This window comes from Solea senegalensis, linkage group LG4, assembly GCF_019176455.1.
Source record: "Solea senegalensis isolate Sse05_10M linkage group LG4, IFAPA_SoseM_1, whole genome shotgun sequence".
In the NCBI taxonomy this organism is placed as follows: Eukaryota; Metazoa; Chordata; class Actinopteri; order Pleuronectiformes; family Soleidae; genus Solea; species Solea senegalensis.
In genome coordinates, this window is record NC_058024.1 from 11247207 (window position 1) to 11391385 (window position 144179).

At 39.7% G+C, this 144179-nt stretch overlaps 1 protein-coding gene across 1 annotated transcript; it reads left to right on the forward strand.

The window, feature by feature from the left end:
• Positions 1-41375: 41375 nt before the first annotated feature.
• Positions 41376-105780, forward strand: cntn3b (contactin 3b). Its single transcript, XM_044024155.1, has 23 exons — positions 41376-41767; positions 51976-52111; positions 56792-56927; positions 68278-68453; positions 75295-75393; positions 78538-78741; positions 80097-80199; positions 80941-81125; positions 81524-81660; positions 83051-83180; positions 84011-84161; positions 87039-87166; positions 89461-89636; positions 92157-92274; positions 94042-94200; positions 94734-94883; positions 96108-96178; positions 96606-96840; positions 97384-97493; positions 99274-99460; positions 100635-100747; positions 100865-101030; positions 101559-105780. The coding sequence occupies exons 2-23, from the start codon at positions 52057-52059 to the stop codon at positions 101651-101653; spliced, it is 3084 nt and encodes a 1027-aa protein (XP_043880090.1). The 5' UTR covers positions 41376-41767; positions 51976-52056; the 3' UTR covers positions 101654-105780.
• Positions 105781-144179: the final 38399 nt, after the last annotated feature.

Genomic DNA, 144179 nt, shown 5'->3' on the forward strand with positions numbered 1-144179 from the left:
GGGATGGACTGGCACCCTGCCTGGTGTGTACCTCGCCTTTCACCTTATGTCAGCTGGGACTGACTCCAGCTCCCCATGACCCTCATGTGGTGGAAAAAGTGTGAGACCTTTATAATGCCTCCACAGTGCTTTTCGTGAGTTTGAAAACCGCCAGAGAAGACATTACTCCAGACCTTCCATAATACAACTTCTTGAACTTTGTGTCAAACTTTCCAAATCCTTCTCTGCCGAACACTTATACATCAGAGTAAATCCACATGAAATAACTATAACACCATTAGCGTTGGATTCTCTACTTGATACGACATGATCACTGGGAATCTTCTGTTGCCAATGGATTCCCATCATTCCGTCTTTCATGCCTGCTTTGAGCATGTTTCTTGGCAGTGATCCACCTCTGGCGTCTCTCGTGATCTTTGGTGATCTGGTGAAGTGCTCTCTCCTCTGCTTCTTGCCAAATATTTGGCACAACGGCTATCACACCATCTTCACATTTAATGAATACAGCTGGCGAAAAGACAAGTTGCCTGACACATTGTCTGGTATGCTGCCCTGTACATACATCTGTGGGTTTGAACAGCATGGCTTCCTGCCAAAAAAGTGTTGTTGTTTTTTTTTATGAATGTTCCAGGTTGGGATTAAGTAGAGGTCACGGGATAATTAATTGACCCGGTCCAGAACTATGATGTTGAAGCAGAAAGAAAGGTTGACACCGGTCACTGAAAAGTCATATAATGCAGATTATTTTGCATTTGCATTGTTTTCATAAGTTCTTAAGTGCGTGAATGTGAAAACATCCTACAGTGTGTAAACCTTTTCCCTGCCCAGTGTTTTGCATTTATTTTTGTAGTTGTGTAATGTTGAGTCGAGTCCGTACATTCGCTGGCTTTGTGTGTTGCTAGACAGCACTGTTTGATTCTATGTAATGATAAAACAGCTTTGACACAACTACTTGATATTTATTTGCGTGAGCGTAGCTGTACTTTGTGGTTTTGTGTTTGCTGTTTTGTGAAAAGGAGAAGGAATGATGATATTTCACTTCTCGCATTATTAAAAATTACTGACTTTGTACTTTGAGAAAATATTTGGGGCCTTGACTGACCCTTTATATAGCCGACATCTTTTTTGTAGCCAAAATTAGCAGATTTTAGCAGATTTCCGTACTCACTGTGTTTATGAGGTATATTCTTCAAAAATGTCACTGTATTACTGCGCACATTGCCTCCACTGTGGGGAGTTTACTTCTGGTATTGCTTTACAGGCCCCCATGGAGACTGAACACCCTTTTATCCCTTAGCCTCAAGTTGCAATCAGATAATTGTTTCTCAGAGCAACCATCTGAGACTGCAAAACCATGTAATCCCCCAGTGCTGCTCTGATGGCGCTACAATAACAGCAGACTGCTATAGAAACCCTAATGGTCTCATTGTGAGCTTGTTTCGGAAAAGAAATGCTTTTCAGAATTGCTTAGGTTAGGATAGAAACCATACATTCATAGTAAAGTTTTACAAAGATTACACGTCTGTGGGTGTTTTTTTTTTGTTTTTTTTTTAAAAAAAAGGTTTCACTTTTTAATCAAAGAGTTTCTGGATAGAAAGTCATTTTTCCCCCCTTCATTTAGGTTCCACAACCCGCTTTTCTGGTGGTGTGAAATTTAGGTTTTGCGTCATGCAGTTTTTACAGCCCTACACAGAGATCGCCTTTGGCATTTATCATGACTGCACTACCTGTCATCTCCCTGACTCGGTCACGTCCACTCCTTTGCCATATGGGAATTTTCTGTATGCATGCAACCAAAGCATGTGTTGTTTCTGAGTGGGCGCCTGTACGATGCTCTTACTGTAACACAGATGTGAGAGTCTGAGAGTGCTGGGATCCTCCAGCAATGTGGTGATGTGACTGCAGAGAAGAGAAGAGAAGAGAAGAGAAAAGAAGAGCCTTTGGGTTGACCTTTGGAGACAGACACTGTGAAATCACAGCCATGGCATTTCAACTAAGCCAAATTATATTTAGAAATGAAAAGACTAATTGCAAGAGAGCGCTCTAATTCCCACCTCTCATCATTTATTTCAGCTGAATCGTTACTCAAACTAAAGAATTGATTGAAATGTATCAAGGTTTTTTTTTTATTTTCTTCTCTAAAACTGAAAATGTTCTGCCCTGAAATGTTGACCATGGACCATGGAGAAGAACTGAAGAGTTTGCATTCAGGTGTGCATTCGGCTTAGTAAATAGTCCTATTTATAAACTGTGTGTGCACTTGCTACTTTACAGGGTTTTAAAGTGTTATTATTTCCCCTTGGTGATCAATTTTTCATGACGGCTTGTGGTTGCAGCCCTTAATGCCTTTAAAAGCATGAACGGGACAGAAAGCTTTTTCTGCAGATTGCTTTTGTTTTTTTCCTAATTTAAAATTTAACTTCAGTTTAAAAAAGAGCAAAATTCGCTGACTACTTAGAGCACACAAATGTTTAAAAGTGGGGGAAGAGGAGCGAGTACTGCAATTTAAAGTCCTCTGCCACAGGATTAGCTTTTAACGTGCCTCTTTCCAAATCAGTATGTATTTCATTCATTTGAATCCAAATCTCATTGTGTCCTCGAAGCACTGCAGCATTTTATGCAATTTGTGTCTTTCTCCTTAAAAAAAAACGTGCTTCATTGTGAATCATTTTCTTGTCTGTTTTCCTTCTGCAGATAGAACACAGCCTTCATGTAAAACTGAGTGATTTCAGTCATCACTCTGTGCACAAATCAGCCAAGGCCGCCGCCCGCAGCACACAGGCATTGGTCTGTCTTACAGCGCTGATGAGACGTGCCATGCTGTGTGCTTGTCTCCAAGGTGTCAGTCGTGTTACAAAGAAAGGCTGTCTGGGTGAGTCCCATTCCCATCCTGAAGCCTTGGGCTCTGTGCAAGAGCCGTTGACAGAGAGGTGCACATGGAGCCATCAAGAAAGAACGCTGCTTGGAGAAGAGACAGAAGTTCAATCGAGGGAGGTAAAATTGACCATCTGTTTGTGCATACACTAAAAAAACCCCAAGTTTACACTAAATTTACACTAAATTAAATGACTGGATGAATTTAAAACACTATTCAAATAAAACTCTTTATGTGTAAGAGATGAGTAAATGCAGATTAAAGTCAGAGTCTGTAATTTGCTTTTTATTCGCTTATTTTAATCATCAAAGTGCCAGAAAATGTCCTGTGAGTAAGTGATTTTGAACATTTTTCCAGAATAACTTTCAGTATCTGGCAGTTATTTACAATTTACTGCAATTTAAAATGAAGAAAAACAAAACGTTTTATATAGCAAAAAACACTTTAGTTGTACATGAACACCAGATTTTGCGTGTTCAATTTGAACTTAGAACAATGTAAAACTTATTTGAAACAACATCTGTCGGAGTTTTTGTCTCAATGTCCAAAAACAGGCAAATAAATGGAAACTTAACCTAACCTCCGCTCTGGTGACAAAGTCGCATAATGCAAAGTTCACTTGTGCACACGTGTTGTCAGCGATACACTCAGTGTTAAAGGGTTAACTGGAAGAATTGAAATAGTCTGTCCCATCAATAAATACAGGTGTCATAATAAGATCACTGCCCGTAGACCTCACAATGTTTTGTTTTTTTTTGAAAAAGGTATAACCACCAAAAACCATCAAACCAATTTATTGATTGATTTACTCGATTATTTAACAAATTAATTGTTTATGAATTAATTAATTAATGATAAGTGCAATTTAATGATCAATACAGAGGCTAATTTGATCACAAATTGTAATTGCTTAAAAAATAACTATTTTTATCATCTCAGTTTCAGGACACATTGTTTAAACCCCTGGTTTGCACGGATGTTTTCCGGGCATTATCACTGTGGTCAGGAAAACTGGGCTGTCTTCTAGTGAGTTGCAGCGAAATGGCAGAAAATGAAAAAAAAAAAACTGCCACAATTACGAGTGTCACTGCAGACGACAACTTTCCATGTTTTTGAGGGCAGAATCACTTCCAACTTCCCGATGTCACATTAGGATCCAGTTCAACGTAGGGCCGTAATGCTTGTTTCCATAAAAGAAACAAAGCTGTGTGTGAGATGGGACAGCAGAGAAGTGGACAGATGTAACATTATCGCTGTGTTGTTTGTTTCACATCTGCTTTCACATCATTATTACGACTGACACCATGGGGAGTGTCACGTTTGAACAAAATCAGAATAACACATAATATGCCCAAACACATATAAATGCAAGCCACACTGAGACATGGTGACATTTAAATTTACTTTTATATTGGGCCTCCTCTTCTCAAAAAAAAAAAAACAGCTCTGAAAACAATGCCAATTCCAGTATCCCTCCATATATATCTAAATAAGTGTGATGTTTTTCTAAGCCTTTACCAAGAACCTGGAGATATGTGTGGAGAGTAGGCAGTACGAAAATGAGCTTGTTGTTGCTCCCTCCCTCATCACTGGTGACTCATGGAAGTGGTTGACTCCTCACATTGTTGTCACTGGAGGATTTCAATGACAGGTGGCCATTGTTGGCAAACAGCTACATTGTTGTTGTTCTTTTTGCCGTCGACAATGAAAATCTCACTGCTCAGGCTCGGCCTAAAACTTCTTTATACTGTTTGGCCTACAGGATGTACAGTTTGATTTTGGGACTTGTTTTTTGTTTGAACACAGTTTATGTCTGTGGCTCCACGGCTGAGTTTCATCACTGTCTAAAATAAATATCATGCATTTGGTATCAAAGAGGTTTCATTTCAAATGCAAAGAAATGTCATTTCCGTTAAGAAAAATATAAGTACATCAAACTCTTCTGTCCCCTGTTGTTTGGTTATTTTATATCTTTTGGTTTTCAAGTTGCAATTTTCACTTGTGTATCTTAATTTTTCTTCTCAGGCCACATCGTTCAAATCTGATTCAGTATCGATTCAATTTAGATTTGACGGTTCACGTGAAGAACTACACAAGTCTTCTGAGATCTGACTTTGATGTAAACGTGACTTTGCTCTCAAGCACCGTGCAAGCACACACATTGGTATGTATGTGTATAGGCTATACTTATGTATACATATGTATAAACACGTATATAGCATATCCTATATGCATACATATGCTTTGCATTCATGTTCTATGGCCATATGCCAGATATACATACATACATACATACAATTTCCAGAAAATTGGAATGGACATTCAGATCTCTGTGATCACACAGCTCTGAAACAATCTGATCATCCAAGTCAAATCTATCAGGCTTAACAAACACTGGATGTGGCCTCGAAAAAGCACGACACGAACAATCTCACTTTGAACAGAAAAACATGTTTTACTGGTCTTGAATGACATTGTTTTTTTTCCAAAAACCATAAGGCAACAAAAGATACAAAAACACAAAATATGTAAAAAGGCGACTAGCAACTGATTTTAAATACAGGCAAGGAACTGGCAACAGACACAGGAAACGTGCAGGCTAAATACACAGGTGAAACACATTAGGGTGGGTAATAACAGAGGAGGGAAACTTTAGAGGAAGCACACACTGAAACAAGTGGCAATGGTAATTATTTCAAAATAAAACAGATAACAGAACACAAGACTATTCAGGATGTTACAAAATCAAGGGAACAACACATTGGATGTCACTTCATTAATCAAAACATCACTATAAAAACAAAAAAAAGTTCCAGGGGATGAGATTATGTCTGCTGCTTGTTTATTGGTTTATTCAATTCAACAAGCTAATCTGTGTTTCAGAGGGGGGAACAGCAGAAGTAGGGTTGGGTCCTCAGATTAAGTGAGCAGGGTCTATGTTCCTGAGTTTTGGCCCTTGTTTGGTGAGAGTGGTTAAGGTTAATGAGACAGATTTGTCTGTGAATGCCTAAACTTGTTACAAACTCTCACAAAGCTTGGACCCAAATGCACAAGCAACCACTTTCAACCAGCAAACAAACGGTGAGCAGGAACGGCTCAGGAAAAAGCTAAACACTAAGATAAACTTGACTTGAAATGACTGAGAAAACAAACAAGAACATAAGATAAACTGACACAACAAAAGATCTCTGACTTGGTTAAGACTTCAAGTGGCACAGCCATAAGACGCACTGGCAACAGGAAGTGGGAGAAGGGAGTATATATAGGGAGTGAGGGTAAGGAGCACCAGGTGAAAACAATCAGGGAATCAGGCAAGACACAGAACAAGGCAGACAAGGCGCTCACAGGAAGTAGAGAAAACTCCTTAGCAAAATAAAACAGGAAGTGGCACTGAACTAAAACTGACTAACAGGAAGTGGCACTGAACTAAAACTGACCCAACTGACGGCGCCTGACAAAACTGAGCCATAAAAAGCATCATGATACTCATAACTCCTCTGAGTCTGTGCTGTTTTGTGATTCTTTAGAAGGAAAGTACCAACGGTTTGCATAACATTGTGTTCATGTTCCCTCATTCTATTGAAAACAAATGTGCAAAAGCACATCCATTGCAGCGCAATGTCAATTCTTGGAGAAAGGACTGAATTAGGTGTGAGGTAAACAACAGCACGAGGCACTGTGTGTGTGGTGTAGCGTGTTGGGTCAGTCACATCTCACGCCGCCAGACAAGAGTCCACACTCTGATTACAGTGTTGGTCTGCAGGGCAAAGAGTGACAGAGACAGAGAGTAAAGAACCACAAAGAGAGCGAAGAGAGAGAGCGACTGAGAACAAGTGAGATAAATGTGACAGAGGGAGTTTTCAAAGTGGCTCCTGTGACAAAGTTTCAGTCCACGTGCACCGAAACGTGCACTGTTCCCCTCAACGTTCGGAATCCCGTGGACCTAATTTATATTACGCCTTGATTAACAGGTGAAGGTCCCGCCATACTTGGTCTGCAGAGAGTTGCTTGCACATTCACAGATACATTCCTTCAGTCCCTTTCATACTAAAATGAAGTTTCATTCAATTTCAATCTAATACACTGCCTTAGCACATGCAATCCGCTCAAAGGTTCCATGCAGTCACCAATTTCATCCTTAAAGAGAAAGTTCAGGGTTTCGTAATATGATTTTATGACCCAGACACTCGTTATAACTTACCCTGTAAAAACGTTCTTTAGCCACTTCAATAAAAATACAATCAAATCTACACCTTCTCAAGTCTACGGACATGGACAGTCTTTTCTGGCTGGAGACTCAAGTTTATAACCTCCCTGCACAAAAAGTCCACAAGGAAAATCAACAGTTTAAGAATCAGGAACACAGGAACTGTTGGTCTACTGCTGCCCTTTGGTAAGTTTGTGTCACTTGGGATTTAATACCGAAGCCACAAGGATTGTATAGTGAGGAGTGAGTGGTTTACAAACTTCAGTTTCATGCCGAAAAAGTCCTTGAGACAAAGTGACATTGAATCTCAAATAGTTTCTGATGTGAGAAGGATGTGTGATATAAAAGCACTACATCTAGAGGCTCTGGATAAATGTGAAAGGGTGTGAATTGGTGGATAGCAGAAACTATAGCGTAAAGCACTTCAAATCTTGAGAAGCGCTGTACGTAAACACTGAACATTCATCAACAAAAACATAGAAATTTATAAATTCATGTTGCTCACTAACCAGGCGTTTCACCAGAACTCTGGTATCAAATTTATACTTTGAACACAACTCTTAGTCAACCTTAATTTGTATCACTTTATGGCAACAGCTCATTCGAGAGAACGCCTGTGATTTAAATCACAGAAATGTTGTGGTGAGGGCGGCAGTAACACCGACAGTGCTGTGATGCGAGACACCGACATGTGAGCGAGGCTCTGAAGTGTTTATGACGCCGTCTCGGAGTCTCATGTATGTGTGACATTTTAAAATCCCAAAGCAAAAAATGATTTTGGTGTCGTGCTTGTGAATCATTGCAGGCGGACACTTTTATTCAAATACGCCTGTTGAGGCAGCCACATCCAAATGCTAAAATAAATCCTCCCTGATAACACAACACAGCATGCAACCATCATGAACATGTCAGCGAAAGAGATTTAGCTGCAGGGGGAAAAAAAAAACGATTCAGAGATGTTTAATTTTTCAGGGATCATGTCAGGGCGGGAGTTTGTGTATTGACTGGGCTGTGCGTGATAATAAAATTCATATCTGAGGAACACTGTCGAATGATTAATGCAACAGACTTGTCTTTGATTTGTATGCATTATGATAGATGCATACGAATTGTGCCGTGCTAGTCTTCCAAAAGACAGATGAATAATGACAAAGCAATGAGGTGTAAGTAAGCACAGCATGTGGTTTCCTCTACAGATGCTTAAATAGATCTATCATTCTCCTCTCTTTGCCTTCTCTTCCCACCATCTCTTCACTGTAGCTGTAAAACAAGACCGCTTTGCAGTGCATGCAGCAAACCAGTGCGTGTTACTCATCTCTTATTCCATCCTGTTGAAATTCCACCGCTCCTTTCACTGTAAATTCATGTGCACAGATCAGAAGGGTGTGTGCTTCTGCGTGTGCTTCTGCGTGTGCTTCAGCTCTGCAGGGTAAAATTGTTGTCCACTCCCACCAATCTAGTCTGGGCTTCAGTACTTGTTGTACGGGAAGAGTAATGAGCAGATTCTTGACTGATGCTGTGAGCGTGCCACAGGCAAATGTGCCCTCCATGTGTCTCTCAGTGCATGAACACTGAGAGACCCCAGAAGTTAAACAAGTGCATCAAGGGAATCCAAGGCATCAGGGGAACTGATTCAATTCAATCTGAGATATGTTTATAACTGGTATTTTGTTGAATTTATGAGAATATCCAAGGGTGAATGTAAACTACACTTAATTTGGTAGAAACCTGCTGTTTAGTGTGTGGATGCGCCCTTGAAAGCTAAAGTTCCCACAAATACATTTCGTAATATGAGTAATGACGACACATGGAAAGTTTTCAGTCATGTGACACCCGCCGGAGTCTGCGTTTGTTTGCATTTTGCATCACTTCAAAAATAATACACATTGAAATCCGACAGACGCAGAAAAACATCGACAAATTACATCACAGGATGCCAGCAAATCACCTGGAAACATGGGCTGTTACTGTGTGGTGCCTGTCCGGCATAATGAAGACAGACTGATCTGGAAATTATAAAAGACAGCACGTGCAGAAGATGACTTAATTTTGACATAATTCATTCAAGAATGTAGAGTTGGAACAAAAAAACAAAAAAGTGGGCGAAAAAGAAAACAACTGAACAAAGTAGAAACCTGAAATGTTTTATTCAACACAGGGCACTCAGTGTTTCCTTTATGTATATATATATATATATATATGTATATATGTGTATGTATATATATATATATATATATATATATATATATATGTATGTATATGTGGAGTGAGAGACACCTACTATTTTCAGTTTTGTCATGACAAGAGCAGATTTGTGCGTAACATTCATTCCACACCTTGTGCTCGCTACAACAGCATTACGACAACATTTCCAAGAGATATCTCTGATAAAGTGTGTCACTGTCATTATTTTAACCATTGATAGAATTCGATTTGCTGCTCAAATATACCCATGCTTTCTCTCTTTTCCTCTCCTTGGTGGCTGGAGTGTGTGAGAATACGAAGGAAACCCAGTGTGGTCATTAGATTTGACACCTATAAGTCAATATGACTTACAGAAAAGGTTAACATTGCTAAGATCTGTTAGATTGTGCTGTGCTGGCGTGGTGGTAAATATCTGTCCTTTTTTAAATATTATTTGCATTGTTATATTTATTGAATTAGGGCCGTGCACATTAATCAGCTCTCAAAGGCACATATACCGGAATAAGCACAGCTTCTAAACTGCTTTCAGTATAGTCCTCAGGGAGGTAACATAAAACAATTACAATTTGTCATCACGTTCAAATAACAACCTGATCAACCTCTGTAAATCATTCAGACTGAAAACAAACCCTCCTCCAATGTAATGTCTTTGGAGTTGACCTGGTCGGTTCACAAAAATAAAAGGTGTCAGAAAGACTCCATTAACATATAAATGATTTAAATACGGTGATTAGAAGAACGCCACAATTGTGTGCACTTAGGGTTAGGGTTGCTCACCCCCAGTGTTCTTCCCCAGGGATTGAAGCACGTCTAATGGCACAAATAAACAAATGTCTTCTCTTTGAAATGTCTTTTTGTGAAAGTACAACCCCAGTCTTGTCTCCTCATAGTTTTGTCAGTGAAACTTTACCGTGAAAGGCTGCAGGAGGAAGCCCTTACAGGAGGCGTTCCTCAAGGAGAGTGATGTCATGTGAAGACATAGATGGAAGAGATGGGCATGTCTGCATTTTCTCCCACTGTATACCTGACCAATTCTTACCTGTCAATCATGATGTCTCATAACATTTTTTATACAGTAAACTAACTTACCGGAATCAAACTTATCAGAAATGTGAACCCTACAGTATAAACACCAGGGCAATAGGAAATAGCCAAAATGGCTTCTCCTTTTGGAAAGTTGTGCTTACAGTTACTGATTTTGAATGTTTGTAGTCATATTTATAGCTGCGGGGTGTAACCTTTGTGGATTTTTATAGCTGACATTATTGCTTTGTCCTTCATTTGAAAATTGACTCTGTCAAGCAATACTATCAGCCCTCATCTGTTTTGAAATAAATTACTTCATGTGTGAAGTATGGGAAGTTTGCCGGGGGGACTCAAGATCCAAATACAGAGTTGCGTTGTCATTTGGCAATTTGATTCTAATGCACAATTTTGTATTTAAAACTTATGCTCTACATGTTTAATATGAAGTACTGCAAATGCAGTATCACAACTGTTCCTGTACAATCTATATAGTCTATAGTTTATCTTGTTTTCATGATGTTCTCCATTTCTTTTTTTGTCCATGTGACTCAAAATATTGGTATCAACTTTCAAGAAGTGAAGCAGCATAAGGGCAGGCGTGGAACAAGAAAAGTGGCCGCTTGCAAATTTAACAGTGCACTTTAAAGATGCACTTGGCTCACTGAGGCAAAAAAAAAGGATGATTGCTGAGTTTCATGTACAGGATGTTTTGTGTTTATGTTTTGTGAGTGCAGCTGTTTGTCCTGCAGCTTCTCTCATCAGATGAGCACAGACAGACGCACTTGTTTGATACGCAACAGTTGACCCCAGGCAATCTCTCCGACTGTGAAACTGCAATATTTATTTTAACATTTTATTGATACCATGAAGACTTACAAAAAAGACAAACAGTTGTTCGCAACAACAACGAAACGTGTACAAATCGTGTTTGTCTTTTACCAGTTACATATTTCTGTGAACTTGAATAACCAGCGAAGGAACATGAATGCAACTGGTCATCAATGTGCTGAAACAGCAGAAGTGATCTGTACTGTATTAGTAAATTATAATCAAATTTGTGTAACATCTCTCTGAACTCCAGCTGACGTAGGGCGAAAGGCGGGTTAATCCCTGGACAGGCTGCCAGTCATCACAGGACAAACAAGAATTCACTGTCACATTCACACCTACGGTCGCTGTAGTGTCCAATTAAGCTCTGGATGTTTTTAGACTGTGGGAGGAAAGTAGAGTTTCCAATCACTTGCTTCAAATTTCTCTCACTTTTGAGGGCAGCTGCACTGTCTGTGACGTTTCACTGTGTTTAATGTGTGACTCATTTTCTACACTCTTTTCTCTTTATCTACTTTCCCTTTTCATATACTTACAACAATTTTTATTTAGAAAGTCCATGTCCATTTTGCTTGGGGCGCCCAAATTCCTTCAAACGGCCCTGTGTGCATGCATACGCACAAAGCGGCTTTCGCTTTTCTAGGTTAGTTTTGAGCATAAAGCAAATGTCAGTGTATTTAAAGTGATAATGTATAACATATATGTTCCCACAATGTGTGTTGGATAATATACTAACTGTCACTTCTAATTCATTACACTGATGGTAGTCTGCGGTATAGACCTGGGGTGTCAAACTCAAATGACTTGGGGGCCAATGAGCATCTTGTCTGGTCCATGGGGGCCGGTCTAGAGAAAGTAGGTGAAAACAGGTGGATAATATTATAGCTTAAAATCTTCCATTCCATTCTGATCAGATATTCATAATGATGTTTTGCACAATTTTAAAGTATAGGTGTTATGATGTATACTTCACAATAAAAGCATATGAATGATGCAAACTCTACTAAATCTATTCATATCAAAAACAGTGACATGTGTCTAAAATTAATTAGAATTTAATTTATGTAAACACCAAACAAGCTTATATATGAAATTTGATGTTGAATATAACATTTAATAATAACATTTCAAAAGTCGTATTATTATTACAATCATAGAAATATTGCAAGCAAATACATTAAGTATTATATTCTATTACCTTGCTGGCAGCTTGGACGCCAGTGTGACACCTCTCCATTAGACATAAGATTGTGTTACCACAGTTCTAACTCTCCATCACACTATTACCATGTTGTTACTGCTCTGTAATGAAAAGAGTTGCCGCTTTATCAAAAACAATTTATGATATGCACTGAGTATTTTATTATGCTGCAACTCCTCAGTGTTTGAGTGAATGACTGTGAGGTGAACATATTACTGGTGTTTGTTGACTTGAGTGGATGCATATGCAGTTGTAGACTGTGAAATATTTATTTACATTTCATTTTTGGAGTCTGCAATTTACTGATTTATGTTTGTTATCGCACACAGGAAAGAAATGCATCCCTCCTCTATACACCCGACCGATGTTTGAAATTGCACAGCATTCAGTCACCTTCAGATTACCATTATTTCAGTTTACTCACTTATAAAGCCGTGTTTCCACTACATGGTCTCAGCTGACCTCGCCTCGGCGCGGCTCGTCGTGGGCGGAGTCACCACAACAGGGCTGCGTGAAACTGCCGCGACTTTAACACATGTTTCTGGGACGTCTTGTTCATGACTGTGACAACACTCTGACCAATCAGTGGCTGGCAGTCTGACCGCATAGTATCGGCTCAGCTCGCATGGAAAACTCGTCAGAGCAGAGTACCAGGTACTTTCGCTAATGGAAACGGAAATAAATGTGCCGTGCCAAGGTGTGCTATTGGAAAAGGGGCTTTATTAAGTTTACAGTCAAACTTTTTTTTTTTTGGTGTTGACTGTTCGTGTCATCAGAGATTAAATCAATACTGGAGAAGGATGGTATGTTTTGACCATCCATAAACCCTGATCATACATCACAATGTTCCCAGTCTAATGTCAACAAAGCAAGATTGCAGTTTACAGTAGGGGCGCCTGACAAACATCAAATTAATTACAAAAAAAAATCTATACAAATAAAATCCTTTGCTGAGCATTCAAATAAATAGAAAGTGTAAAATACACATCGCTGCCAAGCCTGTCATACGAAATGTCATTACACAGTGGCAACAACCTGTTTTTAGATAACCCACAGATGGACAGATAAATATTAATATCTGAAGATTGCAGCTCTTTATATAGCACTTGCACATACAATAATAAATAATAATAATAATAATACTGATGATATAAAAAAAACAGACGCTCCCACAGCAAGATATGATGACAGAGCTGCAATCATGTGAATATGTGAGAATATGTTTTGAAAGCACTGCTGGTGGAGCCCGGGGTTGGATGTGACGTGTGCTGGATGTGATTGATTGTGTTGTTATTGCTAAGGACTCTCTTCCGGCTGCCTCCGGGACCCTTTTTCGATCCATCCACTGTCTGTTTGTACTGCTGCTCATAAATTTTACAAGCCATGCTGGAGCCCACTGGGACCTTAAACAATTGCTTTATTGATGAATTTTCCCTCATACGAGGAAGACTACCACACCAGACTGGTATGGGACGTTTCACTAACACAAAATAAATACTGCTGTTTTCCAAAAGGATATATATATATTTAAATGTTTTATGTGCAGTGAGTATATGGAGGTGAGGACCATCCCCCCCCGCCCCTGAAAATTACCGGTATTCTTTACTTACTGTTCTCATTTTTGGTCTCTAAAAAAGAAATGCATCTCCGGATATAGAGGTGAAATCATGGTTTATGTTGTTTTTGCAACGTTGTTTAATTTTATTCCCCGTGGAGACACAGATGCAAAACTCAAACATTAAACAAAAAAAAAGGAACGCTTCAAGAGTTAGCCTTATAGAGGCTCAAAACAGCTTTAAGCACACATTAATGGATGAGATAGAACTTGCTTTATTGATGCATTTCTCTTGGAAGAGAACAACCACTGCCAAATTGATATGGAACACCCCAATTATCGCAGCGAGTATATGGAGGTGAGGTCTCCCCTTGCAAATTACCGGTGTTCTTTATTTACTTTTCTCTTATGGTCGCTAAAAATGAAATGCATTTCCCGATATAGAGGCGAAATCATGGTTTATGTTGTTTTTGCAAAGTGTTTTATCATATACCCTGGGGAGAAACAAATGCAAAACTCAAAAATACTCATATTAAAAAAGTCCAGCAAACATGTTCAGGTGAGGACTTCCCTTGAATATAACTGGTGTTTTTTATTCGCTTGCCTTTTTCTGATGTCTAAAAATGAAGGTTTCATTTTATACCCCGGGGAGAAACAAATGTGAATCTCAAACATAAAACAAATAATGCCTCTGGAGTTAGCATTACACGCAAAGAATTAGAGGAAGGAAGGAAGGAAGAAGGAAACATTAATTAATTAAACAATTGCTTTATTGATGAATTTCTCTCATTAAGACCACACCAGACTGGCAAGGAACGCTCCAATCAACACAAAATAAATACTTTTATAATAATTTTGTTTTTTTTGTTTTTTTTAAATATTGAAATGTTTATTTGCAGTGAGTATGTGAAGACTCGCTGTACAAACTACTGGCCTTCTTTATTTCCCAGCCTTTTTCTGGCTTATAAAAGTTTACGGCGGGGTGAAATAAAGGTTTATGTTGTTTTTGTGAGATCCAAGTTGTTTCATGTGGAGAAACAAATATGGAACTCAAACAGTAAACAGGTAACACCTGCAGAGTTTGCGTACGAGGACTTGCAGTCTGCGCCGCGGGGAACTAGATAATTAAATAATGACTTTTGTTTTTTTTATGAATTTATCTCATATGAGAGAAGACCACCACACCAGGCTGGAAAGTTCCAATAAACACCCACGAATATCACAGTTTAAAAACAAACAAATAAATATGAAGTTCAATGTAGAGTGTATATAACCATGGTTCTCAAACTGTGGTACGTGTACAAGTAGTGGTACGCAAGCTTCCTCTGGTACTTGGTAAACAAATAACAAAAAAAACCAATGATAATAATAATAATAATAATAAGAGTCACCTAATCTCTCGCTCCGTCTTAAGACAATTTCACTATACCACTGTGTGAAGTATATGTGAGGAAGAGGAGGATGATGAGAGAGCAAATGATCTTATTAGGAATAAATCTGCCTCCAGTGAAAATTCCGTAGCTGACTTTGCTCGACCTCTTTACGCCGCTGTAATTTTAACATTGGTGATAATGGTGTTACTTTGAGAGCTCAATATTTTCTCAGGTGGTACTTGGCACACTGGACAAAGCAACATCCATTAGTGAAGTTTCATGTTGCGGCTGAATATCACTCACCTCATCATCACCCTTTCCGAGCACGTAGGAGCCTGGTAGCCTTCAGTTACCATTAAAAACCCAAAAGGTGCTCAGTTTGTACATCAAAAACAAGTCGACGTTGGTTGAGAAGATCAGCACCGGAGGCGGTCATTCTTTGGAAATGAAAGCATCTATTATACATTGAGATGATTGTAAACAAACACACAAAGGAATAAAAAAACATCAGTATAATTACTTTAATTAATTCCATTTATTTAACCTACATTTTACACACTGGTGTAAAAGGTGCAGCAAGCTTCTCCTTGGAAATTATCGGCAATCATTTTTCTTTTCGGTAAAAATGAAATGTATCCTTAGATGGAGAGGTGAAATGATGTTTTTTGTTGTTTCATTTCATACCCTGTGGAGAAACAGATGTGAATCTCAACGATAAAACAAATAACGTTAACATTAGAGACTCAAAATTGCTTTATTGTCAGACCTGCACATTGTGCCGTTGGAAACATAAATGAATTAAAGAGAGTTGTGCAGATGTGATACACAGAAGGTTTTGGATGTGAGTAAAAACACGAGGCAGATGTTACGGTGTGTGATACTATTAATAGGCGCAGGAAGGCAGCGGGGGATATTGTATTAGTGAGAGGATTATTGGTGTTATTAGTTCTGTGCTACTAACCTACATGAGAGAGAGCAGTGAGATGATTTATTATGTCACTGGAAGGAAAACAAGCATCTTTAAATGGACGCCAGTTCAAGCCCCAACACTGTAACCTCTTGGAATGAGGCAATGAGCTGTTTTTTAGAGAATAAACAAGAAAAACATGTTTAATTCTTGCCAGGATCAGCTCCAGGTTCCTGGTGAGTCAAATGGGGGTTGGGGAAATGGAATACTGAAATATTTATCGGAGTGTTGCATATTCAGCTGAGGGTCCTTTGTGCCTGCTCGTGTGATCTCTCACAACACGTTTGCCAATTAAATATTTATCCCATTTAAATAAGAAGGCGAGCGCAGGGTCTCAGCGACTGGTCGATGTAGTGTACAAAACTAGTGTACACGCTCCTCGGAGCATGTGGGGGAAAAGTGAGCCATGTGTTATCTGGGATGACTGGTGTGGAGTCCCAGGAGGCTCGAGCGTGTTGAGTCTGTCAGGATGGAAATACGCGACTCACCTCCATATCTACTCACTCACAGAGACTGGAATCAGCCCCAGCTTAACCACTGTAGCTACTGAGGAGGCTGCAGCAGGGAGAGAGAGAGACAGAGAGAACTGTGCCTGACCTTGTGCTGCAACATGCCATCACTTACACAACTGCACATGGAAACAAACAGCATACCTGCATTCATGCTATATTTCAAGACAAGTGTCCCATGTGAGAAATGTATTGGTTTAACCCTTTAACAACGAGCATATCGCAGAAGACACGTTTGTGCAAGCACACTTGAAGTTGCAAGTCAAAGCCAACATGTGGTTATTGCGGTAATTTAACTTGCGCTATTGCACAAAACTGGTGAATCAGAGTCTTTGTCACCACAGGCCATTTTTTTTGAGTAAGTCTCAGGACATTGAGTACGACTCAAACAAATGTTAGTTTAAATATGACTTATCCTGTTCAACTTTCAAATTTAACATGCAAGATTTTCTTTCTCAATGAAAATATCTTTTCTTTTAAACTGTTAATATACTATTTTAACATGCAGTAAACTTCAAATAACTGCCAGATATTGAAAGTCAAACACTTACTTACAGGACAGTTTGAGGCTTAGGTGTCAAAGGGTTAAGTCATAATTTTATGATGATGTGTTGTCAGAGATCACATTTTCAGTGCATAACGCTTGATGCAGTTGATGTTGTAATTATGCCTCTGTTTAGTCATTGTAACCAGAAATGATGATATATAATAATAATAATAATAATAATATTATATATTTATATATATAATATAATAATGAATGCAGTTTCAAGCATGACTATCAGACCTGACTGAGGGAGCGTTTGTGTGTATACACCAGCAGCACAGGGGCAGGTGGGGTCAAGAGGCACGTATCCTTGACTGCATTTTTTGAGCAGTGGAATTCACTGTGTGTGAATGTTTGTGTGAGAAACACAGAGGTGAACGTGTGGAGCTGATTGACTGAATCAGCACTGTGTTAACTCATGAAAGTGGTGTGAATGAGACAGACACGTTTATAAGTCACACATTACAGTTTTAAAGGTTTCATGTGTTTGAAAAGGTTCATCCTGTGATGTACACTGTGAAGTAGAATGCTCTAGTTCTTTTTGTGGCATTGAACCGAATCCAGACGTTTCATAAAGTGCCAATATAGGCGACACAGACCTGCTCAGGCTTGAGACATGAACCTTGAAGATTGAAATCCTACATTGTGTTGCTTTAAAATCAAACACCAGCCACAGGAAAAAAACAACAACTGTGTTTTAAGTCAGCAAAAACTAGGGTTAGTAAAGATTTCCAAGAGGGATCACCTAGGGACTAAAAAATTAAATAAAGGGCACTACAGTTTTATATAGCATGTCACTGATAGACATAAAGTATAGGCATATTATAGTATATTTTACTAGAATATAATAAGTGTATGATTTTAAGAAGTTCAGTTAATTGCATTGCTGTCTGCCATTATCCCAGTGTTAAGGGTGTTAACATTTCTATTCTGCATCATATTTAAATACTGTTAATTATTTCCAAAATTCCATTGGCTTCAACTGTAAATTTCAGAATAAATGAGATCATTATTATTTCACAGAATAATTTAAACAATTGGCTTTTTTTGTTTTTTACACATGTGTGTGTTATGATGTGAAATACAACAGCTCTGGCTATTACAGGAACCTCTTGTCATGTGATTTTCAAAGTACGATTTATACAGTTAAACACAGAAAACACTGCTAAAATCACATTAATTTAGGGCATAACAGTGGAGTTACAGTACGGCTCTTGACCCATGACCTCCCTGGCACAGGAATACAGAGATTTTTCATGATTTACTTGGTTACAGTTCCATTAGCCTCTTACTGTGGCTCCCTAAAAGTCAGCTACATGCCTGTAGACGCCTGTTACATGGCCCTCAGACACTGCGTTAAGGCAATCTTGGGAAATTAAGGAGACTCATTTGTGTCATTATGGCATAATTGCCAGTATATGTAGGCAGAGGCAATAAAAATGTGTGAAACTAATATTGGTTCCTAAAATCCTGTTTATTAGAGCCAATGAGAATCCCCCAGCGCTGTGGGTAAATTAGATTAACACGTAGTTGTTTCTCCCTTAGCTTGCCACTAAATTCTACAGGCCAAATGTCAGTGTACTGCTTGCTCACTAATGATAAAGCCAGGAGTTTGTTTTAAAGCATTTTCCATTGTCCAGCCATGGCAAGGCCACTTTAATTACAGCATGTTCACAACCTGTCTAATGATGTCGCTGATATTTTATTTATCTTTCTAAAAGCAGAACTGAGCATGAATGTGGCACTCAAAACTCTATCCACACGCGCAAACAAAACAACAATCTTTTTCTTTGTCCTTTTGAAAAGTTTTTCCATAAACATGCCATCATTTGCATACATATGTGTGGAGAAAGACAACAAAACCGGAGAAGAGGACCTTGAGCGTACGCACATGGCATGTGCGCAGTGTACAGACTTTTAAAAATAAAGCTTTACTTGAATACGCACTTCAATGTATACAATCGCAGAAAGACGCCAGGGAGATGAAGGAACGGAAAAATAAAAGTGATCAGAAAGTGAACAGATCAAACAATCTCCAAGCACAAGAAGAGAAGACAATGAGGTCAGATTATGACATCATTGTTTTTCCAAAGCAGTGTAGTAGTTGTCATTAGACATTTTGAGATTTTCGAAAAAAAAAAAAAATTCAGGGCTCATAAAAACACTGTTTCTGTGTGGAAAAACACAGAGGCGGTTCAAATTTATGCAATTCACGGCGACTAATTTTCGTGTGGACAGCCCCGAAGTAAACCATAAGTGGTGGTCAGGCTCATGCTGGGAGAAGAAGGTCTGGTGAATGGAATTAGTTCAGTTAGTTTTTTTTGTTTTCTTTAAAGTGTCACTATGAGCCAAGCCGACCCACTGTGACAGACACATCAACAACGTGCTAAACTTAATTAGCACAGAAACAGTCAGCGTGTGGGGGAAAAGAAATAATACCTCATCAACATCAACAACAGCTATTACAACATGACAGAATGTCTCTATTGATGAGCGCGGCACAGCGGGGAGCCCTCTGTAAATCAACGCATGCCCCCTCCGAGGTTTAAAGGAACCACTTATTTCTGACAATGCCGCACGGTTATGAACTTAAACAGTGTGACCCTCTCCGTGTCCAAACGCAGCACTTGAGTGATACAGTGATACAGAGTCTGACAAAGAAATCCTGTTGACAAGCACAGCCGGGTGCAAGGATATTGACCTCCCGGGAAGGGGGGACTTTCAGAGCAGTTTTGTCTCTGAAACATAGCACCAGTTCATTAAAGGTTAATGGTGCATTGATGATAAGTTTTATCCACCTCCTCTCTTCTGGACTAATGATGCGCTGCTCACATTTTGACATCTTTCAGGTGCAGGATGGATGGTAGTCTCTGGGATAAGGTGCAGAGGCTCTGCTAGTGGCCTCTGCGGCAGCAGAAGCGCAGTTCTTTGAAGGAAAGCACCAGACGTTTTTCACCTCAAAGCACCTGGACTCGCATTGTTACTGCATGTCAGTAAATCTTCCTGGAGTCAAAGGATGTGTTATGTGACTCGATATATGTTTATACCCTCTCTCAGCGGTGCTTTAGGTTTTCGAAGATTGTGTCGTTTAAATGTTTTCATTTCTTTTCTGGTTTTCTTTTCTGGTTTTGCATATCCAGATTAGTCTGAACACACAAACACACACAGAACACCCTGCATACGATCAAAAAAACTGATTCAATTTGCATTTTCTGGCTGCTCAAGTGTGATTTCACTCTCTTCACCCTTAATGCGGCATGCAATGCAACAAGGTCAAAACCAGTGCCAGAGGTATTCACTCACTCTGAAGAGCACTATGGAGGATAACACACCCCTCACTGCACAGCAAAGCTGACTGTCACTACACTCAGAACACCCATAAGATACAGATGTAGGTGTTCAGTCTTCAAAAAAAAAATGAGGCCTGTTGCAAGAAGTGCTTTGTTTGGAAAAAAGACCAAGAGTTTGCTTCTTCACTCATATACCCACTTTACATCTCCTAACAATGCCGGCCAGGTTTCTACTTCACTGACAAACCCAGAGGCAGAAGGAATAATTAATTAGATTGGTCCTTTGTGCTCAGCTGTGCAATATCGTCTTGGCTGACTGTATCCAAGATCAGCTTTGTTAAAGGAAATGTTAAAATGACTTCTGATCAGTTTTCTTTTTCTCTTCAACTATTAGAAACAGAAAGTGTACCTCTAATAAGGATTTTCTTCGGGGACAGATTGGAAATTAGATAATTTAATTGCAATCGCGTTAGAAGGCTGCCAACTGCCTCTTTGTCCAGGAGACTGTTTTATTGGCTTCTTGAAAGTTACTCTCAATTATTGTATTTCAAAACTTTCTTGCTGAAGGTTTCACACAACGAGCCAAGCAGGATTGTGGATAAACAGCTATTCTCAGTGCACAGAGAGCAGTATGGCTTGAGGGGAGTGAGCATGTGCCCTAAAAGATGAGTGTTGATATAATATTTCAGTTTTGACAGCAAACTGTTCTTAAGTTGCTGTGACAGCCATTCAAATTCACGCCAGAAAGCTATCAAATGGAATGGATTATATGCTGCGTTTGCATGTCTACAAACCAAACTGTGGGGCATGACACACTTCCTCTGGCAGAGGTTTGTAAGGTGGCATTCTGCCAAGAAACAAAGGCCCCAGCTCAACAGAAACACGTGGCAAAACAACAGGAACATCTTCATAGTCTTGGCTCAAACCGCACAAACCTGTGCAGGTAAAGACAAACAGCTGTGATGCGCTTGCTGTCTCGTTCCCATGTGAAAATACAGCTACTTATTGGGCTCAGTGGTAGAGTGCATGAATAACACCACTTTACGTCTGATCCTTCCTGCCTGAAAAACTGGGATGAATACCACAACTGGTTTTCTCTCAGACTCTTTTACAGTGCATCTCTGAATATCAGTTTGTGAAAATCTGCCCGAAAAGCCATGTGCAACCACTGAGAGGCTCTCAGCTACATGCACTATTGACTTTTCACCCTAAGTGGTCTCTGCTCTTCCACACTATTCATGGAAATAAATAAATATCCCTTTCACACTGCTGTGGTTTCCTTTGCTGTGTCATAACTGATCACGCTGTATCATTGCAAATGCAACACATTTATTTCGCTGCACAGTATAAGAAAACTTTGTGTACATACGATGATGTTGTGACCTATATTCAAAATTCATTCAAGTCATTCATGTTGCTGAAACACTTCTTATCGTTTATGTTGAAATTCCTAAAAGAAAAAAGGGTCTCTATTGGGATGAACAGAGCCTGGCAGGTTGGGCCAGGTTCTTACAAATATCTTAAAATCCTAATTGGGTCGGTTCTTCAGTCATGTTGGTTGGGTCAGCCTGAGAATGTGTGCGGGGAGGTGAACATGCTCAGCAGGATCAGTGCCAGGTTAATTGATCGGCACAGCTGTAACCAGCTGATTAATTGCGCTCTCCTTTTTAATGCAGTGGTGGGTGGACATGATGAGCTGGAGGTACAAACACAGACAGTGATGAGAAGTTCAGAGGATTTCGAATGTGGATAGCTGTGCACAGCTGCATGGCCTTTTTATTTGTGCGGTGTAATGTATATAAATGTGAAGGAAAGCTCTCATGTCTGTCATTTACACTGTGTGTGTGCAGTCATAACTATAGCATTTATACTACCTGCATCTAACTCTGATGGTTTCACAGCAGAGGCCGAATATAAAGTATAGTTGTCTGGTTAGCACCTCCTCCGATGCACTTTTGGGTCAGATGCAGGGTCTTCAGCTGGTGCAACCTTTCACTGATGTCCCCTAGCCAGTACATCTCTGGGTGGGGGAGGGGCAAGTGGCTACATAGGGACGTCAACCTGCCACCCCCTGAATCTGACCCTATTGGGGTGTCTGACCTCTTACATGGTCCCTTCTCTGTAGCCACAACCAGTAGCTTGCTCTCTCTGCCTCCTCTTCTAGCTCCTTGGTGGCCCTCTCTTGGTGACCTGCCCACAAAACCCCTGCACCCGATCTCCACTGGGAAGATGGACGCTGCCCAACCTGCCTCTTTGCAGTCTGCTGCCAGGTCTGAGTACTTGAGCCAATTTAGCTTGTGTGTCACTGATATGCCCTCTTCTCAGGGAACAGTCAACTCAATCATCCAGCTGTGGACCACATCACAATGACTGGTCTCAGAATTGACTGCACAATCTCGCTGGGAAAGATGAGTTGTCTGCCAAGGTCATTGCACATCTCCCACGCCCGATGCTGGTTTGCAGGATGAGTCTAACAACAAAAGCTGAGGACACACTACAAGATTGTATGCCCAATTTTACCCACAATTCACAGTTTGGGCAGAGTCTCCACCAGTCAACACTATAGTTGGGGACAGCCGGCATGGCCAGTTGGCACAGAAATCTGTTGTGTGTGAGAGTAACAGGCACAACCCAACCTCAGTCGCAGTCAATCAAACATGTTTCAATGTTTTGAGCCGACACAATCTGGAAGCAACTGGGTAGTGTGTACAGATTACCGACCCAACTGCCAACAGCCAATGAAAAAATGAGTAGGTGGGACACAGGAAATTGCGTCAGAAGACGATAGGACAGAAGACGTCAGGAGTGAAATGTGCGTCTGTTGAAACCAGTCAGTTATTGTCTGCTTTTCAAAAGCGGTAACAACTGTGAAAGTTGTGTGGTGTGTCCCCAGCTTAAGAAGGAACAATTTATTTAGCCACCAGGGAGTGATAATGCTGATTGCAAGAACAACCCAGTTTGAATGGAAGTCTATGGGGAAAAACTTAGCCCAATTCTCACTTGATTTATAACGTCCTAACCTTTTCCCGAGGAGTTAATAGTCTCATTCACTAGTTGAAGGTCTTCTTCAGTAGAACATGGTGTCAATTCTGAAATTGATCTTCCCATTTAGAGGGAAAATGATGGCAAAGCACAGCACATATGGACACCAGTGTGATCTAACAGGTACAGGTGGTTGCGGGTGACAGCTGCAAACGTCTGGTTCTATTAATTGAAATGGCGTTGGTCAAATTGCACATTACAAGGCTTACGTGTGTAAATGAGTGTGCTTTGGACACTCAGCGATGAGAGGTGGTACGAAGCCAGCTCAGCAGGAGCAATGACAGGTGAGATGACTGGCTGTAGCCAATTGATTTCTCACACGCTCCTTTTTTTAATTCAATAGTGGATGGACATGACATGATGCAACTGCATGCATTATTTTTGAGGAAACACTGATCAGAGGATGAGAGGATTTGGAGGTATTGAACTTTGTGTGTCAGTGGAATCATACAATGCATAGCTAAGCAGTTTGTTGAGAATCCTGTGTGCAGTAAAATAAACAGACTTACTGAAAGCTCTGCCCGTGTGTGTCTCAGGGTTTATTGTCCGCCATTTATACCCCGTGTGTGTGAAAAGAGAAAACAGAAGTGCATCTCCTTCGGGAATGAAAACACAATGTGTGTCAGATTCAGGCTCAGTGTGGTTCGTATTCTGTTAGACTTGGCCACACTTGCTTCTGTTGAGGCCATCGCCCTTCGAACACAAGCAATCATTACATTCAGACCACATGGTAATAATCGCCTATCTGTGCACTACCATACCCATGTTCGTTCAGCACATGACTGCACTTTGCACAACAATAGCCAGGCATTAGCAAGCAGGTCGTGTTAAAATGGCAAAGAAAATGCAGCCGACATTCACGGTCAATGACCACTCTCAGTGGTTTGTGTTTTGATTAGAGGACAAATGAAAGGAGGTGGGATGTATGACACGCATTTTACCAAAAGCTGCAGAATTTGGTTACGGTACAGTTCAGCTCACCACGGTATTGTTCAGACCAGTAAACCCTGACCTGCTTGTGCTTCCACTGCAAGGCGTGGCATCATACCAGCGCAACCGACTGTAACTTGCTAATGAATTTAATGAAGAAGATGAATGTGAAACAGTGAATACTGATATTATTCCTCTTGTGAATGGACTACAGTGTATTGAGTTCTACACTTCAGGTGCTGAACTAGTGTGTCGCCCAAACAGAGGGGTGTCACAAAAATCTGTTTATCTGGTACCCTTCGTAACTAAAAATGATGAATGATTTTTCTTTTACAATCATAGCACACTTGACATAGAGAACGGAACCAAACTCTACCACTTGGTTTAAATGAGGCTAAAGTGTGGCCTGCTTTTGATAGCCTCTCTTTAACATCCCGATATGCAGCAGAACAAATTACGCTCAAATGTCATTCCTTTTAAAGGCCTCACTGTTCTGCATTTATCCATGAGAAAGGTCACATGCCTTTAACAAGCACAGGAATCTATGCCATTGCATGTTTAAATAAACCAGCCTACATATTTATTTTAGCTCTGCATTAATTGACACCCAGTTCCGGCTGGTGAAGGAGCAAATAGTGTTTGCTTTACTCACCACCTCCATGCTCCTTGAAGACTTACTAACTCACACCCATAAACACATTATCTGTTTTCATCACATTTCCCAATCTCCTTATTTAGTGCCTTTTAAGAGAAAGCAGAGAAAGCACCAAAGCAAGGCACTATCACTTACTGGATAGAACTCATTTATTTATGTCAGGGTGCAGGAAAAACATGAAGCACGGATGTGATTAAATGTCTATCAAAACGATAAAATATGCAAGCACGCAGAAGGACCATAACCCGAGGGAAAGGACGGAGATGAAATGAGTTGCTATGAGAGGACACCGCTAACCAGATAAAGTGAAATGTGTCTCTTAGGAAGTTCAGCGTGCTGCACATAATGAACTAATTTGACATGTCTGACTTTAAACCTCCCAACTTTCTGAGTTCAAGGCTACCTGCAGATTGTGGAAGGCTGCGTGTGGAGGTGTGTAATGGTTAATGTTTTGCAGCCAGCCTAATTTGTTTTTATCGCCATCTTTATGCATCCCTAACCTCCTTAAGCAACCTCCAAGCGCCTTCATATCTGCAGGAATGCGATGTTTGATTAACACTCCTTTTGCAACTCTTCAGGAGTTCACTGGTCATGAAATGTTAGTGTGTAGTTCATGTTCAGGTCAGTGAAAGCAGCAGCCTCACGGAATCAAAGCCGAGGATGGCTGTGGTTCAATCTATAGGCTGGAAATTCGAATTCACTGAACTACCGTCTGCTGCACCGGCTGTAAAGTGCCACTGTCGGATCTAAGATTTAATATATAACAAGGTGCTTCCCTACAAAGAAAAGTGCAAGTTACATGGAGCTCATTAGGTGAGAATGGAAAAAAAATAGTTGATTTTTTTTACAATGTAAAAAGTGAACTTCAAAATCCAGATCATTAATGAATAATAATTGTATTGATCTTGAGCACCAAGTGCTCTCCAAATAACAAGGGAAAAGGAATACAGAATAATGCAATTATACAGGAAAGACAGCCCACATCGCCCTGAATGGCAAAGCAAATATAGAAAGTGAAAGGTGATGATATGATATGATAGCTGATATAAAAACACAATATAAAATAGCATGTCAACATGAAAATTAACATATGTATAAAAATATAAGCAGCCATACCTTTAACAGCTGCAACATTAAACTGATGTACGCATGTATGCATAAGTAATAAATTGTCTTGTTTTGTTGTTATACGTAAACTATATATGCACTTTTGTTGAACACTGAATTTCCAGGAAACTGTAATGTAATAAAAAAAATATATATGTACAATTTGAATGTGTAATTAACTAATTAAAATTGCTGCTTCCTGGGGGCATCAAAGAGCATGTATGAATTCACTCTGTGCAGCTTCAAACAGACTTGCTTCTTGCTTCTGGATCAGCCAGTATATGTTTCATTGATAAAAATGTGTCTAGGTGCTCAGCTTTTGATTCATTTTCTCAATCTATTGAATGTTCTCAAGCAACTGCTGCATAGTGCACATGTTAGTGTATTAAATTTGCATGACTAGGACATGTTCAACCATCTACTGTGGGCAATTGTTGGCTTAGTAGCAATGAATAATTAATGACAATTAAGCTGTTTGTACAATGCAGTGTAATTTTACAGTTGGCAGAGGCCATTTTTCCAAATGATTAAAAATGGGGTTGACATGCTCATATTTTTAAAGGTTATATATTGGATTTTAAACATTAATAGAGCTAGTGTTGGCATAATCATCTACCGTAATCAATGGTAATCTAGCATAGAATGACCTTCACACTGAGAGTATCATTGAGTGTCTGCTTTTTTTTTATCTTCAATCTGAATAATTTCTCAACCTCAGAAAACTTGAAGATAAAGGACTCCATGGAAGTCACATCCAGAGAGAAATAATAAATCATGTCTTCCTTACATCAAAAATTACTTTTTAAAATTCATCCATATTTGTGTTATTGAAACAAATAACATACAAAGTGTCATGAAGTGCGTCTTAAGAGTGTGCAGCTTTGTTCGCTTCCAATACTCGTGCTAAGATGATTATCCGCTGCTTGCCGTTTGATGTTTCACACGTGGAAATTCTGAAAGCTATCAATCTCCTCATCTAAATCTAAGTGACCAAAATGTCAAACCAATTAGGTGCAGTGTTGTCTTTCTTGAGTGTGACAGAAATACACCTGCTTTGCTTCTAAAATGATAAATCTCACCAGGCTACAAAAACATCTGTGGTGCATCAGCAGTGTTGATAGTATAAAAAAGTATTCTTCTTATTTACTTTTTATAAAAAAAATGCCCTATGTCAGCATTAAAGGGTTAATTTAGGATATTTGAAGTGGGGCTATATATACAGTCAATGTAATAGATATGGGTTTGTTCCCTGTCAAGAAGCAGCCAGGCGTCAGTGCAGTTGTGGTCTTGAGACATGAACATGAACATGTTCGGTAAGGTTAGTTATTGCAGTCAATTCTGTGTAAGATGTGGACATAACTAAAAATAACTGTGTATAACAATGTGCATCATATCATGAGGTTGAAGGAAATACACAGTTTCTGTCATGGACAACTTTATAGCAACTGCTATACGTTGTCCAACTATTCATTATGTTACACCCTCATACGTCTTAAGTTGTACTGATGTTACACTGTGAGAAAGCATGCGGTCAAAGTGTCACATAATGGTGATAGTGCATATACTGTACAATATACCTGTTCTATGTTTACAGATATCACATCTCTGGAGACAATCTGAAGACCAGATTTGAAACATCTCACTGGATGTACAGTAAACTCATGCACACACTTGTACAAACACGCCCACGCACCGGTTTTCTCAAAAAGACCCGATGTGCACTCTTCTTTGACACCAGACTGGGATGCAATGCTGAAAAACAAGCAAGCCCATCTATCACAAAAATACTTAAAATGCACAATACCTTCACTAAGTAGTGATTTATTTATGAATAAACAAATGTAACTTGGAAATGGTTTACCAAATCAAAAAAAAAAGAAACAGAAATTGTAGTTGAAATGGTAATACAAGTGATTGAGACAAACTTATTTACACTTTATATTGTGATTAAGATTGAGATGATATATCATCTTAAAAAGAGCGTCAACATAACAAATATATGTACATACATACATACATACATACATACATACATACATACATACAGGTCTTCCAAAATAGATGTCATCTTTAATCCTCTATGCACTGCATGGGAAACACTGTGTGGTTATATATATAAAAAGTTTTTCTTTTCTACTTTTTCCATTTGTTTCACCCTTGACAAGTTTACACTGAGGTGCATCATCTCTTGTATTGCCTTTGCAACACAGACCAAAAGTGCACAGATAAAAAAATAAAGTGTTATTCTCACTTGTTGTATCTCCAAATTTAGAGAACTGGCAGTAACAACAATACGCACAGTGTACTGCATTCTGCCAAGCCTGGAGCTTTAAAAATAAAAAATAAAAAATAAAAGCACTCCCTCCACTCTCACTCAAAGCTGTACATCTTCTTGGGAAGCACTGTACACCTTCAGGTGCATTTCATCTTTCTGATCACTCTCCACTTGGTTTGCTTATTCTCTAACCTCCCACTCCACATACAGAGTCCTAACAGAGGGAGAAACTTCAAACCAGACGATGAAGAGAGTGAGAAAGTTCACCGTAGCATGAGTCTTTAATAATTTGACATATAAAACATTTTTTTCCATGTGCACTTCCTCCTCAGGGGGGGTCAGAATATGGATCAGTCAGCTCAAAACAATGTAGCACTCACAGTAGTGGTAGTAAGCATGAAGAATCCCAGATGGAATTTCTTCTTTCAACTCAGTGACACAAGTCAAGAGCAGGGGTTCCCAATCTGCATGTGAGGTAATTGTTATTATATATTTTATTAATTAATGTATATAATTGTTACATGTATATATTCCAAGGAAATGTATATTTAAATGTAAAAGTACTGAGCCACAACAAGTCTTTGCAGCAGACTGGATGTAAAAACCCTACTGCGTCTGTTACTCACATACATGGTACAAGGATTTGACCACACTGTCTTGAGAAAACAGTGGCATTTACTTTGATTTAATTTACACAACAGTAGAAGTACATTGCTATCTGCTCTGTAGCACCCCCTCTCCCATCAAGTCTATCAAAAATATGACGACTGCCGTTAGGTCCTTGAGTAGGTTACATATTCCTGGAATTTATAATTCCTGTCTCTCCAAAATCTATTGAACATAAAATTGCGTTCGCTCCTCAGAAGTGTCCTCTTTCCTATGATTTTCTCTATGATCTCAAGACCTTTGTCCAAATTTGGTCTCCATGTACGTTGACAAACATTTAAATTGTGCAGTGGATTTCAGACAGACTATATTGACTTACAGGAAATAAAACCCTAATGAGCCTAAAGTCTATTTCCGTCAACTCAGTTGTTTGACATTGTTGAAAGTCAAAGTGCACGATATAAATGCGTCTAGTCAGTACAACACATTTATCAGGCCGAGCAAACAAAAGCACAACTCGACAACAGTCTCAGTTTGAGAGGAAAACACACTTTTTACTGGATTTGAACAAAACAGGTTTCCAAAAAGCAACACAAGAAACAACAATACAAAAGTAACTGCTCTTAAATACAGACAAGGCCACTTACTGGTCGTCAGACAAGACAAACTGGCCACAGACACAGAGAACATGCAGTCTAAATACACAGCTGGAGGGATAACGATGCACAGGTGAAACATCAGGGCGGGGCAGGTAATCACAGAGGAGGGAAACTTTGCAGGAAGCAGGCACTGAAACGAGAGGCAAATATATTTTTTTCAAAATAAAACAGGAAACAAAACACAAGACTACTCACAACATTGTGAATTCCAATTGTAACATCCTGGAAAAAATGCAATATGCAACCTTCTGTAAAATATCAGGAAACAAATATTACCAATTACACATTATTATCGTAAATACAGTATAGCAATGATGTGACATCACACTCCTTCTCTGTGTGATGTTACCCGGGCCTGCAAAGTGTTTCCAATGGTACACGAATGCCACTGCCACACCAAAAATAGAGCAGGTATATAATAAATATGCTGTGTTCAAATGGATTTGACTGTGGTCAAGTGAGTCAATCTTAACGATTATTCTTTATGTGTATATAAAAAGGGGTTGAAAAACAACAACACAGTAGTCTTTCGTCCTGACTATATGTTAAGCACTTTGAGACACTTGTTGTTATTTAAAACTATACAGTAGTAATAAAACTAATTTCATTTCAGTGTGTATAATGAAAAATGAAACGAAACCCTCGTCTCTGAATCACTGAATTCAGACTTTGCTGTAATTCAGTACAGCGTAATATAATGTGATTCTCAAGTGAGTAAAAATAGGGATCTGATATTGGCCACGATACCCACACCCTGTGTTTGCCAGTAATCAAGTGTGACTTGTATGATGTGTGCCCTGTCATTGCCAACAACAGCACACAAGAGGGTTTCTGAAGCACGGTGTGCTAATGAGGACATCCTGCCACTCATCCACATAATAATAAAGTATGTCACTCAAGCTAAGATGCAGTGTGAGTTTTATGCATTTTAACATATAGAAAAAAAGTTGAATAGAGGCTACAGTATTGCAGTTGATGAGAGCAATAAACAAGCGAGAATACACCGAGCATTCACACACATCATATAGCATGATATTATTGTGAAAGGTTCCTTTCGGGGGAAGAAAACAACGTGTATAGTTTGTGCCATAACTATGCAGTGTTTGTGAGTTTATGCTGAATCCATGCATGTCATAAACCTCCGCTTCTTCATGTGGGTTGGTTATTTTCAGTCCTCAAAGCAAAAGCTGGGCTGCTGCTGGATTGTGGGATAAATGCACTGTAGCTCTGAATTCTGCACTACCGCATCGTTTGAACAAGTGGGCTTCAAATGTGAGCTAAAGTGTACCACGCCTCGTCATTTTCAAAAACACTGGATACATTTTCCCAGTGCTTTGGGGGAACACAAATGCACACTTAACTGCTCAAGACTGGAAGTGTACAAGGACAGACCCACTGTTCAACATTATACTCCCTGTTTATGCATTGGAGAAAGGTGATCTAACGGGGGTTTTCACACACAGCCATCTCTACAGTTTCCTACAGAGGGTCAGAGTTGGAAAATGTTTAGAGCAAACGTTTGTGTTCCATTGCAATGACTTTGCATTGCCCAGGGAGCAATGGTGGATTGGGTGCCTTGCTCAGGGGCACCCCTACCCTTGACCCATCTCTGGATTGACCCATCCCGGAATTGAAACAGCGACCTTCCGCAAAGTCCTCCCAAGTGTGGCGATTCAATGCACTTCATTTGGAGGGAAATCCAAGGTTCTGGCTACCGAGTTATGTTTGCCAGATGCCTGAAACAGGGCCAGTACTGAAAGAGGATGTCAGGATTATATTATCCTATCCATGCTGGACCTGGAGGGCACCAAACTGAAGAGAAGCAGGAGACTGAACTGGAGGGCATACTAGGCGAATTTGATTTGGCATGTCGACTCATATGACAAATTGAAGTCCTTTGGTACTTTTATCAACAAGGCCATCCGTCTCAAGGGAGTAGTAGTAGTACCACTTTGGGGGTCACTGCTAGAGTAGTAGGCATTTCACCAGAGCATTGACCTGGAAAGCCCATCAATGGTCCCAGAATTCACCCTCATACCCTGAAACATGAGTAAGTTGAAACAAATGTTGAAAGGGAACTTTGGGTAAAGGAAAAAAAATAAACCTGACTCGCTGAAAAATGAGTGAAATAGTGACATATCAAAATGATTGGTTGAAATGTGGACCAAAGTGTCCAGATCTTTGGGAACAGAACTTACACTCTGAAGCTTTAACAGATGGTAATTGTCACAATATCACTTAGGTTTTTTTTTCTTCTTTGCCCTGTGTCTAGTTGTTTTTCCTGGCATCTTAAGTGCAATTCAAACAGAAATAATCACCCGCTGTTCCTGCTGTATGCTGTGAAACTTTTCACACAACGCCTCATAATGATATATCACAACACCTGGTGTGACTGTGACCTTTCTGAATACACTGTTGTGGTTTTCCACAGCGGCTACGAATGGCAAGGATGATACAAATCAATAAATAATAAATAAAAAGAAATGCACTTTCCTCCCTATATATTCCTCATGGAGCCAAGATGAAAAGAATATTTGTGACATTTGTCAGTGTGGTGTTTGTCCTCTCAGCTGTTTAGGATTTGTACTGCTGGACAGAACAGCTTGTCCTGAGGAGAGGAGATCATTTTCAGTGTGGACTTCACTGTGAAGTGGTCACAGTCCCTGTACATTTTTGAGTAGCTCAACCTATTGCTAGAAAATAACAATATAGCCTGTAAATAATGGAGAGAAAACCAGGTTGGGGTCTAAAGGGTTAACAACAACAGCATAAACTTTTCTCGCGTGTCATATGAAGCTCGAGAGTTCATTTAGTTGCAGTATTCATATTTCTCTCCAGTTTGCACAACACAATCTGTGGCTGTAAGTAAATGATCACTTTGTGCTCTGTCTGTTGATTCCGTGCATAATTAGATCATGATGTGCACCACTGATAGTTTATTGATTGAGGTAACAAAACTGTAAATTTAGCAGCAAAGTGTGAGCCATGTGCGGTTTATGTATTTATCAGCAGATGAAGCACAGACAATCGATGCACAGCCATCGATTGTTTTGTTGTTTCATTTTCTGACCTTTTCTTCGAACAGTGAACAGCCTGGAAGCAGATGAGATTATAACCATTGTGGATTTTTGACTTTGCATTGGTAACTGATACCATGATGCAACATTTTTTTCTTCCGATTTACACAGCCATACCTAAACATATGTGGCAACACATAGATTATAATGAGATAATGCACTGTCCAATTAGTTATGTTACTGTACTGCATTAAAAATGTAGCAATGCTGGGACTTTGAATTGTAAACGCACATTGGCTTTCTTTAGGACTGATGGTTAGGCTACAGAAAGCGGTTCTGCACCTGCTGACCTACAGTGTCTCAATCCAGGAGACTTCAGCAAGACATGTGCTCTCTGAAATGGATGTTTTCCTGAAGATGCAGAGCACTTAAATAATTTATTTCTTCACCTTAGTTACTCTTGGACCAGACAACCCCCACTCTGAAATACCTCACCTAAACCAATAATACACCAAATGACCAAATTTAATAGGATTTCACCCCCGACTCACACATTTCTATCAGTCTGTCACATGCCCAGAAACATGAAATATTCATAGCTCCATCATTTTAATATTTTAGTCAATCAAACGGATTGCACCATATAAGACTTACAACAATTATCAAGCCAGTGAAAGCAATATTTACTTAGCATGATGAGTGACAAGTTGGTGAAAGGAAGGCTGAGTGTTTGCTGCTCACTCTTTAGCAAATTCTTTCTCTCTCTCTCTCTCTCTCTCTCTCTCTCGCACTCTCTCTCTCTCTCTTATTGACAGCGTGTCAAGTCTTCCTTTGGGTTGACAGAGAACGGTTGCCACAGCTTATGACTGGGTTGTTTGGGAGAATGAGATGATCATTAAGTGTACACATACACACGCATGCACATATTTCACACCGGCTGACAACATGCCAATTACAAACTGTGCTTCCACCCACTAGATTAGTGTGGATAAAATGGGTAAAAGAGCTTAGAGTCCATGTAAAGCAAATGTAATTTCTCTTCTTAACACATTAGAACATTTTGGCAGAGGATACGTGAAAGTGTGGAGTAAAGACTGAACAGTTTCTCTTCAGTGTTTCGTCCAGGATTTTTTAGGCATGTCTTGAAATAAGGTTCGATGGCACACCGGAGCCAATAGCATAGCTCCTCCTCAAATTCTGTAGCAGTTTACCTATATTCAATCATGAGTACTACACCTGCTTCCACACTACTGCCTTTAGCTAACTGAGATGTCTTTGTCCTGAAAAGGTGTCTGACCTCGATGCAAAAACAACACACAGATTCCTAAAAATGAGGGAATGAAGTAGAGAAGAAGAACAGCAAACTCCCGCTGTCAGGTTGCAGGACTCGATAGCGCTGTGTTCGTTTGCAGAATGTCATTAAACTGCGACCGAAATGGTGAAAATGTGGCCTCGCTACATGTTTGTTCAAAGAGTGGTTTGATATCAGAGTGTGAAGTTCAGCTGCTTTGATTCCACTAAAGCATATACAGTATATGTATGTGTGTGTGTGGCGCAGTGCAGGAGAGGACAGAACAGCTGAACATCACCTCTCTACATGTTTGTAAAAGAGGTTTGATTCCAGTGTGTTTATGTTAGTATTCTGTACAAAGACTGAAGAACAGTGATGTTCGCCTGTTTTGGTCCACACAAACATGTAGGCTGTGTGGACCAATAATAACGCAAACCTATCTTTGTAAGGACCTTCATTCGTTTTGGCTGGTCCACACAACTTTAACAGTCTTTTTTGACGATTAAGACCTGGTTTTAGGGTTAGGGTAAGGGTTAGTTAGTGATGGCTAAGGTTAAAGGTGACATCGAATGCTTGTATCACACATATGTATATATAGTTATGGAGGTCTACTTACATATATTAACTTGTTTTCATGATTAAAAACCTCCTAATCGCTGCAAACGAGCCGATAAAAATATCTCCTCACTGACGCTCTCGTCAGCCGCGCTGTTTCAGACCAAAACCACACCCCTAGAATGTGGACTGTGTTGTGATTGGCCAGGTACCTGGAAGTGACGTAGTAGATAGGCCAGCTCTCAGATACACAGCTCCCCCTCTGGCACGGTGGATGCTCTGCATCTCAGCAGCTACAACGAGAGTAGTTCTTCTTCTTCTTCTGCGGTTGAATGTACGCAACCGGATGTGCCCGGACTAGTGCCCGCACCAGGAGGCGCTACGGTGGTGAGAGGAGTGGTGAGGATTTTTGATGACGACATCAAATTAAGGAAGTGCCGATCTGCTTCGCAGAGCCCAGGAAAACAATACAACACTATTTTCTCAGCAGTGGCTGAACTATTTGTTCTGAAACTTTAGGGTTTCATAAACGAGGTAATGACGCAGATACACACACAAACGCAGCGTTAATTGGAGCTTCAGGTCTATGTGGGCTTTAAGGTAAGGGTCTAGGGAATGCATGTCCACACAAAGCAAAACCAGCATGTGTGTGTGTCTTTGTCTCCTCTAGCGGACATGCCTCCAGCATTTCAGAGTAGAGAATGTTACTGAATGTCAAATGATTTGGAACATCATTTTTCAACATTTAGTGACTTTTTACTTAACATTCAAATATGGCAGGGTGGTTTGTTACACATTTTGTCGGGTGAGGAAGAGGTATGTTTCATGTTTTGCTTTACATGCACCTTAAGTGGTAGATCTCTCTTTCCCCCCTTCTTTGTTTAATGAGTTATGTTGAAATGCATATTCTAGTTCTGTGTCTCCACTCTTCTCTCTGAAGATCATCAGGTATCATGTTAGTTCCACAGGAATCTAATGTCCGATACCAATACAACGTGAAACCGATGCCCAACGACGAGTGAAAGTGTGGTCTGGACCAGGTTGTGTCTGCAGCATAAATTGTCATGGTAATCCAGGCAGTTTGAGACTAACTAACCTCTAATGTCACTTTGCAGTTCAGCCATCAGAACAAACAGTAGCATCCTCACTAGTGAAACAACTTTTGCAAAACAAATGATTCATCTCAAATGACTATCCATTCATTCAGATTCTTAAGCTTAATTTGTAACCACAGTTGCCCCCCCGACTTCCTCAAAAGCTATTTGTCATGTAAATGAGTAAAACATGTACATGTACAGGACATACTTCACTTCCTTCCTCCCTCAACACCTTAAGCAAAGGTGGCCATTGCATTTTGAAGTGTGAATTTCACAGTCTTAACATGAATGCTATTCTTTCCCCAGCTCTCTTTTATTGAGTCTTGTTTGATTCCAGTATTGTTCATACTACGTGGACTGGAAGTGGTAGTATGGCATTATCCTAGGTTTTCTTCACATATCCAATAACTCAGCCATGCAATGTTCTCCTCTGAGACATTGTTAGAAATCTCTAGTGGGAGGACGTCCCATTTTGTCGACTGACCCCAAAATAATCATCATCATTAAGTAAACATGTGACTCATGCAGTGATTAATAAGGTAATCAGTAGAGTTTCCAGGTCTTCATTAGACCCAGGGAATAAGATAGTGGTGTAAATCCATACGCTGATAAAGAGGTTACATCCATTCATTAGCTGCACCATTTTTTTGGCTGGAGCCAAACACAGCCCACCCTGGGCAAGAGGCAGCAGGGTCCATTTGTTTATTACATGACCAACATACAGAGACAAACTACCATTCACACTCACATTCACACCTACTGATAAATTAGCGTCTCTAATGTCCCCAAACCCAATCTGCATGTCTTTGGACTGAAGGAGTATGTGGACAAAATCCATTTAAAAAAAATAAATAACGTCAGCTCTGTAAATAAAACATGATCCTGTTGAAATATAATGTGATTAAGCGTTGGCAGCTATAAGAATATCGTTTCCCATGGATTCAATTGACTTTGTCAAATAAAACTCTCTCAGTGTCAGAGACAAGTCAATGCTCCCTTCAAATAGTTGCACAATCATTTGAAACGTTCAATATAGGAAGGTGCATTTCAATCAAGTGATGTGAGATTTTGATTATCAGGTGAGATGACCAATGATGGAACCTCTGGAGTCAGTGATGAGTTAAGTTGAAGGATTTCATTGTAGACAGCTCAGAGCCGAGGAGAACTGCGACACTGCCTGCGAGTAATTCAAGTTAAAGTTGGCTGAAGATTAGAATTTTCTCTCACATTCATGATGTCACCCATAAGAATCCGAAGGGAAGCAGAGGAGCCATGAGGGAGCAGCAGAGCCAGACATGCAGTGGCATGAGCCACTTACAATCGCGAGAGGTTACACGTGGCGGTGAGAGCCATCGTGGCTACACCCTATTGCTGAAATAATTCCAACCTCTCTGAACTCTTCATGTTGGACCACTCAATAATTTACACTCCAAATCACAGCAAGATATCAACCGAACACTAGAGGAACTAACAGACCTTAAAACATTCATCAATCACTACTTGTGTACCCAGTGCAAAATGGATGACTGATTGATGCCAAACTTTGAGCATTTGACAAGGTCAACTGATCCGGTCGCCTCACCTCTTTTGATTTAGTTCATTTGGATTTCAGCCACTGTATGCATTACACACAGGGGCGTTATATCTAAACCATTTCCACTTCATAAAGAAACTTGACAAGTTTGCAAAATTATCACAAAATCAATTGTCTTATACATTACAAACTCATCGTCTTCACTTCCATCTATCAGTCTGGCTACTATATCAATTGGGCAATATCCGAGATTCTGACCGACTGTTCATCTAGAACAGTAACATATGAAATATCTTGGAATCCACATCTCAGCAAATCAAAATGCACTATTCAAACTGAACCTTAATGCTACTACAGGAAGTAAAAGACAGCCTAGAAAGATGGAATAAATGATCACTTTCTAGGGGGGTTGTGGTTATGCTCGATTGCTGGGACCATGCTGGGGCCCCCTTGACCCTAAGCTGGCATCACAGGGTCCCTGGGCAGAAACATGGCAAAGCGGAGCCTATACCAGCACCTCCCCTTCAATCCAAAAACAAGAGATGAGAGGAAAAAGGGTCACCTTCTTCAGCAGATTGACTCTCTCCAAAATGATAAAGGGTTGTCCAAGGAGTTGTCCAAGGAGGGACAGGTGTCTTACTTCCTTATACTATATACATATTTTTGATTGACATCTCCAATCCAGGTGACAATTCAGTTGAAGTTGATATGAAACTGCTTGCATCAGAGATGATTTCGCTCTCTCCTCTTTCTGTTTTTATCTTTTCATATAGTTTGACCCAACTTCCATTCACATCCTTAGTATCAGCACTATCCCATTTATCATCTTTGAAAAGGAGGTCTGGTTTCACCTCTGTCGGTTTGTTTATCTGTCAGTGGGATTAAACACAAAGTACACAATCTCTCTATATTTTTTTCGTGTGAAAGAAAGGTACATATAAATCAGGGAAGAACACGTTGCATCGTGTAAAAGGACAAGGTCCAGTAAACTAAACCTCAATATTGTGAGCTTTTATTTATTTCATTTTTTTTTTGCAATTTCTGACAGTAATTGCAAAATCCTGCTAAAAAGTCTCAGTTTCCTCTTTTGTGAAGATTCATAATAATGCGAACATGACAGACAGAGAACTGCACGGCCTTGGTTAAAGTATGTGCTTCACTGGATGCCATTAATTGCTTTGAGAATTTGAATGTTTTATTTCGGATTTTATTATAGATTTTTGTACAGTGGAAAGCGTTTGACGTTATTAACTTTTTCGAATTTGAAATAAGATTCTTTTTGAAAACCTATAACTATACACTTTCACTGCTCAATCGATGGTGGGTGAATATAACCTTACAGTGGCAAATCTTGTACTTCCATATTGATTTCAATAACCTTACACTCATGCAGAATTTGTCCCACTCACTAAATGTCTACTGAATTACATTCAAAAAGATTGACAGAAGTTACAACCCAAACTGCAAATGTTAGACCATTATTTCCACACTTTTTAGTTATTTTACTTGAGCTTCGGCTCAGCCCCTGAAGGTACTGATCGTTATGGACGTTTTCCAGAAGTTACTTAGTATTCCAGCTTATTTTATATTTGCATATGCCACACAACATTCAGCCGATTTAAAAAGAGTGACACTGACTGACGGACAGGCCGACTCTCTGTCTGGCTGTCTGGCGCATGTGTCATACCTGCTATAGGAATCCAGATTTCTATAGCTTTAAAGATACACTGTATATGTGCATATATACAGTACACATATGTACATTTTTAAATATTTTAATATAAAAGGACACTATCTTAACTAACTGGTTAGAGGGGCAACAGGACAGGTGCTTTAACACCACCTGAGGTCTATCTCTGCACGTCCATACACCCTTGATTTATTTGGACTTAAGTGTTTTGTTTGGACTTTCATTATCTTGATTTGGTTAGAGTTTGATTTTGCTCCATCACACCCTGCCAGATTGTGTTGTTTGTTCCTTGGGTTCTCGCCATCATTTTCTGACCATTGTTTCTGAGTTTTTGGACTTTATGTGTCCTTTGTTTTTGGATTACGTTTGCTTCTGAGTGGCTTTTTCTTTTTTTTTCAACCCCCCAGTGAACTCATTTAATTTAGATTTCTTTTTCCCCTGCACTTGGCTCCTACATTGCAGCCATTTTACAAGAGAATCATGTGATGTACCTTCGCACAAATCACAGTGCAAAATGTGAATTAGTGCTACTTTAAACCTACTAGTTTTAAGATCACAAAACCTTCTTGGAACATGTGCGTCCATGTGCTTGTTCCAAACATGAATCTTGAATCCTCCAGGTGTGTTTCATAACATGAATATCATCATTAGAGTTTAAGCCTGTCTGTACATAAGCATGTGACTGAATCCAATTGTAGAGCTTAGACTTTAAGGAAAAAAAAATGCTGTATGATTTCAGATGGTTACATCATGAAAACAATGAATTTTAAATTAGGTGACACAGTGTTTATAGACCAAAAGGCACTAGAGCACCTGTGTGTCTGTGTGGTCCTCTACTGCACAAATACACTTGTAGTGTAGCTGCTTGAATAAGTGCAGTATTTTTAGGATGAAATCCTCTTCCTCTTGTTAACACGCTCTGTCTGATTGGACTCTGTTCCACATCCAATGGAGAGGATTCTGGATTCTCTGATTCACAATGAGAGCCTAATATAAAACATCACCTCTCATAGGCCAGTGTGACTAATGTACATCACTTTTGTCCCCCGTTATAAATAAATCTATCATACATTCCCCAAATCTACTGCCACTTATCTTTATCATACATATGCAGAGGATACATCTCACTCAGATTTGATATACAGACAATCTGGTTATGATTGAAATTGCAATATTTATTTTCCTTTGCACTAGCAGGAGGAATCTAAAAGGTAATGAGCATATGCATCATAATAAAACATGGACATTGAAAGTAAATATCTAAAACCAATGTTCTTAAAAGGTTGTAAGGTCATTTTTTTTTAAGATCACTTCTAGTTTCTAGGAGGGAAAAAACCCCCAACAAAAATAACTTTTTAAAAAGGATTTCTTACTTTTTTTTCCACTTGACCAAAACAACATTTGAATTGTTTTAGGTGAGAATAAACATTTGGGCAGCAATCTCCGGCATTAAAAGTCTTTAAAAGTCTTAAAGTTAATCGCTGGAGCAATGTGCTTCTTTCCTCCTCCCATACTGAATGGTTGGTGCATGAGTCAGGTAATAAGTTATTCATTCATTTATCTAGCAATTTTTGACATATTTGACAGTAATTGCAATCTCTTGCATACATTTTTCAATTTTCCTTGTTTTGATTAGATTTATGAAGATGTTAATTTGTCAGATGTGTGGGGTTTGTTTGGCCTCGGTGGAGATATTGTGCTCTATTGAATACCTGTATTTGATTTTGGAAATGGGTTATTTGTGTTAATTATGTCACTTAAACATGCTCCAAACTCGGCACAAAAATACAATTATCTTGGAGGTTTTGCTTTAGATTTACTCATGCACATTTTTTTATGTTTTTATGGAAATGATGTCTTTTGTGTTGCTTATTTTGTTTACAGCATTGATATTATTACATTTTAATATGGTATTAGGCCTTTTTTTTTTATTATTATAGTCAGTGAATTGTGTCCGTTTTTGTTTTTACTCGTCTCTGTTGTGTGCTATATCACTTTTTTATGGCGGGTAATACCTAACTTTGTACTCGACCCTTTCTCTACTAACCCGTCTTGCTCCACCATTTATCTCATGGCGCAATAGTGTGCTCCTTTCCTCCAAATCCAAATGATTTATTTACCCACTGAAGACTGGTTGTTTGTCGTTGAAGCACAGGCAGAAATTAAGAAAGAAAGCAAACTTGCACTGGCTTTAAACAGTGGAATGACAGGTGCCAGTAGGCTGGTGGCGCATTACTCTGCTGCTGCTGTTGTTGCTGCTGCTGCTGCGATGGGTGTTTTCACGCGTCACCAGTGGGCGCTTCTTCCCTGCGCACAAAGAGAAAAGAGCCCGGGGATGCGTACAATGTTGAGTCTCCGCTCAGAGGAGGAGGAGGAAGCACCGCTGTCCTCTCTGCTTCTTGGTTGCATCTTGTGGAGTGTAATCTGAAGGAGGTTTGCGTCCCGCGCCTGTAACCATTATCCTCAGTCCATCACTGATAGTGGAATTTATACCTATAGGTAACGGAGGCTTGCTGCAGCCTCACAGAGCGAGTGGAGACACACTTGGAAAAAGAGCGGAATTCAGCAGCGCAGCGTAAAAGCAGCGCTGGAGCACAGTGCGAGCCCTTCTTTTGGCTTTCCGAGTTGCTGCGCGAGAGAGATGTTATTCACACATCCGACGCAGAGTGGGATTACAATCAAAGCACTTTAATGAAGAGGAAACAAACTATTGCATCCAAGAACAAGTGAGTATTTGCTCAGAAATCTCACCCATTTTTTTTTCTCTCCATTTTTACATATAAAGTCATGTGTTAAAATAAAGTGCATCACATACGACTTTATTAGACTGAGAAGGACATAAATTAAATCTTAAATCAACGAGGCTCGTCCATGTGGAGAGATGTCTCTCCGACATTCACCTCGGGGCACAGACTGTGTGCAGCGTGACAGTGGTCACACACACACACACACACACACACTCTCAGAGGATACTGATGGCTGCGTTTTCTACACGAGCCTCAAATGGGTTTGCATGGTCCAACTGGGAATTTCCACTGTTGGGGCTCATTTCCCTCATCTCGGACGAAGTCCATATGGTGCTGCTCTGCTCAGTCACACATAACCACAGCAGCATCAGGAGAAAATCTCTCTCTCTCTCTCTCTAACTTGTTAAAGGGAATTATTGGAGTCTCTGCAGAGGGAAAAAAGACTCCGGGGCTCATGTGGATTTTTCTTAATGGTCATTTAATTGTATCTGAATGCCATTCACCATTATACAGTAATATCCTAACATCTGCATGTGTTCTCCTAAAGACTCACAGGATTATGATAGTTGCAAAGACATATTCAGTTTTCCTCTGTAAGCCAAGTATTTGGCCACCAGTGGTCTGTTCCTCTTTTTTTTTTTTGTTCATGCAGACTGCATAAGGGCAACACCAACAATGAGTGAAAGAGAGAGACAAACGCTCAGTTTGCTTCATCTACAAACTATGCCAGTATATTCAGCAGGGATTCTTATCTTTTCCCCCCCCCTCTATATTCAGAGTGTATTTATAGATCCCTTTCCACCTATTTAACCAAAGGTGAAACCTTTCATGCAGTAATAACAGCAGTTTTTTTCTGTTGCACCTTCTGTTTTGAAAAAAAAAAATAAGCCCCTTTTTTTTTGCTTCAAGGAGAGTAGCAGTTGTGTGTATGGCATGGCCAGTTTCTTCCCCGACCCTGGATAAGGCGCTGAAATGACATAAAGACAACACAAATGCAAAGGGAGTCACTGTGTATTCAAAGCTTCTCATATTTGACCTCCAGTCATTTATTTTCTTTTGTGGCTGTATCTAGGAAAAAGGGTCTGGGAAGTGCCTGGCTGATGATGGGGTTGAGAAATGGATCGCTGCTCCCCTGCTCTTTTAAGTGCACTTATACTCTTTTGCCCCTGTGTTAGAGGCAGCAGCAGCAGCAGCAGCAGCTGAGGGATACAGCCGTGTTAAACATTGTAGGGAGTCACTGGGGGCGTCCTGCTGTCTTCATAGATTTTTTTCACATGAAAATACACAGCTGTATGGTGTATGTCTGCAGAGAGCGAGAGAGAGCAGAGTGCCCTGCCCAGATGTTGAGTCAGACTGTGGCAAACAGATATTTAATATAGAAAAATTAAAAGGTGAAGGGAGGATATCAAATAACTTGATGTTGATAATTGTCACAATTGTCAGAGAAATAAAGAGTAACTTGAACCCAGACACAAAAATCAAAGAAGTAACAACAATTTGTGGTTTTAAACATCTTTATGGACAGAAAACGAGAGATGCTTCACACGTCTGAGGTAAAACAACGACAGCAGTTTTGAATTATTCCTTAAAATGTGAATGCGCAAAGTATATGCATATTAATATGGTTATCAAATCAACCATATATATATGTATACATGTATATATATATACAGGGGTTCATGGGGAAATATGATATCACAGGTTTTATGTATTCTGTGTAAAAAAGATGTTTGATTTTGAGTTGATAAGGTCGGTGCTCAAAAGTGACATTTCACTTTCACATATCACCTTTTCATACACCGCCCCTCTCTTATATTAATAGTTTTATTCATTTATGCACCGTGCGACACATCATAAACAGGCTACGTGGCTGCTGTATTTTTTTTATTTTTTTTTACTTTTATTTTAGTGCCTGCTTGATTCTTGCTTAAAATAAAGCATAACATCTCCGGAGACAATACACATTTACCCAGTTCCTTCATGCTGTAGGGAATGGGTGTGGTAAAGGGCAATTACATGGAAAAAAAAGAGCAAATTTTTACTGAAAACATAAGTGCACACCTTCCCATACATCGGATGTTTGAGGCCCTCAAAATCTTTGCAAAGTTTCCCTAGGGCCACGTCCTTGTTTGTATAATAGAAAGAATTTAACACAACATTGAACTGAGGAGATTTTCTTGACCCAATTATTGATGAATAATAACGATCTTAATTATAATCAAAACAATTGCAATTGTTCGTTTAGTGATACACTATCATATAGACACATTTTAATATCTCCAATACCTCCAAAGGGAAAGCACATAGCTCTGGTGGATTATGTGGCATAGGAAGAATTATTCACTCATTCACCTTAGAAATAGGCCTAATCCACTGTTGTGACCCAGTCAATGCCAAACCAAGTCCAGATCTCAAAGTTCTCTTACAATATATCCGTCTCCCAACTGCTTTTTAATTATACACCCTCGAGAAGATAGTTTACAGTGAATTATTGGCCTTTGGGTTTTCCAATCTGAGTGTTTAATGATATCTTTTTAGATTTTCATTCCGCCATGGTTCATGACTCATGGTTCATGACTCATGGTCAAACAGGGCAAGGCAATATGACTAAAAAGTTATGGTAATTAAAGTTTCAAATCAGTCAATATTGATAATTATCGTGATTAATATGGCCCATGATTACAGTTTACCATCTTATGGCAATCATGTGTTGCCTCAAAGTGTGTTTGCACAATGTATAAACGTGATATCAATATAAAACATTGATGGATACTAAAGAATTGCCTCACCTTAATTATTCAAGAACAAAGCATGAAAACAATTTGTGTGAATTTGCAACTGAACATGAATAATCTATAATAACACACATTTACACATATCTAGTTCACACAATAAACTCCAACGCCATTGCTACACATTCAAATAGTGCATCTATATGTGACACCTCTTCTATTATACATCATTGACACTCATTAAAACCCCACTGACATGGCCACCAGGAGCAATTTGGGGTTAAGTGTCTTGGGTCACATCAGCATGTAGGCTAGAGGAGCCGGGGATCGAACACCCGACCTTCCACAGCTGGAGTAAGACTCAATTTTCCTACTAAGCCCCACAGTTTGCTTCTTTTCATTTCAGCTCAAGTATTTTGCTCCTCCCTAAATTGCGAAACGCAGATCTTAATCTCGGCTTTTATCTGTAAATCGCTTTATTTAGAATGCATTTATCCTCGCTGGCTTGCGTGGAAATTGACTTGCACACGGTTCTTCAAGTCAGTCAGAGTAAATTAGTAGGTATCTATGCACAGTGAATTATAAACTCTTCACTCACTGGCGAACGCACAGAGCAGCTGTTCATGGAGATTGAGTCCGTCCCTGGTGGCAGATCCTCGTCTCCCAGGTTCTCCTGCTGAATGGCTTAATGGATATGGCAGCAGACTGTCATAAAGACAATAACTAAATAGAGAAGAATGCATCACAGGCTGTAGTGAATTCATAAGCATTGTGCCATTGGTGTTCAATTTTATCAAAGTGTTTTTTGTTTTTTTCGTTGTTGTTTCTCGGTGTTGCTTATGTACTGAGTGTGATCTGAATACAGACCTTGAGCACGAACGCCGTTATGATGGAAGCGCTCTCCTTTTCTCCCTCCGTTATTAGATTCTTTTTGCAATTATGCTGCCCTCAGGGGGGGAATGAATGCCTTTAACCACCTTTCCTATCAATTATGTGCCAAACAACAGCCCCACTAACCAAGAAGTCATCTCATTTACTCTGGAACGTGTTTAGCCAATGATTTCCATTAGGTTTAGCTTCTGTGGGGGGGAGAGTGGAGAGCGATGCCTCATTACATTTGGCAGACCAATCTCTTGCTCGGTTGAGAAAGTCCAAGACAGAAAATGACTCCTCACCTTGATCGCCTTGAAGCCCAGAGGGAGTTGTTCTGACTTTTCTCTGTGTTTTCTCTTCTGAATTTGTTGAAGCTTCAGGTGATGTTTAGCCCTGGCAGGTTTTTTTTTTTTTGAAGGTCCAAATAAATATCACATATAACCTCAAAATGACAAATATTTGTTATTAGTATAGAAAGTGTTTACACGTCCAATCCTGGACAGGAATGACAAAATGACAAATAGTGTCCTTGATCAGGTTGTTGCTCCCAGAAGAATCGCATAATTACTGATCAGGTGATGTTTCAGACCCAAGAATGACGTGATGATGGATTTGGCCCTGAAACGTCACCCGGTTGTTAATAAAGACCCTTTGGTTTCAAACAACAGGTGCGACCATAATCGATCCATTGGACACATTAGAGACTGTCTCCTCAGCTGGGGTCTGGGGTCATCTGATCTGCAGCGGTTTCACTTTTTTTTTAAATCAGTGCACATATGTTAATTTTATAGAGGCCGCCACAAATTAACGCTGATCAACATACAGTAGGAGTTCATTTGTGTTCTAGTTAACACCTATTTCATGTGACAACACCAAGGAGACACCTTTGATTGACATGATCTTCTTTTGTCTCTTTTCTCTCTCAGTCACTCTGTGTTCACTCAGACGCACATTCTCACACACAGACACTCTGTGGGCGTAAGAAAAATGTATGCACTAAAATACAGTATTTGATGTTGTAATGGTGGATAGATTCTTTTTATCTGAAATATTACCGACAATGGTTTGTGTTGCGTTTAACCCCCTGAGCATGAGTTGGCTCCTCGCAGTAAACTAAGAAAACAGTATTGTATAAATGTATATGTATATGTATATATATATATATATAAATATATACATATACACATAAATATATATATATATATATATATATATATATATATATATATATATATCACTTTTTTATTTTTAGTATGAGAGTTTTTCATAAAATAGACTACTTTGGGATACATTGGGATATTTATCACATTGCCAGATCCTTGCGACACACACACACACACACACACACACACAAAACACTAAGATCAGACACATTTTATTCTTGACATCAGTGTGTATTTGAACGGTTGACGCCAGAGCGGATCACATGTGGTCACAGGAAATGCATCAAGGCCCATTATGCCAATGAGAGTTTTCTGGGAGCAATGACTGGTGTGCGGTTATGTTCCAAATTGTATTAAATGGCCATTGGGGCACCATGAGATACTTAAGCGCTCCACAGAGGACGACTAAAATATGTCCCCCCTCCAAACTGAAATTCATCAAGTCAGGGTGACACACACGTCTTAACAAAATGGCCGTGCATACAGCTGTACAGTGTGCCGCATCTTGTAATGATTCCATTAATCCAGAAATAAATAAACAAAGAAAATGCTAGAGAATAAAAATGTCACTGCAGGTGTTACAGGCTGCAGAATGAAGCTGTGCTCAGGGACAAACATCCATCACATCAGCACAGACACTGTGCACCAAAGTGTGTAACTCCCAACCTGCCAAGAAAAAAAGGCTTTTCCAGGTAACGTTTCTCTCAACCACCTTAAGTCTGTTTGCACTGAATGGCAGCGTTGGTCAAGTTACCCAGGAAGTGTAATGACGACTCATTTAAAAAGTAATAATTAGCAAAGCAGCTAATTGCATTTTAATAATGTTTATGCAACAAATGTAAAGGAAATGACTTAATGAAGTTGACCTCTGTAGATGTATTTAATTATCTCAAATCAAAACAAGTGCAATAAACGTGAGGTGACACAATTTCTACTTCAGAAATTTGAATGTAACAGGACTTTGCAGGAGTTCCAGTTTAGTTCCCTTCTGCTTCATGCAGGCTGTGTATTAGGGTTGGACAGATGAATGAACCAGGCTGCAAACAGTCTGATAAAGTGATTCAGGCAAAGTGATTATTTGACAGAAGCAGAAGAATTATGTCTTACCGTCTCTTAGCAGCTGCAGCTTCAACAATTTATTTATTTCACTTCCTGATTAAGTGGCAGTCTTTTTATTTTTCCTAAGTCACATGACATTCTGCTTTTGTTGTTTCTGAACGGGCAGCTGTGACACACTGCATGTGTAAATAATATGTCGTGTGAGATGCCCCACATGAATACTGGCCACAATGTATATATTTATTTTTTAATTCATCGCTGACAGCACATAGTAATATTACTTTTGTGAATACCGTCAAAAAGTTTAGAGTCCACTTAACTGAAATGAAAACACATCAGCCTCTCAAAGAACCTCCCAACCTTTATTGTTTTTTCCATATTCCTTATGACAAGATCAAATCAGACTAATGATTAAAAAACAAAAACATGAAAGAATATCACAGTGAAACAGAGGATTTCAAGAAAATGTCATGACATACCAGCAACTGCCATGAGCTCTCCGTCTCTTTCTTTGTGTCACACACAGGCACACACGCATACACACACCTGTCAGCCGCTTTTGGTTTGTGTTGTGTTGTGTATGTTAGTGATATTGTGTCAGTTTCACAAACAGCTTCATGTCTACTGAACTGAATAATGTATGGGAACCTCAGAAAAAAAATTGTAACTAACCCAGTAACATATTAGCTCCCAACTCAGAGGATCTGACTTCAGCATCCCTACCATAAGAAGACTGCATTAAATGCAGCACATCTCTTTTTGTTTGTGTGTTATTCTGTGTGGCTCCAGTTGAGTTTGACACCATGTAATCCAACGTGATGGGTTTTTAGAGTGACAAAGCTGCCCTCTAAATTTTGAAAGACACAAGGAAATCCACTCTGAAACTCACTGCGCCTGGTCTTTACACCAGATGAGGAACAATTACTGGCACCGGGACAGTTGAGCTACATTAATACCAGCCATTATGTTATGATCAGTAAAATAGGGATGGCTCCCTCCCTGTAGAAGCCTCTGTGCTTCTAAGCACAGAGGCACTCATGCTTTTCAAACTGACACGTCCACAAATCTTAGACTCTCCAGTCGGCAAAACACGCAAGTGGTTAGTATTTAGGTCTATTTCAAGAATTCCAAACATAGTCCTGGGTTACTCGGCACTACAAGGTTGTGGTGAAAGGATGAGGGGTTGAGTTGAATGCTTAATCCTGAGAGGAGTATCAGTTTCCACTTACTGTGATGTAGGTCAGTGCTGCAGCAAAGCCCCTCCTGTGCCACTGATACTGCAATTCCAGCCTTAAAGATCTCACTTCCACTTCCACATTAGAAAAGTTTTAATGGCCATTTAGGTCATTGATCAACGGATAGATAGGATATCTAATGGAGCAAATAATTCCCTGTGACAATAATATAGGTAATAGGAGACAGAGATATGGGTTTAATCTATTATCAGAGTATAATTATCAGATATTGTGATTGTGTCACATTTTCTCTAATCCAATAAGTTACTGTAAATGCTACTGTAAATCTTTCATTACCAAGTATTCCTCCTCTATTCTATGTTGCACTGCCAACACTGGTCTATGACATGCTGTATCCATATATCATCTTTCAGTAAAGTGGAAGAATTCAGAAACAGCAAGGATCCAAATTGATGCCACAGAAGCTACGGTTTCCTGACTTGTAGTTCCTTTGCTCAAACCAAAACCAAAACTGGGTCCGACATTTCCCATGATGCTTTTTACTCCACACTAAGAGTTTAAGGTTTTTACCGTCAATTGGAAAGTTGCTTGATATTTGAAATAAAACAGTCATCACATTAGTATAACGGTTCTAAATGTGACTTTTGGATAGACAATGCATGGCCATACAGGTTTCCATTGTAAAATGTGGTTTATTTATGTATAATTATTCTTAGTAGAGGCAATGTTATAAATAAAAAGCCATTGGTCCCATATGCATATAACAGATTAACTCATGTGCTCTTAAGTGTTCCTCAAGTGCACTCTCATTTCCACATCTATTCGTGGACAGTTCTTGTCGAATATGGAGGCAGGCCACTTGTTTTTCAAGCAAATTCCTCTGGATTTCTATCTGATATCTAATTTAGATTTGACAAAATTGTTATATAGGGGACCGACTCTTCGAAGATTGCACACCACTGCAGCACAATTCACAACATCAGCTGTAACAAGAACATTTAGTTTTCAAATGCGTTTGACTTTTGTACTGCCAGACCACCCAGTGGTTAGAGTGGATGCCTCTGTAGTTGGAGCCTCACCACTCCACTCAGCATGAAAGGAGGTGTAAGGGGAAATACTCTGCAATGGACTAGCATCTCATCCAGAGGGTAGTAAAAATACTCCATTTGTGCTTCAGAAACCAGAGATAACCACTGGCCAGATGCTCCTTGAAGGAGTATAACCACCACTATCCATCCTTTAAAGTGGTAGCCTACTGCAAATATAAATCTACAGTAAAAGGCTACCATTCTACACCCTACAACGCAAGTATATCATGTATATTATGGCAGTATATCTCTCTTCTTTTTTGGCAGAAGATAACTAAATCTTACCTCCCCCCACCTCCTGCCCCTACACGAAGCTCACAGACCCTGTCCAACTCCTGTTTAAACAAGCCCACTCCGAACACGTCAGAGTTTCAGCGTTACTGAGATAAGTGACTGCAATGTAATGAGTGAATTTCAAAAAGTCCCTTCGCCATACGATCGCAGCACCGTAATGACTTACGCACAGTGTTCTCCTGGTGACACTAACGCTAATGACACAGTCAAAGTCATTGTCACAAGTTTGACAGAGCTTCCCCTGAGCCACAAAAGGGCAGATTTCACCAGTTGCACTCCTCAGGGCAACTTAACCGATTTATGGATACAGCCACACGACTACATTTTCATTTAAAAAAATGCATTCATTTTGTTCTGGATACACCTGCTGTCCACTCAGGCACATTAGAGCCCCCAAAATATAGATGTTTAAAAATCCGGGCAAAAACTGAGACCTTTGGAAAAGATAACACAGCCAACCACATTGAGTTCCTCAGGTTATCAGATGCCACGCACCAAAATGCTCTAATAACACTTTTTTTGTCATTAAATATTCTCTTCAAAATTATTTTTTCATCATTAGTCGTACTTTCTGAAAGGAAGCAAACAACAAGAATCTACCTCCTATTTTCACTGGCACATGATACCCCGTCAAGTAATAACATCTTATTCTGTAATTGTACTGTCCTTTTTATTTACTTTTGCTTCTCGTTCTATTCTGTAGTCTTGATTGTGTTCTCTGTCAGTTTTACTTCCACTGTGATTGTCTGCCCACCCTGATAAATGTCACCCATGTTCAGCTATGCCTTTGTTTTTGCCTTTGTGCTGGTGTTCTCCTTAATGGATTGTCGAAAACAAAAAGTGAAATAAAACCCTTTTGTTATATGCTCCAGTCTCTCATATACTCCCAGTGTCCAAGACTTCCCATTTCTGAATTCAATCGGCTAAAATCTCTCTCTGTCCCCGTCGCTTGCATAGACACACAGATGCACGTTCAGACTCATTGAAAACATACAGTGCCCTCGAAGTGACACTGCAGTAATGGCAGATGAGTCATTGTGACAGGTTTGACAAAGCTTCCTGTGTGTCACAAAAGGCATCCAGGTGATTTCTCAGACAGAGTCATTCTCCCCGTGGCAAGTAAAGTGATCTAAATTGTGGAAACTGTTGTATTACACCTTCAAATTGACAATTTATTGTCCAATTTGTATGTTTTCTGTCCTCTTCTGTTAGTAAAAATGTGTCATTTTTACTGTTTAACTTTGTGGCCTCGTTGTTGATCCAGGGGAATAGACGACACATCTATATTAAAATGATATAAAATAAAATAAAATAAAATAAAGCTGCCTGTTTGCTTTACATTCAATCATCTTTTTTAAAGTATGAAGTGGCATTTTGTGGAATGGTGGTACACAGTCTGTCAGCTCCTATTAATAGTCAAGTGGGGGGAGAGAGAAGTGTCTTTTGAGGTCAATCATTTTCTTCCTCGTTTCTCTTTAAAGCTGCTGTATTGAGCTCGTTAGACTAGGGATGAATAACAAGAAGCACAGTGAAAGAAAACATTTTCACATGTGGCAGCTGCGTCTTCTTCCTCTGTGCCACCGGGCTGCATCCTCAGGTTTTTTTGTCTGCTGCAGTTCTCACTTTTCACCTCTCACTTCCTTCACTCGCAAATGTCGCAAAATAATAAGAAGCAATTATGTAACTTAGCGGCGCTATAATCATGTTTTCCTGTTGAATGCTTGTCCTATTTACACCAAAATGTCACATTTTAATCACATCAATAATTACTTTCCTTTTCAGATTAAAATTCTTGTATTCAAGGGAGAGTATTCCGTTCACAAGCAATTGGATGAGAGTCGTATCAGCCCTCAGCAACTGAAGATGATGTTCCCATGGAGACAAATTGTTCTGCTATCAATCACTGGATGCCTTGCAGGTAAGGAACTTTAACACGTTATATTTGAGTTTCACTGCACTTGTTGTCATGGTTTATGTCAAAATGACACCTCTCTGAATAAACACGTGCTCTTTAATGAATCTTAATGACAGGGGATAGAGGTTTTTTTTCTTCCATCTTGGACTTAATGCACATCTCTGGTTACAGACCGATTAGGTGAGAAGCAGCATCTTATTCTCAGCGAGCAGGTGTATGGCAGCGTTACTGAAATCATTTTGCAGATAGAGAAACATTTCCTCAAAGGTCTAAAACATTATGGGGGTGTTATAGTTAAGTGCAATGCATATTTAATTATTTGTCTCAGTGCTCGTGTGTAGCCAGCAACTAACCTATATCAAAGAATATATAATTAAACTATGTTTTTTGCCCATTTGCACTTTAAAGTCAAGACATAAATAATCTATCCACGGAAAATCACAAATGCTCTTTTCTAATGTCAAGTGAAAAGAAAATAAGCCTACATAACCAAAAGGTTTAAAAATAATAATAAAAAAAGAAACCAGGGGTCCTTTTATTTAGGGAATAAATTAAAAAGGGCAATTCATTTAGTTAAATCATTAAATCGTAATAAATCTCTGCGGTGCCTTCATTTCTCTTTTCAGATCACACAAAATTAAGTTACTTTTCTCTGCGTATCAGTGCTTGTCTTCATTTCCTATTCTCTCCCAGGAGTATGTGTCTCACTTAGTACATTACTATGCACAGTTAAGTGCAGCTACGGTGGTAGGTTTCTGCTTAAGCTAGCGACTTGTTGTTAGAATGTTAAGCAGCATTCAAAGTCTTCCTGCCGTCCATGAACTTTAAATGAGCAAATTCTTTAAGCTTACATAGTATAACATTTTTCTCATATTTTTATTTCTGTTTTCTTCTACTATTTCCATGTTTAAGATGGAACTGTGGGAACTGTAATGTATGCACAGATTGAGTCCGACAGTAGGTATAATGTATATAGTTCGACTCGCAATCGCATTATCTGGGTGTGTTATTCCGACTTTGACTGAATGCATTGATGTGATTGACTGAGTGGTTTCATGTGATGATTTACAGCTCATTTAAATGGTCTAGTCACAGCTAGTGTCGCTACCGTCCCAGACTTATCCCTTGCCTCAGGTGAGCCTGCAGAACTTTTGTTTCACCTCACTCGTGTTTTGTTTCAGGGAACCTGTGGATAATACCTTGACTTAAAGTTGCGTTGTGTAAAATGCATGTGTTTCAACTAGCTCGACTCATATTTTGCTTTTCCATTAGCGATAGAACCTGGTACCTGGTACTTATTTTAGTACCTGCTCAGGCGAGGTTCTGAGCATGCTGAGCCGATACTATGCGTGACATCGTCAGACTGCGGGCCACGGATCGGTCAGAGTGCCGTCACAGGAAGAGGCATGAGCAACACGTCCGACACAAGAATCAAAGCGGACAATGCCGAACTGTAGATGAGTTAAAGAGACTTAACAATTTTGAAAATCTGAGTTAATCTCCAACATTTAGCAAGGAAAAGTCTAAAATCTTCCAATCATTTAACGGAGGAGTCTGGTGTATTCAGCGACAGCACTGCTGAAAGCCTGCGATCCTGATCGATGAGCCGCATCACAACCTCTGCCGCTCAGACGGCGTCTGTGCTCCGGTCATGGAGGAAATACTGCTTATCTTTTTTAATTAAATGATGACTTTAATGATTCAGTACATCGAAATGAACTGCTTTACAAATCACACGTGATGACCCCACTCACGTTGAGGAGGTACTTTATTGTAATGGAAAACCAACCAAGCCATGTAGAGTCGAGTCCAGTCTGTACTATAAAGTGGAAAGACACCATTTGTGTCACCACAGACATTGTTACATGGAGAAACACACTTGTGTGTCGCGGGCAGGCTACATCAGCATTGTGTGAACCCATGACAATGACTTGAATGTAACAAAAAGTTGTACACTATCGTTTCAGAATACAAACATTTAAACAAAATATGGTAATTTTCGGTGATTTATAAAAGTGCGGTTCACCTATTAGTGTCCTTTGGTGTTTGGAGTTTAATCCATTAGAAGGGACAGAATCATAAACAAACAACCTCAGAAAATCGTCTTGATGATTAAAAGGTTGCACTGATTAGGTTGCAGTCTTTATATGCGCAACATTCCAGTGTCTATGTCCTTTACTGTTCCCTAGAGCAGTGTCCCTGCAGCACATTTACAGTGCACTGTCAGGGACAACCTGGGAGTTCAATCCCATTCCTTTTTATGGCCGGTCCAGATCATTATCAGTATCCATGAAATGAACCCAGCACTGCATTTTAGCACAATCTACTTCAGTCTGCCCTTGTGTGACCACCTGGGATTTGAGCTAGAGAAACACTGACACTCCACCAGAATGTCAACCCTTGTTCGAATGACATTGTAAATCCCAATGAATGTTATTCAAATTGGCTCATGGGTAATTCACATACAATTCTCAAGGGAGCAAGATCCGAGTAGCCTCACCTTCCTAGGAGACAAGTGTTTTTAGCAGGGCCTCGGCTGTTGCCTGTAGGTGCTATTTCTTATTCAGTCCAGCTGATAGCATTGATTATGACATCTGAAGTGACATGTTGTCCAACTCTATTTCCTTGGACCTGCACACAAACCAAAGTGACACCTTAAGATGTTTGCCTGCATGACATTTTATTTATATTCACATTAAGGAGAGGCTGTAAAGGCAGTGTAAAGTGAGTGAATCTGATGTGATAGCAGTGGTGTGACCATTTATTAATAGATCATTCGACACCAGGCTGTTGAAATGTAGCCTTGGTTTGATGTATTCTCCGTCGCAAGACACTTTTAAATGTGCCAAGCATCACAAATAGACAGAAAAAAGTGCCTCAGAGATTGTCATACGTGACAGCAGTCACGGCCCTCATGTAGACTTTTCATCTTTAATTGTGGGACCTAAACATTATTTGTGTAGAACAGCGAACACCTCGGTTTTGTCCGAGTACGAAAAAATAAATCAGGGTTAAGGACAGGGCAACAATGACGCAAGAGCAGATCAAAGTGGTGACATCATCGACAGACAGCTAGAAAACTCACATTATATCTCACTGCCCTCTGAAAGTCGGAGATTTCAAGACTGTCAGTTGAGACTGAAAACTCAGAGATTCTCTTTTTCAGTAGGGATGAAACTGCAAAGTGAGAGGTCCGTGCTTCCAAAAATTTGCCTTTGTCAACAAAGGGGACACACAGCTGCTCATCTGAAAGATACAGAGGCAGCTGCCCAGTCAGGCTCTGAGATCATTTTATCTTTTGCTTTGAAGTGGTGAACGGCTTTTGATAGCATCTGCAAAAATATGTTGCACGGTTTTTAATAAGAAACTATGCTATTATAATTAGCATAGATGACACTCTTTAGATCGGATAGATAACTTGTCTCCCTGTTCAGAAGTCAGCCATTTCATGATGTCTTAAGTGCTTCAATGAACTCCAAACTTTATGGATTATAGTTCACTTATCTACTTAAAGAGTATTACAGATATTTCATATAAACCCCTGTCTTTGTTACATGATACGCCTAATTTTCATGCAGATAACAAAATGCTCAATTATATTTAATACAAATCCATAATTTCAATCATTTTTTAATATGATTTCATTTAACTAATGATCATATATTTAATTCCAAATAAATGTATTATTCTCCTTTGGAAAAATCATCTACTTTCAAGATGTTGACTGAATAGCATAATAGTTTAAAAGGACTCATGAGAAATATAGTTTGGGACATATTTTGAAGAGTTGTGACACCGTTTAGTCATCTTGACCATTTGTATGAAGATGATTTTTTAGGATATTATGATGAAGATATTGACTATGCACCTTGTTGGAACAATTATGTTGTTGCCGTTTTGTGTTTGTTATTGTAATAATCTGTTTTGTTGCGTTTTCAATTCTGTTTATCTATATTATGGACTCAGTGTGTCTATATGATATGCATATATATGAATAAGAAATGAGGAAATAAATCTGGCTTTCTAATAAAAAATTACTTGACAGCAAAGAGAGCAAATTGTGGAACATTCATTTTTTTCAACAGCCAAGTCCAATTCAAACGATTCAATTCTTGGTGGATGTGACCCTAATTCACTTGACAATTAAAGTGTAATAACTTATTTGCATAATATGTTATGTTCTTGTTATTCCCCATTGGCATTGTAAAAAAAGGATGTTAATCATATCTCCAAAATTGGACCTGTCGCTATGGAAACCAGTGTACATAATTGGTGAAAATGTAGTTATTTGTAATAGTCAGTGTTTCACTCATTTGTAAGGCTCATCAGAAAAATGCAAGAGTGACAAAATTGGTCGGCATTAGCAGTTAGTAACACAATACGGATAAATAATACAAATAAAATGACTTCACCCTATAGAAAGATAAGCAAATGTACAAAGCACATAACATGGCAGTTATCCTGATGGAACTCCTTTGATTTTATTTGAAAAAGGTTTCAGGGAATAGCAGTCAATATACTATATATTGAAAAAGTAATACACTGTCAACAACTTCCCGTATTTCAGTAAGATTAACTATTTGTCCTCACAATATATAGTCTCTTCGCGCAGTATTTTCTCTTGAGGTCAAAAAGACAATTTTCTGGCTTGTTCTACTATAGACTTCTCTCCCCTTTCCCCAGTCTGTACAGACGATGTCATATTTCAAGGGCCAAGATGGAGGACGGAGCCAAGTGACCTCATTTTACCAATCAACTCCCCAGACCAGCAGGCTACCATCACATGTGAGGCAGAGGGGAGTCCTCCTCTGCAGTACAGGTAAAAATGACCACAGAAATTGAACAGTCTCGACATTCCTTCATTCCGATGGTGAAATTCCAGTGCTGCTTAATTGCTTGTGAATCTTGATTGCCGCTGCTTGCATGGAAATCAAAGAGGTTACTGATAACGTTGATTGCCATTGATTTGTTAAAGAACAACGGGTTTTTTTTCATGCATCAATTATGCACCGTTCAAGGAAAGTGAGGCTTCAAAGATCGGCTGCTTAATTGAGCAATTTCTAATTGAAAAAAAGAAAAGAAAAAAAAGTCTATTTTCAGCCCAGGCTATGATGTGGGGTTAGTCTTCGGGAGCCACCACTGTGCTCAATGATGAATATGCCAACACTTTAGATATGAGCAAGGTTAACTTTATTAATGATAAGATTTAAGACACGGCACGGATGAAGATGATGATTTATAACATGGTGTGCGGCTTAAGAAATCATTAGCAGAGAAAAGAAGATTCCAGCTACTCATTTGCACCACAGATCCTTTGATATCTCCGTGGCAATTCCCTAGTGGTGCAGGAAGCCGGCCTGAAAATGGCAGCTGGCTGGATTTTTTTCGTGGTAGATTGTGTTTCGGAGCTTGGTCAGCACCATGTAGATGCACAGCAAGCAGAGAGAGAGAAAGAGAGAGGCAATAACCTTGTGAGTGACATTCTACTAAATGCTTACATTTCCCATAATGTGTATGTGCTGAAAACATGGTCGAGGCACAGCAATGGGGGGTATCATTATACTTGTTGTGCAACTCGAGCTACCCCAGGATGAGGCCAAATCTGTCGCTTTTTACCGTATTATTTCACCCACAACTTAAGAGCACTCTCACGTCACTTGTGTTGTCGAGGTTTTCTTATGTTAGCATTTAAGTGATTGTTCAGGGATTTTTTTTTTTGCCGCTGTATGAGGTACTGACACATCAGCGCTGACTTCACCAAGCAGTGTGAGACATGAGCGGTGTCCTAATTCAGGGTCTGCATCCTCCATTGGTCGCATTTGTCGGCCGGATGGTGTCAAAATGCATCACAGCACAGCGACTCGGCCTCTCCAAATTCAATTTGCCGGCTCTTTCTAGTGCGGCCGACAAATGCCGTGCCGTGAAGGATCCACCTGCTGCAGCAAACCTTAAAAACCAACTTTTTATAAAGCATCATATCACACATTCAAACCCTAATAAAATCCAGACCTTGGAACTCATTGATGGAGGCAGCAGTGGCTCAGGTATTGTGTGGTATCACAGAAAATCGCAGATTTTCTCAAAGGACTAAATCAGGTTGTCCTTGCCGCCCTGTTGGCAGCCATGTTTTCAGTGAGAGTTATTGTCCATGTCTCAGGATGGTGCTCAGCATGGTGATGCGCATGCACAGCACAGTTAATGCTGACTACACAACCACACTGCAAAAAAAGCAGAATTATTTCTCGAACGCAACAGTGAGACATGTTGTTCTGTGCTGGATCTGCAACTTTTCCCTGACCCTCATAAGAAAACAGTGGTCTGATGCAAGTTAAGAATGTTATCTTCTCACTATAGCTCCACTAACTGAGATTTTATCCAACAACAACAACAGACCAGATAGAGTGTGTGTCAGCGGCTCACGGCCCACAAACCTCACACTGTTTTCATGCGTCTTTTGTTTGTTCGAGTGCACTGTTGTGGTTATGTTTTACTGCTTTAATCAACTGTGTGTCCGGCAGCAGAAGACAGTTGTTCTCTCATAATTGGACAGCAGTCAAACTTAAGACACCAGGTAATGAACACACAGTGATGCAATTATCAGCGTACGTGCCAGATGTACGCCAAATCAAAGCAAAAATGACTATAAGAACCAATATTAATGTTGCGTCCTGTCTGATAAATGTGTAAAAAGTGATTGTTTAGTGTGTCGTGTTACGTTAGTAACATTTGAATTGATTTAACAAGCTGCCTTATACAATTAAATCAGGTTTAAAAGGAAGAACTTATGTTTGATTGATCAATGTCTCACAATAGGATTGATATTTCTGATAATTCTTCTAAATATGCTATATTTCTTCCTTAATGTTACCTAATGTTAATGTTATTTGTTATTCTGAGGCTGATTGTCCTTGATTTGCTTCCCTTCAGGCAAGGACTTTTGTCCTGGTTATAAAATAAAAAGCATAAACCCATGGCCATTCATTTCACCAACACTGTAATTAGAATCTCAAAAGCAAACTGGAATATATATAAAAAAAAGCCTTTAGGAGGTGGTCACGCTGTGGTTTTCACCAGAGTCTGCAAACCCTGCACAAGCCTACAGCCTGCACACTAACACTGTTTGTTTAATTAGATATGCCAAGTGAGAGGGTATTACATTCAGAGCTGTACACTTAATTTTCTTACTTACTGTTAAGAAAAAAACAAAACATATATTTGCTTTAATATACACATTTAACATTATATACTGTCAATATTTGAGCTAAGCAAACAATTGCTCTGTCTATATGGGCTTAGTTTGTCATACATGTCATTACTTTTGAGCTAACCTCTGTCCTTGTGAGTAGTGTGCATCATATCTTCTTTGTCATAATATATAGGCAGTTTTTAAATACTAAAAAGCCGGGAAGAAAAGCCTAAGAGACATGGATGTGATAATTAAACAATTTGACACTGTCAGCAAACGTGACACAAAACCAGTAACACACCACCAGTCCCTCTGTGAATACTATCTGATTTCCGTGCATGTGTCTTTTAGCCCAAAGCCCACCAGCTCTTACTGAAGATGTAAATCTTCAAAAACCACTTACAATACATAGGTTCGTTTGTAAAAAAAAAAAAAAAAAAGAATGGCTCAGTAATTTCCTTAATTAGTGAAGTGCTGCAGTTTTTATCAGATGTTACTCGAACAAGATGAAATAGTGGATTTATCAGACATTTTTTGCTGCTCTGGAATACAACATGTTTGTTGTGCGGCAGGGGGTGGGGTCTTTGCAGCAGCAGCAGAAGGTGGATTTGGGATCAATGTCAGCAGCAAGGTAAATGAAAATAAAGCAACTTTGTCAGCCATCGCAGCGGCGTGGCGCTGAAGTGTGTTTTATGTGGGCAACTGTGGAGCTCAGTGCCTCGGAAGGATGAAAATATGCCAGAGTGTGTAGACACAGAACTGCTGACAAAGGGCTTTTAATGAAATGTATTGACAGTTAGAAAAAAAAATATACACTGTATAGTATCGCCAGCCTCATCTTTTGATTGGCATAAATCATTACCAGTGGCTGGAATTTACAGACTTTACAAACTCATCACTTTGCGCTGCAGTGAATGAAAAAAACGGGAAAAAAAACCCAAAAAACATCAGCTGCCAACAGAAGAAGGCAACGATGATGAAGAGTGGAAACTAGAATCTAAATATAAAAACATTTACATAATTGCACCTGTAATTTTGAGAAAATTACACATTGGTGATATGTAAGAGTGAAATGAGGGTGGATTAGTTTGGGTGTTTGACAAGTTTCAGTCTCGTTGATTTAAATGTTACAACACAGATGGAGAAGGCAGATGTGGTAAATTGTGGATCGAGACCATAATTTGCCTTTACACTGATAGCGACTGTGAGTTACTGTTGCCATAGATATACCCGCACTACATGATTTTGCTTTTAACCTTCCAGAGCTCCATTCCATTCCACTCCACCTTCATTTCACCCACTTGGCAACATGTACGAGTGTACGAACGAGGATCCTGACAGTTCTTCAGTTGACAAATAGTCGAGTGTAGCTACAAAGCACACCACAGGCTCGGAGCACTGCTTTATGAATACACCCCTGTCACTGTGTTTACTATGAATCTGCTGTAACACGGGATCAAGGGTGCAGCAGTGATTGGGAAGAGGGAATAAGAAAGTGCTCTGGCTGATGTCTGCGATCATGTACAGTATGGGACTTCAGGCAACTGTGTGACTCCACCTTTCAAAGCTGCTTGACGTTACAGTTTTGCCATCAATTCAGCACGTCTACACTATGTGAAGCTCTTTTTCTATCACACATCTATCATACCTTTGCCCGTGGGGACACATGTGGCGTGTCGGGATTGAACCAACAACCTACAGGAGGGAAAACAAATGGAATCATCTTTGCTGAACAGGTGCTCACCAGAAAAAGTTGGAACAGGAATCCAGGGATGTGACATTTAGGTCATTTTATGAAAATAGGGTTGCTTCAATGACTATAAAAATATGGTTACAAATTGTGTAATACAAACAAAGAAAGAAGGTTCCCAAAGATGCTCATTTACGGTGAATTACGGGAAGTATCACTTTTACGTGAGTGCCTTCACTCAGGTGTTGGAAAATTCTCCACTTTGCTTGCTGAGGACAACATGGAAGAAAGAGTATACTGACGACCCAAAAGTGCCCAAGTGTCAAGACATCATAAAGGTTACACTAGCGGCAGTTCATTCAATATTTTAAGATATTTCATTTCATTACAGGAGGTAGAGATTATTAATTGGGACCACAATTGGTGATTCGTTTTGGAAATAGCTTTGTTCTTTGCCAGTAAGTGCATATAGTAATGACATGGAAGTGTGACTCAAACCACTGGTTTGTGTAGATGAACAGTTGCAATCCATTTGAAAACAATACATGTAAATGATTCCATACCTTATTAAAGATTCTGCAACCTTACCTTACTTATACCTTAACAACATCCATTTCAGCATAGAGATAATAATAGATAATATTTACCTGTCTCTCATTCTCTTGTCCCCTCTATTTTAAATACGTATATATTAAATGTCTTTCTATTCCAGGCCTAATAAATAAAGGCTTGATAATAAAAAAATATTTTCCTGATGCACAACTCTGATGTTTCATAAATCAAAGAAATCAGCACTAAAAGGTGCATTCCTTAAGCCATTTTACAGGAGAGGGAAAAAAAGCTCACTTCAAATTAGACTGTGATTGTTCTAAATTCAGTCAAATATAAAAGCTCTTTCAAGTTGAGCTGATTTTTATATTTTGGAGGGTTACTGGTCCTTTTATGCGGTGAGGAAAATCTGTGACCCTCGGGCATTAGATCATTTGAAATGCAATAGGCTGAAAAATGCAGGACTGGTCTGAAATAACCGCTTATACTTTCACATTTGGAGAAGGCAGATATATGGACATTGATTTTTTTTTTTGCCCCTCTGTGGTTTCTTGGTGACTTTACTGAATACATTTGCTTTACATTTACAACCCACCAGCCACTTTATTGTTAGGTACACCTGTGAGGCTGCTTGTTAAGGCAAATATCCAATCAACTGATCACATGTGAGCATTTAGACATGGAGTGGTGGTCAGGACGAGCTGCTGAAGTCCAAACTTAGCATTCTAATGGGTGAGAAAAGTGATTTAATTGACTTTGTTGATGCCAGACAAGCAGAAATGTTTGAAATGTAGATTTTGATTTGAAAATGATACTGTGTACTGTGGCCAGTGAGTGTTTTTCAATTGCTTTAATTGTAATTGTCTGCTGGGGAAAAACACCTTGATACAGTATGTATTGCATATATATATATATATATATATATATATATATATATATATATACACATTCACACACACATACAAATCGATCGTTGCTCACTGCTCTTTACATGATGCAAACACTATGAAAACATATTTAAGCCATATCCACAAACGGACATGCATGCAATAACAGTTGATGTATAACAAACAGAGAGGTTTAAACATAAGAGACTAATCATATGTGAAGATATGGAGGTATACTGAATAACAATGTAAGCTTTAACGTTGTTAAAATGCAAAATGTATGTGTTTGACAGAGATGAAAGAAGAGGTGGCCTAGAATATCTGCTGTACTGACAGTAATGTATGGACATACTGCGTATTTGTGCACTGTATCTGTTTTTTTTTTTTTTAAAAAAAGGAGATGCACACATATACACAGATGCACAAATCCACAGTGGCACATAAAAACACTCACAAGGAGGTGTAAGAAAATGTGTCACTGTTTGCTTTCAAGCCAAATGAGCATCAATTTATTAAAAAGCAGCAGCAATAACATTCTTTACATGATGGCAGAGAGAGGACTCTGGTCAGCAGTTAAATTTCCATTATCAGCTCTAAGGCTCTGTGCATGTGTGCGTTTGTGCGTGTGTGTGTATGAGTGTTCTTGTATTTGTTATCGCTTTTGGAGCTTTTCTAGCATAAACAATGACCTTGTCAGGACCAGTAGTCCTCATGGAGATTGAAACCTGGTCCTAATGAGGCAGAACATCATTTCTGAGGCACTAATTAAGATTTGAATTGTAGTAAGATTAAGGTTAGGCATTAATTGGTTATGGTTAAGGTTTGGGATAATGATTTGTTTAGGCTGTCCAGATGAAGGCATGTTAATGCAGTGTCTGAAGAAGAATAGCTGTGCAAACCTGTGTGTGTGTGTGTGTGTGTGTGTGTGAGCCAACAAAACGTGGTCTACGTGATCACTGCTGTCTCTGTGGGTGTCGAGCCTCGAGGAAAGCCAGGTGACCCAGTGCTGCTGCAGTACAATCCCCAGTCTATTTGATGAGGAGACCTCATGCAAAATTGATGTGAACCTCAAGGTCACGGGGAGTTCATTTGGAGCATGCTCAGATCAGCACACGCCTGCAGCACTCCATGGCAAATAAGGCCGTTCTCCTGGACTCTGTCATACAGACTCAATGGGAGGTGCTCAACTGATGTGCTTTTAAATTCATCATGTTTTCAACTGGACTGACTCTACTCTGCCTCTCTCAAATTTACTAAAGCAATTTCAGAAGTAATCACAAAAAAAAACAGCAATATATTTTTTACATTCTTATCCTTGAAACAAGAGTACCGTTTACATAAACCAATGCCAAAAACAACAACTTCCAATGATATATTTATTTGCAATGTTTGACCTTTCTTAGACATATTGTTAGTAACAGTGAAAAGCTGTGTGAAAAAGAAGTAGCACTAAAAAAAAAATCTAATGTCTTGATATTGGGTCCTCACAGCCACATGATCACACTATCTCATCATGTGTCCAAACAAATTAAAAGTCTTGTCTCAGTAATAGTGAATAGGAATAAACTCAGAGCAACACTTAAAAACCCAAAGCAGACCCAGCGACAGTAAGTAGTTAAGTTAAGTTTAATGTTACCGAGAAGTAGAATCTTTGGTCAATGGAGGTTCTAAAGTGAATTAAGTCAACAGAGGTTTTATGACTGATCCCAGGGGCTCCTGACGGATTCTCCACAGGAAAATCCAAATCAGAATTGAACAGGTGGCTGAATCTCGGGCAAGCAGCAGTGAGACTAAAGCAGAAGGGAACACAATTACTAATTGCTCAGAAATGAAAGGGAAACTCGGTATTCAGAGGCTAAATACCACCACGGGAGTAGACAATCTGGCGCTGAGTCAGGAAAGCAGCAGCTCTTGTAGCAGTAGTGACAAGTAAATGAGTTGCAGGTGATGAGCAGGAGTCCAGGTGAGCTGAGCCCATAATGAATCAAGACCAACAACATGAAGGTTAGGGAAAACGGGAGGATACAGACAATACAATTTATCAACATTTTCTTTAAAATGCTCACAACCCCATTTTTGCAGGTTTTGGCGGCAGTTGGACCTGCAGGGATTTTCAGTATTTGCACCAAATAGGACCATCATCACTGTCAAAAGGGCAAACGCACATATTCCTGTGCAATAATAAATAGACACTAAGTTACAAAATATTGTTAGAGCAGATTTGTCGTGGGACTCCTTTAGAGTCTCCCAATCTGCTAAAAAGACCAGAAAATAATACACAGTACCACAATATAGCCAACAGTTGCTTCTGAATATTTGAGAATAATGTCATAAGAGAAAAAAGTCACGTGTCTGACAAGAATGTGCTCAATCAAAGTTATTATATATTATATTGTAGACTTAATTAATCCCCCATAAATTGAAGGAATTATTACAGATTACATTTCAATAACCTTGTAAGATTGTTGGCATTCTTCCTCTGGGGTACCTATCACAGTGGTTCTAAACCTAAAGGGTGAATAGTCATTTCTGGGTCACAACAGAATTGGAATAAGAAAGAGAATAACACTGCATTTTTAACTATATTGTGCATTACGTAAGAGAAAGAAATACTGGATGTCCTTATTGTCTCAGCTGGTTATGGCAAAACCTGGAAGAGCTGGGTTCCTTTGTCTGGATTATTCTTAAATGGTTTAGATTGGAGCCACAATGACTAAATTGTTCAGATGTTTTGATAATTAATTTCTGATTTCAACCTCTTAAATGTGAGTGCCTTCTTGTGGTCCTGTGTAACAGGAAAGTGAATATCTTTTGTGAGTGTGATTTGTGGAAAAACAAGACTTGTTTTTTATTTTTTCAGAGAACCTTGACACACAGTATTTCGTATTTTTCTGATAGTTTATGGGCCAATTGATTGATCGATGAACGAATATTGGCACTTGCAGCCCTAGTTCAAATTGCATCAATGTTAACCAACGGACTGCACTGTTGCAGTACACCTTGCAAGTAACAGCAGCTCATGTGCACCTGTTTTTCTTTTCTCAAATCACATCCGCTTTCTCTGGATTAACGCAAGTGGGGAAAAAAGGTAGAACTCCTGTGGTGACATGCTCTCCACGTCATCTAATATCAGAGCCTGTCACTCTCTCTCTCTGCTGTGAGCGTAGGTAGGTGGCTTTTCTGATTGTGTTGACACTGCAGCAACACCACTATACCCGACCTGCTGTCTGCTCCTGGGGTGTGTGATGTGTCCAAGCTAACCACCTTCCTCTCACCGTTTCATTCTATCATGCTGGGGGCTGTGAGTCTAACTAGCTTCTCATCCTTTCCTATTTGACATCCCCCCTCTCTCTTTCTTGCACATGGTTTAATCCTCCCTTTTGGCATAACGCAGGGAGGAGAATTAAAATGGAAAAAAGACAGGGTCTTCATCAAGAAACACTTGAATGATATAACATGTATTCTTAATTGTCCAATGCTATGTATACAGGCACACACAAGATTTGTCCAAAAAGAAGAGCATCCAAAACTAGTAATGGTGACAAAAGTGACACGGTTAGATTAAGAGACTGGAGCTCTGTGGGATATCAGAGAGTAAAGAAAAGACAAAGCTGTGTTTCATCTTGTAGCCTGGATTCTTCTCAGACAGGGAGAGCCATGACTAGCTTTTAGACCACATGAAGCATCATACTAACTGTATATTAGTTTTCCTGGATGTGTAAGACAAAAATATTGATTTTGTTCCCCCCAATCCTTATCACTGGGATTGTCATTTCATGGTCCAACATTGCAGAGACACACTACACACTACACACTGCATACCAATAACATTATTTCTTCCCAGGTTTCTATATGGAAGCTAAAAGTGATCCTGAAGGCACCACTTTTCAAATCTGGGTCATACTTTCCGTGTATCTTCAGGGGTCCACGTGGCGTAGATATCATTATCTACCCATGTCTGCAGTGGTGCGCGTGGAGTTTATGAGCGTGAATGAGTGTGAGCACCTCCACATTTTATGACCATGCGGACTCAACCTGTAGTCACATGCTTCCTGGAGCACATCACTCGCCAGTCCAGTTGGTGGTACACTCTTGTTTTGGTTAAAAGAGACAAGAAAAGAGAAACCATGGACGCTTGCTTGAGATTATGCAAGCAGTTGTACACCCAGTGTCCCAAGAATTATGACAAAAATGAGGACAAACTCATGGTGTGAAAATGACGCTACTGGAATGTAATGTGGGAGTACTGTATTCTCATTTTAGTGTGAACAGAACCGTAGCAATCTGCAGCCACGGAACACAGAAAGTATCTTCGGCTACTCTAGTACTGTAGTCACCATCAGCCTGACAGCTTCCAGATTTCAGAGAATGAGATATAAACTTGCCCTCATTCTTCAGCGTCACCAGTGCTCAGTGTTTTGTCTCTGTTGGTAGCTGTGATTAATAGCTGTCACTTCCTGAACTCTGCTTGTATGACTGAATCTCTTGTGACCTTTCCTTGAGGGAAATGGTCTAGAGACAATGCAATATACAAAGGTGTCACGGCAATAATTCTGAAGCACGCACAAGCACAAATTAATTAGAAATCACTCAGAGAGCATACACCTGCCAAGGCCGCACAATCCATTTGTATTTGTAACTTTAATAAAATAAAAAAGGGCTAAGACACTGTGTTTAAGGGCTGACTGATGATTCAAATGCAGACTAATACACACAGAGAGGGTTGCCAATCAAAAATGGCAATAAAGTCAAGTCAATTCAATAGTATCAGAATCAGAAAGACTAGAGGTGGAGACCAGGTTAAAAAAAAAAAAAAAGACTTATTTTGTAGAAAAAAGCTAAATACTGTAACACTTACTGGATGCAATTAAGGCAAACTGAAAAGTGAAACTCATCAAGGGTGAAGCAGGTCATTTCAATGACGGGAACACACTGGAAGCAACACAATGTGAGCAACAGAATAAAACAGTAAACAATGGACAATGCTAACAAAAACATGACCTGACAGAGTTGATGTAAGAGGGATTCAAATCTAACTCAGATTAACACACATGTATACATCAGTGCAAGGTTGTGGGACAACTTGTCTGCACTACAACATTGGAAAATGAGCTAAATGCTAAAGATGACACCATCTAGGTCCAGGTCCCGCTTGAAAAACAGATTCCAATCTCAGTGTGACTCCCTAAATGAAAGCTCAGGAGGTATAATGCGGACGGTGATATATAACTGATGTTCATTTTAACACATTGTACGTGATTTGTGTAGCTTTTTGAATGCTGGACTTTATCTTGTGATGACTTAAATTGTTCTTTTACTAGAATAAAATATGTAATATGTACAACTACTGTGTGTTTTTTTCTTATCTGCTCAAAAGTCCCTTTGAATTTACACAGTGTAATTGAAATCTGTCAGCATGTTGTCCTTAAATATCCTACTAACATTTCTTTCAATGGGAAATCTCATTATCATATTGTTTATTATATTTATTTAGATATTGCATGTTCAGATGATCATCCTCCTTCACCGAAAAAAAAAGTTATCATGCAAGTAGGTGAAAAATCAATAAACACAAATTTGCTCAAGTTTGCAGTTGTTGCCAAGATTAATGGCAAATAATTAAATACAAAAAAAAAATCAAGCCAAGCTTTGGAAAACCTACTACAACAGTGCACCATCATCAGATAGTTTCCTTTTTCCTTACACCTGCTATAATACCAACCTTATATTCTCCACCACTCACTTTTTGTCTCCTCAGCGTAATGTAGGTGGCCCAATCAAATTGATCTCTGTGGAAAACACTTTGAGCGTGCATCTCCAGTGGCCTCAGCAACTGATTGTGTTTGCGTTTTTCCAGATGGTCACTAAACGGAACATTCATTGATCTGGGGAATGACTACCGGCGTCACATGTCTGGGGGCAGCCTGATCATTAGCAGACTGGACAAGGACCAAGACACGGGGCTGTACCAGTGCACAGCCTTCAACACATGGGGCTCCATCCTCAGCCGCAGAGCCAGCCTCCAATTTGCATGTAAGTGATCCCACAATTGCTTGCAAATTTCTGACACAGTCATGACAATCTGGCATCTCTTTGTATCTGCTGTGTAATGTACTCATTGAGCAGGCATCTTTTTAAAATGTATTATTCCATGTTCTCATTTAAATTGCCTGGGAATAGATTTCCAAGAGGGGCATTGGTAATCGAATGAAATGTCAGATGCAGCAAACACAGTGGGCGAAGTAGTTTCTGACTGCCTCACAACTCCATTGATTCTCATTAGTGGTTCCAACTCTGACAGCAACTCTGCCGAGTCTGAATTGACTCATATTTTGCCCAGACCCTGTGATCCAGACTTTAAAGCAGATGAACACAAATAGTGCTTTGGAAGTTTGTATCATTGTAATCACCAGCCTCTTCTTCCTCTCCTGTGTAATATATACAGCAGCTTGTGAGCAGATCACAATGACAGGTTGTGTGTTGCCTTTTTTGTTTTTTTAAAGCAGACACAAAGAAACAAAAAGCTGGTTTGGAAGTGATACAGTAGGGTGGGGCCCTACCTTCCAGACAGGCACTGTTGTGACAAGGCTCGTCTCTTGATCAAGCCTGCTGACTATTGATTATGTCCCAAGGATGGAGAACCTTTCACTTCCTCTCAGGAGATGAGGCTGCCATTATCCCCATGGCTCAGTAATGAATCTCAATTGTGGGGATTGGGTGAAGGGCAGTATTGCTTGACATTTATTGTCTTGTCTAATGCACACTGAGGAAGGTCTAGAAGATCAGCACAGCTAAAACTCTGCTTTTATGTATAATGTGGCCATTGCCCCAAGATGACACTGACGTGTTTCATGTTGCTTTGCCTGCAGCAACTTTAAGCTTAGTTTCCCACAGTTCACCTTTGCTTTAAAAACAACCAGTGATGTGTGGAATAAAATCAAAAAGGTTCAGTGGGTAAAATGGCAGAAATCACACATATACTCATACAAAATTGTTTTAATGGTAAATGGTTTGCATTTACATGGTGCCTTTCTTGTCTTGATGACAATCAAAGCTGCGTATACACTGCAGCTTTGCCATTCACCCACACATTCAAATTATTTAAAAAAAAAACAAACATCTAAATTATTGTGAAATCAGTTCTCACGATGCTGATTAAACATATTACAGTTCCACTTGACGACTTGGTTTCTTGTTTCTCAGTAGGGTAGTGTTTGGATCTCATGTCTCACCTTAAGATGTCACCATTTGTTTACACATCTGGACGTTTAAAATGTGGAACCAACCCTGGCAGACAAGAGCAGAAATCTGTGGCTTCAGTGAACACAAACTCATGAGCACTAATGTGTAATGAATCTCAGCAGCATGAATCCATGGAGCCAACCTGCCTTCTGTCAACAATCAGGCTGCCGCTCATTGTGTGTTCTTGTCACTGTTTGGGCCCGTCAATACCAATAAATCTTTGTTTAAATGCCACGGTCTGAGTATTATTTCTGACTGTGTTCATCACTTTATGGCACCTTCTAATGCCGGGGTCTCAAACTCAACTTTGATGAGCATCAAGTGTGGTCAGACGTGGGACAATCAATTGCAGCATTAAAAAAAAAAAAGGCTAAAAAAAAACACATTTGTACTATATCCCAACTTTTTACTGTCTTTTTTGTCTCACTTGCTGCCAGACACATGGCAGTGCTTCTTCTTAACGAAGGAAGCTGGCAGTTGAACATGTCACTGACATCCTGTCACTGTGTGGGTCAGGTGCTGCAATCCAGTTTTTTTTCCTCGGACATTGAATGCACCGCCAGCATTACTCTGTCTAGTTTAGATAAGATTATCAAAGCTGGACAATCAGATGCAGAGTAGTGCGGATAATTCCTGTGAGTGCACAGATTCGTGTCCACCTTTCACTCACTCCACACTTTCCATCTTTCTGGCAGTTGCACCTTTTCCCACAAATGGTGCGTTTACAAGAAAGACCAAGGCTGCAAAAGCAAGGTCTTCCTTGATATCTGGGGGAAGAGTGGTCGGCGGGGGGGTAGGAGTTAAACTCCTGTTCTCATGGATGCTTCCAGCATGCTGATGTAGGTCACAACAGCTTGGCCACAAACTAAGAGGATAATTGGACCCATTTATGGACTTATTCACCCCTGCCGACAATTGCGACTGTGTTACCTGAGCTGACCAGATTTGACAAAATGACCCTGCAGTGAGAGGTTCGCAGACACAATATTTATGAGACCAAATTGATTGTAAATTGTAATTTATTTCACATTTATCTGTGAGGTTTTGATCCAGTTGTGAAGCACGTACGAGTGAGCAGAATGCAGCAATAGCTGACCACTAACTGTCAAACCTTTGTCTGACTGATCACAAAGACAGTGCGACACATTTCTTTGGTAAGATTCCAAGTCTCTGGATTCACCACTCAGAAATGATTTGTTTGAATCTCTTACAAATAAAATATTAAAACTTGGCCACATCCATCATATCCGTGATCGATGTTTTGAAAGTTCTCTAATGCAGGGGTCAGCAAACAAGTCTGGCCGTTAGACGTTTTAGACAAAATACTTTTTAAAAAAGGAATAAAATAATGTCACCTGCTGTCTGTGACAGACTGTTACAGAATACATAATTGCTCCACTTCGTGTGGGTCAGTTTGTTGGCCATTTAATTTAATGTCTACGTTTAGGGATGGCAATTTTTTTTTTAGTAAATTTGTTCTCAGTGTAAGCCTTCATTTTTATACTGCTTGTCCAGATAAAAATGCAGACATCATGGACACATGCAGAGAGCCATCTGTCACCATCAGACTGGCCATCAGTAGCAAGTGGGGAAATGTAGACAGTTTGCCATATTCAGCAGTTTACCCTGTTCAGCAGACACACCTTGAAATAGCGTTCCCCTGTACCTGTGCTGCAGAGGACAATTAGTTACCCTGATGTGCTTCACAATTGTCTGCCCTCATAAACAGACTCATTACCCATTTGTGTCATTAAAAGCTCTTTCATAACCGAGTTTGCTGTAAACAAGACCTGAAGGTCAAAGTTTGGGAAACAAACAAAAAAAACTGGGACAAACAGGCTATTGGGGGAACAAAACAAATGACCAAAAGGGAAAATACACATTTTCAAAAACCCAACTAAATCCCATTCAAAATAAAGCAAAAGAGAAAGTCAACTGAAGGTGTTGACCCTCTGGAGACACAAAATCATCAGAGCTGGGTGAAACCTGCTTAAATAACCTTCCAGCCAGGGTGATTGCCTTCAGCTGTGGGAGAACACAGGTGTAACCAATAGCTCCTGATTGACAAAGAAACCTGTGACCTAGATTCTGGATCTCTAATGTCTGTTGTTTCATTGAAGTATTGCTCTTCACGAGTGTGTTTTATGCAATATGTTTAGTTGACTCATTGATAATGTGTCTTTTTTTTCATACAACTTATAGCATGGCAGCTGTTTCACAGTCTCTAAAAAAAAGCAGTAAGACAAATTTGAACGAATACAATGTGACAAGCTATGCCTTCAAATATGTTGTGATTCCTTATTATTACTCTAATACATCCATGGTGAAGAAAATACAATATCTATGCCACCTTTTAGATGATTGAGTTAGATCATAACTGTTCACTCAGGAGGAGGTTGTGTCCAGTATTTTAGATTAGATTTAGTTTAGAGAAAAACTAAAGATAAATAAAAAAAAGAGGGCAATCAAAGTGTATCTTTGGCCAAGCTGTGCTCAGGGCACCCTCTGCTATATCGTGCAGTAATTCTGACATATAGTGCTTATACATATATATTACATATATATATATGAATATATATATATATATATATATATGTATATATATATATATATATATATATATATATATACATATATATCTATACATATATCCAAATGTTAGATTAAAGTGACAACTCTAATTCATAGCCCTCATTAGCTTGACACAACTAATGAACAAATGTGTTGTTTCTTTGTAAGCTACAGAGGGAGTGATCCCATAAATGTGGCCATGATCAAAACGGCATGATCTGATATTGTGCAGTATAAACAATTGAATTGCTTTTATATCAGTTCTGAGCTGGGGGCCGACCACTGCTCTGGTGTGTGGCAAAAAAATCTAAAAGCCAAAATCAAAAATCTCGGACGTCGAACACGAACAGTACGGGAAGTCTTTTTCTCCAGTCACAGGCTGTGATTCTAATGTAACACCTTTGGCATGTGGTAGAACAGATTGACAGCAGGTTGTGCAGCAGAGATGATGGTGTGATGCTCGAAAGTCAACGTGGACATTGCAGAACAATTGCCTGGTGCTTATGTGGCATCGATTTTAATTCTTCCAGCAAATTACATGATGGGTCAGTTGGCTGCGTGTCACCTACCCAGCAGTCAGTTGGCTCTATGCTGTGTTTTACCTCTTTCGACTCTTTGTTTATTCCATAGCCCACCATGTTCACGTTTTGTTCACTCCCACCACATTCATCAGCTTTGTTTCCCATTGCAGTAGGCAACTGTTTTCAGTGTAAAAGCTGTGATAAGCCCACCGTGCACCACCTGCCCAGCGTGAAACAACTGACAGACAAACTTGGCAATTAGCTGGTGAATAGGGGCCATTTTCAAAGAGCTGGTAGATGCACAAATAGAACTTAATGGAAAGAGTGAACAGAAATGTGAGCCGACAATGTCCCCGCATGTCTCCCGATTATGTCAGTAAGCAACTATTTGAAAATAGCACATAACCAGTTGGATCCCTTTGTTGCATGTTGTCTTGTTCCCCATTGTGAGCTTTGGTGATTACACTGTGAGCCTGAACCATTTGGGGGAAAATAATGAATTGTTATTTTTTCTGAGAGATATTGTGATTTGAAGTAAAACTATTTTTTTTGGTATTATTATTATTTAAAAAGTTTCTCTCGCAATTGTCATGTGTCATATGTGGAGGGACAATTTATGGATATAAATAAAGAGACACAGAATGATTCATAGTTCAAATGGTATTTTCTGCCTTTTGAGTAATCCAATATTTAATTTGATTTGATATAGTTTGGGTGTTTATCAAAGTTGTACTTTAAAGGGGATTTTGAGTGAGACAAATTTAAAGTGTGACACAGCATTTATTCATTTTGGAGTCAATGGTATAGGATATCGAATAGAAAAAAATTTATTTCAGCCTTTATGATTTATTAATTGGGTTATTTCCAATTGGGATTTCAATTTGCAAATGATTCAGCCCCAACTGGCTAAACAAGATCATGTCATATTAAAGGCATTTCAGCTATTTAAAAGAGAAAGGAGAGTAAAGAGTCAGAAAGATGTATCTAGTGTGTTATCTCGTAATAGAAATCGAAATAATTAATTTTCGTACAAAAAGAAAACATACACTGAGATGGATGTGAAGTGAGCAGGTAAAAGTATCTTTAATCTTGACCTCTGGATCAAATGCATAACAGGAAATGTCGCTATGGTGGCGCCACTGCCCAGACCAATCATCTTGGAGCTGTAACGGTCACTCTGTGTAATCTCCAGGACGGCTATTTTTATATGGCAGAGACTGATTCTACTTACAGAGGAACCACTGCAGCGACAGTGAGTTTGGCCTCTAGCTCTCAGAGTTACAGTGTGTGGTCAGTTCACTCCAGTGAAGCCCATTATTCTTCTGCACAGAAGTCAGAGAGAACAGAAGAGGATCCCCTCCAGCACTGAGCCCGGCATCATCTCTAACCTTCTCTGTGCCATTTTCTATGATCTGGGCAAAGGAGTCATCCTGTCCTCATTTATAAGTAATTATTAGTCACTCTCCGTTACCCTCTCTGTTGCTGGTATAATTATCAACCAATGTTATGTTGGGCTTCATTTCCCGTCATCGAGGCGTGTAAATCTCGCTCCCCAGAATCATAACTGACGACTGGAAATGAACTCTGTATTTACTTAAGCAGCCTGGTGAGATCAGAAGGACGTTGCCTCTGTCTGTATTTCAAGTCAGCCCTCTTCTCCTGTGGCCTCCTCGGTGTCCTGCCGTGACTTGGCTCTCTTTGATTCCACTGCGGTCATCAGAGAGCGGCTCATTAATCTTACCAACACTCTGTTCCACTTCTCTCCATAATCTTCCTCCTCCTAATTTCCCTTATCGGTCACACTGACTTTCTTTTGTTTGTGTTTGGAAGGCTTACTCTAGGCTGTTAGCCAGAGGCTGCAGACAGAGGACCGAGTAGACTGCGGCAGCTTCCCTCCATCAGTCATGAAGCCAGGGACGGTTTATCATCCCAGGTTTACTTTGTTTTTTTTTCTTTTTTCCCCCCTGCCAGCAACTGTTCATTCATTTGCAGGGGAGAGAATGTGCTGAGAGTATTGATGGGGGAGCTAATGCCTTTAAGTGCAAGATTACACCACATTTAATAATGATGTTACTTATTGCTGCTGGCACCGCAAACTGTCATTTGTCATGCACACTCGCCTATGTTTGCTCAGTCCATGCACAGCGTTTCCCCAACCGTCATTGTATCTCATTTTAGCCTAATCTTTTTGTTGTGTTAAGTGTTGTGTAGCAGAGTAAATGTCACCAAGTCGGGTCTGTCTATTTCATCAGCACCCCAGATGCTTTTGAAAGTGTCAGAGGCTATTAGCAGGTGTCCCAGGACAATCAATGATGTCCTGTTAAAGTCCCAGTGCTCAAAATATAACACCAAACACATGTCTCAGTGAATGGAGGAAAACGTTTTTCCCCATTTTCAGAACTATCCTTTCCAATGACACCCCTGAGTATATGGTCATATAAAAAAATGCACTTTATGTCCATCTGATATCTCGCTCTGTGACGGTTATGGTTTTTCTTTGAGCTGTCGTTTAATTATCTTGCTCTTGTTTGACTCATCAGTTCTGGATAACTTCAAAACCCAAACGGTGAGGAGTGCTGTCAACGTCCGCGAGGGCCAAGGAGTGGTTCTGTTATGTGGACCACCTGCACACTCTGGAGGTAAGTTTACCAAATGCCACTCATGTGCCTAGGCCTTTTTTTTTTTCATTTACACACAACTCAGAAGAATTGTCTCCACTTATTCCACATGGCAACCTTTGATGAATTACTTATTTACGCTATGTGTCTCTGAAATAGGTCTTAAATAGGCTTATTTGGTTTCTTGCAGAGAGTTATTTTTTAAAGATCAATACCACCCTCACATCCATCCATTAAATATAATGTTCATTTGTCAGAGGATTGAAACTGGGGTAGGCAACATATGGTGTTATTTATCAATATATATTATACGTAAATAAAGATATTGATAACAAGAATAAGAATAAGAATACGAATAACCTGGAGAGAATGGTGTAATAGCTATAATAGGTCTACGCTACTAAATGTATCACAGTATTGTATGCTATTTACTGCAACCCACATTTGAAGATATATTGGAATATAGTAATAGTAATATGACTCATGAAGTCCACCCATTCTTAGTGAGTAAGATGCATTCCGAATTACTGAGGCTAAGCTAACTTTAGCTTTTGTTGTGCAGAATGAGTCGTTGTGTTACGTTGTGTTTCGTTTCCTACAGTGTGGTCAACTGTTTGAACCATTGAGCTCAGATATTTTCAGATCACATCAAATAGTCCAACTTCTTCACTAAGTTTGTGCCAAGCTCAGTCCTTTAAACCAGACTACAATAATCACTCTCTCGAGGCACGAGGGGAGTGCAGAGGATGATGGGTAAGCATGGGACAATGGTCTTTGTAGTCAATCCTTCTGCTCTGCTTCACTGTGGCAGACTTTTGCCCCATAGACTTTTGGTTTATACTGTCACAGGTCCTTGATGGCATTGACACTCTTGTTATTGTGTTAAATTGACAATACTGTTACATCCCTGCCTGGAGATGAGACTCAGCAATCAACAGTTTTTCAGTGATCCTACCAGTTATTTTGGTTTTGGCTCTATTCAAACAGACATGACGATATTATATTTCGAAAAATAGTAAATATCATTCTTCAGACAGAGCCAGGCTATACGTGTCTGTCTATATGCTAAGCTAACCAGCTGGTGACTATAGCCTCATAACTATGAATGTCCACATTTCCAGCAAGTGCTCCAGTTGTTCCACAGGGACGCAGGGTAGGAAGTATTTTATAAAAGAGATGGTACAAACAGGAGATAAAGATGCAGAATGCTCAGCCCCACCACTCTACAAAACACTGTGAACATATGGAGCCGAGCATGCCCCACTCTTGATACAGTAGTTTGCACATTGGAACGACCAATTTCCTTCACAAGAGAACCGTTTGTAGAACAGTGTATTGTACAGCTGCTCTATGGGATAATGGGTCAGAGTACTCTGTGTGAAATGCAGTTTGACAGTTTTCCAATCCAACATAGGCTTATATGCAGTTGGCTGCTCGAACTGTCGCACAATTGTTTTTTCTCACATTGTGAAAATGAATGAAGGCCTGGTGTTTTCTGCCTTTCTTTCCCCCTCTGCTGCTGTGTTTTTCTTCCTCTTTTTCTTCCTGGGTCTTAGCTGAACTGTCTTATACATAATATGAGGCATAAATTCCATGGACTCTTGCTGCAAGTTTTTTCCTCCACTCTTACATTCATTGTTTCATCTCTCAGATATGACTCATTAAATATATCATCGCAACTCTTATTTTAATACATTTGTATGCCTCTCTATGCTAGCAATAACTGTCAACAGAGGCATTATATAATAGTATTATGTAGCTGTTAGAATATATTTGTATCTATATGTATATATGTCATAGATAAAACATGATATTTTAAGAGAAAAAAACATTGATTTTGATGGTCAAAGGCTGCAATTGTCTTTCTGGTTTTTGTTTGTTTTTACTTCTAATTGTGGCAGAGCCCAAAGCATAAGTAAATTAAATGTGAGCCCCTGTCGTGACAACCAGGGGGCCCTCTAGAGCATGGTTGCTTTTTTGTATTATTTTCAGTCTTACTCCAACTTTTCCACTCCCCACTATATGCACTGACTTAAATCTAATCACTTTGGGGAATATCACTGGGTGATATGAGATGCAAACACTGCTGTAGAGTAGTGTGAAACTGTCTGATTAGCTCAATAAGCATTGTGTGAACTCATTTAACAATGGTTTAAATGAAACAGATATTTGATTATATTTAAGAGTAACACATCTGGTGTAAATGCTGACTTTAGTGCAAAAATTATTATTATTAGTAGGAGTAGTAGTAGTAATAACACTAGTAGTTACTGGTTCATGGATAATGGTGGCCTTTGCTTTTCTATCTGTTTTGCTCTTTCATAAAAGCCCTTCTCAGTCCCTCCTTTGTTTTCAATGGTTAGGCAGTCACAGCCACATACAACAGTTCAAATGGAGGTGATGCTGACTCTCAACTATGTTGCTCCAACTGCTGCCTGATCAGAGGAACCTTTGTGTCTGCATTGCTGCACTGGACTTTGACGCTTGATCCCATCCAAAGCCGAAAGGCTGGCTCCCCTGAGGGGCTGGTGGTGATGGGGGAGGTTGTCGGAAGAGCTTGACAGTCACTGCATTCACCTTTTTGACTAGGAGCCCCCTCACCTCCAAAGTGGTAGATTATACTGCACATCTCCCCAGTCTTGCGAGTCTGTGAAGCGTGCACTTCTCAAAATGACACGGTAATTCATCATGGCGGGCCTCTCCTTTCTTATGGTAGACCTGCTACTTTTGAAGGGTGCATGACAATATATTCCCACCTCTGTACATCAATCTGTCCATACCTACCTTCATTTGTGCCTCCCATGAACCAAGTCACTGAGGGACCCAGGGAAAGGAGGCCATGTGTCAGGGGAGGGCCACTGACGCACTGTAATCCATTTTGTTTCGCTCCCTTTCCTGAGGTCAATCATTTATTCTGCAGTGATAGCAATTACATTTTCCGTGTCATGGTATCTCTTTTTTAAGGAAACTGAGATAAGAGCAAAAATGACATGCCAACATTTTTATGTTACCGTTTTTTTGAATTGAATGTGCCTTGTGTCGTTATTCAAATGAATGCCACTACACAACTCAAATGATAAGTAGTAGAAAAAATGGATGACTGGATGAATTAGTCAAAAATATACAGTTATGTGCACAGTTAATAGTTTTACTTGTTCTTTCCAGAGCTGGCCTTCGCATGGATTTTCAACGAATATCCATTCTTTGTCCAACAAGACAGTCGTCGATTCATCTCCCAAGAGACTGGGAGTCTCTACATCGCTAAGGTGGAGCCATCAGACGTTGGGAACTACACCTGTGTGGTGAACAACACCGTCACTAGGGAGAAAGTGCTCAGCTCTCCAACACCACTGGTCCTCAGGAGTGACGGTAAACTTCGATGTCATTCTTCACTATTTTTAAATGTGACTGATTTTTGTCAGAAATCAGGAATCCAACCCATATCATTCTGAACAGCCAAAATAGAAGCACATTTATGAACATCCAACAAAACTACAAGCAGCTCTATTTATCTCTTTAAAAAAGACACTATGACTTTTAAATAAAGGTTAACAGTATTTGGAAATACATTTGAGCCTTACATCTGTCAGACCTCCATGCATATTATTAGTATTATTATAATAACATCATAATTGCCTGATTTGACTGACCTTTATTGTCATGGTGAATTTGTGTTAATTGCTGTTTTTTGGTACAGGCTTGTGTTATGTGGTCTGTGAGAATAATATGATTAAATTAAATGCAGATGCTTGTGAGGAGTTTAAACCAGTTAGTCTGTATAAAGGATTATCTCACTTGGACAGACTATCGGACAGAATTTCACGAAAATACATTCCAACAGGATGCCAGAACCTGTCTCATATAATTAGATTATTTTTGTTCTGACCAGAAAACAAATCACTGATCAGCCCTGTAATCTGTTTGTGGCAAAACCTTGCAAATTACTATTTTATTATGGGGACCCACTTTTGAAAGACGAGTAAACCATCATAAACTTAAATCATACAAGCAAACTTGTGTTAAACATGTCTGACTATTTCTTTTAACTCCATTCATATTACAGATCACATATCGCAAATTGAATGTATGCGTTCTATTTGAATCATACACACATAAATATTAAAAAAAGGCCTGGGAAAAAATCTGCTAAAAATATTCTGAGAAATCTTCATAGATCAGTTGCATCATCTTCTACAGAGCCCTGTTGTGGGTACCATTTTGTGAAAAATCCCTTTTATTTGTATTTGGTTTGGTTGCATAAAACATAGAAATGCCACAGCTTTCTAGAGCAGGGTTTGAATCATTTTGTATGACTCAATCACAAGTTAAATACTAGTTAAGCCTTGAGGTGACAGGGATGTGGATGCATTTCCACATTCTGCATTTCGGTACGCACAGACCGCTAGACTACTAGGGCACGCAACTATCTCTGTTAAGACATCTTTGATCCATTAGTGACGTGGATATAAATAAAGTCATAAATTAAGTCACATTACCACAGGTGATAAATCTCTGCGAAGTAAGACTTTACCCTGATGTGTTCTCTGAATCTTTTATAAGCCACCTTTCAATTCCTTCCCTCTTTACCAGCCCTACAGTGGTCAAGACTTTTGTCATCACTGTACTATTGTGTTACTGCTCTCACTTCGATACATTACAGGTGTAATGTGTGCTTTCTATCACTGATGTAAAACGCTTTGTCATCAATTGTCTCTCTTTTGCAGGAGTAATGGGTGAATATGAACCTAAAATAGAAGTTCATTTCCCCGATTCAGTTCCAGCTGCAAAGGAATCGGTGGTAAAGCTGGAATGTTTCGCTCTTGGAAAGTGAGTGAGCCCTATTGTGCACATGTGACATAAGCTGTACGCTAATTAACGCATTAATTAGTATGAATTAGTGCTACTCAAGATGATTTAAAGGTCTGGTGTGTAAGACTTGGTGTCACCTGAAGGTGAGACCCCAGATAACAACAAACAGAGGACTCTTCCACTTGCCTTTTCTGGGGTGACTTTCACATAAGGATGTCGTTCTTCTTTGTTTCTTCATTCTCTACTGCGTTATCTTCAACATGAGGGTCTCCAACACATTGAGAAACATACAGACAGTTTAGAGTGTGCCGTTAACCTCTGCATGTGTTTTGGACTGTGGGTGGAAACCACAGTAACTGGAGAAAAAACCCACACACGGGGAGAACATGCAAACTCCAAGCACACAGGCCATTGTTCTGACCTGGGTCCTTTTGCTCCAAGGCAACAGTGCTAACCATCGACTCTCTCCCTGTTATTAATGTTTTCTGTGTTTTATTACACACTGGACCTTTAAGGATGCATAAGCATGACATTACTCATTTACAGATTCAGCAAGTCCTGTGAGAGCAAGAGCCGCAGCATGAAAGGACAGAAATCAAAGTTCTTTTAAGAGCCTCAGAAATCTGAGTAATCGCAGTTTGATACATAGGAAGCAATGCTACCCGAGGCTTTTGCATCAAAAACGGTTCTTCTCTGCTTAATCGCGCTTTGATCATAGCGACTGACATTTGCCATCATTTTTGTTCCTCTTTCTTGTAGCCCTGTCCCAGAGATAAGCTGGAGGAGATCGAGTGGGGTCCCTTTTCCCAGCAAAATCAAAATGAAGAACTCAAACGCCATCCTTGAAATCCCTAATTTCCAGCAGGAAGACGCGGGCACGTATGAATGTATGGCGGAGAATCGGCGAGGCAAAAATTCTGCGCGGGGTCGTATTTCATTCCATGGTCAGTGGAGCATTTCAAATTGGATGAGAGTGAATGCATGGAGAAACAGAACTAAATGTGTGCTTGTTACAGATTTTCACATTTGGATAGGGAACATGTGACCTGCAGTTTGAATCTCATTTGTTAGACATAAAACCTATTTGTCTATAAACTAAGTGGCATGAAAATCCATGAAATTGCTAGATAGACTGTAGATAGACACTCCTCCCCCCCATGATTCCCAGTCAATATCCACATGCATTTACACACTTGTGTATTTCCTTGTGTTCTTAATCAACTTAAGTTTAAACTTTGGTGATTAATGCTAGGGCAGCTTCAACAGTATTATGATTTGTGATACTGCCTCTCACTAATCCACTGCTTGTATAATTAAAGTGGTAATCTCTCTTTTCCCCAAGCCAAACCTCACTGGCTCCAGACAATGGCGGACACATCTTTGTCCATAGAGGAAAACCTATACTGGGAGTGCAAAGCCACTGGAAAGTCTAAACCGTCCTACAGCTGGTTGAAAAATGGGGAACCAGTGATGGCTGAGGTATGGAGACCTATTTAGTTTGAATGTTATACTGTAAGTAAAACCTACAATGTGCAAATGGGCAAAATGTGTGAAGAAACATAATGAATTCAGATGTGTGAATAGGTGTGACAATGATGTGCTTCATATTCTATGGTCTTGGCAATCACTAGATCTTAAATCCATTTAAAACTAGAAGATTTAATCTGTGAGCTTTTGTGTAGATTTTGTTTAAAGTTGCAGTCAGCAGGATCACTGTAAAAACAGTTGATTGTTGAGTTTTATCTTGGTTATTAAATATACTTATGTCTGGGGATCAAAAGCTCTATGTCCTGAGTGATTCTCATCAGATGAGTAGAGACAAACTAGTTTTATGCGCAACAGAGGACCCAGGGCAATCTCTCCATCTCAGAAAACTCTCTGCTGATATTGACACATGTTTTATTGAGTTTATTGTTTAAGTCTCCTTGAAGCCTTTTCCCTTTTTTTTAGGTTTCTTGGCAGTGTAGGAAGTTTTTGTTGGTGCTGGAAAAGACCAGAATGCAGAGTAGACGCATCAAGGCGTTATCTCTCGGTCACTTGATTTACATTACATGTTATCTTTGTCCTCCCCTTATGGTCATTGCGTCCTTTTGAAATGACTTTTGCAAGGGACTGAGTAGCCTCTGTAACTCATCGCATTCACCAGACTAAAGGCATTTTCACATAAATTGTGACCCGACTGAGTGGTGCAATATTGTATTTTGTAATTAGTTATATAAAATACAATATATATAAATAATATTTAATAGATAAAATATATTGTAATTTGGAGGTGAATTTCGATGTGTGATCTCTTTTCACACGAAGTATGATGTGATTAAGTGAATACATTAGAATGACCATGAAAAATATCACATTATAGGAAGAAACGAGTCATTGTCTCGTGATAATGAGCCGCTTCTGCCACCTCTCACACAATGTGCACCTCAACCCCCTTACATACATCTAATTTGCTGTAAAAACCATATTCAATCTATATTTGGTTCACTTTATGTTAGCTCTGTGTATGTGGTTGCTCTCTATACCTCACCAATATCATATCATTATATACCAAGCTCTCCAGATGCATAAATAATTCAATCCACCATTTTAGTTTTCCCAATCAAACCATAGAAAATAATTGATATTTCTCTCATTCACACTCTCCCATCATCTCTTCCTTCATTCCAAACTGAGCATAGACAAAATGCCATAAGGCTCTTTCGGCTTCTCTCTCTCTCTCTCTCTCTCTCTCTCTCTCTCTCTCTCTCTTTCCCCTCTCCGGCTGTCCTTCTCTTGTCATGGCACACTGGTAATTGCTGCTGTGCCTTTGGACATAATAGACGGGCCTTGCCGTGGATATGCATAAGTATTCCTCTTTCCTCCTCAGGGCCGGGTACAAATCGAAAATGGGGTCCTTTCCATCGCTGCGCTAAACGTGTCAGATTCCGGGATGTATCAGTGTGTGGCTGAAAACAAACATGGCATTATTTATTCCAGTGCCCAACTAATGGTGTTAGGTAAGATGGCCTCCCTCGCTCTGCTTTTATGCTGCTTATCTGTCTGTGTGTTTGATCATCTGCTAAGATAAGATACAACCCAGCAGTCTGCTCCTGCTCCTCAGCAATCAGTCTGCAGACTCATTGGATGTCACTGTGGGCTCTGCTGGCAAAAAAAAGAAAAAGAAGAATATGATTGAGTGTCTCATTGTACTTTCAGTCATTTCATCTTATTGATTTGGATGCTACAAATGCATTGCTTTGTGGCATTGTGCATGCTTTGTCATGTAGATGTGGGTATTGATTTATTTGCAAAGGCTTTGATGACTTCCATCTGGCTCTAAGGGAAATTCAATTCTGTCCTGATACATATGATGACACTTGGTGTCCAAATGGTAGCTAACAAAATGTGATGATGAGAATGGATCATAGCTGCGACCTTTGCAGTAAGTCATGGTAAGGAGGGATTGCATGTGTTAAGCATTAGAGGCATAGTTCAGGTTTGGTTTGCGTGGCAGGGTATGAGAACAGAAAATGTTGTCTATCTGTGAGATCTTAAAATATTATAGACATAAGGTTGCTGCAAATGTAATGTTAAGTGTCTTGAATTTATTTGTCCCCACTGGCAGCCATGTTTTCACTGAAAGTGGTTCCGTATGTATTAGTATGTCATACAGCAAGACTAAAAAAAAAAAAATATATATCACTTTAAGCTGTACGGCATTCCTCCTGAGTCAAGAGGTCACTAAATAAAGAAGCAGAGTAGATCACGATATTGCAAGGCTGATCTGCAAAGGTTTAGGTTATATTTTTTGTGCCTCACACCTTTTCTTTGCTCCCCCAACAAACAGCTTCTCCTCCCAGTTTCTCCAAAAGTCCACTGAGGGCCTTGCTAAAAGCCCGCTTAGGCAGCGAAGTCATTCTTGAGTGCAAGCCTCAGGCCTCGCCCCCCGCAATTAGCCTGTGGAAGAAAGGGAACGAGATCCTGCAGAGAAGTGAAAGGTAGGTAAAAAGAAAATCTAAGTGCATATTCCTAGCAGCTTTTATTCATATTCACTGCAGGATGACTTGTTTGAACTGCATATTTGGCATTTGCGCAAATGCGTAGAATAAAAGTCTAATGAGGAGACCGAGAGCAGGGTAGCCACCAGGGAAACTGCACTTTGCTTGGTGCGAGGGTCGCAAATGCTAGCTGATTGTATCAAAGGTGCTTGCATGCAATATTTATGGAGATAAAATATTAGCAAATGGAGTCACAGTTGAAGGTATCGGTCAATGTGTCCTTCAAATCAAAGTAAAATTCACACTGTTAGACATTAAGCTGTTACTGGTAGAAAAGCTCTGTCACAGATTTCAGTGTTCAGCAGTCTCAGAAGAACAGAACACTGACATGATGCAGACAGTGAGCAAACTCCAAAAGTGGTGCTCCATTTAGATTGTCGTTCGTCTCAATCTGGCGTCCCAGTGAATGCTACGGAGCTCCTGATCAGATTCAACACAATACTAACGGACTAATTGGAGGTTGACAATTCAAAAAGCAAATCAGAGGCAGGAAAATGAGACATCTGAGCAATCCATCTGTACACTTTTCATTATCCTAAATGGAGGAAGAAGAAAAGCTCAGATGGTGACTAAACCGCACTGCTCGTCTGCGCACACACCAAGAATTTGGAGCATAGATGCACACAGGCACACACAGCAAACAGCTCAAACCCACACAGCTCTCTAAAGAAATGCTTAACTTTGTGCTATATCAATCAGTCCCATGCTGCTAATTCAAAAGGAAGTCTGAAAGGGAACAATGCGAGGCAAGCATCTTGTCAAAAAAGAGTCTCTTTAGTTGGCTGGAGCTGCAGCTACAGCTACAGAAAACTATTCAAATTCCCAAAGCTGAATGACATTTAGCTCTCTCTATGTGAAGCCCACGTACCCTTTCAAGGTGCATAACACTGGGTGTCTAAGGACACTGGATTGGAAATGTCTCATATACGCAGTCATGCTGTAAATTGGAGCAGTGTTTAGAAAATGAATTCAGCACACATTTTGTCTCTGAATACCACACCAGTTAACAGTAGCTTCACCCAAATGATGAAAGACATATTTCATAATTACCCTTTTTGGTGACTGTGCATGCACAGAGCTTTGTGATATGCCTTCACATTGCTGTCCCTTGTTACCCTGAATAATCTGCAGAACCCATTGCTAGGAGATTTTTATCAGACCTTCTTTGGAAGGCAGTGGCTCAATGCAAAGAGTATTTACAGTGAGGTCTTTTTGATCGAAATATGACATAAATCAGCCTGCTGGTGCAGTTTTTTTTTTATCCCATGATGATCTCTTTGATGGCATCAAATGCAGCACTGAGCAGAACAAGTAAGAGTTAACTGTCAGGAAAAGAGAAATGGTTTTGCGCTGTAACGTTCTTTTAATCCGGAAAACTTACACACCCTGCCCCACTGCCACACACAAAGACAGACAGAAACTGATAATGTCTTTTATGGGACAGTTTATGAGAAGCAAGTCACACAACTGAGTATGGGAAAATACAACATGGTACTTGACTGTGAACTGTTTCATCAAGTTGGCTGTTCCACACATTGACTCCTTCAGATCCAGCAGTTTGTGCTTTCTTCAAACCAACTTCACTGCAGTCCTTATGAGGAATGACAAAGGGGATCATGGTCCATTCAAGGCTACATGACAGACTTTAATTATGTTTCTACATCAGACATCATTTTGTCAGAGGGAAATTCACAAACAAACAAAATGCACTCAAAGACCCTGGTAAATTTCATAAATTCTTCGTGGGTCAACAGTGCTGAATGGATATTTGCATAATCTGACACATTTAAAAAAAACTATTACTTTTTATAATCAAATGAATAACTGAATATTCATGCTCATCCCTATTTAGAAATGAGTTGCAGTTGGACATCTTCCTGTGGTTCGCTAAAACATCTAGCTGAAGAAATGTTAGTTTGGCAAAGTTTTGTTATTGCAACTGTGCTATGTAGGCGGTTAAGAAATATAAATTAATCAGGTCGAATGTGGAATTGTTAATTCAATTTGAAGAACCCTTGAACTGTCAACTACAAATGTGTTTTAAAATGGAAAGTTAATGGCTGAAGAAACTGGTAAAGCCAGCACAGAGAATAAAGCACTCTAAATATAAACTCTACACGGCTACTGTTCTGGATAATACATTTATTTGTAAAGAAGCCATTAGTTAAAGAAATGCATGGCTCAATAGAGCTGTGACTCTCTGTCTACTTTAAAGCATGCATTTTATCTCTGAGCTGCCTCTGAATCACGTGCACTTTTGGATTCAGCAGGGCTCTGTTGTACTTTCTTTACAATATGATGAAAACAAAAAGAGGTTAAGTAAATTTCACATTGTTGTTCCATTTAACCTCATTTCGGTACAATTATGTATTATGTGTATGCAGTTATATCACATTAATGCATATACAGTATTGGGCTTTTAATAAACACAAACCTGTTAAACGTGTTTTATTTATTCATCGGTTTATCTGCTGACTCTGTTTGTAAAATATTTCTTAATTTAGTAATGTGCTGGTGAGTTTAGCTTACCACCGAGTTGAGGGGATAGGTCATACCACTTGCTGCTAACCCGCATCAAATAATTTATTTTTACTGGACTTCAGGGGAGAGCTTCATTGTACCAGGGTCAAGGTACTTTTTCAGTGGATTTTTCATTTTTGAAAAAGGTAATTCTGGTGAAGTAGAACACTCTAACCTTACTACATCATGGAGACAAATAACATTTTTAAATCTGACTCAACAAAGCTCGGCACTTGAGTATTACTATTGTGTCTTCTCTTGGATCAGTACAGTAAAATGGTGGTCTGCTTCCCTCAGGATTAGTTTGCTTCCCAATGGAACATTAAAGATCACCAATGTCACCAGACGGGATGCAGCCAGCTACATGTGCATCGCGAAGAACCAGTTTGGAACAGCGAGCACAACTGGGAGACTGCTCATCACTGGTGAGTGCTGCAAACCCCCTTTTCACTGAGTCATGCCACACCTGACGAGCTCCGCTACATCCCAACGCACATACACAGTTTACACTGATAACAGTGGTAGATTTGCCTCTCAGGATTGGTCGTACCCTTTGAAACGATCATCATTTCAAACAGAAGACGCACCTGGAAACTGTTGGTATCAGCTGTAGATATATAGCTGTTGCTAATTCCAAGTCACTCCGTTCCACATGTTATCTCTTGCACATGTTATATGCAATACATCCTCTTGAGGGCAGTGCTGAGTACCAAGTTGCAGGCATCAACAACCATAGCAACCATTTAAATGTTATTGTGCTTGATCCAAAATAGAGTGAAAAAAGCATGTTTTGTGGCAGTGGAACGTAAGACCACTAAATGTAAGTCATCGTATTAATGGAGAATATTATTCATTTGTGTGGAGCAGCATTTTCAATATTTCTGTATGTCCGCCACAACTTTTGACAACCTGCTTCACCGGGTAGCCCCTTGGCAGCTGTCAGTCACTCTACATTTTCTGGCTGTAGGGATAAACCAACAAGCTCTGGCAGCATGTTTTACAGTTGTTTCACTGCAACTGTAGGTTGCTTCTTTGTCATTTTCCTCACTGGACAATTGACTCTATAGAGCACCCACGATTTTCGGTGGTATTGCTCCGTTTCATCCATCATCGTAAGCTCCCCTGCTTGGTGCACTATGACAGACAAAATGAATGCGAAAGTATGGACGAAAGGCTCTATCTGTCTCCGTCTTTTGTGTTTGCTTTTTTTTTTCCATTTGTCTCTGCCATTAGACTGCTTTTTGCGACTGGAAACTGAAGTGTGTCACTTCATTAACAGCTCTCCCCTTGCATCAAAGTACATGAAACTATTTCATTCTGGCATACATGAGTTGTTGATCCATTGCTGCCTCCATTTGCATGTAAAAATGTGCTATTTGTGAATTAAGTGTTTGACACTTACTTACACGACACGGCAGTAGATCTGCTACTAACATGTTCCCACAAGCTAAAAATGCTGATATTCTCTATGGGCTTAGGTTTGGGAGAGTGTGCAGACACCAACTTCAGTTTCTGTCTAATGGGGAGATAAGATGATGAACATATTCTTAAGATATTGTAGGCTTATGCAGTAAGTTGTAAGTGTAAGTTTGATGAGCTGATTTGTTTGTTATGTGGCTAAAATATTGTTTTCAATGAGAGGGAGAGTCTATATCTCAAGCTGGGTCTTGGTGCAGAGGGTGAACATAGCAAAGTCAGCAATTACTTTGTGCCAGTATCTTACACAAACAAACTTCTGAACTATCACTTAAATGCTGACTCATATGTAAGTAATAAATGTGCACAGGGATCATGAAAGAAAATGGTTTCATTTTGAAAATCCACTTACTTTAAAGATCCAAATGAGAAAATTGATTTGATTTTCAAAAAATTTGGAAAACGGTACATTTCCTTTTAGTTCTTTCAAAATAAATTGCAGCCAATTCCACTTGATGTATAGTTTAGGAATATCTTCCTTTGTACAGTTTTATATACAAGTTCCTCCATTAACCCTAAACCTAAAGCAGATAACAATGTTACCTTAAAGTAGACTCTTTGAAATCAGGCTATGGATATGCTACAATCTACAGTAGTAATTTTGTGGCTGATTGGTGTAAAATTCATTTGCAACAGTAACAAACATTTATAATCAAATTAATATGGCTGGTATTTATTATGCAAAACAGCAGCAAAGCAAGCAACAAACATGATCTTTGATTTAGTTGAAGGTCATTATTTATGGATGACATAATATGTTCATGCAATCCTCTGGTTCCATCTGTTCTCTGTGTGTGTGTGTGTGTGTAGCCACCCGACTTATTTTTCTCATTAGCTTCTATTCTTTTCAAACACAGACAGCTGAACCATTTAATGTCATACAATTTAATTACGTTGACCTTTCCTCAACATACTGTGAGGCCTCCAATCTGCAGCCATCATCAGTGGGAAGGTGCTTGCATCTCTGTTATCCTGTTTTTAACATTTTCTTCTAAATTGATCCCAGAACATGGAGTGCGAAGTGTGATGCGCACATGTCATTAAATGTTGCTAATGGCGAGACTTGAAAACGTAAGTGCTTATTAAATTCAGGAAAAACACACGTGCACTGGTAATTTAAAGACCGTGTCTCGATTTAACCATGAATTAGAGTGAGGTGGCAGTTGTGGAGGTCACAGTGGTGTTAAAGGTTCCCACAGCAGAGATATTGACATGCGTGCGTTGTCATTTGTTGTCTGGCCAGAGCCCACTAGAATCACCATGAGGCCCACTAACATGGAGATTATTGTTGGCGAGAGCATCGTGTTACCCTGCCAGATTGCCTGCGATCCAGCTCTGGATGTCTCTTTCTCGTGGGCATTCAACGGCCAGCTCATCGACTTCCAGCAAGACAGCGATCACTTCGAAAGAGTGGGCGGGGTGAGTCATCTCGAGCAATAAACTCATACTTTCTCGCTATTCTGGGATTAATTGGGACATACTGTGCGGTGTGCAAGGGTATGCTCTACTGCCCGGCTGAGGGCTTCCATAATACTGATATTAACCAACCAGAGAAACCATTAATTTCCCTGTGTTCATTGAGGCATGACAATGAATATATATATATATATAAATATATATATATAAAAAATATATACATAAAGGTTTGCGTCATTTTTATGCTGTTAAATTCGAAATGGGTGGCACTATCAGGTCAGTGATCAGGATCTTTACCTTTTGAATGGGCTTTGTGAGTTACACACCTGTGGAAATATATTAACAAAATGCCATTTAATGTCATACAGAGTCCTTATTAATGAAGTCTTTACACTTTTCATTTCTTCAACTTCTAATGCCTGTGCCTCAAGGGACAACATTTCCTTACTATCTCCTTCTGCCCATAATTGAATTTAAATACCTATTTATGAATCTTGAGCACCAAAGTAATTAAGTAATGAGCTGCCTGGCAATAACTAAGGGCTGACCTGGCACCAGTGAATGCTCATTTGAAATCCTTATGTCTCAAATAATGATAAGTTATTCTTCGTTGTTCAATATTTGTTCCCTTTGATGAAGGGCAAACTCATTGTTCAGTGCTTGTCGGAATGAAGTCGCAGTTATTTTCTCCTAGTATAGGGCAATTTGTCATACTCAAGGTCAGCAATCTGATTGCCGCCATTCACTTGTTAAACTTCGGCGTCATCTCTGAGAACAAAATGTCAATTTTTAATGACATTGAACTCCATGTAGGCATACAATGTGAAAAAATAAATGAAAATCCCCCCCCCCCTCCCCCCGTCCACAGAGATTACCAGTCCCCCTGCTCAACAGCTTCTGATGAATTAATTAGCATAATTACAGCAAATATGCCTCCTCACTTCCTTCCTGCCTAAGCAGGACGCCACACATTCAGTTGCGAGCTCTCAGGTTGGCCAGGTGGCGGCTGACACCGCAGAGAAAATCAGACATGGCAAACACTGCGTAAAAAGCTGTCAGGTGAAAAGGAGATGAGATGAAAGGGAGAGGAGGAAAGAAAAGAGAGAAAGAAAACGAAAAGTGAGGAAGTCTCTTTAGCTCATGGCTGCATAGAAGTGCCATTCAGTGTGGCTCTGCTTTGTCAGATGCTTTAGAGAGGTGGAGATCCATGGGGCATTCTTGTCCAGGTGCTGCAGAGTGAAGCTCTGATCCACATGCCACCGGAGGGTGATGAAATATGCTATGACTGCAGCGAGTCTTACCTGGCTAACCCCCCTCAGGTGACTCCATTCTAAAGTAACACACTCCTTTTCACAGGCTGACATGCTTCATGACAGGCTGCTTCAAGAGGTGACTTTCAGGTGGTAGATTCCTGTGCCAAAATGAGTACAGAATAATGGGGTTTGAATGTAACCTTGGCATGCTGTGTATGTATTTTTAAATGACAAAACTGGTGATCGGGACTGAAGCAAAAATGCTTTTCGGTCATCAAATTGTTGTTTTTTTGTTGTGACCCAAATGGCAGCTGTGTTTTCAGTCCATATATCAAGCTGGTTTCCAGGGCAGGGAGAGCAGTCTCTGAGTTAGTGTTTGTACCTCATACTATCACACCTAATACACCTAAATTATCCCTATAAGCTGTTTAAAAAACTGAACTACTTAATGTAGTGTGTGCATCAATTATTCTTAAAATACATATCTTCAGCAGGAACACATAGGCTTGGGGCTGAGTCCCTTGAAACAGGGCAGGCATGGAGACGGACCAAGAGAATGTTGATTGTGCTCTTTTCATTAGATTTATTCACATTAAGCAAAGTACAGTAATAAACGATGGCAATGCAGAATCAGCTTTGCCCTTAAAAAATGTCCTTCAGGTAGCCACAAATAACACAACTGTCCTTACACAGACAGGAAAGTGAACAACATTTGTTGTGATGCTTTGTTCTCTTCCCTTGTGGCCACCTCCCACATGTGGCTTGTGTGAAATAAAAATTGCTCCTTACACTCAGAGTTCTTCACACCAGAGTTGCTTGAGCTTCCATAATTACAAAATAATCAGCAATTGTCTTGCCAATTAACTAGACTATGTTTATTTATGTGTGTCCTGTGTGTAGCTGGTGGGGGTTGTAATGGCAGAAGGGGTGGGTGCATGCCTGGGTAGTGCCTGAAGGACAGCCAATAGCATTATTTGTACCAAGTACATCTGCCATGTCTGTTGTTAATGTTTGAAGAGATGCAAAAATCAGTGGCCTGGAGACAAAGGGATTGGGGCAGAGCTTATTATAAATTCTAAAGCCTCCCTGAGCCAAAAGCTGAGTGATGAGTCAAAACTATCTCTTACTTCATACTTCATTATCTATAACACTTTATCACCTTTACTGGCCGATCTGGAGCAATTTCAAGATGATGCTGTGGGCAAGAGGCAGTGTCACCAGTCCTTTCCAGAGCTTAGCTGTGTTTTCTAAATATAATATTCTGTTGCAGAGTATATCAGGAGACCTGATGATTCGCAACATCCAGCTGAACCATGGAGGGAAGTACGTCTGTACCATTGACACAGACGTGGAGAGTCTGTCCACCTCTGCAATCTTGGTTGTCAAAGGTAAAGATAAGTCATTTCATCCAAAGGCTTGTTTTTGATTTGCTTGCAAATGAATTAGGACTGAACAACTAATTGTGTTGCAATTTGAAACAATGCCATTAGCAAATCATATACACTGCACTAAGTTATATAGCACATCGGAACCAGGGTATATTCAATTTTCAATGGTTTTCATGCTCCTATTTCACTCACTCATTCAGTCTATCACTTTATCCTCCTCACGAGGGTCATGGGGGGCTGGAGCAAATCCAATCTGACACGGCGAAAGACAGATACACCCTGGACAGTTAGTCCATCACAGGGCCAACATATATTTATTAAACAGATTATAAAACAGGTTATGGGCCACACAGTTGGTGTAGTGGTTAGCACTCTTGCCTTTGCGGCACGAAGACCCAATATGGGGATTGGACACACTTCATTGACCATAGGTGTGAGTGTGAGAGTGAATGATGAATGTGGCCCTGTGATGGACTGGCGATCTATCCACGGTGTACCCTGCCTATTGCCCTATGTCAGCTGAGATTGGCACAGCGACCCTCATGTGGAAGATAGAGTGAAGATGCAGAGATGGATGAATACAGGTTATAGACCTTAACTCCACTGAGAATCATCCAACGCCATCATAAATGCGAGATAATAGTGAAAAATAAATGCGTTTGTGTTTTTCACATTATCCACGTTCTCTGTTCGTGGGGAGACGCGTCAAAATTCTGCACAGGCATTCATGACTGGAGTGCCATTTGAGTATTGTATTATTTGAGTGCTGAGTTGTGCATGAGTGGGCAGTGGCGGACTTCACTTGCCCCTTTAGACCAAGCCAAGACCACACCACCAGCTGGACTGCAAAGTGTTTTGCTACAGGGATCATGCACAGTCGGCGTAAACAGACTCCCACAGAAATGGGTGAAAATTTAGGAATTTTACAAAATATACATGGAATCTAGTGGACCTCACATGGATGTGGAAAGACTGACCAGGGGCCCAAGCTTATCCAAACAATGCCAAAGAAAGTGCGTATCATATTTAAACTAATGGCAGTCCAACAAAATATTCGAGTGTGGGCCTCTTTTTGGCAGAGACGTATTGTAAAGCTAAACTGGACCTCAGTCAGACTGATGTCAATTTGTATTTATATTATATACAGTTAGTTTGCTTACTCACAGCCATTTGGGACTCTGTAGATGCTTTGCTTTGCATGTGCTTCATGCATACAGCTTGTCCCTGGTGATTTGCATTGGTATTTATGTCCTAAACAAACAGTAATAGCTGTCCCGGGTGCTTTGTGGAGGCAAAGTTTACCACAGAAAATTACTATAATTGGCTCATTTATACATTGGCAAAATATCATGGAAGTGTGTGAATAATGGAGCAGCAGAGCAACCAGCGTTGTAAATCTGGCAACAAACATTTGCTTTCTTCTTTTTTTCTCTGTGTATTGACTTATCATTTAGTCTTCTCACGGGTGTCTCCTCCACCCTCTAACCCCGTTTTGCTGTCCTCACAAATGATCCCATCCAGGTTATCTTATCCACCACTGATGATCCCATGTTCAGTAAATCATTTGGTTGCCCTGCACATCACACGCACACAGTCAAAAGAAGTCCCTGAATGCACACAACAAGGACGTTGACCTTAATTAAAGAGAGTGTGATGGCCTTGAGGTGTTACATGCTGTCTAGAAGTCTTTATGAGTTTTGTGAGGGGCTTCTTGTAGAGGGCGATCACCTCATTACGTTCAACCTCCTTGTTCCCTGATTGATTTAGGTCCTCCAGGTCCTCCAGACAAGGTGTCTGTGGAGGAGATTACGGATAGCACAGCCCAGCTCTCCTGGACTCCTGGAAGAGACAATGGCAGCCCCATCACCGGATACATCATCCAGGCCCGTACGCCTTTTACTGTGGGCTGGCAGGCTGTTGACACAGGTAGCATTAAACTCTCTTCTTCTCAGGCTCAATCCCATTTCATCTATTACCCCTACATCTTAGCTCTACCCATCCATTTTGCGTGTCATCTTGTGGATGTAGTGTGTCATGACTCCTGTTGAGGCAGAAGGGCAGGGGGAAAGAGTAAGGCGTGACAGCTGATTCACACGCGCATGGAAAAATCACTTTGAACGGAGCACTGTCAGGTCTGGCCAAACTCCATTGTAGAGCCGTTGCCACACTTGGCTTGCATTGCACGCACCACAAACTGAGAAATGTTAAAATTAGAACATCAAAGTGGTGGCACAAGCAGCAGCTTATGAAATAAGAGGTTCGATTTTAACTCCTACCCCTTGTAATTCAGTTCCAACAGGCAAGTGGTTGTGATAAAAATGGGAAATTGAATTTTTATTGTGCCTTTATATCCATGCATGCGTTCTTGCCCTGTGCTTGTATTCACTTATTTATGATTCAAATTTGAGACAAGTTGCATGGTAGCCTGATTACCTAAGGCTCTCATTTACACACTGCAGTGCCAGAGGTGATCAATGGCAACACGCTGACAGCCACAGTGGTGGGTCTGAACGCCTGGGTAGAGTATGAGTTCAGAGTGGTGGCTCGCAATGCTGTAGGCCTGGGAGAGCCCAGTCCACCCTCAGCCAAGACCAGGACCGAGGACGCAAGTATGTAAAACTAATCAACACGCCACATGCAACATACATGCAAAATAAGCTACTAGCTACGCTAAAGGTAAATTGCTGTAGGATACTGACTGAGTCCATCCAACTGTTAGTATATTGAGATTTAGAAAAAATAATGTAGTGGTAAAACAGGCTTTTTTTTTTGGATGTTTAGAACTGAGACCACATCTTTTTTACTTGGGAGATTCACACATTCAGTATAATGTGGGGGAATAGCTAGGGATGTTTAATAAAGCATGTGCACACAGTTGTTGCAAATGCTACAGTCACTTCTCATTTTAAACTGAAATTACAGAAAATCTCACAACAAAATTCAACTCCAAACCACACAGTGAAATCACAGTACCTGGAATATGTGGAATATCCAGTAAAAAGGTTAAGATGTGTAGTAAATCCTGGTTTAGTCATTTTTTTCTGTGTGCAGACACAGTTTATATAACTTCCACACATCAGTGTGGCTTTGTCCCTTTCTCCTGCCATCATTTGTGCAGAATAGAGAGGGATGAGAGAGGAGAAACAGTGTGAACCTTTATCAGAATCTAAAATATTCATATACTGAAAATATCTGCAACATTGTACAGTTTTTTTTTTTTTATCTTTACTCACATATAGAGCTGCATAAATACATAATACATGTCACATATTTTGTGGATAATATTTCCAGGGAAGTGGGAGAATTATCTTTCTTTTTTGTTGGATTTGAAAGCTCTGGGAAAAATGGGAAAATTGAAGTTCCCAGGCTTCAGCAATACTAAGCATCCACACAAGGGTGTCAGACATAAATGCCGCTTCAACCGTTTGCTATATGACATTAAATGTGATGCTTGACTTGCTAAAGGATCCTATAAGGACATGCACAACTGCTCCTCCACCTCCACTATCAGCTCTGCCATCACACTGCAGTGCACAAACACAGAGCTGAGTGGGAGCAGGTGAGGAGAGGGTTGACTCGAATGCCATTTGCAAAAATTACAAATCCATTGCTCTAGGTTTACGCACAGTGACATTTAGGCGAAATAATTTATTCACTCGACTCTGTGGCATGTTTGTGTTTGCACACAGGGAGGGAGGGATTTGTGCAGTGTAAAATAGGAGTTAGTATCTGCAGCAGGCAGGCTTGTCATAAGGCTACAAGTACAGTTGAGGCTTGTCACTGAGCTTTGTAAATGGTGTTCTAATTGCCACCCTCTGGGCTTTACCTCTCAGTTCCTGATACAGCTCCTACTGATGTTGGAGGAGGAGGCGGCACAAAGTCTGAATTAGTGATAACATGGGAGGTAAGTCATCTGTCACATTTTACTGTTCTCTCCATCACTTGGTAATGGTTTTGCTTAATTGTGCAGAATTGAATGGAGCAATTTTATGATCCACATTAGTGAGTGTGTGTGAGCGAGAGAGAGAGCGCAAGAGAGCGAAAGAGACAGAGAGAACTCTTCTCCGGCTCAGCCTCAAAGTGCCATTTCTCCCTCCAAATGCAGGGACAGAGAGCACTTCCTTTTCAAGAGTTCTGCACTTTAGTTACAATTATATAGCCAGACAAGAGCAGAAGATAAGGTAAAAGGTGATTGCAGAGTGTTCTGGCACAGAAAGAGGCTGTGACTAATCACAGAAGCCCCTTGTGGAGGTGCAGCGCCGAAACGCACCCGTCTGTGTCTTTGTCTGTATGCGTTTTAATATCACTACAGTTTTGTGTTTCGCTCCCAGCCTGTTTCCGAGGAATTGCAGAATGGAGAGGGCTTTGGCTACATCATCGCCTTCAGGCCTGCGGGCACGGTCACATGGACCCGCGCGGTCATCTCCACAATCGGTGCGGCGCGCTACGTGTTCCGCAACGACACTATCCCGCCCTTCGCACCTTTCGATGTGAAAGTGGGGGCATACAACAACCGAGGGGAGGGGCCCTTCAGCTCGATTGCCATGGTGTATTCAGCAGAGGAAGGTATGGAACAGTTCAAACTATTATACCGCATAGAAAAAGTTATTGCCAAGACTCACCTTGCAAACTGGACAGGACTATTTCCACTTTTTACTTTATACATTGTCTGTGGTTCAGACTTCACAGCCCAGCAGCAGAGAGCAATGCTAACAAAAGAGAAGCCATAATCTTTCCTTATGACCTTGAATAGTCATGATGAAATGAGTTTTGTGCCTCCAGTGCTGGTATTTCCCTCCCCTCTCAAGCTCGGAATGTCAACTTGATATTAGTTATCATGCCGGTAGATTACAGGAAGTCCTAGCAGACACTTACCACACCGAGCTGTCAGGGAGGGAGGTATCCTGTTAATTGAATTTGCGGGGCAGATAGTCTTCCCTTATGTCAGTCACAGATCCCATGAAAAGAGAGGGAGGGAAATAGCTTTTTTTCCGTGAAACTACAGCTACTACTACCACCTTTTCTGTGCCTTTTCCTTTTGTTGCTATTAGTGTGTGTGATGGGGTTGGATGAGTGTATGGTGTTCTCACCAGTGCTCTATTTCTACAGTCCCCAGTGAAGCTCCTAAGAAGGTTAGGGCAAGAAGTGTGTCTGCAGCACAAATTGAAGTGATCTGGGCAGCTCTGCCTGCCATCCCTGAAAGAGTACTTGGATATGAGGTATGTTATGCCTCACTAAAAATCATTCTCTTCCTTCTTGTCTCTTCATTTTTTTATTTAAATTATAATTGAGCTGACTTGTTTATCAGCTCATGATCATCCTCGTCATTGATCCTTACATTTTTTTTCTCCCGCTTTTTCTTTGATACTGTAGTGCACAACCTTTAAATACAAACAACAACAGTCTAATGAGTTCTCACAATGCATATTGAGCCTCGCAGGTCCTCATGACTCTCTCTGTGTTTCTCAGTATAGCTGTGTTTAGTTCTCACCCTGCAACATTCCCACACTACATACAGAAAGTTTCTGATTTCATGTCAAAACAGAAGGAGGCAACAGCAACATTTTGCTAGTGATGCAGACAAGTTGGAATATGACTGAAAACAAAAAGTGGCCACGGAAAGTTTGAGAAGTTTGTCTGAATTCTATTGCTGAAAGAAAAAACAAACACAAATGCTGCTTCATTCAGATGTGATGGCACACAATCAGTTTTCAGCAAACAATAATGTTCCATGGTTTCTGTTCATGTAGACCAGAGGCAGAACAATAAGATTGTCAAGAACCAAAATCACCAAAAGGCACATGCAGCTTCCACCATGTCTTCTTGTGTTTCTCTGCAGAGATTCTGCTTTTAGCACAATACTATAATATCACAAACTGACCTTAATACTCTGGTGCACTAACAGCAAGCCCACAAGAGGAAAAAAAAAATCCTTCATCCTTTCAAGAATGCAAAGAGGGCTTTGCTGGGGTTTTTTCTCCCCCTGCGGTGCTCTTTCAATATCTGTCACCTCTGGCCCCTTGGCACAAAATTCTCCCGTTGCCATAGCGCTGGCCATGTTGTCCTTTTAGAACAGAGCTCATTTCTCCAAAAGTGATTCTGGAGTGGATTGAAGCTGCTGAATCTCAATCGGCCACCAGCAGTATTGGTCCGGAGCTGTGGACTGCATGCGTGCGATGCTCAGGCTTTAATTAGACATGGTTAGGACTGCAAATTCAATCCATTTCCAGTTTAATGTAATCACTTATTACTGGTTAAAAGATTGCATTGCATTACTGTAAACTGAACTCCGGTCCTTATCATACACAGCTCTTATTGATGAATTTAAAATACAATTATTTGTGTGAGATGGAATAGCGGGAGTATCCTGGGGGGGTTAGTCTTCACATTCCAATTTAATTATTGGAATTAAAGTGACTTAATGCTTGTGTCACTTAATACCAGACACATAAATATTGAAGATGACCGAAAGCAAGCGACAAATTAGTCTGATTGCTTCATCAAATATCACTTCACCTGCACCCATAATTGGAGGCTAATAGCCTGAAGGCAAGCAAACTCAGAGTGCGGATTCCTGCCTTACTGTAGATTTGTATTTGTACCAATAAAGCATTTTGAAATATTTGTATACTATTTTTTTTCACATTTGCCTCGAACAAAATTAAGAGCTGAGGTAGTTTTATTGAACAAATGGGCAATAGTCATAAATATTTCTTACTGGGTCACTTATCCTGTGACCTACTAATGTCTTGTTTCTATAACCACCGTGGCTGAGAGGATGTGCATCAGTAATGGAGACTCCACTTGTGATAAAAATGCATTATTCATCGTTGCTCCCTCCTTCTCCTTCTGTAATACAAACAGTATTTCAGATTTCATGATGGAATATGAATTTCAATAACACATTGAAATGCACCACTCCAAAAAAATGTTGCTGTTTGTGTCCATGTGAGGTACATTTTGCTTCTTTTTTTTTTTTCCTCTCTGTCTGCCCAACAGGTTGTGTACTGGGAAGACGACACGAAGCCTGACACTATTGGTAAAGTGCGCATATCTGGAAACTACACAGTGGTGAACATCACGGGGCTGATAGCGAACACAGCGTACTATCTCTCTGTGGCTGCATTCAATACAGCTGGCCCCGGGCCGCAGTCGGCACCCATCAACACCACCACAAAGAAACCACGTGAGTCAGGCACTAAAATCAATTCTGAATGGTCCTTGTTCATGAACCATGTCAACCCCAGTGAAATGACGTAATACTGTCCTCAACACGCATAGAAATCTCTTCTGCCTTGGTGGCTGTAAAATTTAATCTGACAAGAGTGTTTTGCTTTCACCTTGGAAGAAAGGAGGACGAGAGAAAACTGTGGTTTTAAAAGAATGCAGCTGCATAGACAATTCATGTATTTAAAACAAACTAGCGATGTAGGGACAACCACAGGATGCTCATATTTCATGCCACCAAAATAATTCAGGGTTCAGCTTTCCTTTTCATTTCCTGTGTGGCTCGAAACTCAGCTCAACGCACGGCAACTGGATAAAATCACATGCAAATAGAACAAAAAATGGACAAAAGGAAAATGTCTTCAAATTTTGCAAACATATGGAGTAGGAAAAATAAGATTAAAATTAAATCAAATGATTCCAGGGAACTTTGTGATGACACAGGCAGTAGTATTTACTAAGTGCAAACAAAATCTACACTAGTAGGATATGTTACTGTATGATATGACATATTGCACCTACAAGATGAAATACAGGACCTTTCAGCAGAGGACATTAACAGCTCTTTGAAAGACTTAAAGAATGAATAGGGTGAATTTATAAGCTAGTGCATCTACATAGAAAAGCATCAATAATGTAAATAAAAGCTGGACGAGTGCAAACTATCTTTTCATTAATTTAAAGAGTGTAGCAGGGTGTTAATGCTTATTGTCATTATCATAATAGGAAATCAGTATTTTAATTTTTTTTTACCTAAACTTACTTTTCAGCAATTTTCTTTAGTTCCATTCTACTTTAACACTATGTGCTCTTGTTTAGAAAGTGATCAATGACAACTGCCAACAATGGTTTATTGCAAATGTAGTTTGAGATAATTTAAATGAGACTTAATTAACATTTTATCACCAGATTTATTTTGTAGATTGGTCATGACATTACACAAGTTTGGTTGGAATGAAGCAGCAAACGTCTTACTTAACAGCGCATGTTTACTTGATGCCGCTAATGTGCAATATGACTCGGTCACAATAGTGGAGCTGTGAACATGTGCTTTCTTAAAACAGCCTGAGGAAACAGCTACAATATTCATATCCTGTACCACAGTGCATCTTCACCTCTGGTTCTTTTTCCAGCCCCTGATCGGCCTCCCCTCAACATACAATGGACCATGATTGGCTCCACACTCACGCTGCACTGGGATCCTGTAGTAGCCATGGAGACAGAGTCAAAGGTCACTGGATATTTGGTAGGTCCCAGCTCAGCTGCAAATGTCTTATTTATCTTCACAATCAAGGATGACATGTGTTTTTTTTGTTTTTTTTTGCATTCGCTTATTATTCTGCATCACCCTCTCTGGCCTCAGGTGCTGCTGAAGAGACATCGCTATAATGACATCCAAACGATCTTGACCAACAAAACCACTGTGGAGCTCAGCCTCTCTGCCAATGACAACTATCTCATTCAGATCAAGGCCTCGAGTGAGGGTGGCGAAGGAGTGGGCAGCGAACCCATCCACATCCACAAATTAAGTGAGTCCACTGTTCCCGTTACGTCTTCAAATCACTTCCCTTTTTTAAAGCAGTGAGTGTGGATTCAATAATACACAGAGAATATTTAATTTGGTTTCATTGCATCCCTTTCCCACCACATGTAATAGACTTATTTCAAGTTTTTTAGAAATGCATGCGTGGTGTCATCCATCTCTGCCATTGGGTTATTATTCCTTGTTGACTGGCTGCACAGCGCTACAGCATATAAAGCAGCGCTGTGCTCCCTCCGTGCTGCTGCTGTGCAAAATTGTGAGGCGGCTCAGTTTGTCACTTGCCTCTTTGATGGGATACGAAGTTAATCTTCTCACAATACTTAAATAGCTTCTCCTGTTGAAGACGAGTAATAACGTACCGTAGAAATAAAAAAAAAAAAAATCACAGTTGCCTTTTGATTTATGATGACGTATGAAATTTAGAGGCTATTACAGCAGAGGGCAGGTTTTTCTTGGTTTGATTGGAGGGGTTATCTGGTTCTTCATGAGCTGCTTTGCTGTACTTTGGTTTCAGGTATGGGAGCGCGAGGCTCAGGAGCGAGCCCCCTTGGCCCGTCATTCCTCTCTGCAGTCCTCATCAGTGCACAGCTCTGCTCCGTCTTCTGGTGATGTCTAATCAGAGCACAACCCCCCTTCTCTCCTTCCGTTTCTTCAGTCAGCCTGTCCTATATTAACCCTCCACTGGACTGGCACAAGGCCCGGGCTTCAGTGGCAGGACAAGGGAAAAACGTGGAAAGGACTCGACTGCACCAAACTCTTAAAGGGACCACACCACTTCTTTCATCAGATTGTGATGTGATGATTTGCGCGCATGGTATCTTTTTGTATTTGCTCCTGTGTCATAAATGCGGTCATTTTCAAGGTTTCATTTTTGGAAGTTATGATGTTTATCTTCTTAGTATCTCTGCAGATACTAATGCCTTAAAATCCATTTTAAACATACAGTCCGTACCAAAGTAGGTAACAGAGGCTGCTTTCTTTATGGTTCCTTTAACAATTTATACAGTGTTTTGTAGATAAACGTTTCAGCAGAATGGTGAAGTATTGGTTGTGTCCATATTTTATTTACCTCAAATTCCATTTTCAAGGCCAAGTGTGTAAGAATTAGTGACATCTAATGCCGAGTGCAATAGATGCCCACACCACCACCCCCGGCTTGGCCTGAATGAGCTCCTTGCCCCAAAAATAAGACAGTGAGGCTGTGTTGTTTTGCTATAAAATTGGAGGACACACTCTAAACGTCCTCCTGGGCAGACAAGCACAACACCGAAAACATCAGACATTTGGCGTGTGGAAGTATTTCCAGTTCTGCACCACAGATGAAAAAGGAACAAACAAATCTATGGACTCCCTTTTCAAAGGAATGGCGTGTCATGTAATATTTATTCGAGCATGATTTTTTGGAAAACGTTGACAACCCTACATTGAAGTGAGGTTTTTGTCTAAAATACATTTAAAAAGGCTTACTCTAAAGGTTATAAAAACAAACATGTTGATATGATTATATTCATACACAGACATACTTATGCGTAGTATATTCAATTTCTGCCAATCAACCATCCTAAATGTTAAACACTGGACTTAAAAGTAAACCAATCCTGAATAAAATTGCCCTCATCATTTACAATCACACATTCAGTTTTTGCAGCTTTTGCCAAAAGAAAGACTCCATTGCAGACTTTTACCAAGGTTTTTCAAATACATGAAAAATGCAGAGGAAATTGATCAACTGTGCCTCCCACTGACTTATCTCAGAGCTCCAGTTTAAAATGAAGTCCGTATGAGACACACATACTCCAAAGCTTTAGGTTAACGCACAGTACTCTTCTTCTTTTTCCTGTTTCCCTCATGCTCCTCAAAATAAATGCCCATCACACGCTGCATTTTCTGTCTGGTGGAAAAAGCCAGGATTGTAGAGAACAGTGAGACGTTGTTGTTATTATGTCAAGCAGATCCCATGCGGAGTGTTCCTTCTCTACATTTAGATGACCTGTGTTCCAGATACGTTCATCATATCACCGAACGTGCACCATATACACCCAAGATGACCAGCTGACACAGTGCCCAATGGACAACAGGATATTAGTGCCTTCACGAGAGCTCTTGTTTTCTTATATACTGTATAAGAAAAGATCTGAAAGTCTGAAAGATTCATGTGGCAAAGGAGACAGTTTTGCTTTTGTCTGTTTCCACAGACATTAGTTACAAGGGACAGGAAACTCAAGATGCCCATTGTTGGAAAGGGAATGCTTATTACATTTTCATACAGCACTGGAGCACCTAAGACAAAATGGGTTGGGAGCTTTAGTAAAACCGCAGTGGATTGAGATATATGGTGGACATTGTGGGCTCAGAATTTATGGTCTTTGATATAACAAATGTATGGCTCCATTCTTGGCACAACTTATGGGCTATTAAGAATAATTGATGCCAACACCGAGGTGGTGAATAGAGCTCTGACTGGAGATGGAGTGAAAGGCACAGCTGTCATTTTACACCCACCCCCGTCATCATCATCATCATCATCTATTGGACACATACCAGACTGAACAGTAACAACAGAACATTGCAGCTCTGCTAAGGGAGCGACTTTATTTATTTTTTATTTTTTTTACACGTGGATGAGTCTGTCAAAAGCCACCCAAGTGAAAGGCGAGCTGTGATTACCGAGGTCCTGACTATGTTCACGTGAATGGGGAAGGATATAGAACTGCTACACATTACCGTGCCTTTGCTGAACATGGGGCTGTGTACGGTCATTAGCTTGGAGGCTGTTGTAATTGTTGGTATTTTGCACTCTTTAACCCCCCCCCCCCCCCATAACCCAACCCCAAAGTCAAATGAAAGCACAAGGAACTGATTCAAGGTGACTGGATGTCCACGCTTTGCCGTCTGGACAGGTGTGCGGACCTCAGAGGCTTCGTTAAAAAAAAGTCCAAACAGCCGACGTAATCAGGCTGTCCTATCTGCTCGTTGACTGGTTTCATAAAGCTCTGTGCTCTTTGATTAGACTGCTGCAGACCAGTCAATGGGATATCGATTTTCCTGCCCCATTATAACTGCTGTCACAATTCCACTGCTTGATTGACTGATGGCTACGTTCCTATTGCACTTGTTCTGTTGTGTAACATTCACTGATGTTTCAGATGCCCTCCACGACCAGAAGACTTCAAAGACATTCTTTTTTTTGTGTCTTGTTTTTCTTTTCAAATCTCATATGTATTGCTTAATTTTTTTCAGATATTTGAGTGTTTTGTCGTGTAGTGGTGGATTGGTACTTTGAATTGGAGCGGTGACCTAATACTGATTGGCAGGTTTTGATTCTTTTGGAATTACACATTGAACAAGACTCATGTTGGGGCGTTGAGCTCCCATCAGAACTGTATTTTCTTTTTTTCCTAACTACAAAATAGCCCAGTCACACCACGATTCAATACAATGAAATCTCATGATTGAATCATTACATTGTCAAGTTAGTGCTCTATTAAACCCGTTTGGCTGCTGTTATTAGCTCCTTATTTCAAGTGAAATTACTTTTTGAGAAGTCCTGAGATCGATTTTGATGGTAGAAATATAGCTTGAATATGCTTTTGAATAAACCAAATAAAAGTGAATTCAAAAGTCCAGTAAGTAAGAATTAGTGGCATCTCAAAGTGAGACTGCAGATTGTAATGAATGGAGCACAACTCTCCCTCTGCCATGTGTGTCAGGGAACTACAGTGGCGTTTGCGCCCAGAAAGGATGTAGTTTTTCTAAATATGTGTGGCTTCTTGTTCAAAATGTGGAACACACTGCTGTAGAAACACAGTGGCACAAGACGGTGGCCTGGCTATAGCAAGATCCTTGCCTAAAGTACACATTAAAAGCTTAATCTAGGAAACCGGACAAGTTTCATTTTAAAGTGATTTCACACTTATACAAAGATCACATTTCTGCCAATGAACGCTCCAAATTGTTACACACTGGACATGTGTAAGATTGGTGAGAGCGTATGTATAACAGGAATTCATATTTTGAGGGCTTTTTGTGATAGACTAGTTCACAAACTAGCTTTGTTTCACAAAAAGGATGACAGAGTGGATTCATTTTCACCACACTGGTGTGACTGGGCTTAAAAGTAGCTTGTGTGTTGATCCAAATTGTGTTAATATTTCCATTGTTATCCAAATAAGGTAACCTCTGTGCCAAATGGTGAGCTCATAGGTTATTCATTTACAGTGCTTACATGTGTGCTTTCTCTGAGCCTTCTTATTTTGTATAGTTGTTGTTGTCGTCCTTTCCTCTTACATACATAAGAAGCATAAAAGTACAGTTTCTGGCCTTGTGCTTTATTAAATACTACAAGTACAATCTAAAAGAAAGTGAGAAAAGCAGATTGGAGCCACCGTCTGAAGTAGTGCAACATAACACTAATATCCGCACTGTAGGTTCAGTTAGATCAGTTTCAATGGTGGTTATTTCTAGAATGAGTGTACCTGGTGCAGTGTAAATAGCTTGCATATATTTTTTAAACATGGCCATTGAAGACAACCCGATTGCTTTTATAGTGTGTTCTGACCTTAATACTGGTGTATTAATCAATGATCTCTGTGAGATACTGACACATAGAACGGCATTTTCATATTGAAAAGTAACTGTTTTGTCTTGTATACTAAAAATGTGCATGTTAATAATTGTTTGTGAATTTGTGTTGGATTTTTTTTTTCTAAAACTATAACTTAATAAAAATGTTTATTCCTGCCAGTGGCCCGCTTGTCAGTTGATTTATTACTTTGATTTATTAAGTCTTCAATTGCAAATTCCAACTCATGCAAGTTTTGATTACAGCTAAGGCCCTATGTGTTACTGTTTTCATTCCTTTTAATTATATCATGCCTTTATTCAAAATAAAGCTTATAGTTTACCACAGAATGAGTCCAGGTAATTGCTGCTGTAACCAGGAAGGGTGATTAGTTTCTGGATCTTAAAGCAAATAACCTGCATTGTCTTATATATGTACTGTACTTATTTACTTATAAATGTTTATTACATTACATCAATAGTATGTCAGAGTCTGGTAAATGTGTCATGGCTCAAATGTAAACTAGCCACATTAATGACATCAGAGGAAAATAAAGGGAAATGTGTTGGGTTAGGGTAATGCATTTTTTTTTTTTTTTAAAGTGAGACTATAAGACAGTTTCATTAAAATACTCAGGACATTGTGACATTAGAAGATTAATGGCAACACTGATTTACCATCAAAACAGTCAAGCAAAGTCCATACGAGCTAAATGATTGGGTTCAGTGAACTGAGACATGAATCAGGCATCAAGACTGTGACCAAATATAGTAAATGTGACCTAAAAGGCAAAAAAAATGTATATTTATATACATTTTCTTATCATCAATCAAATACCTTATGGTGTTTTTGATTCTGGGAAGGAACAACGGTAGCTCAGTGGTAGTGAGTCGTCTTAATTCCTGGATTTGCTAGTCTACATGCCTATGTGTCCTTGGACAAGACACTTAACCCCACATTTGTGCCGGCAGCGTGTGAATGGATATGAAAGATGAGTGATAGAAAAATGTGCTACACATAGATACGCTGTATGAATGTGAGTGAATGACAAAACTGTAGTGTAAAGAATCTTTGAGTGGTCCTCATGACTAAAAAAGTGCTATATAAATACTAGAATACTAACATCTAAAACCAATAATATGGCCATTGCATTACAATAATGTACTTAATTCCAATGAAAAAATGTGGGGACATATGTATTCAAATAATACACAAAATACAAATGCTGGAATTAATACAGGTACTACTGCTGGAACTAATATTATGTCATGTGTTAATGAATCAAATTTAACATAAATGTTGACATCAATGCATGATTCAACTACTCCATGATCTGAGGCGAGAATCACTGAAAGTCTCTGCTTGTGTAATTCACACATCACTGGTAAACAGGACTTTCCTGTGTGATCTAAACAGAATTACTCTCTGCCATCGCAGCTTGTAGAGCTTGTGTTTGAGAATATAATCACCCAATTCATCAAAGCACAGCTTTGCACTGCCTTTTTGCACTGCATTTTACCCATCATTAGCCCCACACAGACACTGTTTCAATGTAAAGATGTGTCTTTATGTCTGAACAGAAGTCGTCTGTAAGTAAAATACAAGCTGTGTGATTTGAACTTGTGCTTTTGTCAGAAAAGGGTTGCTCATTTGCTTTTATCTTTGACCTTGTTTGGGTGTTATCTGTGAGGAGATGCAATCTATTATTCATGCAAGCGATAGCCACTGAATGTCCTTTTGCCATGAAAAATGCACAATGGCATTTCTTTTCTCTTTTAGGAGATATTTTCTTCAGTTTGGTGGAATTTATGTTTTAAAAATGGCTATAAAGACAAGAGGTGGCTGTATTTCACTCATTCGCAAATGATCATGTAGGTTTTTCAAAATGAAATGTCACCTACATTTTTAGTCTAAACTCAAATTGTATGCACAAGGCATTTGCAGTTATTACAGATGCTTATAAATGATCTATGAGGTCACTACAGAATTTCCATATGTGCCTCAGAGTTTGATAATTTAATCATCACTCATCTCTGTTCCTCAAATTATAATTCCCCCTGATAAAAAAAAATCCATTCATGGCCAAAGAGCTTGGAAAGAGCTCTACATCTTTACATCTGTTAGTATTTGCAGATCTATGAATATGCAAATCAGCCCCCACCTCTACTTGCAGACTGCAGCTCCGTGAAATCCAAAACCAAATGTTTTGTTTGCGACTGTAGGCTACATAATGACGAGTGATAATCCACAATAAACTCCTAAATTAAGGAATAAGGAATTGTGCAGCATTGCCCAGAAAATCCATGTATTTTAAGCATCACTCACCAGATGAAGATTATTGATTGTTGAATAAGACCTTTGTCCTGATTGCTCACACCGACTTAGCCATCCTAGCTAATTAACGTTGAAAATGCTACACCTGTCTTATACGGTCATTTATTTGCAATCATGAACAGATGTATGCTAATGCTAAAAGCCAAACCCCAAATGCTACTGTTTATTTCTAAAACATCCAAGATTCTTAATTTTCCTTTTTAAATGCATTCCATCTGCTTCACTTACGGATTTATCAAGCCCCTGAAATTGAGAATATTGGAAATGCTTCTAGCTCTGTTTTGGTTAGAAAATATGCAGCAGCACTGACTTACAACTGCACGATTAGCTGTGAATCAAATTAGGGGCTGTTTCCACTTGTTCATACTATTTTGAAGGATTAGATAACACAATTGCAGAGGAGAAATACATATTTATTGTATACACGAAGCCACCATGAGAACAATATGTGGAGAGACAGAGCAGTTTGGGATCGGAAGAGGAGTCCACCAGGGATGTGAAGCGTCACCAATGCTGGACAAGATCTATGCCTACCCTGGATTTCCACTGGACGCGGAACGGCCGCGGCGCGGTTCTGCTTCGTCCTCTCCCAAACGTCAATCCCCACTGGGCGCGTTACGGCAGCGGCGCGGAGCCTTGGGAGCCAGCGGTATTCACGGAAGATCGCGAGATCCCGTGATAGACTGTGTGTATAAAGGAAACAACAACAACAACACAGCTTCTTTCATTCTCCGACGTGGACGAACTGTTGATCTGGCCATCTATTGTCGATATTGTGCTTCTACCATGGGTAAGTTTGCTAGTCAGTTTCTCTTGTTGCCTCGTTTTATGTAGTTTCATTATGTCCTGATTGTCTGTGCAGTATTGACAATGTAATAACATAATTAATACTGTTAAAAGTCCAGCTTCTCCACTTCCATAATCAGTATCTCGTCGTCCATTGTCTCCGAGACCCTCGGATCAAATGACTGTTGACCTGGGAGCACCGGTTATGATGTAACGTTGAGATGAAGTTGTGACCTGCGTATTGTGTTTTATTTTGAAAGGGGGGCGGAAGTGTTTTACTTTGATACTGTGTCGGACTTCCTGTCTTGTGCGATCTGCTTCGTTGAAATTTACGAGGTTCACCAGCGGCAACGGAAAAAATAGAACTGATTCCTATCGATAGCGCTGCGGCGCGGCGAGCCGCTTCTGGGCCGCTGCTGAACCGCGCCGCAGCGCGGCCGGTGGGAATGCTCACATTGATTAGAATGGAAGCGATTTGCAACGGCTACCGGGCCGCTGCCGTACCGCGGCCGAGTCCGAGGCAGGCGTTGTGACTGGAAGAAGATGCATAAACAACTTGAGGTTTGCAGGTGACACTACACTACACTCCTTTGCAGCTCTAAAGAAGACCTCATGGTGCTACAGAGGCCTGCTGCTCAACACCAAAACAATAGAAATCATGGTAGTGGACCCTAGTCGAGAAGTTCAGACAGGTTTCAATTTAGAAGGAGACACGCTTGAGGACGTGCAAGACTTTATATATCTGGGCTCAGTGATTAACACCAAAGGCATTCGGCAAACAAAAGATCATGCGAAGGCTAGTCATATAGCCAAGAGCAGCATCCAAGGCATGGCCACCATCTGGAAGAGCACAGCCATTAGTAACAACCAAAAAGCTCAGGATCATCAGAGCAATGACTTTTGCTATTGCAACATATGGATGCGAGTCATGGGCAATGGCCAAATAAGAGGGGAAGAAGGTCAACCTCAAGCCTGCCTCACAACTGAATCACCAACTGGACACAGAGAGAAACCAGTATGCATAATAATTTAGCCTACAGGAAGTCATCAGATGGTAGCAATTGTTCAACTTTCCAAACCGATCAATTAACCTAATGCAAGTATTCCAGTGCAGGTGCTAGCCAATGCAATCATGTTAATCATACCTATCTGTGCTCGAATAATGCACTGTCCAAATAATATAGAGCTCTCAAAAGGGTAAGGGTCTGGCAACTTCTGAAAGAAGCTACTCAAGCACCAGCAATAGCAGTCTACACCGCAAAGAAACCTGAAAGGAGTCACAAAATACACATCATAAAACAAAGAGTTTGTGAGTGTCAAAGAGTTTGAGAGAGGTAGAGATTGCCTTGAGTCGTTCATATACTAAAGAAGTGCAAATGCATCCTGCAGCTTGAACTGTTTATTTCTTTATACCATTCATGTAAATATAAAACACTCTTTACAGACATATACCCAAGGTTTACAGTTTGTTTTTCATTGAAATAGGTCTTTACAGGGTTATGTGTCTTTTCACCCAGGATCACTGAGGTTTGCAAACTTCAATGTAAACATGCTTTAAAGTTTCAAAAAGGCAGACATTTCTATTCATATAGGATCATTCAAAAAAGAGGAACGAATAACACTTGACACGAGCTTTAATAAATGTCACCCGACTAGAAAAGTAAGTTTGACTGAAAAGGTTATAATTCAGTTCAACACAGATATTAAGAGTTTGATGAAGATCAACCTCATTCCAGTGTTAAATATAACATTTCAGCCAGGATACAGTTTAGAATAAAGATGCATAGAAAAACAATACTATTATTGCAATAAACTGGATTGTGTTTTTGTGATTGTGCAGATTGTCATTAGTTTTAGAGATGTATGATGCACATCTGGTAAGCTAGCCTTGGACAAAATCAGGCTGCTAATGACTTTATATGCAACAGTCTCATTTAATGGAAGGACATAGATGTTATCCCTTTTAATAGCAACTAAAGGTGTTTTTTTTTATAAATTGGTGTTGAAAAACAAAGCATACTGTAAAGAGAGCTTGATATCACACTGGTGGTCATTACAGTTACGTTTACAAATAATTGATTACTGTCTCTCAGGTGTGCTCAGGAATTAAATTAGCCGCTACATTTAACAACGGACTGTTCACTGAAAGAAAAGAGAATGTGACAGGGTGTTAATGTGGTTTTACACAAAGAAACCCAGCCATCTGATTGGTCATACTTTTTATTCTACTGCTCAAAGAACCCGGTCATTTAGATGTTCATTCTCAGCCCTGAGGCTGACAATTCGTCAGTTTTGCTTGACAGAGCCTGTTTTCAAATGATGTTGAATAAATAACGTTACATGGTTTCAGTTGTTACTATTCTGGCTCCGTTTGGCAGAATAATATGAGACAAACAACACAAATCACCAAAATGTATGCACTGCTGCTAAAATGAAACACTCTCAAGTCACAATGTAAAATTGTTCATTTACTTGTATCACTTATTGTATGCATGTTTAGGCTAGTACAGATGGATTCTGCCACATCTATGGAGATTTCTTTCCACACTCCTTTTTTGCTTTTTCCCTTGGTATTAAGTGCTCCTTCAGTGTTTACAAATTAGGAGGTCAACTTTCTTTTCAGACAACAAGGGAGGAGGCACAGGAGGACGGTGTGGAAATTAATCACTGAGGTTTATTAATGAGAGGGTATCTGCCCTGTGTGGCCAGAGAATAATATAAGAAGGAGTGATCAGAGGCGAGTTCCATCCATCACTCTGAAAACTGTGTGGAGACACCAACAGTGCAAAGCTTTTAGCGATAATAATAAAAACCCCATAGCGTATAATCATTACGATCTCAGACGGGCTTAATTACTAATGTTTGCTTGTGCTCCAAAGGCAAACCTACTTGAAAACATTCAGTCTGTGAGTACCAGGATTAATTTCTGTTTTAATAACCCTGGATTTTGACTATTCTGTTGCTATTTTCACCCATCACTGACAGAAATGTACTAATGATCTGCTATTTACATCCAGAGGAGTCAGCAGTCACAAGGTTTGGCTGAAAGTGTATCATCAGCCCAAGAAAGGCTTCAGTTTAAAACAGTCTTTACCTGGACAGAAATAGGTTCAGTACACGGTTTACACACAAGACCAAGTAAAAAGGTTCAGGTAAAGCAGATTCATGCAGGGTGAAAAACGACTCATCAGTTACCAGAAAGTATAAACTGGTAGAGCACAAAGGAAAACACAGGCACTAGATCCTGAAGAAAAGTGAGATAACAAGACAGAGGTGAAAACAATTAGGGGGCAGGTGTGGGTAATGAGAGCAGGAGGTACAACTAAACAGACACATGAGGAAGAAACAGTACAAAATAAGCCAGGAGGTAAACTAGACCATCATTATAAATCCAGAAACACAAAGCAAATCCAAAACAATGAAAATACTTTAATACCCTTCCATTTTTTAAGTTAAGCTTCAGTACAACATTCACTGATTTCAAACAAGATGAACTGCAATGTGAGAATTAGAAACAATACTTTTTGAGAATTCAAAAGAAACTATTTTGAACTGAAAACAATAAAATTAATTATTTTGCCCTACAGGCTAATCTTTACTAAACTTGTATACTGTCAATAATAGAAAGGGTATAATCAGCTGAAATAAATGGAAGGAAATGTATTAGTTGCAGTGATTTATTTATTTATTCATTTACTACAAGTGTGTTTGTCTGAGAGAATCGAGTTGCATCCTGTGAAAATGGCCAACCTCAGGCTCTGTGCCACGGACTGAACGCGTCTTGCACCAGAAAGAGTCTACAGGGACTCTTAAAATAAATAAGTCTGAGTTTTTAAAATATCAGATTGTATTTACTGTATATTTGAGAAATATCCTCTATCTCAAATTTGAAAAAGCATGTGTGGGAAATCTTGAATGTTAGAAAAAAGCAAAGATGATACTGGAGGCACAAAGTGGGACAAGTGTCTCCCTTCCTCTCCGGGGAAGTAAAAGGAGCTTGGACTCACTGAGAGCTCCAGCCAAAAAAGCCACAGCCATGTTCTCCGATCTCTCTCTGCTCTTCAAAGGATGAATTTCACGCTCTTTCCGGGAGACCACTGGTCACAAGTGGAAGGCTCGGGAAGTGGTGGCTGTACACTGCTGGTGTTTAATTGGATGACTTCATAATCAGTCCTGCAGGGCTTCACATATGCTGCATAATAAACTGCCAAAGAAAAAAAAAAAGACTAGGGGAACTGGAACGTAAATAATGTGAAAAAAAAGTAAAAGGTGTTTTCTTCTTTCAAACTTATTTAAGATATTTAAAACGTAGCATAGTTTTTTTTTTTTAAATATATACAAATTTGTCACCTTCCAACCACTGTCAATGTCGATTAAGCCTATGCTGAAATTTCTGTTCTCAACCTCTTTGTTTCTGGTTTCTTCTGGTTTTCTGCTTTCCGTGTGTCTTGGATTATTATTATAATTCTTATTATTGTGTAGTTGTTCCCAGTGTGTTTCCCTTGTTTGGTTTTACGTCATGCGTCCTGTGCCGTTTTATCTCCACCGTGATTGTCTGTCCCATCCTGATGTGATTCACCTGTGTCTGATGAGTTTCGCCCATGTTTAATTATGCTTGACTCTCTGTGCTCCCAAGTGTTTTTGTCAGTTCATCTTGTTTGTTTCCATGCATTTTGGTCACCGTTTCAGTTCTTGGGTCCTTCATTAGTAAAGACGTGGCCACAAAAAGATTCAGAGGTGAATTCTACCCAGTCATTCAGCAGTTTGACGGGATAAATGTTTCTTTGCACCACACAGTGCTCTTTACACCAAAATCAAAAATCGGCCTACGTGTTGCACATTGATGGCAAATCTCTTCATGTGCACGATGCGTGTTGGGTCTGTGCGCGGAAATATACCAGGACCTTTAGAAAATGGATGATCAAGACTGATTAAAAAAAACTTTTCCAGCAAGGTCAGTTTTTGTATTTTTTTTTCTTAACTTCAGATCCCAGACCAAGAGAAAAATCTGGATAAGTGATTGAAGAATGTGTTTGTCTGCGTTTTATCTTTCCTTCCCTCAGTGTGTAGCACTGAGCTACCCTTGATATCAGCACTTAACCCTCATTTGCCCTTGTGCTACTGCTGTGCGGCCAACAGCAGACTTGTCACATGTGCTGGGCAGCAGGGGATATAACTTTTGAGTGAGAAAATGGCATCCATCTCTACAAAGATAATAGACAGCGTCCTAATAAAAAAGCTTAGCACTTGCTACTGAATGCCAATAGCATTTTTATTTTCAAAGGATGACCTAGATCAGATAAATGGAGTTTGCCAAGTCCAAAATGTGACCAAACAAGCAATCTGATTTTAAAAGGATTGAAAAGACCCTGTAACCTTCGATGAATATCTAAAGGTGCAGCAACAAGAGGCAGAAACTAATTCTGACATGTATTCATGCTGTCATCATCAAGTTCTTTTCAAACTCACCTACATCAAATGGGCTTATCAGCATACAAGCCCATGTGGTCTGTTAATAGGAGGATGGATGCAAATGGTTGTAAATGCCAAGCTCACATTTCACTGGTGACTCCAACCACCTGACCTTCTCCTCGATTGGCTTTGTGGCTCTAACAACGTCAAGCTTGTCGCGTGGCCACTAGAGATTCCTGTCAGGAGAGGCTCTGTCTGTTTTCAAGCCTGTTCTTACATTATGTTATCAGTAATTACCTGTTTTATGATTGCTTGGTATCTCATGTCTCGTTCATCACTGTCTAACTGTGTTCTGTACTTCTTACTTTGTGTGAGAGGTATACTTGCGCATCTTGTCATGTATTTTATGTTTCTGCTGCAGTGTTCCAAGCCAGGGATTCTAAATCCTGGTCCTGGGGACCCACAGCTCATCATGTTTTAGGGCACATTCACACCAGAGCTTGGGCAGGTGTGCAAGCTCATCCAAACTCCAGCGCAGACCAAACGTGAACACATCTTGCAAGTGAGTCCTGGTGTGGTTCGCTTACAGTGGGAAATGCAAACAGACTATCCAGTGAACCAAAGAGAGGAATCAAGTACCGTGGTCTATCCTGGTGTGAATGCAGACTTACACGTTTCCCTGCTCCAACTCCCACTGATTCATATGAATTGCTCATTAGCAGGGTTTTGCACAGCTTGGTGATTAGCTGACCCATTCAATGACGTGTGTTAGAGCAGGGGGACATGTAAAACATGCAGGGCAGTGGTTCCCAAGGACCAGGATTAAGAAATCATGTTCTAAGCACAATGTGGGTTTGGGGAAATTTGATTGTGTGGTCATATAAAACAACAATTGAGGTCACATCTGGGATGACTCCCAACAAAAGGTGGCATGTTTGATTTATTTTCCCCCTTTTATGTTGAGCAGAGAGCACATACATGGACACTGAGACGGAATGGGAAACCAAAGGCTCAAGTCGTAAAATTTTTGCCTGCCTATGATATCTCAATTATATGCTTTTTAACACTGTTAGACAACATAAACTGAAAACCCTTTTTTGTTTAAAATTGTAATTGGGATGTACTTCTTGCTGTGTTTGATCCGACACTGTATTTTCTATCAGGATCTACCATAGCGCAAATCAGATTCATGAGCCATAGTTGCTCTGAGTGTTAATCCTCTGAGCCTGGATTCATTATCACTCCGCAGTGGATGAACAGAAGCAGCTGTCACTTGCAACTGTTCAAATGGTTTAATCCAAAATCATGGTGTTTTATATGTAACAAACATGTGTACATTTGGATTCTTGCAGATTATATTGTACATGTCAGTGATGGCTGTGTACAACTGCTCCACTTAACTAGATGCTGTTGTTTCTGTTCTCCTGGAGACCATAAACCATTAGATTTGCTTTTCTGAAATAAGTAAAGTAGATTACATTTATAACACATTGTACAATACAGTATATACTCATGCTGCACTTTTGCATTTCTAGCAAATCTTCATTAATATTTTAATTGCCAGTCTTTGCAGTGTAGCAAATAATACCAGAGCATAGACGTTGGTGATTAAGCCAATGATGGATGATAACGGCTGAGCTTTATGATTTTTCCTTTAGGAATTGTATTTTAAGGATTATGCCAGTGCTCAAATACTAAACCTTAATGTTTCCCAAGATCCAAGCAATAACAGGCTGATATTAAATTAAAGATAGGCTGCCTGTACCCTTCATTAAGAATAAGTGAGTTTTAAGATTTTTCATCAGAAGCTCTTTAGGTGGCATATGTGAATTTTCTCTATTCCTGGATGTCACACAAATGTGATGTTGATCACATGTAAAGAGCTACGACAAGACGAGACATTTTCTTATGCCCTCTCACCAGTGCTATGCCTGTTCTAGACAGACTGACTCTACAGTTATTCACTAACGAAAAATGATGACTGATTTGGATTAGCGTGCTAACTTTCTGTCAGTGGGGAGATGCAGGTTTGATGTAGCATTTAATGGTAAATTTGCTTAAGTGGTAAGTAAACAGCTGTTGGCTATATAGCAATAACAAAACATGGAAACGTGTGTGTACTCCTGTTTTCATGGCTTATCATCTCAAATCTCTGTGGTCTAATTTTAAAACAGTGCAGCGCAGAGCTTTAGGTGATTTTTGTTGTTGATGTGATTGTTCTGCCTCTGTTTGGTCTTTGTGAACAGAACATTATTTGGCGGGGTCTAAAAACAGGCAAACAAACGCCAATCAGACCTGAATGAGGGAGTGCTTCTGTGTATACAGCAGCAGCAGCAGCAGCAGAAAATAAAGGGGAGAGTGGAGGCAAGAAGCATTTATGCCATCAAACTTCTGAATGAACAGGTTGCAGCAGAATTCACTTATGAAACCTTTCATGGGCACTTATTTGTGTTTTCAGTCATACACCAACCTGTGGCCATTTCACTTTCCTAGCACAATATCACTGTTGCCTTTGTCTGTCTTGACATAAAGCACATCATGTCCTGTGTGCAGTGTAGGAATGTTGCCAGGCAACATAGGACCTTAACACCGTCATACTGAGAAACACAGAGTTGTGTGGTGCAGAAAGGCTCAATCCGCATTGTGTGAAATTATTGCTCAATTACAGGTTGATCAACTACACAGTCAAAATTAAGCAATCACCTTTACAATAACAATAATAGTCTCACTAGAATTACTGCTGTTTCATTTTTTTATTCTTATTTTTAGAAGATTTAAAGATCAAAACCTTCTTATGTTTTCCATGATGGCAGTTGTTGGTTGTTCTAACACGCTTTTCACCCACTGACAGCTAAACCACTTGAGACACCAGTATTTAATTTAGACACCCAGGATTCAAAACAGTAACTGTGTTGCCATGAAGCGTCAGTGATAACCACTGTACCAAATTGCCACAAACAAAACGTTATAAAATAGTATGATAATAAATGAAAGTTTTCACATAAGCCATGCTGTCATGCCTGATGCTTTCCAACATCCTACTTCCTGCAGTTCAAAACATCTACTTTGGTTTATCTAACACAGTTTTGTGGTTATATCACCAAAAAAAGCTCAGCCTGCTATGCTGTTTGCACCAAGTCAGTTCCTCTTTTATGCACACAGCCTTCAAACACAGAGCAAAGATTACTAACAAGACATCATATTTCTGGCAACATGCTGTAAATATTACTTTTAAGTTTGTTCTACTAAAATATGTTCAAAAGCTATGTCTGTTGTTTAGATTATTATGATGACTTGCCAGTTACCAGTTGTCTTGGTTGTTTTGGTGTCTTTGAAAGAATCCTATTCTTTCATTCATGTTGTCATATAAGGAAAGCTACCTTGTCAAACAAGTGCAAAGCAGGATATTGATGCCCAACCATACTTAATATCTAAATATCATCAGTGCATCAGTGAGATGTTCCCATTCAGCTTTGGTTATTCCAAAGTAAAGGGAGATAATACTTGGTGGTATTCACTGGCCTCCTCTTGCTTCCCTATATTTAGCCTTCCTTCTGAGATTATGTACATTCAGTTATTCACATACCCTGTATGTGTGAATGGCAGGAAAAGATTTAATCACCACCTCTGTATGTTACAAAAGCATCTCAACAAAATGCATCCAGTGTAGCACTGTACATTACTTTGGATCACCTTGGTAAATGCATGTCATTACTGCATACAAGTACAAGCCAACATATCACATGCATTTATGTCCTGTGCTTTTCATGCATTTCAACAAGATATTTATGCAGACTTTTGACAGCCTTTAGATATGTGCATTGAGAATTTGAATGGACATTTAATTGAGCATCAACCATTAAAATAAAGCCTGGCAGAAGACATATGTTAATATGTCGGTTATTTTGCCACTCTGTAATTTGTTCCTCTGCACAGAAACAAATGAAATATGTATTTGAATTATAGCCTACTTTTTGTATAAGTAAAACACTGAAGCAATGGGTGGTATGGTATTAACATTCCTACACTTGTATTATGTGTGAGATCACTCTGTCCACACTGAGGCTATTTCATTTATATTATTGTACAATTATTGTGTCCATTGATAAATATCCTTTAGGGAACATATGATGTTTGTAGCTGCTAAATCTCTGTACAACATTTCTGTTTTCCATCCTGTTTGAAGCTTGTCTTCTGGGGTAATATAATATAATATATTCAGTCTGTTCCTGGTGTTCATGTTGTCCAGAAGTTTTACTGAAGACTGGAATGCCAATCATGGTACTTGTGACACCAGAAATCCCTGAACTGGGGTAGCATCCTCACTTCTTCATTATGGTGTAATTAAGCCACTCATACACACATGTGGAGTCTGTAGTGTTGGATTCTCAAATAAATTACAACTACTAGAATACTAGCAGTTTCCCCCTGGAAGTGAAACATGGGGGCAATTGAATATACAGTACTGTATTTGCCAAGATGTGTATATCAGCATAAAGATCAAGCTGCTGCAGCTGGTTATTGTTGTGCGCTCCTGCTACATTGGGTTGGATGAACTCACAAGCACAGGCTGTGGCAAAAGGACACAACTGTGTGATGTTGCGTATAATTACACTAGTTTAATCCCCCAGAAACTCCCTCATATTTCAAATTTTTGAATTGCTGAATTACAATTTGCACAAAGAGACCCGGTATATTGTGAATAAGCCATGAACTGATATCTTAATTTACTTTTTTTTTTTTTACATTGGGTGATTTCATGCAAAGGCATATACATACTCTGTGGAAGGTGCTATACCAACTACCGGTGGCAATATAATGTGGTAGGGAAGTAGAGTGAGGTGATCATAATCTAGTTCAGCACTGCCGCTTACTTTTGGTTTCAACAATGGGCTCTCTTGATCAGATGCCGGAGATTCATGGCAGGACCAGGATTTAGTGAGGCCTGTCGGGGTTGGAGAATGTGAATTACGGCTCAATGTTCCTCGACAGTGCTGAGCCGGTGGCTTCATCCGTCCTGACAGGCTCTTGACTGTGTGTGATGATGAGAGACAGCTCTGGGTTGGTGCTCGGCACCAGCTCTTCAGCTGACAATGTGAATTATGGAGACCCAAAGGAGCAAGAGCATGCATCAGCAGACCCCCATTCCTATTAATCCTGCCCTCAAAGGTTCACCGCGGAGACCCCCAGACACTCCTCACTGCGACTCGCACGCACTTCAAACACTGGCTCAAACATGATGGTGAGCAATGGACCTGAATGTTTGACTGACACCTGCATCAGCATTTTCAATTTATTCTGCATCAAAGCATAATTCTTCAGACTATATTCACTGATAATGGTCACTGAGTAAATAAACGAGATGGACAATGTTTTTTTCTTAAATTGTATTTTGCCTTCAATGGACAATATGCTTCTGTGGGATCTAAACTATGTAATAAAAAGCCTTAACCCTTTAGCCAATCACTTGGTATATGTGAGACATAAAGCTCCACAGCTGCCTCCAGAGTTGCAACCTGTAATTGTGCATTTTAGAGTGGCCTTTTATTGTAACCAAAGACTCACCTACGCAATAGCCATGCTTTTTAATAAGTATCTTAATCTTATTAAGTTTCACCAGCCAATAATATAGGTGTTAAGATTTAAACAAACTTGTGAACCAGATTTGAGAGATATAAAATTGTGTATGCCTAAAAAACAACCTTACACAGTTCATGGAAAATTGGGCAAAGCAGTTGTCTAACTTCCGTGTATTATAAGATGAGTGAGTATTCATTGTGATAATATGCATGTGAGATCAGTGGTCTTGGCATATTATATTATGTATAGTTCAGTGTGATACAAATCATGCCATAAAATGTTTCGTACCAAGTTCAAGAACCTTTATTAACCCCTATAGGGGGAAATTAGTTTCACAGCCAGTAGAAACATATACATCACAATAGGCCATTCGAAAGTCTAATCACTGCTGGGACAAATTCATCTTTTAGGAAGAAATAAATCCATAAATCTTTTACAATGCAAAATAAATAAAATCAAATGAAAATCACTCCTTTTATTAATGTTAACAAAACCATGTCAATCATGACTGCCTATGTTGGTTGTCAGTCTTTTTCACATCAAGTTGCTGCTTTCACAAGCGACTTAGTTACCAGAAAGTCAGATAACTGTTGTCATGCAGTCATCAACAGCAAAGTAACTTACAACACAGGGTATTGTTAACTAATAATAATGAAACTTTATTTACAGGAGCAGCCTCTATAGTTCAGGATTGGGGGAATTATTTTGTTCTGGGCCATGAGTGATGCAAAGAAACTCTCACAAGGCTTGACCCAAATGCACAAGATCAGAATCAGGAGTTCAGCAAACAAAACGTGAGCTGGAACAGCTCTGAAAAAAAGGCTAAACACTAAGCTAACTAAACCCTAAACTGAGAAAGAAACAGAAACCTTAGCTTGACTACGACAATGGCAGATTTTCTCTTTGTTCGAAGCTTGAAGTGGCACAGACACTGACAACACACATTTGGCACTCTGGCAACAGGAAATGGGAGAAGGGAGTGTATGTAGGGAGTGAGGGTAATGAGCACCAGGTGAACACAATCAGGAAATCAGGCGACACAGAACAAGACAGACAAGGTGCTCACAGGAAGTAGAGAAACCCCTTAACAAAATAAAACAAGAAGTGACACTGAACTAAAACTAACTAACACAACTGACGGTGCATGACAAGTGAATTCATTAAGACATACTGTAGAGAGACAATCTCACAGCCAGAAGGTCAGTGGTCACCTTCTTTATCTTTGGTGTTTAACGGTGTTGGAATCCATAATGTTGCATTACTGTCTGACTTCTGTCCGAGTACTCCCACTTCCTCCCTTAGTCAAAGGACATGCGTATTGGAGTTTGGTTAATTGGAAACTCCAGGTTTGAATGTGAGTGTCAACGGTTTTGTTTCTGAATGCTGATCCTGTGGCTGGTGAACTGTCCAGCTTCCCCAATGTAGTAGTTTTCAATTAAATCATGATACTACCATAGTTAAAGTGGCAGTAACGGTTGTTTAGTTCTGGAAAACTGGTTCCTGCAAACACTGACAAAATACATGAAGCCATGAGTGACGGAAGAACGTATAGATGAAAGGATTCTCCATAGGCCACCATCTTTGCTGTTGGCCTCTTGAAGCAAACTAAATTGTTTCTTGAGGTATTCTTGTACAAGACGAACGAAGGCTTCTTCCACATCAGGGTTGTGTTTCAGAATTAGCGCTTCTAGTCTCAAGCCAAACTCTGCCTTAAGGAGTTTAAATATATGATCGGCCCCTTTCTTTACCTCCCTTGGGTCAGGACAATTCAACTCCATGTTGATGACTCCTTTCATTATTTTCTCTACTACAGCGTTGGCGTACATGGCTTTTTCATCATAGCAGTTGGCCTTAGTAATGCACTTGTCAAGCACTGCAAGTGACACCATGATGACATTATGGTGGGTTTTATATTGGATATGGCTCATGTTCACTTCATCCATCATCTTAGGAATTGTTTTTTGTTTCTTTTTTCTTCAGTTGAGGGTTTGTTTCTTCTAGTTTATGGCAGTTGGCATCTGTGACATTCTCCTCTCTTTACTTTGCCTCTTATTTTGCTTCCAACTCCATCATTCATATTTCTCATGAATAAATATCTACTCTCAGAGATAATAGCAATAATGCATTCTTCTAACAATTCTTCTTCCAGGCTGTACACTCCGTCTTCTAATAATTTTCACCAGGCTGTACACTGAGAGGTGAAATGCTGGAGTGACGTTGTAAACCGCAACATCAAAGCCTGTTCACGCTTTAGGTCATCAGGTTCATTCTGCTTCCTTATTCCTTATTCCTCAGCCAAAATATTACCACAAAACACATCCCACAGTTGAGAAAAGCCCCCAAAAATAATCATTACAACTCACAGGGCTCATCCCGGAATGGTGTACTTTGACTTTTCTAAACATTTTGAGTTACTATGGCAAAGATGATCACCAAAAATGTGAAACAAGTTCCCATAAGAAAGAATGGGTAAAGATTAAAGGCAGATGAAAGTCTCTGCTGTGTGTAGAATCTTTAACAGTAGTTGAACTGTGATTATGACAGTATTATTGATTATGATGTAATGCTGTCCTCCACAGTTTAAAGTTCTTCTTCCAATTATTAGAGGAAATGAGGACAACTGCAGTGTGAGCTGAACAGAGTAGGTCTTAAAGAGGACATAGCATGGTCCGAGATATGGAGGTGTACTTACAAACATGAAGTAGTTTGTATGGTCAAAAACCTCCTAGACGCTGCAAACGAGCCGATGTAAATGTCTCATCACTGACGCTGACGTCAGCAGCTCTCAGACCCGCAGCTCCCCCTCTGGAAAGGCGGAGGCACTGCTAGCAATTATCAAAACATTGAGTAATGCCGTCGTCATGACCGCTCGTCGTAATCCCTTACACATTTGATCCGGACTCTGACCCACAAGACACTATGACAAGTGAACCACCTCCGTCGTAACAACTGCTGCAGGACGCCTGTTGCTGAGATGATAAACACACGTACATGCAAATGAGCATGTAGCTTAGCCTGTAGCCAGCTATCGCTAATGCTAAACGACAAAACAAGCACAGAAAAACAGTTTTACGGTTTGTAAAAATTGTAATATACGTATTGTTGGCAGTGGCCCTGTGATGGACTGGCGAACTGTCCAGGGTGTACCCCACCTATCGCCCTATGTAGCTGAGATTGGCACAGCACCCCCCACGACCCTCTGGTGGAGGATATCGCGGTAGATGATGGATGGATGGATGGTATTGTTGGCACTCCTCCTTCCTTTAGGTGAAGTTTGGTGCTGTGTCCTGCTTTATATTGCTACTTTGGAAAACCTACTCTCGTTGAAGCTGCTGAGTGTATCGATTGTACAACAAGAGTATTTCTTCTACGGTTGAAAGTAGGTCACCGGATGTGCATAGACTCTAGTGCCCGGAGGAGTGGTGAAATTCGCCAGTGACGTTATTAGTCAACGGAAGTGCATTTCCGCTTCGTAGAGCTCAGGAAAACAATTAAACCCTGCACTCTCAGCTGTGGCTGAACTGATTGCGTTAATTGGCACTTCCGGGCTATGGACTCTTTAACATGACGACTTTATCAGCACCACTGTTTACTAGTCAATAAAGCAATGTCAAAACAACAATAATTTGATGTTTTATGGCATGGTTGTTTGGTGGGTTCATTGTGTGACGGAATAAAGGCTTTTAGAGTCAACAAGGCAGGGAGAGGTGTACAGCCTGTCAGAAATTATTAGGAGGAGAGATAGAAGAAAAGTAAAGAAGGAAGATTGGCAACATTACAGATGCAAATTGCCCTAAAATGTCAAAGAAGGAGAAGCAGCTAATGTGTTCTTGTCTCCCTGGCCAACAGGTGCTAAACAACATATGGTGGAAGTCATGAGTTGACTTTGTTATTGATATTTCTTGTAAAGCAATGGCTAGGGTATAAAAAGTCCCATGGAAAAGGTATATTACAGTATATTGTCTTTATCTTCAATACCTGGGTCTATTCTCAACATTTTAGTATCTCCAACAAAAGAACTGTGTTGTATCATCAAACATCAGGCATTTGGAGCTAATGTATTTAAAAATCAACATATATTCATACGAATGAAACAATCTTGTGAATCTGAGCGTTCACTGAACCCCAGCTTGGAGCCACTGCTCAGGGAGATTGAGCCGTTGCCTAGAAATGACAAATCCTGTTGTGTGTTCCTCACTAATCCTCCCTTTGGATGGTATATGCATCACAGAGCTTGGAAATACACCACCAAGGCAGTGAACAGTGACGCCCAATCTCCAGGAGACAATAGAATTGGTGAGTGTATTTTCTCATCTCATTCCTCTGTCAAGTTCACATGCCCACACACACACGCACATTCACACCCGGGTGCCAACTGAATCCCCCACATCGAGCCCTCACAAACCCATCCGCCACTGCAAACTACCATATTATGACAGACTTATATGCCCAAGGGTGTTTGTAAGAATATGTAGAAAACAAGCAAAACTTGTACAAAGCAGTTTGTATCATTTATATTGCATTTTTGAGGGTGATCTCACTGCATAGTATGGTGGTAGGTATTCATTAATTATTAAATCCACCAACATGGGGTTTGCTTTCATCTCCTATCACATTCATTCAAAATATCTACTGAAATGTTTGGGAGTCCAAATGTGATATGAAAGCTAATGCACAAATTATTACAGTATTGGGGTGCCATTGCTATCTCGCAAGAGTGTATCTCACCATAGCAAGTGGAGATTCTGAGGAGTGCATTAGGGACTATCCTGTTGCATGTATGCTGTCAGCTAATGTCATTACTTGGAAAGTGCAGTCTCCAGTGTTGGCTTGTCTAAGGTTAACCCCTCTATCTCTCACACACACACACATACACAGAATGTGTAATTGTTGAATGTATCCATTTCACATTCAGTACATATGTATGTGTCGATACAGATCTTTGCTAGACACTAATGAAGGTTGCGATTGATTTCACATTCCAGGCATGCTCTGTTTTCCTAGCTGTCGGATCGAGATGTTCCAGCACCAAAATGTATATTGTTGCACTAATCAGTTGATTTGTGTGCCCAATTTCTGGTTGTCTGGAATTTTTATGAAGCCCATCACTTGTATTTTGTTTTCCATGGAACACACATACATTTAGTTAGTTAGTTGGAAATGAATTTCAGGAGAAGTTAGTGTATAGTGTATGAAAGTACATTTATCAATGAGAGGTTTTAACCTCCAGGGAGGACACATTATTAAAATGAACAGCTCCATGCTACTTTGAGCCAAACCTCCTCCCTTTCTTATGGCACTATATGCATTTGATTTCACAAAATTAAATTACTTTGATAGCAGTCACATTTCTTCCACTCAGTGTTTTCACACAACATCAGCATCATCTTTATTACCTGCTGTGCAGGTAATGACACACACACACACACACACACACTCATAAATACCATGGATTATTCTCCTGCTGTCAGCCTGCCTGCTGCCTCATGAATTTAGTGCTGCCACAGTGCAGGGTGGGTCATGGAATTCAAAGGGAGACCTGTTGAAACTCAGGTAGATGAGGAGAGGAGGAGGTAGGGTATACTGTATGCAAAGCATTCTATAACTGCAGCCCATGCTACACAGAGACAGGAGTCTCCTGCCCAAGGCTGTGTCTGATTTGCACAATGGTCACATAGATGCCACCGGCAGTATAGACACAACTCTGATGAATTATTGACATTGTAGCAGAGGTGGAGAAAGATACAAAGGACACACAGTGACATCTGGCTTGGGAGCTACTCTGGCTTGACAGTGGAAGAAACAATTTAACTAGGGATGCACAATATAGACTTATTAGGGCTGTCGGTGTCAATGTGTCAATCATGATTAATTACGGTTGGTTGGTTGGTTGGTTAAAAACAGCTGATTGTGAGGTGGCAAACAAAACAAAACCTGGAATATAATACAACTTCAGGAAAAGAAATGTGGGTTTGATCACTTAGGGTGCATTCACACCAGCCCTTCTTAACCGAACCCTAGTTTGTTTGCTCGGAAAATCTGGTTTGTTTGGGTAGGTTTGCAAACTCTGGTCCGCCTAAAAACGGCGGTCTTTGTTTGCTTCAAGTGAACCAAATGCAGGAAGCAGACTACAACGCAGGGCATTGTGAGTAAACTTAACCAAAACATACACGCATATCTGATGTCCCAAAGTCTGCCGTCTAGTTCCTTCATCTACCCAACTCTAATACACAGCCTATATAAAACAGAGAGGGCAACTAATCTTGAACTCCTGCAAAGTGCAAATGCTGTTGCATTCAGATTTCTGATGTAGACATTGTGTTGTATCGAGCTTATTTCATTGTGTTTGATCACAAATAATCAAATCAATCTACAACTTCATAAAGTAACTTTCTTTGCATTCATTCAGTTCCAAGTCAAGATAAACTGGTAGAAGTTGCTTGGATTGTGCATAAGGACTTAAAAACGGATTTGCAAAACAATACAATGTTAGACGTGATGACAATGTTATAAATCAAATCAAATAAAATGTTATCTGTATAGCTCCACATCACAGCATACATGTTCTTAATGTACTTTACATAGTAAGGCTGAGGCCACAATATTATAGACAGAAGAGAAGAAAGAATAGAAAAACTAGTTTTTCCCATTTGTTCAGGGCATGGTTTCTTCAACCCTTTAGATTTCCCCGCTCCAGCACACCTGATTCAAATGGTCAGCTCGTCACTGAGCTCTGCAACACTCTCATAACGACCCATTTGAATCAGCTGTGTTGGAGCAGGGAAAAATCTCCAACCTGCAGGGCAGTGATTCACCAAGACCAGCCTTGAGAAATCCTGCTTTAGGAACAGAATGTTTCTAATATTCATGTTTGCAAGTGGTTAATCATGCAATAAAGAACAATAATTAAGAATATTAGAAATAATTCAACAAATACCAGTTCATATTTTCATATTTTTATATAAACAAAAAAAAGAGATGTTCATATCACCTGTAATTTACACCAGGCTAAAGGTAAAAACAAGATGTAGTGAGCACACATTAGTATTCACCACCGCATATCAGGCCTGACCTAACTAACAACAGACAATAGTTCTGACTCTTCAATTGTTAATTTGTTTTTCTTGTAAAGCACAAAATTATGATGGATGGATCAAAACATCTCATGGAAACGTTTGGATACACAAGTAATTAAAACAAAATTCAAGAGGATCTTAGTATGCTAATCCTTTGCAGAATGAAAAGCCTGTGGCTGTTTCATCAGGAGATAAAAAGCAAACCCAATGACAGAAGGTAAAAAGCACAAAACATTTTGCATGAGAATTGTTGCTGTTCCCTACTGCTCAAACATGGTTTCAAAAGCTTTGCAGATCACTGTCGCTCTGTGTTAACGACTGTGCATTTAGCTGTAAAACTGTTGAAATAACATCAGAATCCCATATGTGTGACAAAACATACGTCATTTAGTATTAGCATCAGACAAAAAGGTAACTCAATACATTGCATATATTATATAATAACTATGCAATTCACTCCAAACCGGTGTCACTCTTGTTTCCCTTTCACATCGGAGGGTAGTAAAAATCACATCATTTAATTTACATGTTCTAAGAGAAGCACTAAGTGTGGGTGATACTGAAAAACAAAACAAAATACAAAAGCAGACATTGCATTCGCTGCAAACGAGTAAACCAGTTTAATAGTCTTGGTTTTTAAAACTTGGAACAGATGTTGCTCTAAATGGGCAATCTTCAACTACAAAATAAAACCAAATAGCGTACGATCAACACTATCCAGATATACAAATGTTTCTAAACATATCTAGATTTCTTTGAAGTGTTAAAATGGTTTTTCTTCCCACACACTATACATTTGGATAAGTAGCCATGGCTTTAGAGAGTGTAATGCAGTATTAGCTTGTGAAATCCTGTGTGCTCAACCACAGAAAAAGACTGTCCATCAAGCTCACTTGACTTTATTGTTAATTGTTTTACTTTTTAGCCCATTAGTTTCCCATCAACTGTAGAATGAATACATCCTACTTGTTTCTTGCTTTTGGCATCAGTAGTTGCTGCTTCTGCTGCTTCATATTCTTTCAATACAACGTCACGACAGAGACCTTTCGGGTAAATTCAGATGAAACTTGCAGTCTTTTCCCCTCCTTTTTTAAATCCCTACAGTCGGCAAAGACATTTTGCGTTGTGTTAGCTCTAATGTGGCTCCTTCATTTGCTAAGGGCTCTACAGCAGCGCAACACTTTGATGTAATGAGCGTAACAGCTTAGACTAAGGACTGTCTCTGCAGTGTAGTGACATTACTGCACTTACTGGGTCTATTTATTGTATAAATCAATGTTATTTGAATACTAATGATTAAAAAAATACTAACACATTTTTCCTGTTATTGGATGATAATTTATCGGACCTCAAAATGTGCAGAATTAAGCAGTGTTTTAAACAGAGATCAAGAATCTAGGTCACAGGCTTCTTTGTTAATCAGGAGCTATTGAGTGCACCTGTGATGTTCTCTCACAGCTGAGGGCAATCAACCGGGCTGCTAGGTTATATATGCAGGTTGGAGAGCGCCTGCTCAGTGGGTTTTGTGTCTCCAGAGAGTCAACACCTTCAGTTGGCTTTCTGTGTATCTGTTTTTGAGTGATAATATGTGATGGTTGTGTTTTGGGGCTGTGTTTCTGTTTTTAGTTTGTTTCTGCCACTTCCATTGAGTCCTGTTTTACTTTTTTTCGATGCAGCATTTTGATACAATTGGTGAGAAGATATGGGGAGATTGGCGCCCACAACTGTCTTTCGAGACAACCTGATTCATTCCATTACTTGCAGTCTTTTCTTTTGTTTCCCAAACCGCCACATGTCACCTTCAGGTTTAGTTTTCTGGGGGAAAATAACAGCAGTACATACAGGCTAAATGTTGATGGCAGATATCTAAATTTTTTTCGCTTCTCATATCTCACCTGTTACATCTTGCAATCATTCATTTATTTCATGATGGCTCTAGAAGTCACTTATAAAAAAATAAAAACTGTTGATCAAGTTGTGTTTTTAAAGTCCAGTCTTATGCGAAGGGACACATAAAAACACAGTATTTGACTCCAGTAATTCATATCAAGGGTGACGATACATGTTAAATCAAAATCATCCAGAAAATGGTATAGTAAGATGTATTGAAAGTGCAGCAGTACATGCAGGGTATCTGTGGCAGTGCTGAATAACAACACTCTGAAGTAAATCAACAGTTTTGAGAGAGCACTAGATCTCTGCACCCTCCCTTACAGCCTGTTTATAGCATTTTGTGAAATCTGGCCCATGAAAGGAACATTTGACCAATCACTAGGCAGATTAGAGAAGGAAGGTACTGCTGTTGTCTGTTTAATATGCTGTTCTCCATATACTGGAGGTCCCTTTGCTGGGGGAAAAAAATAGTTACTCCAGAATTAACTGCCTGTATTGCAAAGAAACCTGGAAAAAGTGAAAGAATTAATTCAGACACATAATAAAATACAACATGGGTGGAACATATCAAAGACATCTCAATTATTATTTGAAAAATGGCATGTAATACTGCTCATATAATTGAGTCTCATTTAATATAATATTACATGGACGATTCTACACGATGTGGATAATATTTTACATTATTATGAGTTTATTCATTAATGTTCTGTACATTATGAATTGCAGTAGCAACAAGGCTGTAGAAATTCTCCACAGGTGGGATTTGACTGTGTACAAAGCGTGTAAAGCTTCAAGGTTCATTCTTGACCTTTCATTGGGTTGAATAAAAAAGAGCCACATCTCTCAGTCTTCAATGTGAATGGACTTTGCTTTGTTGATACAACAGTGTGGAATGTGTATTTGTGGACATATGCTGAGCAGCATAATAAAACAAAAACACATTAAATATGCCAGTTCATAATACTAATTAATGAAGGAAAAGAAGAAATATTATATACATGCATAATACTTTTTATAATTAAGTTAATGAGCCAAAACCATTAATGCCTTGAGTTTTTTTTTTTTTTTTCTTTTTCTTCATCATCAGCTTACTTTTAAAAGTCCAGGGAAATGGTGAAATGGAAAAACAACAAGGTGAATATAACAGAGGAGAGAATGGTTGATGACCCCACAGGAAAAAAAATGTCTACTCAAATTACAAATTATGTTCTGCCCCTCTGAGTACTTACTTTTTTTTTTAGTGCATTTTCCCCCAGGAGGCAAAGATTATCAAACGGTATGACTAGATTACACTTGATGTGAACTTTGCAGTGAATATGTGTGTGTGTTATGCTCAAAATGGCACAAAATTGTTAGTTAAACAATTTTAACTTATCAAACTTATTTTTTTGTCTGGTATTTGCATTTGTTTTTTTTGTTTTTTTTAAGACATTTGTTAAAGTACAATATGTGGGAGAGTTTGTATGGAACAGTTCATCTGCAGGTCAGTATGTGGAACTTAACTGTGGCACAAATTGTTTTTTTCTATGTCCGTCGGTCAATTTACTCTTTCACAAAACGGCTAGCAAGGTCAAGTAAAATGTCAGCATGCCGACACAAAAGATTGTACTTGCTGTCTGAATCCTACATCAAAATACTGTTAAGTGCACTCCACAGATCCCGCTCAATGTGTCAAAAGTCATTGTTTGCTTGTATACATAAACTAAGCACGATGAAATGCAGTATTTGTACTATGCATATACATTATGTAAGGAAGATTTGGGGAAACTATCAAATTATGACCTGAATTGATTTGTGAAGTTTAAAAAAATGTAAGTCAAACTTCATTTCAGTATTTACTGTAATAGAAGAACAGTAATTTAGATGGCAACAACACACAGAAGCGGAGCTGTCTGCTATGCAAGACATTTGGTCTTTGTACTATAATACATTATGTGTTGTATAACGCTCTTTTAACGTTACTTGTCCAGATTGTCACATGCAGGCATGATGTCGGGGAGTTGTTTATGGGAGAGTTGTTTTCTGAGCACACATTTTCAATATCTGACAATCTGCCTCCACCTCACCTCATTTGTGTCTGTGTCGCACTGTGTGCAATGTGGAAATGTCACCACAAAACACTCTCGCTCTACTGAAAAATGGAGAGAGTCATGTGGAGCTGATGAGCTTCATCAGCATTATTTGAACTTATTGGACAGTGTTTGACTGTAGTGGGCCACATGGTTGATTCAGTGGTTAGCACAAGACCCAGGTTCGCAACCCGGTCAGAACAAGGGCCTTTCTGCATGGAGTTTTTATGTTTTCCGTGTGTGTGATTCGCAGATTAGGCAAATTGGACACTTAACCTCTTCCTCCCAGCAGCCCTCGGTACCGGGGGAAAAAAAACTCACTGTGAATGACACTCTGCTCGATAATAGAGACTTCACAGATTACAACGGTGCCATTTATATCACTCTACGACCAAAACTCCTGGATCCAGTCGCAAAATAAGAGCAAAACAACAACTCACTTTCAAGATAGTTTCAAGATATACAACCAGAAATGTTTTCACCGGAACAAAACTGCTTCAAACAGAGAACTAGGAAGGAAGGAAGAATGTCCGTCAAACTATGTCATACGCATTTGCGTCCTTCTGACGTGCTAATGGAGGGAGCTACGTGCATTGGGAGACCACAGCCTTATCCTTTTGGCTTTGACGATTAAAATGAGCTGTCAATCACCCAGATTGGCCAATGCTAGCCGGAGCTATAGCCCTGAACATGCGGAGGCTCAGAGTTGTAAAGTAAAATTAAATGGGTTTAATAATTTTTTACCCATAGTAATCTTACATGGCATAGATAGTGCCAAACTAGAGTCGCCTAGGCATCGCGTTACTAAAACCTCTGTAATTTTACTCTGCTTCACTTCAGCAGCATCATCAGACTTTGCACAGCTAATGTCCACATGTTACATGACTTCCATGAGTTTTTAAGCTCCCAATGCACATTTTTAAAGGTGATATTTATTTTAAAATGCAATATTTCGTTGGGTGAGGGAAAAATTCCTTCATTTATTGTGGGTCCCATCTGCATTTACTCTGGCACAGTGGTATCAACAGTAAATCTCACCAGTGTTATCTTTATTTTGATACCAAGATAATTCACATAGAGCTTGTAATTGCAGAGATATACTCTATTTAGTTTGGGCAAGTGTATGAGAGCAAATGGTTGTCTCTAAGTCACCCTGTGATGGACGGGTGACCTGTCCAGGGTGTACACTGCATTTTGCCATATGTCACCTAGGATTGGCACCACAGTGCCCCCGGGACCTAGTGGAGGAGAAAATGGTAGAAGATGGTTGGATGGATGAATGTACCGCACCTTTGTTTATATTTAAAAAAACAAAACAAACAATTACACACAAAGTAGTTGCACAACCAAAAGTAGACCATGAAACTACAGCCTTTACTAAATGTATTGCGTCAAATTGTTGAGCCGTTACATTCTCTGAAAATGTCTCAATCCATTAAAGACCAAGCTGAGGACTTTGACAAAACAGGACCAGCTTTCCTACTTTTTCACTGGACTGATTTTTTTTTTTGGCTTTGGCCTTTCCCCCCTTTTGGCAAATGCTGCTGCTGTCACACGCTCCTGAGCCTCGCCGAGCTCTGAATACAGACATTAGCTGTCTGTCTGAACAGCACAGTCAGCACAATTCCTGCTGCGCAAAGAGTCTTTGTCCTGAGGCACCAACCCCCACCACCCTACGAAATTCTCTAATAGCACTCCACTTGATGTGTGAGAAGCCCAGCTTGTGGTAGACCACAAAGCACTGGATCATTGTTTGCTGATAAAACACTCAACGCGATGAATGCATATACGCGGAGTCCATCTCCGGAGCAATGACTGCAGATGAGACGCGGTAGCTGCTGGTCGATTTCATTACAGACACTTATAATAGCATTGTGTTTACCGGAGAGTGTGGTGACTTTACTGGATACTGTTTCCCAGGTTGCATTTCATATTTTTCTCCACCCTGCACAGGCAGAGGTTATCAGCAAATAGGATTGGGGAGGATTTTTGGCTCATGACTGTAAAAGGATAATCGCATGACTCCAGCAACACTTCTCTCTGAAGAGCTCACGTTTAGTAATTGGACTGTCTTCTCCACGTAAGGAGGAGAAATCCAGTGTGAGGGGTGAATGTTAAATGCTGTGCACCATTTCCATGTGTTCCATTTCTCCCCACCGCAAGAGACATGTTTCCCTACTGCATTCTACTGCAATATCAGTAAACAAAAACATTACCGTGACTTATTTGACCACATCCTTACTGGACCAGAAATGTGTATATTTCTAAATAAGTATGTAATGACCCCAGACTCAGACTTGGTTCCAGCAATTACCATCAAAAACAGATGTGCATTCAGATTCAAAATGGCATGGAATACATGCAAAGATTTTTTTTCTGCTGACTGTGAAGCACAAGATAAAACAGACTGAAATGAGGAGTGTCACATTAGGTGCCAAATTATGCATTAGATAGCAAAGGCATGGCTGCTGACTGGTGTGCAGTGTCGAGCAGCAAAAGCGCTCCAGGAGGTGAGGTTGGAAATTTGTCTCCTGCTGTAATGGAGTCTGATGACTTTGTAAAAAGGGAAAGTACTTTTACTTTTTTAAATGCCAAGTTATTAAATTGCTTTGTTTTGTGTATTGTAATACACTAAACAATATCACCCTGAAACACCAGTACACTGTTGAATGGTATTTTGTGGCTAAATGGATGAAATGACTGAAAATTCGTACTGCAGGTGAACTCATCCATTAAATACTAGCTGTTTAATCAAACCAAGGTTGTACTCTGTATGGTTGTTATTATTGTAATTATTATCTATTGATGGTTTTGCTGCATTATAACCCACCCATCTATACAACTTGGCTGTCTGAGATACAGACCTACAAAATGGGATTTGTAGCCATATCCTTGCTGCTTTGAACCATTGCTCCACCATAATAACCTGATATTACCACCTCTTTAGTATTGAATATATATGTTGGCTGGTTGGCACAGGAAAAAAAAATAAAAACAATGTACAACTCTTAGCGGTGGATCACTCGGCTCGAGCCTCGAAGGACCAAAGTAGAAAATATTTCAAGATAAAAATGGTGCAGCGTTCAGTCCCAACAGAAAAGAAGAACAACTCCCTTTTAACAAATGTTTTGCACTTTTATTTTCCATATATGACTCGTCATCGTCTTTCATTTTGATGGTAAATGTGGGCTCCAGGAAGAGAAGCTGTTGCCTTATCAAAGTGGCATCAAGCACAATGCAGCTGTCTCTGCTATTTACGGAACAAAGAGATGGGCAACATTGTTTGCAAGACAGTGTAATGTACCAACATTGACGGGTTTAGGGCCTATGAAAACTGTATTTTACACGTACAGTGTCACTTGCACTTGGTAAGACTGATTCCTACAGCACCAGTGTTCTAATAGCAAGCCACCAGAGAGTCACCACACTTGGCTTTTAATGGGAATGGAAGATGCATGTAACACCAAAAACATTTCATTAAGATAATGAGTCATGCAACCATTTAAACCATTTGCCCTTTTTCCCCCTCTCGCTGTTCAAATGCACTTGCATCATCAGATGATCTGAATTGTACTGCACCATTCACCTTGGTTGTGTTGTCTTCTGCATTTGTGGGTTTGGACAGTATTGTCTTCAATGTCTCTGTGTTCCGTCTTCTGTGTTTTGCCCTGAAGTATAATACAGTGGGTGTGATGAAAGCTCTGATTCTGTTACATTTGCTCCCACTGGTTTTCTATGGTCCACACATTTCTTGATTTGAATGTGTGTTTTGAGATCCACAAATTAAAAAATCCCATTTGTAACTTCCACTGTAATGAGAAAAACACAGTTGCGTGGAGCTGATGGGCTTAATTGTATGAACTCATTTGGCACTGATTTGATATAAATAGACAGTTGTTTAGTTATGCACTACACTCAAGACTGCAACTTGTATCTACAATAAACTGTCGATATATAAACAACCACAAGATCTGCCTAAGAATGGATGTTGAGTTTGGATTTACACACAAAACTTCTCCTCTTGACACATAAGAAACAGGCAAGCTTGCAATGTCAGACTGGAGAGAAGGCTTCTCAAAAAAAGTGTTCCAACTCAACACCAGCAAGAATCAGAACACATGTCTTAAGAAAGATCTCCTCCTGACAATCCAACAACAGCAACATCAGCTGTAAACAAAAGGTGCCAGTACCAACCGAGTGCCAAGCTCAAAACATAGAGTGGAAATATCAGCCTTACATTCTGCGATATGGATTTACATGCCTTGAGCAGGCTCACAGTACTGATAGTTTTTTTTGTTTTTGTTTTTTTCCCTTGCACCACAAATCCAATGCAGTTATTAACACTGGGTTTCCCTGACAAGCTGTTGCATGGGGTAAAAGAAAAAGGCCCGCAATGCATTTTTATTCTTAATTAATTTTTATTTATACTTAAATTGAGGAAGCAGTTAAAGTTGATAACAAGAAGTCAATCATAAAGTGAATAATCATTGAGTCAATAGTGCAGAGAAACGATTAACATCTCAGCTGGACCAAGCCCAATAGGTTTTGATGGGTCACAGCTTTAAGTTCTACACAGGACACCATCTTTTTGTCACATTTACATAGCTATAGCTATTTTTATCTTGACCACTGTGAAAAAGTGAGCGTGTGCACCTTATTTCCATCTCCACAGATATGCGTGTAACCTAACAACCAAGTCAATCAACAGAGCCAGCTGTCATTATATGCACAGCCATGGCTATTTATAGCACCTATTATCACAGATTTAACGCACACATACTTGAAATGTTCATCGCACACTGCCAAGTACTGTACACTTTGACCTGCAGAATAAAGGAGCTGGGAACTGAATCGCTAACCCTTTGGTTAGAAGATGACCTGCTCTAACACATGGGCCAGAGCTCCATTAAAATCAACACCAAGGTAACTTGAGATATTGCCTTGTTTTCCTTTTTTGATACCAGTTGTTGGTGCTTTTACGTTTCTCAGACATTCCCGTACAGATGCTGACAACAGTAACATGATCAGATAGAGGTGATATGTGACCTGATGAGACTTGTTTAGACAGTAATGATTACAGAAGTTCAGAGGTCCCAGAAGTGTTAGTAATAAATAGCTTAATCATTTTAAAGGTGGACCAAAAAAAGTGTTTCAATTCGGGTGATAATCCGATAGATTGTGTGATTGGGATTTTCTAAATTTAATATGCACCAATATAAGTTTAATAACCTCACAGCAGACAAAGCTCTGCACCCCTCCATGTGATCTCTGATGCTTGCACCCCAGGTTGGGAACCATGGTGAGGAACACGGGGCAGAGAGCTGTGATCCTGAAATATTAATATTTATATAATAGACTTGTGGATGAAATTTGACACAACTCATTTTCTAATCTAATGTATTAACTGAACTTAATCAGAATAAGCCTTGTATGTGTACTTTAGCAAGAGTCTTGCTTTGCAGAGGCAACTGTTTGATGGTTCTATAAACAAACCCAACAGAATGTGAGTTTTGCAGCAGAAGCTTGCAACACAAATGAAGAAGAATGCCTTCAACCCATAGACTGACACGATATTTCGGTTTGCTGCCAGGGCGACACCACTTACAATAAGATCTGTTTGAATGGAAGTCTACAGGAAAATGAGCCTACTTCTCACTTGATGTCAGTAAATTCATGATGAGTTCATGGACTCATTTCGTCTTCCAGGTTCTTCATGAAGACATGATGTCAATTTTCTTTTAATTTTGTTCCTATTTAAAGGAAGATAAACGAGTTAGCGCAGCACACATGCATGTGTGACTGACAGATGGTATCTGTAATCTGGTGCCTGGTTGCAGGTGACGTCTCTGAACGTCCTGGTTGGTGGGTGGCAGGAGAGAGGTGAGAAAAGGAGTCTTCTGTTCCAGTCTGAAATCTCACCTTTTGATTGTGCTAATTCAGCAGCAGGAAGGTGCATATTCCTTCAAGTCAAAAATGGCCTAATACAATTGTAGATAGTTGATTTAGTTGTTTAAATGTATCTTTGCAGCTATTGGTGCTCACTTGTGCAAGTTATGTGTAATAATCACTAATGGCAGATTGATATTGTGAAAGAATGTAGGGGAAACGCTGAAATATGAAGCTGTCAAAATGTCTTTCACGCCAAACATCATGGCAACATCTCGCACTGATGCCATCAGCTCTCCGCTCAGTGGTTCCCAATCTTTGTCCCTCTCTGGGTGTATAGGAATTTAGATTGCAATGCACAGAGAGAGCTGTGGTGTATTTATTGTATCACCACACCCTGGTGTTCCAATCAATACTTAGATTTATGTGCAAGGCTGCAACATAGTTTTACTCTCACCTCCACACTGGAGGGCACTTTAATTGGTGAAATCTATTCCTCTGATTAGACATAATTCACACTGGGCATTGTTTAATTCACTTGTAATTAAAGAGCTGAGTAAAGAGACTGGGCTGTTTAATTAATTAGCACTCAGATCCATCACGTGAAGATGGAATCTGTGGCACATTCCTCTATTTAAAATTCACCGACAAAAGTGAGGAATATGCTGCTCGTCTCTAAAGTGATAACATTTACTCAGAGTAGACACGATGTCTTGGGCTGCGGCGCGACATATGCGATCAAGTGTAAACTTAACACGAGCTGATTGGATACACTTGAAGAATCAGGCCACACGTGGTTAATTAAAATTCGGCACATTTGCATAATGGGGCAATCTAAACATGGAACCGACCTCATTGTACGCACACCTGCAATTAACATGAGATCCTTGTCTGAAGATGGCACACGGATAAGGGAGATTCCATGTTCATGCAGGTGTCTGGTCTGCCAGAAAAATGTCACTCAAAACCTTTAATTTGAAACGGTAATAATATTTAAAGGGCATTTTCAAGCAAGTAAGCAGAACATGTGAACATGCTATGAAGGCTAAGATGGAACATACAACACTGCAAGGGCTATAAAAAGAAATACATACATACAAGGATACACAAACTGTGTAGGGCTGCAATGATGAATCGATTACTAAATTAATCAACTATTTTGATAATTAATAAATTGGTTGGAGTGTTTTTTCTATAATCAAAACAAGCTTTCTGATTTTTCAGCTTCTTAAATGTGAATATTTTCCAGTTTCTTTGCTCCATATGGCAAATAAATAATTTAAACAGAATAATCTTTGGTCTGTGGACAAAACAAGACATACAAAAACATACTTTCCAGGTTTGGTAAACACTGATCAACATTTTCTGACGTTTTATGGACCAAACAAGTATCAATTACGAAAATAATTGTTGAATCAAAACACAATAATAGCAAAAACATTGATTTAAGAAGATTAAAAATGTACAATCATTTTAATACTGCAAATGGAAATACTGACTGCCATCACAACAGTGATCAATTCCTGGCATATCAATATTTCTCATAGTAGCCAAAAAGAGCAAATAAAGCAATTGACCCATATTCATGGTAGGCTTTTAATCCCTCCACGCAGGGCAATGATCTGTCTCTCCACATGCATATGATGGGTGGAGACAGTGACTGCTGATACTAAAAGGTTGTGAAATGTCCAACTGGAGCCAATTAATAAGCTAAAGTGATTAATCGGTTGCGTGCTGTAGTGTGTAAGGGCATACAAGTTCCATCTGTACATCACAGGAGATATATTTTAAAACATAAGGTGCTCTAAGCAGTAGTAGCTCAATCTAAATATGCTTTTCCATTTTGTTATTTCTACATTCACAAGGTTCAGTAATAAGAGGAAACAATGTAATCAGTCGTGATTAATGACAGCAAATTATTCAATTATTCATTCAGTTAATAGCCCTACGCAAACAACAGTTGTACGCTTAGCTGAATTCATTGCCGGTCTGCATTATGAGTCACACTAAGGTGCAGATGATCATAAACACCCAAGCCTGGAAGAAAACTTGCCATATCTCGGAAATACATATATCTATGGAAAGAACATAATAAATGTATTTTGAAACGTGTATGCTCCCATTTTTGTTGGTCAATTAATACATTTTCTCATGTTTACTATCACCTGTATTCACATTACATCTATTTATTTTCATACTGTACTTTTTTATTGACATTATATGCAAATCTATGAATGATAAAATGACCTTTGTAGTAATTTGAGTGTTAAGCACGTTCACAGTCACTTCCCTTTACCTCAAATGCAACATGTTTGTTTCCTGGCTCTGCTGACCTCATTCAAAAATTTAGATCTGATCACAGCAGGTACAGTTGCTCATTAATACCAGGTGCAAAAACTGAAGCTCATCATTCAATGTGGCTCAACAGATAACATGCTCATGGAGACTGCATGTTACAACCAGGACTATTTGCAATCTGCCTCAGTCCAATCCAGACGAGTGCAGAAAAACAAACGACCTTAACTGTGAAGAAAAATGATCAGAGCAACAGAAGCAGCTTCAGAGCCTCCAGTTAGTGAAACCTCTGCTCATTTGTATTTATGTGTTTTAAAAAATGTTCTGACAGCTCTCTGAGCACATTAAATGGGATTGCACTTTAGTGGAAAGAGTAATATCATCATTGTCCCTGGTCTTAACACACAAATAACTGTGTTATAAGGACACTCTCTGATTTATATGTATGTGATTTTAAAAAGGATGTGACAGTGTGCTGAAAACACAAGACGAGGACTGTACTTCAGAGGACAGGAGGGACGATTTGCCATTACCTTCTGAAAATTGATTTCTTTTTGTGCGTAAATAATTTAATGTGAGATTAGTTTCTTGGTGTGCATTTTGCCTCTGCTGGGTCTCAATATCCCCCTAGTCTTTTGAAAAAGCTCAGTTTGGCCCAGTGCAGCCTTTTCCAGGCATGACGGACACGGTAAAATGTTTCGGCAGGTTTTTAAAACAAGTCCGGGTAAACATTCAAAATCAATCTTATTTGATTCATTAACTACTAACCATTTTGAGCTGCAGTGAGAAGAACTGAGTAATGTTCACTATTTGCAATGAGTAGTAATCAAATCCCCCTTCTCCACCTAAAGAAAAAAAAAATCATTAAGTTCATCATCAAGTTAGCATGCAAAGTGCTGATTCATACTGTTATGGCAGCGAGTGTATGCATGTGTCTCTTTACAAATTAGTGATGAGAGAGGAGAAGCCACTAAAGGCAATAAAATGATGAACAAGACACAGCAGTTACTATGTGGCTATGACCTGTTAATGTTGTTAATCAGGGGAATTGACCGTGCATGAGAAAGCAAAATGTTTCATGACCTCATCATTGCTGCTTTAAATGATTACAATCAACTATCACAGGTCAGCATTTTTTTTGTTGTTTTTTTTGCCCCACACACTGCATCTCCATTAGTACAGTACAATGCACCAGGGACCACCTTTACAAATCGCATGTATCACCAACACAGGTGCTTATTTGTCATGCAGTGTGCAGCATATGCTCGGTGTCCGGGTACTAGTCTAGCTCTGGCCCACATTAGGAAAACTGGTATTCCGTAAATATTAAGCCTTGCAACACATTTTCAGCTCCACCAACTCCGTTCATATTAAGGGTGACAAACAGATGGGAATGTGAAAGCTGCAAAAGGAGGCAGGCTTAAGGCTGTCAAGTCAATTGTGGGTGAAGTTGTAATGCTGCCTATGCTAAATGATCCCTTAATCAAGCACAAAGACCGATGGAGCTCCATCTTTTCTGCTTTAAGTAACCGAGGAAAAGAACACTATTCAAAGAGGCTTCTTATCGCTAATGAACACATTGTGTTGGATCACGCACATCAAATTTCACTCAGTCAAACCTTTTGAGGTGTATCGCCCACAAAAAAGGCCTCTGATTGTTGCATTTTAAGGTTGGTAGTGTTGACAACTTGAGTTGCTAAAGTAATAATCAGTAATAAAAGCTGTTGCTTTTCAATCAGGAAGAAAAAACGTCTAGAGTGCCTTCATGAATTGTGGTGTTTTTAGAACAAAAGATCTTTAGAAAACAAGAAAATAAATCCAACACGTGATTACCTGACAAAAGTGCTGCTGTGACAAATATGCAGCTATTAGTCACACAAAATAAAACAAAAATATAAAACATGATTTTAAGCACCACTGGCCTCCCACAACCCCTAACTCTATGGCACCGAACTGACTGCACTGTGCACAAAATGAAACTGTCAACTGAAAACTGAATGGAAATAAATAAATAAATGGGAAATGTATAAATTAAATGAGCTGCATTCATCAGAACAATTACTTAAGTAGAAGGCTGCGTGTCAATTAAAATGATTAGCAGCAAGGACAGTTCACTTTGATTTAATAGGACATTGAAATAGAAAAACATGTTTGCTGCTTGTTAAAAACATTTTTTTTAGTGCCACTGCAAATTTAGTCCCAGACTAGATTTCATTCACCTCAAAAGGTTGCAGCAGAAATCTCAGTTTTCATCTCAAACCTCAATCTGCATAAAATCATCCAATTACAGAGTGTAAGTGACATTAGTCTACTTTACTTTAGAAATGAATACAGCATACATATGTGTGGTTGTCCCAGAATGCATTGACTATAACAGGGACTGTTAATTATCATCTGTTGTCTAATCCACATCAGGGTGTGTAATTAAATACAGCATTGCACTATATATAACTGCAGCAGTACACTGTCTACATAACAAATATATAGATAAGTATCTAAGCTGACAAATATAAATAGAATATTAAAGCTGCGAGCAGTGTCGTGCGGGCCCTTGCAGCCACTGCCCCCGCCAGCAGGCCCGGTAAACCCTGGACTCTGTGTTCTGGCCGGGTCACGAATGTGAAGTTTGGTGCAGATTTGTCAATGTATGGCAATGGTATGGGTCACTTCCTGTCTGGGAAGACCTTACTTCCTGTGTGCAGGTCATGGCTTGCAGACGTGTTCAGGGTGGGCACTTGGTCTCACATATCAGGTTTCGAGCCGATTGGTCAAAATACGGGCAAGTGTCAGGGCACTTCCTGTTTAGCGGTGAAGCAGCTTACTACAAAATGGCCGACATCGTGGTTGTGCCACATTTGTGTTTATACACGTATTCAGTGGGGGACTCTCGTGTCACCTATGAATTGTTGTGCTGATCAGTCAATGTATGGCAAAGTTATAGAGCAGTTCCTGTTTCGTGGCGAGTCGTGGAAATTCGCCAAAGTTCGAATCTGCAAAAGCTTTCAATAACTTTTGATCTTGGATGAGTCTAGTACAATTTGACGCGTTTTTCGCGTTGCTACGGTAAACACCCTCAGACAGGTTCGTTCAGTTACGAAACACCAAGATGGCCGACTTCCTGTTGAGTCGTGGTCATGAACCCAAGAGGATTTTTTTGTTTGTGTTGGGCCGACCAATGTACCCACTGAATTTAGTTAAATTCGGCGCAACTACATTTCGGCCGCTCCTTAGGTGTTTGACCTGTGGGGGCGCTACTGAACCATTTTGTATGAGTTTTTCGCATTTTTTTCGCATCTCCATAATTTTTTTAAATTTGTCGCCAGTTAAAATGTCACATTTATATAGTATAGTATAGTATAGTATAGTAGGAGGCAGCGTGTCATCAGCAACTCCAACAATGCTTTACTTTATCTGTGGACTTTGGTGATGGGATGGGGTGGTTTACTTGTCAACAGAAAGTTTGATTTTATTAGGCAAGCCTTTTAGAGCTACAGCAGTAGAAGGTAAAGGTTAAAAGAGATGGAAAGATAAATATCTGCACATCTAGTCAGCATCTCTTCAGTTGAATGGTCGAAGTCCTTCAGTTCGAGTTACATGCCAAGCAAACCAAAACTTATTGACTTTCTACTTGTTTTAGATTTTAGAATTGAATCATTTTTTGGCATGTGCGTGGTCCAGCAAATGAGACATATGCATACTTTCAAATCCAAATTATAAGTGGTTGTAAAGATGTTGGCAAGGTTACCAGTGGAATAAAATATCACCATTGTAGAATAAGTGCTGGAAAATGCATTTCATTTTTTACCTCATTGAATGGCCATGCATAAAACTAACTGTAATTTCAATTTGAACATTTTTTTATTGGGCTACAACAATGAAGATGTTACTTTCTGTAGTTCTAAATTATACACATTTAGTCAAATATGTTGATTTTTTTTCCCAATAACAGCAGCTCTGTAAAGCTGTCACTTATTTAGTGAGTTTTCTTTTAAAGCAACTAGCAACACATTTACCACAGTTTCCAATTACTTTTTCTTCGAGACATTCCCCCATTTTCTTTACTTTTTCAACAGTGAATAAATAGATGCTGAAAGAGTTCAACTGTCTATCCTTACTCAAGAGCAGATGACGGAGGAAGAAGGAAAAAAGTACATAAAAATTTCAACATCATTCATATTTTTGTGCATGTACGCTATTTGCCTGGCTATGCTATTTAGTGATTGTGTTTTACTGCTCAGCTTAAAATTGACCACTGATTTAAAAACAAAAGTATTGGTTGTTCACCCCCGTCCCTGTAACTCACACACTAATGATTCAATTGTCTCTGCTGCAACCTAAAATACAGCAATATGTCACTGTCAGTTGAGCTCCTCTGCTCCCTAAACTGGCTGTGTGAACATGTGAACACCATGGGACTTTTCTTGGAACAGCTTTTCAAAGGTGGGTATGTAAACAGATGTGGTCAGTCACATGACCTCAGATGCAGATGCAGTAGCTTGAATTAGATGTTGTGGTGGCACATGCATGCATCTATGATTCAAAGCTCACAGACCTCCAGGATGAGTTTTTCAGAGCCAGTAGTTCTCAGTATGTACACAGCATACGTTACAATCTATACTGTTGAAGAAATGTTGCATTACTGTTAACTTACTCGTCTAACAGAAAAGAGGCCACATTTGTGTCGCTCCTCGTACCCTTCCTCTCCTCTGGATTTGTCTGCTCAGCATTATTTTTTTCAAATGTTTTTATATTTTGGTGCTGTATCTCACTGTAATGGGGAATGTAAACACACTGGGCAAACTTTGCTGCCCAGGAACGGCCCATCCCAAAGTAAAACAAAGAAAATGGTAAAGACGAATGGTAAAACCAACACCACACACTTTTAGTGGCTCATTAAAGCAGAACTGTTTTTGCCTTTTTCTCTACAGAGCCCCCCCTACAGTTTATATTTATAAACTTTTTATAGACATCCATAGATCCATCCATCTATTGTCAGCCACTATATCCTCACTGAAAGTCACCGCTGACGCTCCCTCCTCCCTTCCCCACTCCTGGCCATGTACATTTGTTTTCAATGTAGCCGGCGAACACAAGATGAAGCCATGTCCATGACAGTCGGCATCCATTTTGCATCCTTCTGTGTCTAAAATAATGCTATCACTGCCTTGATTTGTGTGTGTGTGCGTGTGTTTGTGTGCGCGCGTGCGTGTGTGGTGCTGTGGAGCAATGTGTGTTTCTCA

Excerpts from the sequence above, each read along its gene's own strand:
- cntn3b (XM_044024155.1), top strand. The coding sequence starts at position 52,057 with ATGATGTTCCCATGGAGACAAATTGTTCTGCTATCAATCACTGGATGC. Across the intron at positions 80,200-80,940 it reads GAATGTTTCGCTCTTGGAAA|CCCTGTCCCAGAGATAAGCT; the intron begins GTGAGTGAGCCC and ends TCTTTCTTGTAG. Across the intron at positions 87,167-89,460 it reads TGGGAGACTGCTCATCACTG|AGCCCACTAGAATCACCATG; the intron begins GTGAGTGCTGCA and ends TTGTCTGGCCAG.